Source organism: Daucus carota, chromosome 4 (genome assembly GCF_001625215.2).
Source record: "Daucus carota subsp. sativus chromosome 4, DH1 v3.0, whole genome shotgun sequence".
NCBI lineage: Eukaryota > Viridiplantae > Streptophyta > Magnoliopsida > Apiales > Apiaceae > Daucus > Daucus carota.
The window spans coordinates 42,136,195-42,254,353 of NC_030384.2; the positions used below are offsets into that span (position 1 = coordinate 42,136,195).

Genomic DNA, 118,159 nt, shown 5'->3' on the forward strand with positions numbered 1-118,159 from the left:
GTGCCTCTTTATTGAGAGCTTTAATTGTGCCTTAATTAAGGACATTAATATCTTATTATTATGCCTTAATTAAGAGCTTAATTGTCTCAATCATGAGTTATCATGATTGTGGGAATATTTTAATTTAATCTGTTAAATATATCGACTTATATTCTTCTTGTTTCTCTTGTTTTATTATTTTCAAGATTCTTGGAAGAAGACCGGTTTTTCTTTTCGGACATTAAAGTTTTATTGTCTAAATTTCCCCGGTCATCTTGCATGTCCGACGGTTAGATAATAAGCTTTCTTGAATGAAAGAATTATCACGGTGAATTGCCGATGCTCGTTGAGATTTATTCTCATTTTCAAAAAAAAAAAAAAAAAATTGAACTGAAATAAAGAAAAAGAAGTGAGTCACATGACAAATGACAATGACAATAGTATAAGCTTTCATTTTCTTTCACTTTCACCATTTCTCCACTTTGTTTTCTACAGGGATATATTCAATAAGTATAAGACAATCATGTCCTTTGTTTCTGAATTATACAACTCCTTTTTTTAGAATTTTGGTTATAAAGTATTATGGATTCCACTTAGAACTTGAATATGCCAAATTCATACAAAACTTAAATTAAGTTACCGGCAATGTGACCTCTTGCTTTTCCAATTATATTCAATTATGGTACATATTTATAAGAGCATATTAGAGAGAATAATAATTTCTAATATAACTAGCTTTTAATCCTGTAGTGATATTTTTTTAATATATTATTTAACATATATCAATTTTGTAATAAAATTTAGTAATACATATTGTAACTATTCGATAATAATATTTATGAAAATTAATATTACCTGTATTATTATTTTTTTGATAATCCATAGAAATAGCATTAAAAATAAAATTCGAGTCGGCTTTACAACGAACTAGCCAAGCTCGAGGGAAATCCACAACCACCCAGAAACTAAAAACAACACAGCTAGCAAATAAACAGAAAACAGATAGAAACATGACTGCAGGTTTTATAGGCCATCCTGCATAAAACCATAGAAAAAAACCAAAGACTACTTCCATCTCCCATTTTAACGACCAACTCCCAAGGCATCTTTACGGATCAACTCCATCATCCTCTGAAGACAATTCGATAGTTGGAGGGGCATCCAACATTTCACCCTCACCAAAATTCGGCTGCACTTCCAAAAACTCAGCATTTGGACCGAAACCCATGTCCATCTCCAAGCGCTCCTGCAATTCTTCAAAAGGCACTGCAACTTCCACCAACGAGCTGCAGTTTTCCATCCCGTATTGAGCCATACATAAAGCTGCTCTGTTCTTGGATGCATGCACCGATATTAATATTACCTGTATTATTAATTTAGTTTTTTTCTTAATACAAAATAAAAGAATTTAGGTTTAATACAAAAAAATAAAAGAATTTAGGTTTAATAAAAAAAAATCTAGTTAGATAGAAAAATAATGTTCTTGGGGTGAGACACTGAAGTTTGTGATAATTTTCATGGAAAACAGCTTTTTTCAAAAAAAAATAATCCGTTTTTTCTAAAATTAGCTAACTTCATTATATTATTGCTGTAACAGTATGACATAGATACGTGCTACAAATATTAATAGAAATATATTGTTTCAAAAAAAAATTAATAAAAATATAAAATTACAACACTTCAATTCTTTATTTCTCAGATTAAATGATTTACCCAATGATGTTATATTAATTATATTTATCGAAGTAATATTCACTTCACATGTACCTATATTCACTTCACATATACCTTCTTCCTCTAAGACAGATCTTTACAACGTTGTCATTATATATTTTTCGTCAACTAATTTATATATTGCAAATGTGCAATGCTAAAATAGTAAAATGTACGATGCGAGCACAAAAAACGTGCACTTGAAAAAATCCAATTTAATAAAAAAATCGGAAAAGTCACGGGCCCGTCCCGACCGGACTTTGGGCTTCAAACGGGCCTACACGAGTCGTTAATTAAAACACTAAAATATAAACAAAGGAAATAGAATAGAAGAAAAAAGAACAGAGGAGAGCATTGAAGAAGTACAGCTTTGTTCCATGGTCGAGAAAAGGACACACACAAACGTAAGGTAACTTCTGTAACCCTGACACCAAAATTTAGCTGATATAGATATAGAGAAACATTGTTAACACAGATATGTTTTTTATACATGGACAGAGGTTGTAGTAATACAAGTATTGATTCAAAGTTTCAGACAGAGTCAAGAGAATTAGTTCTCGGCTTGTCAACACCAAGACATTTGTTGGATTTAAAGCTCTGTCTTCTGGGCGCTGTTAAGTCTTAAGGTTTGTTTTCGAGGAAATTCACTGTCTTTTAAATCTTAATTTTTGTAAAGTTGTTGTGTTGGGGGATCTTTTTCATGTTTTTCTATTAATTGTGATTGAATTCTAATTTACCGATTCAAACCCTAGTTTTCAATTCTAGTATTCTGTTAATTTGCTGGTGTTATTTTTTTAGATTCGTTATTGCCTTTTAGACTTGTTTGCACTGTTGAATTAATTACCCTTGGCTGATAACACTTAGATTAATAAATCGCCATTCTTGGCCTGGGTTCGAATATTGATTGCGTCGGGTTTATGATTTTGGTAGCTGTTTTGGTGTTTCTCGGTCTTAATAGATATGTTTGGGTTGATATTCATCATTTCCTTTTCTATTGTTTTCAGGGTTGACCGTCTTTTGGCGCAGTTTAGATTATACTTGTAGCGTGACGTTGAAACAATTGGTAATTTACTATTACAAACAGATTTCATGATAGTGGTTGCTGCGTGTCAATGTGTTTTTGTCGGTTTTTGTGTTCCTCTGAACTTTGCAACTAAATACTTTGCATGATTGGTTCATTTGTAGGACAATTATATCTATAATCTTTTACATATATATGCTGGGGGCATAATTACATATAAACCTGTGAATTTTGTATATTCGTTGCTATTTTGGTTTCCCAATTTATCGTGTAGAGTATTTTGATCAAATCCCTTGTCTATCTTGTATTACAATCAGTTAGTTTGCCACCATGAATACAACGTTTCTACAGAGAGCTAGTTAGTGCTTAAGTAAATATCATCATACATGTCTGCAAATTAATGTTTGGACCATCCTTTTGTTGTCTCATTCTACTGCTAATGTGACAGTGTTCTCTTGTTGCTAAAGCATGACTAACATTGAGCTAGATAGAATTGCACAGTTCACTATATAAATTGATTCATCACAGCTTACTGTGTTTTCTGCCTTTCAATTGTTCATGTACTTTGACTGAAAAAAATATTCAAGTTGTATACTCTAGTTAAAATTTGAAACTAGCTCTTCCTGATATATGAAATTATAACTAACCACAAGCACTTGTGATTAATCAATCTACTAAGAAAATCATGCCAAAAATGTGGTGTAAACTGTAAACATGGCTTTTCCTTGCGCCCTAGAAAAGGATTACTCACTCATGCTAGAAGTAAAAGAAACATAAACAATCATGAAAGCCATATAGAGAGAATATGTAATACCTTAAACTTGTATTAGTGAAGAACTCAAGATCCAATGTGAAAGAGAAGACGATAAAACCTAGCTAATCCCCTCTAAACTAATAATAAAACTAAAAATTAATATTTTCTCGTATTCCTATAATAATAATATTTTTGATGTTTTAAAATCAATATACAAAATAGAACTCCAAAACAAAGTAGGGTTAGTCTTCAAAATTCGCAGCTTTCTTTTCTTTTCTTCTCCGTTTCTGGGCTTTTCCAGTTGGATTTTGCTTATTGAATCATCTCTGAATTAAAGAAAATTTCCTAAGATTCGTGCGGACTGTAAAATCGTCCAAATTTGACATCTGGAACTCAAGATATGGCCCAAACAATGCAGAAATCGAGTAGAGATTAACAAATCCGATTTTCCATAGAAGTTAGCCCCAAAATAGCTCTTTTTGCTCAAATCCTTCTTAACTTAGTACTTCTTTATTTTCCTATAATAAAACATTGAAATCTATTGAGTAAATATCCAAATCAATGCAACATACAATTAAAGATGAGAATTAAATCATATAAAACATAGATAAAATATATTCTATTACTTCCCATGGTGTGTCCTGAAGATCCTTCCATGACTTATGTAAGGATTATTTATATAATTTGATAAATTGTGTAAATCCCAGAATAGCAGTGATAATAAATATTCAAAGATACCTACTTTCATGTTTTTAAGCAAGAATGCTTAGTTCCCTTAAGTTTGAACCACATGATCACATATTGAAGATTATTCCTTCATGCTAACACGTTAGCATATTTTGGCATGCCATTATTACCTAAACTGATCAAAATGTTAAAAGGTCTAGTAAGGTGAACAACCACGCAAGTCTATACGATATGATTAGTTCACGTTTACATATTAGACATTTATTGTGTGCTTAAGTTTCTTACAAGTGATATTAATTAAAGTGATATGATGTGGTCTAGCTCATTGTATGTTTTGGATATCTTTCGCTTGTATGTGTCTTGGAAACCCAGTGTACACAATAAAGTCAAGAATACTGGTCTAAAACAAATTAAACTGTAATGTCATGATGCATTTCAAATTTCTGTCTTCCAATTAGGTGGTAAACTTACCAGTATTGTAAAATAAATGTCTTTTCTAGATTACAGTACATGTTTCTTGGACCATTAGTATATCTGGCTTGATTCTTGCTTCCAGTGTTAGTCTTCAACCATTACAATAAATTTCTTTCTCTTCCTGATTATTCAATGATTCAGCCATCTGCTTTTCTTGCCTTGTCGAAGGAAGAAAAGCTGCTATTTTATGGAGAATATTGTATGCAGGATATATTTGACTTTAATGTCAAAGCAATGTGTTACGTGACTTCTGTATTTTACACTGCACTTAACTTGGTTGTTGGTCATTTTCTTTGTCAAGACATATCTCAAGTGAAATCTTGAGTAGAAACATTGGCATCAAGTCATCAACAAATATAACATAACATCACTATTAGCACTAATAGTAACAAGAGGTAGGTTTCAAGCCTTAATTGAGGCACACGCATGACGGCCGCGTGTATCTGAAATTTCTGTTATTGGCCTTAACTAAAAAAGAAACAAGATATAATATAAAATTGGTATTGAATTATTTTCTTTATGCAGCTGTTTTGTACTTTACCTTAAATGTGTTTCTGTCCAATTTTGGATAGACCACAGATACAAGTCATTTACGTAACAGAATACAAAAGCGTGTTTTAATATGGAAATGGAACTCCATTGGAAGTGTGGATACGTGTCCACGTGTCAGACTTGACAATTTAATGAAAGTTTTGCATGTTTTTGTCCACAATGAAGTATCAATTCAACGTGTATTGATTGTGATATTTGCAGTTTAATGTGCAGATCATTCAATCATCTGCTGTTTAGGTCTTTTAAATGAAAGAACTTAAGCTACAGCTGGACCCGGATTCCAATAAATACTGTAAATCCAAGTTGCTGTACTAAAGTCTAAATATGACTCTCGAGGACTTCTTCACGTTAACTGAGATGAGAGAAGGGCTGACAGCTCCTGCTCGAGTAAAGGAGCTGATTAATGTTTTGCAGAAAGACAAACACAATACTGTGAAGAATGATGTTTATTCAAACAGACAGTGGTCTACTGTGGCAAGAACTATAGCAGCAACTGAGAACAAAGACTGTCTTGCTCTTTTTCTCCAGTTAGATGGACTCTGTTATTTTGATACTTGGCTTAAACATGGCCAGAAGTGTTTACAAGAAACAGGTGACGGCTTTATGGAAGAAGCAATGATTGAACTGTTGGGAGCAATTGAAAAGCTGCATAAAGACGAGCAGAAGCCAGTTATTTCGGATATCATGCTGACAGTTAAAGATCTTCTTAGTAACAAAAGTTCCAGAGTTCAAGATAGGGCCAGATCCTTATATAGTATCTGGAAGCAAAATAGTGAGAGTAATGCGGTCTACATGGATGTTGATAAAGACAAGGCAGTAAGTGATAATCTTGTGGGTGTGAATGAAAACTGTAACCATGACCAGCCCGAATGTTCTTTACAAGATATTTCTACTTCCAGGGTTGATAATAACGAAGAGAAGAATTTAGAACCAGCTTCTAGTTATATGACTCCAACAGTCTCCCCTGAAATTATGCAAACTGAAGTAGTTGTAGACTTGGCTCTTCCGATATCCGACAAAGATTTTGGCCATGCATCAATAAATGATGGACCCCCAAATACTGTCCAGTCTGATACATTAAATCTAGTCAGTGAAACCAGACCTGATTTAGGAAACCGCTCAATGCATCAGTTAGAAGCAACCACAGGAATTAAAAGTCCTGGATCTGCTGTACCAGGACAAAGGACGCTTGAAGGGCAGTCAGATGTTGCCAGCTCAAATGAGCATGATGAAGCAAAACAGATGCCGCATATCAGGAGCTCTAACAACTTAGGTGTAACTGAGACTTCTTTTTGTGTTGACTCTACAAATTCTGTGGAGTCTAAAGTAGGTGATAACAATGAAAAGGATGTTGATGTCGGAAAAGAGGACCCTTGTATTAATAAAAGTCCCTCTGGTGATGTTAGAAAGGAGTTGTCTGAGGGTAATGGTGAAACGTTTGATAGCAGACCTTCAAATCCTTGCACTAATTTATCAGCATTTGACAGTACAGCTTCAGCTAATGTTTTGCAAGGTTCTCCTGCACATGAGATTATGGCAAAGAATGAGCAGCTGACTGCCATTTTATCAGAGGAAGTAGACACAGAGGCGAATAAAGAATCAAATGTTCAAAATTTTTCAGACAAAGATGAAGTTGATTTGGGAAATGAGGATCCAACTACAAATATTTCAAGTAAAGAAGACAGGGAGACGATTGATGGATCAAATGGTCAGAATGTTCCTGAGAAAGCTGGGTTTGATTGTGAAAATGAGGTTATAACTACATATTTATTGAAGAAAGAGGAGACAGAGGCAATTGAAAAATCAAATGGTCAAAATGTTTCTGACGAAATTGGAGATCTAACTGTGAATTTATCAGGGAAAGAGGACTCGGAAGCGATTGAAGGATCAAGTGGTCAAAATGTTTCTGACGAAGATGAGGTGGTTAGAAAAAATGATTATGATCTTTCCATGTCAGGAGCCGATGTTAAACATTCTGTTGCAAAGAAGTCTGATTTTGACATGTTTGATCCGTTAGAGGTTGCTCGACAAGTTGCCATGGAAGTGGAGAGAGAAGTGGACTGCAGAGAACCGAGTTTTAGTTCTTCTGAGAGAATGTCTGGTGATGGAAAAGTAGAAAGTTCAGATTATCTAAAGGAAAAAAACATCATAGGAATCCATTGCTCATTTAATGATGTGTCAACTGGACCAAATCATTATGCTGTTGGAGGCAAGGATTTTGTACAAACCAAAAACATTCAGAGGAAAAATTGTACAGTTAATATTGAGCCCACGGAGTCTAGTGAGATGGCTCAGGAAAAAGAACATGAGGAAGATAATAACGTCTGTGGTTTTGATCTGAACAAAGATGTGTTGTCTGATATTGATGCTGATAACCTAATTAACCCAGTCACTACTCCCAATATGGTTGTTTCTGCTTCAAGGGATGTGTCAACTTCTGGATTGCCCCTGTCTGCTTTGCAAATTGAGGGGACTGTTGAATGGAAAGGATATGCTGAAGCTAGTGCTTTTTGTCCACCTTCAACGTGCAAAATCTCCAAAGGTGAAAGTTCTACCTTTGCATCAGGGAGTAGTACCAACTTGTTTAGGCGGAAGGAATACCTTGACTTTGATCTAAATGTTGCTGAGGGCGAAGATAAATTAACAGACTTTCCACCCACTAGGGAGATCCCAAATTCAACTCGGCGGTCTTCAGAAAACTGTTCTTTTGAAGCTAGTCCAAAAAAATCTGACTTGCTGCAGCTGGATCTGAACTGTGTTAGTGATAATGGTGATGCTCCAGTATCATACTGGAGGAAGGAGGAGAGAGTTTTACCACATTATAATGGTCAACTCAGTCCATCTGCTTCCTCTTCATCATCGTCAATGCAGCCTGCATTGAAAAAATTTGATTTAAATGATCAGCCATCTCCTTTTACTGAATTTTTGCATCCTGCTTTGACTGTTAGGTCATCAACGAATGTATATACTTCTGTTGCTGGAGGGTTTAAAACAGATGAATCTGTAATTTCCCTCATGGGATCCAGAGTTGAGGTCAGACAAAAAGATAATGTTCCTCAGACAATTCCCCTATTTAATGGCAGCATTGGGGATCCTGCAGCGGATGCTAGTATGACAAGAAACGACGGTGTTATGGGGTCGGCGTTATCCCTGCAATATGCGCATTCTTTCATGTATGGGTACAATGGCCCATTATCTGGACCTACTGTACCCTATTCCTCAGCCATTTATGGACATGGAGGTCAAATCCCTTTTATGGTGGATTCAAGAGGAACCCCAGTTGCACCACGAGCTTTAAGTCCCGTGCCTGCTCTTCCTCCTTCCTTTCCGCAACCATTGTTTTTTGAGAGTTTGGCTGCTTCACCTGCTGACTCCAATGGGCTTGTGCCTACAAGGCATGGTCTCGATCTGAATCTAGGGGTAATGACTGAGGGGAGAAGCCGAGATGTTGGAAATATGCTGCAGCTGTTTAATCCTGGTCAAGGAATATCAAAGGATGAACAGATGAGGGCCTACTCACAAGCGGCCTCTAGTTCTGGTGTCGGAGGAAAGCGCAAAGAACCAGATGGTGGATGGGACCCCTCTTCATTTAACTACAAACACCATCAGCCACCATGGAAGTGAGGTTTTATTTCCTGTATGGAGTTGAGGAACTGATGAAGTATGTTGGTGCTTCTGGGATCAGTTCCACAGACTGAAGGTGAGCAAAATGAATATAGCAGGAAGGAAGAAACAGATAACTGAATAACGTGGAATTATAGATGTTATGTTGCTAAAGATACAAAGATTAGGGCTATAACTATAAACTGATTTTGTTTCTTGTTCTCCTTGTTGCAAGCAGGACATTACTACATTGTAGAAATGACCGAACTTGTAACAAACGATTTTTTTTATAATGGAGCCGAATTTTTAAATTTGTACCGTAAACGACTCCAAGTAGTGTTGGAGCACATCTTGCTGCAAGCTCATCGAAAGACAAAATTGAATTTCAGCTGAGCTCTTTCAGGCATAAACGCATATGGCATATTCGCGGTTATGAGTATAGCTAAACCACTTTATTCTCCTAAACAGCTAGATTATAAAACAATTAATCAATTATGTTAACTTAGGGCTTTTTATCTCCTCGGTGTGTGCTGCCCAGTGCGTATCGCTCGGAGGTCTGGTCTGTGTGCTATGTTTTGTGAATCCTAGAATCCTAGCATCCACATTAACCATAATTTAACACTTAAAAGGAGATCCGTGAAGTGTTAACATGAATTCAACATGTAATGAAGTATCTTACTCGCACAGAGCAGTATTACTCCCAAAAAAAAAAAAATTACAATCACATTGTTGTATTCTATACTCAGTATTCCTAGTAAAATAGTACGGCAAGATCTCTATAAATTTAGGTTATCACATATGTTGATTGTTTTAAAAATGATTTCTCAATAAACATATTAATATTTATTAATTGAAATTAAAAAAATGGATATTGTTTTTACAAGTTAAGTATTCTACATATTTATTTATCCCGGTTAAATACTATATATTTTTACCTTAATTTGTCAATCGGTAATCCGTTGAATGTCATTATATTAAAATTTACTCATATTTAGTAATTCAGATATTATTAATTATTATATTAAAGAATAATTAATATTAATAAACTAAGTATTACTATTGATTTGTAAGTTTGAATTTCACTTCTCATCAATAACATTTTTATTAAAATTGATTAATTAAATATTAATATCGTTATTTAAAAATATAGATAGTTAAATGAAACTTAAATATTATTTTATAACCGTTTGAATATTTATAGAAGTTTGGGCCGCGAGGTAAAAATCCAATCATGACATGCTTTCTACAGTTTGGGCCTGCGAGGTCAGAAACCAATCATGACAGGCTTTTGATGGTTTGGACTTGCAGGATTAAAATCCAACCATGACTGGGGACAGACTTTTGATAATTAGGGCCTGTAGTTACAATGCAACAGGCCATATGATCGGGCCTTTGGATTTTGTTTATATTCGGTTCACATGCATGCCGTATGATCTTATAAAATCATTTTAATAATCATATCTGTTCAAAAAAATTAAATAATAATAATCATATAATTAATTTTTGCTCATGTGTTTTTATAGGATTTTAATTATAAGAAAAATTAATCAAAATATGGAAATGACTTCTAATTTAAATTGAAATTTTATTTGGAATATATTATCTTATTGTTGGTTTGATATTGTAATATTTTCTTAAAAATTATTTAAGATATGATACGTATGCATCGAATATACTGATAAATATTCTGGCACATCGTGCATAGTTCAAGTAAAAATCTTTTTTTCCATTCCAATACAGATCTTGTAGCTAAATTGTAAATATAAAATCTTTCCAAAACAATATCCGAGTGTACGCAGAGAATTAAAGTAAAATAAATTATGAAAAAAAAAGTAAAAAATAAATTAAAACGCGGGCTTGGAAAGAAAAACAAGAAAAGAAATATTCTCCTGTGGTTCGGAAAAGTACACAGGTAAACCGGAAACGTGAGCGGTCCCGTCTGTTAAAACTTAAACCGGAGAGACCAAAATTTTAGTATATATAGAGATATATACATTGTACTATTGCAGTAGTTGATATATACGAGGAAGGAGTGAAATTAGCGGAGAGTAAGAATCCGACAGAGTCGAGAAAATTGAGAATTCACTAAAAGGGGCTAGCTTTAGGCTTGTCTACAACGAGACAGCTTAAAGCTCCTTCTTTTTTCTTCTCGACGGTGATCTTCTGCTAAGGTTTACTCTCAGGTAATTCCGTGTCTTTTAATCTCAATGCTTCTGTGTTTTGTTAATTGTAATAGAATTACCATGTGTTAAAACCTTTCGAGTTATTGTCTTGCTGGATCTTTTTCATGTTATTTGATTATCGTATCTGACTCATTTCTTAACCTTTTGTGATAAACCCTTGTTTCGAGTTCTTGTTTGTTTTTTCGATTTGAATTTTGGGGTTATTGTTTTTCGATATGTTATTGCCGTTTTACATGCTTTGTGTAGTTGAATTATGTTGGATGATTGATCAACTGATATCCTTTTTTGTGGTTTTTTCCCGTATATCAACTGTGTATGTTTTATGATAGTGGTAGCTGTTTAGTAATTCCCTGTCTTTGCATTTTAATGCTTCTGTGTTTTGTTCATTGTGATAGAATTACCATGTATTAAAACCTTTTGAGTTATTGTCTCGCTGGATCTTTTTCGTGTTATTTAATTATCGTATCTGACTAAATTTTAACCTTTTGTGTTAAACCCTTGTTTCGAATTCTTGTGTTTTTTTCGTTTTGAATATTAGGGTTATTGTTTTTCGATATGTTGTTGCTGTTTTACCTGCTCCGTGTTGTTGAATTATGTTGGATGATAGGCCCTTGGATGAATGATCAATTGATATCCTTGTTTTGGCTTTTTTTCGTATATCAACCCTGTCTGTTTAAAGATTGTCGTAGCTGCTTAGGGTATTTTTTGATGATTGTGGTAGCTGTTTAGTAATTCCCTGTCTTTTGATTTTAATGCTTCTGCGTTTTGTTAATTGTAGTAGAATTACCATGTATGAAAACCTTCTGAGTTATTGTCTCACTGGATCTTTTTCGTGTTATTTTATTATGTTATCTGACTTAGTTCTTAAACTTTTATGTCCCTTGTTTCAAATCCTTGAATATTTATTTGAATTTTAGGGTTATTGTTTTTCGATATGTTGTTGCTGTTTCACCTGCTATGTGTTGTTGAATTATGTTGGATGATTGATCAATGGATATCCTTTTTTTTTGGCCATTTTTCGTATATCGACTGTGTCTCTTTAATGATTGTCGTAGCTGTTTAGGGTTTTTTGATGGTTGTGATAGCAATTTAGTAATACCCTGTCTTTTGATTTTAATGCTTCTGTGTTTTGTTAATTGTAATAGAATTACCATGTATGAAAACCTTTTGAGTTATTGTCTCGCTGGATCTTTTCGTGGTATTTAATTATCGCATCTGACTCAGTTCTTAACCTTTTATGTTAAACCCTTGTTTCAAATTCTTGTGTCTTTTCGATTTGAATTTCAGGGTTATTGTTTTTCGATATGCTATTGCTGTTTTACCTGCTCTGTGTTGTTGAATTATGTTGGATGATAGGCCTTTGGATGATTGATCAATTGATACCTTTTTCTTTTTTTTTTTTGCCTTTTTTTGTATATTGACGGTGTCTGTTTGATAATTGTCGAAGCTGTTTAGGGTTTTTTTTATGATTGCGGCAGCTGTTTAGTAATTCCCTGTCTTTTAATTTCAATGCTTCTGTGTTTTGTTGATTGTAATAGACTTACCATGTATTAAAACCTTTTGAGTTATTGTCTCGCTGGATCTTTTTCATGTTATTTAATTATCGTATCTGACTCGGTTCTTAACCTTTTATGTTAAACCCTCGTTTCAAATTCTCGTGTCTTCGATTTGAATTTTAGGTTTATTTTATTCGATATGTTACTGCCTTTTTACCTGTTTTGTGTTGTTGAATTATGTTGGATGATAGGGCCATGGATGATTGATCAATTGCTATCCATTTTTCTGGCTTTTTTTCCGTATACCGACTGTGTCTGTTTTATGATTGTGGTGTCTGTTTTCTGATTGTTGTAGCTGTTTAGGGTCTCTTATGATTGCGGTAGCTGTTTAGGGTTTCTCAGTTATAAGAGCTGTGCTTGTGCTGATACTTATAATTTCCTTTTCTGTTGTTTTCAGGGCTGACCCTTCTTTGTTTGACGCTGTCCGTCTCGAAGAACTGCAATTAAGATTATACTTGTAGCGGGAAATTGAACTAATTGGTAATTACTATTCTGAATAATATTGATGTCAGTGTTTGATGCATGTCACTGTGTTTTTGTCGGTTTTCGTTTTGTTTGTTTTTCCGTCTCTGAAGTTTGTAGCTAAATCCTTTGCATGATTGTTTCTGAGCAAGGATGATTTATGCACATTCAACTTATATAAATTTTATACATTTTACTTTCAAAAAAAAAATAAAAATTTATACATTTATATACTGCTACCTAATATTAATATATATGAATCAGTAAGTTTTGCTGGTTCTTTGCAATTATGTTCTTAGAAAAGATTCCTTGCAATATAATCGATTTCATAGATACCTAGTATCATTTAAGAAGAGGCTGAGGGTTCAAGCCTCACCAGACAGTGTTGATATATAAAATTTCTGTAATTGGCCTAAACAAAAGAGGAAAAGTTATAAGAATATAAGATAAAATCATTGTTAATAATATTTGAATACAGTTGTATGCATATTACCTTCAATACCCTAACCCTATTTGAAGCCTAGTGTTAGAGTTGACAATTTAATGGAAAGTTTTGCATGTTTTTCAACTCCTACAACAATATTGTAGACTAATTTATTGTGACCTCTGATGCTTAATGTGCAGATCAAATATGACTCTCGAGGCAGTATGTGATGATGTTGATGTCAATGGATATCCTGGTAGTAAGCATGAACAGCCAGAATGTTCTTCACAAGATATTTCTAATTCCAGATGTATTAACAGTGAAGAGAAAACTTTAGAACCAGCTATGGATGAAATAACACCAGCTATCCTTCCTGAAGCTGTGCGAACTGAAGTAGGTGGAGACTCAACTATCCAACCCTACGACGAAAATTCAGACCATGCATCCCCAGATCCTGTCCACTCTTGTAAGATGAAGCTTCACAGCGAAAACAATTCTGTTTTGGGAAACCCCTCAAAACAACAATTGGAAGCAATTTCTGGAATCCGAAGTCCTGGATCTGTAGTTACAGGCCCAAGGACGTTTGAAGGGCAGTTTGATGTTGCAAACTCAAATGAGCATGACAAAGAAAAGCCGATGGTGCAGATCAGAAGCTATAGCATATCTCCAATTCCTTGCAGCAAAATACCAGCATCTGACAGTGCAGCCCCAGTTGATACTTTGCAAGGTTCTTCTGTGAATGAGCTCAATATGGGGAAGAGTGAGGGTGTAACTTCAAGTTTATCAGGGAAAGAGGACTCAGAGATGATTAAAGAATCAAATGGTCAAAATGTTTCCAATGAAGTTGAAGTTGTTTGCAGAAATGAAGTTGAACTTGTTTCCAGTGAAGTGTGTGATAGCATATCTCCAAATCCTTGTAGCAAACTATCAGCATCTGACAGTGCAGCTCCAGCTGATGCTTTGCAAGGTTCTTTTGCAAATGAGCTTGATCTGGGGAAGAGTGAGGGTGTAACTTCAAATATATCTGGGAAAGAAGACACAAAGGTGACTGAAGAGTCAAATGCCCAAAATGTTTCCAGTGAAGTTGAACTTGTTTGCAGAAATGTGGATTTAACTGCAAATTTATCAAGGAAAGAGGGCACAGAGGTGACTGAACTATCAGATGGTCAAAATGTTATGGACAAAGATGAGGTTACTACAGGAAGTGAGGATATAACTACAGATTTACTAAGGAAAGAGGATGTCAAGGTGATTGAAAAGCAGACCGGTCAAAAAAATTCTGGCAAAGATGAGGTTGTTAGGGGAAATGATCCTGGATTTTCCATGTCAGGAGCCGATTTGAATCATTCTGTCCAAAAGACGTCTGATTTCAAAATTGATTATGACATATTTGACCCACTAGAGGTAGCTCGGAAAGTCGCCACAGAATTGGAGAGAGAAGTGGACTGTAGAGAACCAAGTCGTAGTTCTTCTGAGAGAGCGTCAGGTGGTAGAATCCGACTTCCAGAAAGCCCAGATCCTATAAAGGGAAAAAACAGCATAGTAGCCCATCACCCATGTAAGGACATGTCAACTGGAACAAATCTTACTGCTGCTGTAGGAGAAAAGGTTCTTGTTAAAGCCACAGCCCTACCAATTGAAAGGGAGACTTGCATAGTGGACAGTGAGGTGGCCCAAAATATAGAACCTGACGAAGATAAACTCGTCTGTGGTTTTGATCTGAATGAAAATGTGTCTGATGATAATATGGATAACCAAACCAATTCAGTCACTGCTCCCATCTCGCTTGTTACCGCTTCAATGGCCGCAACCACTTCTGATTTGCCTTTGTCTCCTTTGCAGTTTGATGTCACTCATGGATTCAAAGGATCTGCTAAAACTAGTGCTTTTTGTCTGGCTCCGATGCACAAAGTCTCTGAAGGTGAGAGCTCTATCTTTGCTACAGGGAGTAGTAGCAGCTTGTTTCGGAAGTCGGAACACCTTGACTTTGATTTAAATGTTGCTGAGAGTGAATATTGGAAAATTTCAGACTTGCCACCGAGCAAGGAGACCCCAAATTCAGCTGCCCGTCCTTCTGGAGACGCTTCCTTAGAATCTTTTCCAAAAAGATCCAACTTGTTACAGCTGGATCTGAATTGTGCTAGTGATAGTGGTGATGCTCCATCATCATACTGGAGGAAGGATGAACGAGTTTTACCACATTTCACTGGTCAATTTAGTCGATCTGCTTCCTCTTCATCGTCATTAATGCAGCCTTCATTGAAAACCATTGATTTGAATGATCAACCATCTTATACTGAATTTTTGCATCCCGCTTTGACTGCCAAGTCATCTACTTCTGTTTCTGGAGGGTATAATACAAATACATCTGTAATTTCCCTCATGGGTACTCGAATTGCGGTCAACCAAAAAGACGATGTTCCTCAGACATTTCCCTTTTTTAACGACAGGATTGTGGACCCAGCACTGGATGCTAGTATGCCAAGAAGTGACAATGTTTTGGGGTCTGCATCTTCCTCGCTATATGCACGTTCTTACATGTATGGGAACAATGGCCCACCATATGGATATGGACCTACTGTACCAGAGTCCTCATCCATTTATGGACTTGGTGGTCAAACCCCTTACATGGTGGATTCAAGAGGATCACCTGTTGGTCCACAAGTTTTAGGTCGTTTCCCAGCTCTTCCTTCCTTCACGCAACAACCATCTTTTTCTGAAGGCCTGGCTGCTGCACCTGCTGACTCTATTGGCTTTGTGCATTCGAGGCATGGTTTTGATCGGACTTCCAGTTTAATGTTTGAGGGGAGAAGCAGGGATGCTGGATATACAAGGCAGCTGTTGAACCCTGGTCAGGATATACCAATGGATGGAGAAATGAGGGGCAATCCACAATCCACTTCTAGTTCTGGTGTTGGAGGAAAGCGCAAAGAAATGGATGGTGGCTGGGAACCCTACCCATATAGCCATAAACATCACCACCCAATGTGGAAATAATGAAATATTTAATTTAACTCCCTTTATAGAGTCTAGGAACAGGTGAAGTAGCTAGCGCTTCCGGAGTCGCAGGCTTGCAGATTGAAGCTAAGCAGAATGATTCAGCGGGAAGAAACAGGTAACATAATAAAGGCACAGGAGAAACTATAGATGCATCATGAGGTTGATTGCTATAGATACAAAGATTAGGATTATAACTTAAAAGTTCCTTATTTCTTGGTTTTTTTGCTTTTATTGAACGTAAAACTTTGCTTTTGAGTTGGGATGGCAGAACTTGTTACAAATAGCAAATGATTTGGTTCTTTCATTTTTCTAAGTGAATTCTTTCTTCTTTTTTAATAATTCTGATTACTTTTTAATTGAGTCAATTTTAATATAATTGACTCCCAAGCTTCTGTAGCAATGAGCTCATCTGAAGATGAACTTATTCTAGCTGAGCTCGAGCTCGAGCTCTTTCAAGGGGCAAACCCATGGTAATGGTCTGCCATGAGATGTTTTGATAGCGTTCGTGATCCGTCCTTAATTTCCGAGTCAGAAGGACATGACCAGAACTTCTGTTGCTGTTGTATATACATTTTTATCAATATAGTTAGTTGCATTATGAATAATCTCTGTACCTTCTGTCTGCATGGTAAAGATGAGAATAATAGACAAGACTTTCTTTGCAGCAAAAGAGGGCTTAAATCGGTCTTTGCCCAAATTTTGTGGACACGTGACTAATTTTAATTTGTTTCGAGAGTAATGCTACGTGACCCAAATTTTGTAGACAGATGACTAATTTTAATTGGAAGATTATGTGCATAGAAGGACTCTCATTATTATCAGTGTCAGTGGAAGCAGTCTTATATTACCAATTAGATTTGGAAAAAGTTTTTGAGAGCATTTTTCTTGTTATATAATATACAGTCAAGTTTTGGGTATTCAGCATTTTTCTTGTTTTAATATACAGTCAAATTATATGTGTTGTACAGTATTTTAATATGATGATTTATGTACATAAGTGGAACCAATGCCATATTGCCATCTAATATTCAGGAAAAAAGATCGAGAACATATATGTGGTACAATAATTATGTACACAATATAAATGGAACCAGGAACACTTTTCATTTTAATATTAGTGCAGTAAAATCATCTGGTGTCATGGTGTGTTGTGGATGGGCAAGGAGGTGCGTGCTGCATATTTGCCTTCCGGAATAACATGCTTCTTCCGTCTTTTAATAATTTTCATGTATTAAACTATTCATAAATACGAATCCAACAAAACCACTCATTACTATATTTAATCTTACAAATTAGACGTAAATTAGTAATGTATCATGTTATAATTATTGCCGACATATCAAACAAGAAATGTTTTTAGAGACGGAGAAAGCATGACATAAGAATTGGACCGGAAAAGGAAATGAAATTTATAAAGATCTGTCCATAACCTAATTCAAAATATGTTAATGAAATAGGATTGACGCAGAGGCCGAGTACGTTACGTATGTTAAAGAAGTGTGAAGGCTTGCATAGGCCTGATTTTAAACATGATACACAGTAAAAATGGTAGACGGGTGTTGAACTGTTGATGTAATATATCAATATGATTTACTGTGAACATCACCTTTTTTCCTTCCATACTGGGTTGGTGTTGTCAATCTCTTCTTTTCTCCTCTCCTTTCTCAACTCGGGTGCTCATTGTCAAAGTTGCAAAATGTCCACGAATAATGGGGAAGTAGTTTTGGGTTATGAAAGGCAGTTTTCTACAGTTTAATCTAGACAGAATTATATTAGCTTTAAATCGCCATTCACAACACTCGTAAACTATAAACACTACACTATTCACAGAATTTAGGTGATCGGATATTATCATATCACTATTCTCTGAACTCTGAACTGGAACAAGTCGAAAACACCAGATTTTGTTTTGTGTACATGTACGACCCAAGCCCAACAAAACACAGATTTCTCAAATGATCCTGTGCAGCTTGATCGGGCATGTTTGGATTGAAGAAGCAGAAGTTGTTTCTGGCTTCTGCTTTTCTTGTCCCGTTTGTGTAAATAAGTAGAAGCACTTTTAAGAAGCTGAAAGTGCTAGCTTTTTTCTCACAGTTTCTACTTCTTTTCCAAACACTTTATTAACTTGTTTACTTCTCACTTCTACTCCACTTCTTTAATTTAAGTAAGAAATCACTTTTTTTAAGCTAGCTCAAACGGCCCCGATATATCATTCTTTGTTTCGCAGTTACTGAGAACACAATATTTAATCTAGCATTTAGTTTAGGTCTCCCTTGAGTCTTGCCCAGTTTATGGTAGAAACAAAGCAGCGCACTTGTTCGGCAAGACTCGCTTTAAACCAAAAGTAACCCCCTCTCAAAATCAATAAAACTTGAATTTGATGCTGCAAAAATTTCACTCAGTCTGCAACTACTCCTTCCTTCCTTCGTCCTTAGGAAGGGACAGTCGTAGCTGCGCTTTCTATGATAACGATGATACTGCCATCCATGGACAATGATATAATGAGATGCAGTGAATATCCTTGAGTCCTTTCTGAGTATAATTTTACATATAGTATTACCTACCACCCAGCTGGTCTAAAGAAAGGCCTTCACATCATATAACTTGTTACAGTTTATCAGCCTGAGATACAACATGTAAACTCTTTGCTGCATCACTTTGCCAAAGGACAAACACCATACAAATGAGGACGTAACGTTTCACGTGTTTTAACAAGGAAGAAATGATAGAGATCATATAAATTGCCAGACATGAGACAACACTAAATCAAAGCAGTCTAAATGGAGTAATGGACATAGCATTCAAGATTTTTGATACAAGAACCTATATGTACTATCATCCATTACTGTTTGTTGCCAAAAAAGAAAAAGAAATAAAATGCTAATCAAGCCATCACTTGTTCAACAGAAGTAGCAGCCATAGTTGGCATCACTGTTTACTAATTAATTTAAGGATGTGCATGTCTCACAATTTCTAACTAATTCTTTCAAGTAGTATGCATGGTACACAAACTTCCTTCTATAGTGGTTCAAGCTCATTGCCCATCTGTGATACTTATGCATTATGCTACAAATACACAACCAGTTCACATCCAATGCGATAAATATGAAACTATGAAAGAACCATATGAGTTGTCACAAGGATATATTTGATTATGATTCTTACTTCTGATGAAGTGCTTGCTCATGAATGCATATGTATGATTACTTACACTAGTTACATTTCCATAACATCCCTACAGATATAATTAACCATTCCGATCGAACATGAACTGATTTCTAACCATCATTATCAGTAGGGTAAACCAAGCCATGTTTTATTATAGAGCAAATCCATACAAGAATGTACACAACTGATTGCAATGACAGAACAAAAGCATGCTTACTAAAAGACCTAATAGTTCAGAGCATATAATATAGATCTCCCACATAAGGTGGCAGTGCATCCCATTTCAAAAGTAAAACAAAAGCAAAACAAGCTCCGGTGAATAAAATCCATTATATACATTGCAAAAGAACATAATTCAAAGTAAAACATTATTTGACTACTAGTTGAAATGTAAATTGACGGATTTAAAAGAAATGCATAAAGCCATAATTAAACTACTCTAACCCAGGAATATAATCAGGGGAGCTTGACGATCCACCAGCACCACCCGATAAACTCTTCTTCTTCTTCCCCTCTTCGTAATCAGGATCACTGGTGGGTAACTCAAACCTGCACACCGGACAAGTATTTCTCGAAGCTAACCAAGGCACTATACAATCTCCATGGTAACCATGTCCACAAGGCAATTCCTTAGCAGTCTCTCCCACATTCACCATATCTTTGCATACAGCACAGAGCAAGGCTTCTTTCTCGGACTTGATCTCGACAACTTTAAGCAATGCCACTGCTGATTCAGCCGCAGGTGGCGCTCCTCTTCTTCCACCACTATCAGTATCAGCTAAATTACGCAACACGGCTTCGTATCCAGCTGCATCGACATAGTCCCCTGGATTACCGACATAACCAGGACCTCCATGTAATCGAAATTCAATCGAATTATCCTCGAATCCCATTAAAATATCCGCCCAATCAAGAATCCTCTCACGGCGACTAGTCCCTCGTGTGGCGAAATCTCGGAGACGCTGGCGAAGGCGATCACGCCGTGCCCTACGCAACTCCTCATCGCTTTCGACACGATCGGGATCCTCATCATCATCAAACCGTTCTTCACGATTCTGATCAACCACTTCATCTTCATCATCATCTTCATTATCCTCATCGTTGTCATCATCTTCGTTATCCTCCTCCTCATCTTCTTCTTCCCACCCGTCCAGCTCAATCCGGAGATAGTCATCATCCACGCGCTCCGGAGGGGGAGACGGAGGCGCGTCATCCACACGCGCCACCTGCGCGAGTAAGTTCAGAACCTGAATGAACTGGTTACCTAGAGACGGATCCAGTGGCGGATCTGACTATGAAATTAAGGGGGGTCAATTTTTTTGTAAAAAAAATTAAAAGGGGTCACAAAAAAATTAAGGGGGGTCAATTTTAATTTTACAGCCTAAAAATATGTATAATATTAACAAACAAAAAAATTAAGGGGGGTCAGTTGCCCCCTCTTGCCCCTTCTAAGATCCGCCTCTGGACGGATCGGACGGCGGATCGGCAGCGATGGACTCAACGAACCCGCACTTACAATCAACACACACTATTTGAGGAGGATCGACGAGTGCTTCAACGTTGACTCGCTTATCGCACTGATAACACCAGTACTCAACGTTCTGGTCTGACTCAGTGGAGGGAGCGAGTTGAGGCGGCGATGGTGGTGGGTGAGATGGTGACTCGGCCATGGATATGTGAGAACCGACTCGCTGATGACTCGGTTGATAAGAGAGTAGACAGATGAGAGAAAAACAAGGGAAGAAAAAGGAACAGATAGGGTGCGCGAGGTTTTATGGTTAGTGTATGCTTGCTTTATGACCGTACGATTGTGTAAGAAGCTGCTGATGTGGCAACCCTGGTTTGATCCAACGGCTGGTATTGTACAGTAGAAAAGTTTGGTCAAGGATGTGCTACGGGGTAACAGTAAAGAAGTTTAGCTAATGCTTTATGCTCTACAAAGTAAATTCAAAAACATGTCCAGCAAAATTAATTTGCCTAAAAAGTGTTTGTTTTGATATATATGTAATCATGATTAAATTTGAAAACTAAATAAAAAGGTAATTAGGTAATTAAAATTTTATTATTTATAAATTAGATCACCTAATTATAATTTTATTATTTATAATTAGATCTTTAAATAATCTGCTACAAATCTTAACACATTACATCAAGTTCTCTGAAAATTGTTTTTATAAATTAAAATCAGCTATAACTTAAATCTTAATAGCATAAAATTCGATACATGACCTTTTTTTACAAAAAATACACCCTTTCTGATTTTTTATTTTTTATAAACTCTTGTTATGCAATTAAATTATTGAAGTACTGAACCTTTTGCGACGGACAGAAGTAGTTGATACACTAGTTACAAATAAATCGATGAGCAAAAGTCAAAAATTCTTAAAAAGACAAAAGTGGTAATTACAAGAGCCTAAAACTAGTAAAACAGCCCTATCTAGCCTTGCTTTCCGTTTCTTTTTACTCTAACCGTCATCTTTATTTACATACGAAGATTGTTGTTTGCTTGATCATTTTGCAAGAGTCTGAACCGGAGCTGAGACGCCGGCGACCTGACGGCGACACCGTGCCAGCAGATGCCACCTCGACATACAGGATGATCATGCCCCTTATCTTCATAATCAGGCATCAACGCATACGTGGCCTTGCGAGAAACATCCCACGTCAGCGTGGCAAGCAATATAGCCAGCACCACCACCGTGGATATCATTAGCACAAACCCGCCGGCATAACTCCGGCCAGTTGTCAAACCATAAATTTTAACACCGGCTATAATCACCAAGTATAAGATAGTCAAGTTCCGCCCTACCACATCAGAAATCGCCATAAGAAAGACGGGACGAAAATCCTGTTCCGCCACTGCTTATCACGAAATATTGGCAATTGTGTAAGATATTTGTGGAAAGAGTAGAAATATTGTAACATAAAAAAGAAACTTTTCGAGTACTTATCTTGTTTCGTTTGTTAATTAATTAAAGTTTGTTGGGTATGTAGTTGAAACTTGAAAGCAAAATTAAGGTGGTGACGGGTGACCGGTAACTGGTGACTGCTGGTGAGTACTATGACCACTGCCTTCGGTCATATGCGCATAACAATCCAATTGAGTGTCGACACATTTTTGCAGACACTGTGAATTTGCATACGTGGCGTTACCATATTTTATAGGACGAAAAGATAAAGACGTGTTATTCTCCCTCTTGGTGCTGCCGCTGTTGGGATTAATTGTATCGAGAAAGCCAGAGTGTAGAAATTAGGGGTTCCATTCTTCCGGTATTATTATACAATTGTTTGGTGTTGGTCTGAAAGCTACTTATCACCGACCCTTTGTTTTTCACTCCCTCGGTCTCCATTACATGTCTAATTTTAAAATAAATTTTATCTCTACATGTTCATTATTATTACGCAGTAACAAAATAACAGTAATTTACACAGTCTGGTACTAATTTATTATTTTTATACAAATAACTGTTGCTCGAAATTTTAACACTATTAAAACCTACATGATAATTGATAATTAATGTTGATTGCTAAATTCAACTTAATATTGTTTCATTTAGCAGTAGAAACTATATATGAAATAACTCTTAATATAAATAATTGTGTGTTAAATCCATGTCAGATATATTTCTGACCAGATCGTTCACGGATCAAATTTTAAACAGATCTTTGTACTGAAATCGCAGGGTACTACACAAGTTCATTCATGTGGAATGTCCAAAAATTGTGTCAAGATATGATTTTTTGTGATAAAATAATGTCTTAATTTGTCGAATCAGGACTTGGGACAAGATAGGATAAACACTTAACTACCTACTTAACTACCTAGATTATCCCATCATTCTATACACCGGTAAACATTGCCCTTACGGACAAAAAATGAGCACCCTCAGTATAAAACATTAGAGAGGTTAGAATAAAGAGAAGGGATTATAATCCCCTTCCACGAAGGCCAGCCCAATTAAGATGAATGGGTTGGGTATTTGCACAGTACATCATTCCACGTGCTCAGACCCTCAGTCACCGCCTTCACCACAGATGAAGCCTCCTCTATGCTCACACGGATCTGCTTCTTGCTATCCCTCTCCCGTATTGTCACCGAGGTTGTTGAATCTACTGTAATGGCAAAGGGGACACCTAGTTCATCTGTTCTGGCATATCGCCGACCTATCGATGTACCTAAGACATAAAATGTACAAATATTCACTTCTGCATTTAAATTATAATATATACAAGTTCCTGCAGTTAATTTTTTGAACTGTTTGGAATAATAATTACAAAAATAAGTCTATACTAGTCCAAATTTTCATAATTCAAGTTCTCCAACAACTTAAACAACCTACTCATGACTTGAGAGTTGAGACATCAGTAAATGGAAAATTATATGACACAACTAAAGATCATCATTGATATAATTGCATCCTACTGGAAGTTCATACCTGTTGCATCAATTGTATTAAGTATCCCAGCAGCTTTCAATGACTTGGCAATGCGTCGAGCAACTTCCTCATATTGTTGATTCTGAACCAAGGGGAAAACAGTACACTTTATAGGTGCTACCAGTGGCGGAAAACGAAAAACATTCAACTGTTCAACCCCATCTCTACTTGGTCTTGTATAGAACGAGTGCTCATACAAACAGTAGATTATCCTTCCAATACCAAAGGATGGTTCAATCACAGAAGGGGTGAAGACCCTTTGATGTTCTTTTTTCTTTTCCTTGGAGATTGTCAACATGTTCATCCTTATAGTGACATCCTTTTCGAGAGTGCATACATGGAAATCCACCTCTCCTTTGGACTCCAAAGCAGCTTTCATTTCCATTGCTTCTTTTTCCCCCATGGCCTATACACAGAAATACCTTATGCATAAATCAATCATTCAGGGAACACGGACATGTATTCTTTCTCAAACAGATGGAGAAGTTAATATCGAATTTTGTGTAAACATTTCTTCCTATATGTTCTGTCCTTAGAAATCGATATCCTACAGCGCAATGGATACCACAGACAAGTTGAATACATATTTAAACAAGTATAACTTTGTTTGCCTACCTCCAGTGCTTCCACCACCATCTTCTGCTTCCCCTTAAATGCAAGGCCCAACTCCTTCTTAATTGGAGTTATAACAAGTTTCTGGAAGAATACAGCATACGATGAAGAACACTGTTATAAGATGGGGAAACGGGAAGGGAGGGAAAAATAAAGAATAGACCTCCACTTCTTTAGGTTCTGCAAATTTTTCATGAGCCACAAGAGGTACGCCACTTTTATCCTGCAACAGAATGGTGGTTCTGTGACTAACACAGAAATTGCATATGTAAACAATAAAGATTAAAGGACCAAGAATAACCGACACAAAATGATGTATTTGTTCTTTTTTAAAATATAAAAAGAGAAAAAGGAATCTATAATATATCTCAAATTTCAAGCTCCTTTCCCAAGATAAGAAAAAACTGTGTCGTTCGGTGTCACTTTCAGCAAAATCCATCCACTTTATCCATATCAATTAAGCAGGATGTTTTTTTCATCCTCCCTCTAATTTTACATAATCCCTTAAGAAAATAAAGGTGTTTCTGAGATTGCAGAGACTCTTCAGGACTTCGGAAAATATGGTCTTGGACGTTTGAAACATGTAGGATTTAAAAAGAAAAAAAAAAGTTGTGTGTTTAGCCATTAGGCCCGTTACCATATAAATGAGCCTAAAGGTATGAGTATGCATTCCAAGTTAGTCGACCAAAGTTGTATTAGTGCATGATGTCATTTTACGAGCGAGGGGCTGCAATACCAACCACAATCATTGTATTATTTATAATATCCAAGTCAACTACAAATTTGTATGACAGATGACTTATTCCTATTAGGTTTAAGCTACCAGGACTGGTGGTTCACTGGTTCTTCATTATAATGATCTTATATAGTCATGTATCTGGTCTAGGTGTCAATATTTATGTGTACTGGTTGTCACTAAGTTATCAAGACAAATTCGTGATTAGAAAAAGAAAAAAAATAATCTCTGACCTACTTCTATATTTTCAGTATTACTGTATGTCATCATTGGTTGCATTCTAGTGTCCATGGAATTATTTCGTCAAACAAATTCAACTTGACAAACCTAGACGAAGCTAATGGTGATAAAACCATCAGAGCGCAGCTACATATCATCTACTTGACAATATTTTATACTAGAAAATATATGATTGGAGGGTATTTGAAGGTTTGCAAGGTATTGTAATACACTTCTGTTGCTGGGTATACTAGTAATAGACAGAGCTTTGCATATTATCAAAATCCTGTATAGTCGAAGTACTGGTCAATAATTCTGATGTGAAATCCTTTCATGTTAGCTTGAGTTACTTGCTAGAGATATGAAGGTTCTTACTTCCAGTCAAGAGGTTCTGAAGAAATTGATATTAGATATATCTTATCAATATAATTAGTTCCACTTGGAGATTTAGATCGATTATTTCCACAATCGAGAAGTATAATGGTAAGTATTGCATTCATTATAAAGGTATTATAAAAGGGTCATCAGCGCCTTCACGAGTTCTAGTTTGTCAAGTATGAGGCAGGCTTTGGACTAAAAGTAACTTCGACCATTTGCAGATAGCTAAACAATTGTTACGGACTCTGTAATGGTACAAAACAGATTGAACTTATGGTAGAGTATTAACCTTAGGAAGGACTACAAGAGAAGTACAAGTGTCCATGAAAATATTTGTTAAATGAGGTGATACTCATTTACATCGTTTAATGGGAAATCATTGCATAAAGGAAGTCAACTATGAATATGCAGGAAGTGAGGTACCAGAACTGTTCTTCACTGTTACATGATTCCATTTAAAATTGCCAGATTCTGGGGGCAGAATCTCTTTAACGGGCGAAGAATGTAATAACCAGACTCTAGGAAGAATGAGCGTGGGTGCGGGAGTGCAAAACGAAGATACAGGAATTCAACAAAATCAAAAATATGGGGATACGGGTGCAGGGGCGGGTAAAGGTCCGCCCAATTTTCATTTGTACATATAGGACAACTGCTTCCATTACCACTTCTTTTTGTTATGACCCCCTTTTTTCAACTTTTATTTGATTCTCATGCATATTAATTAAAATTACTTGATTGATTTAAGAGTTGAGATGGCTTCTCTTTATAAAAAGAAACCTTTTATGATACAAATAGTAATCATAGATCTATTTCCAATTGGGCTCTTTCTAAACAGAGCCTGGATACTTCAGTTTTATACTTCCACTAAGCTAACCATAAATAGTAATCTGGATTCCCCCCAAAATGGATCTAATTTCACTTTGCGCTCCAAATCTTTTTATGATTCAATTAATATTTCTTGGGCGAAATAGAGGATATCTCGATCGGGGGAGAGAAAAGGGAAATCCCATATGACCCAATATATCTGACAAATATTAAAAATTATAATATATATACATTACACACTCACAAATTATACAAGTATAACTGAGTGCAGAGATATACAACTTATATAAACACACGAGCAGATATATATACAGCTTATATACACACGAGTAATCGTAGCTTTTTTTAAGTACTTCTTGACTTCTTACACAAACGGTACAAATAAGTGCTTCTAACTTATAAATCTAGAAGCTGGGCTTATAAGCCCGTGCCAAACACCCATGGTGGTGTTTGGCAGGCGTATATAAGCCAACTTCTGGGATTATAAGTTATAAACACTTATTTGTACCGTTTGTGTAAAAAGTAGAGAAGCACTTAAAAAAAGTTAGGATTACTAGCTTTTGTTTCAGGACTTCTGCTTATTTGCCAAACAGTTTAATCACTTATAAGTCTTAACTTGCTTCTGACTTCTACTTCACTTTTTTATTTTAAGCAAAAAGCACTTATTTTAAGCTCACCCAAACGGCTTATTTTTAATTAATTAACCTTTTTTAATTGTGTAAAGTAGTTTTTTAAGAAGTTGCTGGAAATTGCGAAAAATTACCTCTGACATATCCCCACACCCCCTCTTACATATCCCCGTCTCTGACATCAGCGATACGCCACGTGGCATATTCCGTACGTATCCCGCCACACTCCCACACTGCGAAGTATCCCCTATGCAGTTTTTCACCCTTGTGTAGGATCCCTGCTATCTAGACCAGACTTATTATTTTATTTTCTGACAATTTTTTTATATAATAGGTTGCATTTGTTTTTGCCTTGTAGATATTTCTCATTGTCTCGAGAAATACGAGTTTATTGTTTTTCTTTCACATGGATTCAATTATTAAGTTATTGGAATTCATCATTATTTCAAAAAAGGTATTATGTGATATTTAACCTGAATGGCCTATTTTAATTGTTTAGATTTATAAAATTATAGTAATTAAAATATTGGAGTTACTGGAGAATACTTTTATGTGTGTCACTTACATTTTAAGAGATATACAAGTGACGGGGGTTAATACTCGTCAACTTAAGGTAATGGGGTTTGTATTTTTCTTCACTATTCTAGAATTATAAGGGAGGAATATAAAATATTTTTTATTTTTAAATTGGTAGTATTCATGTTGAGCATTAGTTTTGCTCATTCTTGAACTTGTCAACATCAAAGATGATGAAAGACTTCATATCGTTGGGAAAGCATTATGGCTGCAATGGCTTAGTAGAGTTTGGATTGAAGGTAAGCAATATTATATTGACGTGTAATATTTTGTTATATATTTTCAAAGATAGTATAAACGTGTCGACCCGAGTACGTGTCAGCAGATTTGGGGCGTAATAGAATATTCAATGGAGTACAATTGAACAGGGTAATTATTTGGTTTTCTGGATGGACATAAGATACAAAGAGAAGAAAATATCAAAGAGATAGAATAAAAAATAAAAGATGAAGTACCGTTTGGTTTTAAGCTTAGGGAAGGAGCCTGAGATATATCTCAGGTTCCCTTTTCTCATATAAAAATTCCTAATACATAATTACCTTTTCATGCGACCCAAAAAAGATTGTAAAATACCAGAAAATACTAGCATTATAAAATACCAAAAATGCCCCCAAACATTAAAAAAACTCACCATATGGGCACGCAAATCATATGCAGATCTATCAGCGATACCAACACATTCAATCCAGCCATAAGAAGATTCAATCTCAGCATCCCAACAGTCTGCAGCATAATGTGCCATCTCATTCGCCAAATGTTGTCGGAAACGTAACCGGTCTTTATCAATTCCCAAGTTAGTCAGGAACAGATATACTCTCCCTATAAAGTAGCCAAGTGTTTCATTGTTGACAATTCCCTGAAGAGAAGAAACATATATTTAAAAAAAAATAAAATCAAGATCTATGGTGCTATAGTTAGTATACTCATGAAAGGGATCAGGAGCCAGATACTAAATCAGATCAGTCAACCCAACCTGAGCAACTGCTTCACCAATGACTATTCTCCTTGCAGACTGTCCAGACACTTGGTCTTCCCTTGGAAACATCAAGAACTCTAAGCTTGCAACTTCAGAAAATTTTGGGTGAGACTTGTCTTCAGGGTCAACAAAATGTTCAATCTCAGCCAGAGTGAACTCACGAACCCTTAGAAGACCTTGGCGTGGTGATATCTGCAACACGTAAAATTCATCTCAATCAAGATAGATAATTCCTCTAACAATTAGGCTAAACTTATTCATGCATGCAATTAAATTTAGATGATTTGCTACCTCATTCCTAAAAGCTTGACCAATTTGAGCAGCAGCAAATGGAAGCTTGCTCCCATTGTGATAGTACAAGTCCTTGAAGTTAACAAAAATACCTTGAGCGGTTTCAGGTCGCATATACCTGCAGCAAGTTATTAAAGAGATTTAACCAATTGAAAGACTTGGGGAACTTAATAAAGTTTCTAAAAGACCTAATCATTGATGATATATTCACGTAAAACCAATTATTGATGATATCCCTACCCAGGAGTCAGACCAGATGGACCTATTGAAGTCTGAAACATCAAGTTAAAAGGATAGGGAGCAGAGAGTGGGTTGTTGGTGTCTGGAGCAGTAATCCCATATTCCTGAATCTTTGCACCTATTTCTTCAGGTGAAAGATCATCCAATGCAGCAATAACATGTCTGAACTCTGCTGTCTTCTCAGCAGTGAGGCTAGCATCTCTTTCAAGCCTGTGTTTGCAATAATCCTTGATCAAATGATCAGCACGGTAACAGGTGCCTGTTTTTTCGTCCTTGACCATCAGGTCTGTGAACTTGTCAACATGACCAGATGCCTTTAGCACAACCTCTGGTGTCACGCAAGGACAGTCTACTTCTAGCATGTTTTCTTCGAGAATAAAATGCTGAAATATAACAGCAGATAAACAAAACCCATTAGACCACATAACAAGTCATGTATATGATCATGCAATTGAAATATAGTCAGCTATATTCTGTTGATTGACTACTTATATTGATTTAATACATTAGACCACATAACAAGTCATGAATATTGATATCATACCTAGTGTGTAATCGAGCCAAATCAGTAAAAGAATATGAACAATTGATAAGCATATACTAATATAAACATAAATTCACACCTGACGCCAAAAGGCCAAAACATTGGCCTTGACTGCACAACCCGGAGGGCCATAATCGAAAAACCCAGCAACACCTCTGTAGATCTTGAACGATGGCTTGTAAAAAAAATGTCGTTCAAGAGTATTCAACACAGCTTGACGAAACTTTTCGCGATTTTGCGCCTCTTGTGCCATTGCCGGGATCTGGGTTTATGCTGGTTAACGCGCAAAACCCTTCTTGTCCAACCCTAACCTGCTTGTCAGCGCCGCTGAGTACACGTTTCTAAATTAAGGTATTTATAGCCTCCGTCTTTTTGGCTTTAACTTTCAGGAATTTCTTTTTTTTTTACAATGCAGGAAGGATTGTTATGATAATTCTCGGCGCCTGAGTTATGGTCGAACCCGATTGTCCTAAATGTGGCTTAATATTTATTTCATCGGTGAAGAATAAATTTTTTTAATTTATTTGTTTGAATAAATTTTCTATATTTATAATTTATCAGTTATAAAAATTTATACATTCAATAATAAATTATTATTTTAAAATATATTTTAAAATAATCCTGTATATTTTTAAAACCAAATTTTTAATATAAAAATAAGTCTTAAAAAATTAGAATTTTCAATTTCTCAGATTTTCAAAAATTGAATCATTAATTTTTCACATCAACGATACACATCGTAAAAAATATTCAATTTAGCAAAAAAGATATTGTAAAAAAAAATCCGGAGGTGAACAATATAAAAGACCGGCACTGCAGTACTGCACCCAAACAAATCCTCGGGTCTTTCGAAATAGAGGCTTCCAGAAACCCATTTTCGTAACTCCACGTCTTGTTAACAAATCTAAACCAATAACAAAACGCCACGTATAAACAATCCCCATACCCATTCCACGCTGGCAGATCCAAACCAATCAGAAGGCCTAGTTAAGAAGGCCGTGTTTGCTTACTCTACACTCACACACACTGTATACTATACCACAACTACAAAAGAAAGCGAAGCTAAAACCCCATAATCTCATTCATTTTGATCACTCACTCACACCCTTCACACCCGGTGGCAAATTCGTAAATATGAAGACGTGGACCGTCCCGTCCGTTGTGTTCCTTCTGTGCCTTCTCTTTCTTCTCCCAGATCAAGGTATTTTCATATGACACATCTTTGATTTTACAATATTGCATGATTTATGCTCTATTTTTACAGCTTTTAGTGATCTGTATGGTAATATATATTTTTATTTGTTCGATTTGATATCGTTGTGATTATTGTTGTATATGTGTTGTAATTTATACTTGTGATTATTGTTGTATATGTGTTGTAATTTATACTCTCCATGTTCGTAATTAGAGTCATTACTATACGTGATTTTGATGCTGAAATTTAGAACTAATTTTGTGTTTAGTTATCGAAAATAAATTAATCGAGTAAAGAACAAAAGTACAAAACTATGCGTAGAGATAGTTTACCGATTATATAAATGTGTTCTGTTTCGAGGTGAGAGAATGGAGAGGATGATGCGATGTGAGTGAGATTATGTTTGATTTTTGGTGATGTTTACGTAGGGAGGAAGTTACATGCTAGCGCTGAAGGTGATTCAGAGGAGTTGGTGGATCCGCCGAAGGTTGAAGATAGATTAGGCGCGGTGCCTCATGGTTTATCCACTGATTCTGATGTCGCGAAGAGGTTTGTGAGTAATGAATGGGATTGATGATGTTTATGTGCACTCTGATTTGGATTAGTGGGCTTACTCTTGGATTTGTCTTGTTTCAGGGAGGCTGAATCAATGTCGAGGAAAACACTCCGCAGTAATGCGGAGAGGTTTGAGTTTCAGGCTGAGGTTTCTCGGCTTATGGACATTATTATCAATTCCCTATATAGTAACAAAGATATTTTCTTAAGGGAGTTGATTTCCAATGCCTCTGATGTAAGCGTTTTACCTCTTGGTTATATGAATTTCGCAGTTGTAATAACTTATGTGATGGGATTATGTTTTGACATATGAATAATAAAATTTCAGGCACTGGATAAGATTAGATTCCTTTCACTCACTGATAAGGAGGTACTGGGTGAAGGTGATACTTCCAAGCTTGACATCCAGGTAGGTCTTTTGTGCTGTTTTTTTACTTGGTTATTTCTAAAGTTATAACAAGTATATGTGTAGAGCTTATTATGTGTATGATATGGTTTCCGTAGATTAAGTTGGACAAAGAAAAGAAAATACTTTCAATTCGTGACAGAGGTATAGGTATGACAAAGGAAGATTTGATAAAGAACTTGGGAACCATAGCTAAATCTGGAACTTCAGGTAATGCAAGTGCTAACGTCTGACTCATAGAATGAACATGCTCTACTTATATTGCTTTTATGTATGAGTGAACATGCTCTACTTATATTGCTTTTATGTTAAAACAGTGAACTAACTGTTTTTGTTTTTGTGTGTTTTAGCTTTTGTGGAGAAAATGCAGACAGGCGGTGACCTTAATTTGATTGGGCAGTTTGGTGTCGGCTTTTACTCAGTTTATCTTGTTGCAGACTACGTAGAAGTCATTAGCAAGCACAATGATGACAAACAGTATGATTTCGGGATCTTTACCGGATTCTAGTTATCATACTTGTCTTTACCTTGGATGCTTATGCTACTCTCTTTTCTGCAGGTATGTATGGGAGTCGAAGGCTGATGGAGCATTTGCTATTTCAGAGGACACATGGAATGAACCACTAGGGCGTGGAACTGAAATCAGATTGCACCTGAGAGAGGAAGCTGGGGAATACTTGGAAGAATCCAAGTTAAAGGTGTGTATTCTTCTCTATAACTGTTTTATTTGTTGCGAATACTTGCTCATGAGAGAAGATCTGTACTAGTTTTATGTGGCTACAAAGTTTCATTGACTCTTGGAGTTTGAGTGTTGCGATTTGGCATAGATATAAGCAGCATAATATGACATGAAAGCTGAATTGCTAAACATTTTAGTCAAATAATCACAAAGTCCTTGTTGGTTTTTGTTCATTTGTGAACCAGCCATTCTTCCCTTTGAGTACCTTTCACAAGCACAAGTTATTAGAAAGGTATATATAATCAAGCACAGTAGATACACATTTAAGTTTCAAAAAATGGTTGCAATCTTCTGTAGTTGTATTTCTGTTTCCTTCAATCATTAACAAGAATAAAAGGCGAGAAAACTTACTCTTGGTGTATGACACTATAATTGAAAATGAAACCTAGAGTAATGTGTGAATAATTTGTTGACTTACTCACCCTTTCAGTTAAATACTGCAATGTCAAAACCTTGTTATAATGCATGCTACCTGATTCACATATCTTCAAATGCATGATTGTGTTATTTATGCAGCGACTGTGTAGGTCATATATATTCAATTTTCTCCTGTGATAATGAGCATATATGTGTGTGTGTGTGTGTGTTGTTTGTATTGTTAATACCTTAAAAGTTTCATTAGGCAGTTCTATATAGCTGATTATGTATGTTAATGAGTACAGTGTTGGACATCTAACTGTATGTATTTCTCTGTAACAATATGTATCAAACATGTGTGCTTTGCGTTTCAACTTGAATTGCTGCAAATTGAGGAAAACGTTCCTTTAAATTGTTAAGTCTGAGCACACAGTGGAAGGCCCTACTTAATGATAGTTGACTGGGATCTGATTCAGGAATTGGTAAAGAAGTACTCTGAGTTTATAAATTTCCCAATTTTTCTTTGGGCGAGCAAAGAGGTAGACGTAGAAGTTCCTGCTGATGAAGATGATTCTAGTGACGATGATGAGAAATGTAGGTCCACCTGGCATTAGTGTATCATTTAGATATTTTATAATTGTGAACAGCTTGTTCTTAATGTTATCATATTGTTTCCTTCCTGTGTACAGCTGAAACCTCTTCGGATGATGATGGAGATGATGATGATTCTGAAAAAGGGGAGGAATCAGATGATGAAAAAAAACCGAAGACCAAGACAGTCAAAGAAACAACTTATGAGTGGGAACTCTTGAATGATGTGAAAGCTATATGGTTACGAAGCCCCAAGGAGGTGACAGATGAGGAGTATGTAAAATTCTACAAATCCCTTGCAAAGGTAAGCTATCTCTTGTGTGTGCAAAGAGGTCAACTCCTTAAATTGTTTTAGCTTTTTCGTTGTTTGACACAGATTTTTGTTTCCAGGACTTTAGTGATGAGAAGCCTTTAACATGGAGTCACTTTAATGCTGAAGGAGATGTTGAGTTTAAGGCTGTACTTTTTGTACCTCCAAAAGCTCCTCATGATTTGTACGAGAGTTACTATAATGCCAATAAGTCTAACCTGAAGCTTTATGTCAGACGGGTTTTCATCTCTGATGAATTTGATGAGCTTTTGCCTAAATATCTGAATTTTTTGAAGGTAAAACTTAGGTCTCTCAGGTTCTCCAATCATTCTTGGTATCTTAGCGACATGTGACCTCTGGCTGAGTTATTGATATAATTCTTTCTGATCAGGGTCTTGTTGATTCTGATACCTTGCCTCTAAATGTCTCAAGAGAAATGCTTCAGCAGCATAGCAGTTTAAAGACCATAAAGAAAAAGCTCATTAGGAAGGCCCTTGATATGATTCGTAAGATTGCTGATGAAGATCCTGATGAATCTAATGACAAAGAGAAGAATGGTATGGGAATATTGAAGTTTTAATGATTTTATAAACTATAAAAGTCAGAAGTGACTTTTTTATAATATTGTTAGCTGTAGTTCTGCATCTTATAATTTGTATGTTTGTTAGGTGTTTGAAGTATCCTTTTTAGTTTTTATTGTCATTCAGTTAATACTGGTTCTGCCTTTCCACTCCCTTTTTTTTTCAAAGTAATTATTATGGTGCAGATGTTGAGGAATCCAACGAAAACAACGAGAAGAAAGGCCAATATACAAAGTTTTGGAATGAGTTCGGCAAATCAATAAAACTTGGAATAATTGAGGATGCAGCAAACAGAAACCGCCTTGCCAAACTTCTTCGCTTTGAGAGGTATATGTGTTGTAGTTTGTATGGATCTCCAAAGCCGTTGCATTTTAGAATTATGCCTAATTGTAAATTTATTGCTGCCTGCAGCACAAAGTCGAATGGGAAACTAACTTCACTTGATCAGTACATTAAACGAATGAAATCTGGCCAGAAGGATATCTTCTACCTAACAGGATTGAGCAAGGAACAGTTGGAGAAATCCCCGTTCTTGGAGAGACTGATTAAGAAAAATTATGAGGTCAGTTTGTGTTCATATCTTGTCACAGTATTAATCTTTTTTTGACTTGTGTTTCTAAATTGCCTCTCTCCGGGACCGTCTGTGCCTCAGTAGAAATGTGCATTTTCTGATCTTTGATTTCCTATCTTGCAGGTTATTTTCTTTACGGATCCCGTAGATGAATACCTCATGCAATACCTAATGGATTATGAAGACAAGAAGTTCCAGAATGTGTCTAAGGAGGGTTTAAAACTTGGAAAGGATTCCAAAGTGAAGGAACTGAAGGAGGCTTTTAAGGAATTGACCAAATGGTGGAAGGGCATACTTGCTAGCGAGAATGTGGATGATGTGAAAATAAGCAACCGTCTGGCTGACAGTCCTTGTGTAGTTGTAACATCAAAATATGGTTGGAGCTCGAATATGGAAAGAATCATGCAGTCTCAAACTCTAGCAGATGCAAACAAGCAAGCATACATGCGTGGCAAAAGGGTTCTTGAAATTAACCCGAGGCACCCAATCATCAAGGAGCTTCAGGCAAGAGTTGCGAAGGACCCTAAGGTAACCTTTTTTTCTTTTGGGTTGGATTAATTACAAGAAATTTAAGTATTAATGCACACTTTTGTCTCGAATGGAACTTGAACCACTCAGATCCCTTGCTACCAAGGGTGCGGGTAACCTTGTTAAGTCCCCTTTTGACGACTAATTAAAGTTTGTGGATATATTTATTCAAGTTTAAGAGGGAAAAGGCTCTGTTATATTATTTTCAATAATCTCATTCCAAACTTATTCTGGATCACTGCTGTACTTGCAATAAGCTTTGTACTTTTAACTTCAGGATACGAGCGTAAAGCAGACAGCTGAGCTCGTGTACCAAACAGCATTGATGGAGAGTGGCTTTGTTCTCAGTGACCCCAAGGATTTTGCATCCCGCATATATGGCTCTGTGAAGAACAGTCTTAAAATTAGTCCTGATGCTATGCCAGAGGAGGAGGAGGAGGTTGAGGAAACCAAAGCTGAGTCTAGTGTGCAAGATGATAGTGCCAAAGAGGATGACAAAGATGTCAAGGATGAGTTGTAGACTGCTGCATCTTTGTACTATCTATCGTAATCAGAATTCTGCCTTTTGTTTACGTTCCCTCTTAGTCCTTCAAATAGAGTACCCCCAAAAAGTTGCAGTACATGCAAGCTCGATGTGAGGTTATGGAGAAGATGGATGATTTTAGAGTATTAAATTAGTTGATAGGTTTCTGTTTCCTAACTTCCAGATAATTATGTTTTGTATTGAAGATCATCTGACTTGTTACTTGTTATATAAAATTGTGGCCATTTTTGTAGTCTGTAGAATTTTTAGTTTATGTGTGTGTGTTGGAACATTGTCTGTTCACTGGCAATTTAACAGATATGGCAAAGGAATATTATTTCAAATGATATGGCAGCATTCGCTATGATACTTGATACAAGATCCCCATGCAGTACTCAAAAGAGAGAGAAGTACCAAGCAGTAGAGAACGAGACTAATACTATAGCAGATGACATTGATAAAGTTCTGATTCGTGAAATTACAATACAAGAGCATTGTTCTTTCTTTGTGTGGGGAGCTGGAACCTAAACTAGACAAGCCTTATTCTATGGCTAAATGATGCCATTGCACATTTCGACGCATCCAGATGTGTTGTACTAGTTGGGGACTTGGAGCACAACCACCGCACAGCCAAGGCTTTTGATCGCAACCGACCATGATAATAATACATAAAAACAGGATCATTAAACAATGGAGGGCCTGCAGATGCAGGAGCCCTCAAATTTAGATAGGGAAAGATCCGATTCTTTCCCAACAAAGCAAACTAAACTAGTCTCTAATCTTTTTCAGAACATGGGGGGTTGGTGCCAAGGCCTTTTCCTTTTAATGTAGACAAATATTACCAGGTGTCGCCGTGTCGGTCACTGCTGATGCTTCTCCAGTCATGTAGAGCTGGATCATTCATATGTGTATGCGTAAAGTTAAGGTGTACTGTGTAGCATTCCTGTCAAAAAGAAACAAAAAAAATTATTACATTTGACTTTAAAATTGAAGTTACCATTTAGAGGCCTTCCTCGTAGCCCCGTAGTCTTTCCCATATATGGTGATTCTGTAAAGACACACCATATGTATACTTGGAATCCTTTCTTTAGATCAATCTGTTTGTGGTGAACAGAAAAGATATGTGTAAAGTTGGTTTGTTAGAGCATCTCCAAGAGACTCTTCATTTAGGCTCCTAACTTGAGATTTGAGGAGGGAGAGGACAAATGTTGCTCCAAGAGACTCTTAAGTGGCTCTTAAATCACTAAGAGCCTCTTGTTTCTCTCTCCTCTCTCCTCAAAGTTAAGAGCCACCACATGGCTCCTAACTTATTTTTTCACATAAAAAAATCCTTCCCTCCAATTCACCTCCATCTTTCCCTCTCTTTTGTTATAGTGGAGCCCAATATATGAATAAAATATGAAATAGAGAAGAGATGTAGAGAGTATTGTTGGAGTTTACACTCTTAACTTTGTCCTAAATTACTAAGAGCCACATTTTTTATATTATATTTAGGAACCAACAAGAAGGCTCTTGGAGATGCTCTTAGTTAGTAATGCATTGCATGTGTCTTTAAAGTTTAAAGAAGTAAAGTTTGGTGAGTCACATGAATGCATCTTCAGTATATTGATCTTGGATTCTCACTCACAACCGAACCGCTTAAACGCTTGTTAGGTTCTTTTTCAATCAACTAATTTAATATGCTTATATATCCAAAATAATTAATCTGATATAGTTAAGAAATTGTATTCCATGTAAATTAATAGCCACATTTCAGTCGCTTTAACGAAATATTTGCTTATAAATAAAAACTGTGAAGTAAATTCTTGAATTATGCGAAAAGAAAGCCCCCATTCAGTCGGCAGAAGCTTGGTTCAGACTTCAGAAGCTTGGGTAGATCTTCAAAAGAACTAAATTCATGCAATTTAAACAAAATTTGATTCTCTAACAAAAAATTGGTGTTTATTGTATGTGCTTTATGACTAGCATATCTGAGGATAATGTTACACCATAATTTTGAATCAAAACAGGCTTATTTTAATGGGGACCTGTCCATGATAATGTGGCTCAGTTTCGAAGTTAATTTATGTTACACGCTGATACGAGTCTGGAGAAAGATAAATAATGTTCAAGCTTATTTGAATTTATAATTTCATTGAAAAAGATAGGATTATACTATGTTATCTGTATCATGATTCGTGGCGGACACTATATATTTTCCTGTAAATTTTGGAACTATTCTAACTACCAATCTTCTATTTCCAGTAAAAAGTAACCACAAAAAAGAAAAAAATAAAGAACTTCCACCGAATCAGTTTAATATTTCCAGAAGACACCATTCATTCTTTTCATTAAAGCAGAGCTTTACATTTCATCACCAGCTAATTATATGCAGTAACAACTTCTGATAGGAAGAATGTAGATGTTATTTTTGGGTGTTAATTAGATATATCGCATTCGAGATTATTACAGAAGAAATATATTAGGAACTCGAATTCACAGATGTTGATTTAATCATATCAAAGAATTATCTACAATTTACAGATCGCCTCTGTCTTTACAAACTTGAGATCATACGGTTTACATCAGCATTTAAAATCATGCCAACCGTTGATGTGCACAAACAAATTAATCAAAACATGGAGATAAAAAGGAAAAAGCTGGCTAGGGAAGTAAATAACGTAAATTGCATGGCTAAATTTGAATTAGTCCTCGATGAATCTCCGATGGAAAAATCAGGAAACCATGAACTGCCTGGAGTTTCTTGTGACCCTGAACCCGAACCCGACCCCGAACCAGCTGACGTTGTTCCTGTATTCATTGGCATTGTCGATGAATCTCTCGAAGATTTCCGACTGCAAAAACAAAACCGCTTCAGAAAAACTCCTAGTAACGTTACTTCAAAATGCATCGTATATACATTAAAAAGTTTTCGGGAGAAGTTAGATTGTAACTGTACGAGCTTATTTCTACATACCTAGGCGAAGAAGGGCAGAATGTGATGATATAATCCGCTCCCGTACACGTAAAAGTACTCGTAGCATCGTCATAAGCATAGCTATAAGACCTCGGACACGCCGACTTGAAGATCTGCGAGTACACGGACGGCTTACAAGTGTCCGGAGAACCATACTCGCCACTGCAACAATACTCCGGGCTCCCAAACGCCTCACAAGCACTCTTGCACGCTTGTCCATCCCCGTCTTTCAGCTCATTCGGACACAACCGGTTCAGATCAGTTATGCAACCGGTTGATCCACAAGCACCTGAACCGCCACTGGCCTCAATAATCATCGCCAAATTGTAGCCATCTACTAGGCTAACATCGTAAAAGTCCTGAGTACTTGGGCCAGAATCCGAGCCTATTGTGAACTCAGCTAGAGTCGCGGGAGGGTTCGCTCCTGCGCCATTGCACTCCATCTGGTTCGATCCGCAGTCGCCTGTTTTGCAGGTTCCTTGGCCCGTGTTCGCGTCGAAAGTGCAGTCGGTTCGGCCCCAAAACCGGCCGGACCAGCCTGGTGGAGCCTGGAATGTTCGAGAATCGCCCGGTGTGAGCTGGAACCCGGTGCTGTCTAGCTTCGCGGTACCTGCATTGGCTAATATTCCGGGCCATACATTATAGTTGCACTTGTTTATCAAAGTAAATGTAGCTGCTGATACAACATTCGACCAGTTTGCCACATAAAAAACTAAAAGGATGAAATAAAGAACATGAGTACTACAAGGTTTCAATAAAACTCGATCCATCGAAAACAAATTAAAACAAAAAATGGTGGTTTTCTTGAAACTGAAGAAGGATAGAAGTTGCTGAGGAATGATGTTTGGTGGGAGAAAATGAGAGATTGGTGAGGGATATTGAGGTGGATAGTACACCCAAAACTACCTGTAAAACAACAAGTAGCTAGCTTTTTATATAGTGCTAAGTTGTTTTCAAGGACAAGCTCAAGTGGAAGAAGAATTAAGGGGATTTGTATGTCATGCTCACCGCTGATGAGTATCTAATTACCTTATTTTATTGCAAGAAAAGTGAGAAGGTATCTGCTAATTTTATATATCTTAATTCATACACACATGAATTAAACTGCTGTCGGTTTTTTAATTATAATCATTAGCATTTTGTATGTAGCTTGTCTGCCAATTTTTAAGGTTAACGTGATGAATCACTGTCGCTTTCCCCAGTGAAAAATTATTAAGAGTAATAATTATGATAATTGTATGCAATAATATGCGAACAGTTATAATATCTGGCTCACATGCATCCCTATTTTTGTAACATTGTGTTGGGAGAATTTGCATATTATGTCGATTTGTAAATTTAAAAAATGATCACGTTGAACAAAATGATCAGTTGGGCTCAACTTGTTACATAATTATAAATATCTTAATTTAATAAATATCAATGATATTATTTCGACAACTATATTTTTTTCAGATGAGGAAATTAATATTATTAACTTACATAATTTACATTAGTTAGTTATCCTTAAGTTGTATTAACTATTAGTCATATATAAACATTCTATTTTATATATATTCTTTTTTATCATTCTTTGTATTCTGATCATATATTTTTTTTGAAATTTCAGAATAATATTTTTTTTGAAATTATTAATAGATTTATTTAGAGCTAAGTACACGTTATGGACCGTAATTTATAATTATTTAAAAAGTCCAACATTCAATTGATAAATTTATAACTTTACCTATTTAATTGATTGAAAAACTATAATTACATATATTTGAGTAATAATCTAATAAATTTACGCGCTCAACTTATAGAACTTGACAAATTCACGCACTAAAAATGTTAATTTACCCGACTGAACTCTCGCCGACAAACGACGAACATGGATACATCATAATACTTGACTGTATTAGTTTTTAATCTTAAAGTTGATATAAAGACAATTAGTTTGAGGATATGATTTAAAATTAATATTATGGGAAAGCAAATTGATCGGTAGAGACTAGAGAGTCTAGAGACGTAAAGTTGGTGGCATGCATGCATGGTTGACCATGTAGAAATACTATGCCTAAAATTAATGACGTGCAAAGTAGCCATGTCTACGCAGCAAAGCAACTTACTACTCATTCATGTGAGCCCATCTTACACGTACGTCCATGCATGTTTATCTCTTTCCCATATTTAACTCTCTCTAGCTCATTTCAGATGTATGTAAATAGCTTGTAATTGTATCTGATTAATCTATGTTATTTGTACTAAATAAATTCTTATTATATAAAATAAGAGAAAAAGAACTTTTAAGAGAGATCTTAAGAGCAACTCCAATGGAGTGTCAAAAAGAGTGTTAAAGTGTCATATGTCATGATGTGGCATGACATTCTTGTTGGCTCTATTAGAGTGGAATGAGTACCAAGCAAATTTGTCAACTTTTGATGCCCTTCTAAAAGGGGAAAAAATGGTATAAATCACCCTAAAGTCATTTAGTTTCTTATGTACAAATATGTGGCAATTTTGGGTGTCAAACATTGGAGCAAATTTTTATGTAAAAGTTACCGAAAGAGAGAGAAAATAAAACAATAATATTTTTTATGATTTATCATTTTAAACAATTTTAGTTAGCACCATGGAGATGCTATAATTAGCTGAAACTTCTATTAGAATCTTAAATTCATAATATTTACGAGACTGATTTACGAGAACCGGAACCTCAGATTGTTGGTGGTTTTCAACTTTTTACTGTTCTGAAAGTTGTAGTCGTCAATTTTCACCCTGTGCACAACAAGTTGAGCGTTTTCTGTTATGCAAAGAAGATAAGATTGATGATGATGAAAATGCAAAACCTTTTTCTGAAATGAAAGCTACTGGTCCCTAATGTTAAAGGAAACTTGTTTTTACTAAAGATGAATGTAGTTAATCAATCTAAACATTAGACGTTTCAATGGACTAATTCAGCAATTAAATTTGGAACGTGCATGGAACATGTTATCTGTCGTGTAAAGAGCGCATCAAATCCTATCTTTTCCTTGTACTACAGATTCTCCCTGTTTGTATACATATATGCGTTGTTGTGTCTATATGTGGTGTATGCTCACAGATGCCACGTTCGTAGAAGTGATGTGCATATGCAGCTGAATCACACCGATATTTTACTCCTAATAAAACGGGACAAAACTAAGCATATTAATTAATAACTTCGTTGTAGTGAAATAATATGTATTTCAAAAGCCGATACTTCCTTCCCTTGGTTCATTTTTTATTTTTCTCTTTACTATTTAATATATACTAGCCTTTAACCCGTGCGAAGCACGGGCGGGTATAGAATTCGTAATTTATTAATTATAATTTATATTTTAACATCAACTTATTAGGATTTTAGTATTAATGAATTAGATTTTAACCAGATTATATTTACCAACTTATTACATTTTTTGGAGTTTATTATAATATAATATATAAACAATATATAAATTATATTTAAAAGAATAATGGTGGAGTTTTTTTATCTTGTATTACATCACAAGTGTTTGTAATTTGAATGGTATAAAACTCTTTAATATTGTAAGAGTAAGAGAAGTCTACACGCGACAGACTTGTAGTTATAAAGGAGATGACCAAACCAAAATTTTGTACGACTACAAATTAAACCTATGTTGCCTTATTATATTATAGTATAGATTTTAAGATGCATATAAAACTTAGTTCCATAACTTACGGTTAAACATTTTTTTTTGAACAATAAATTTATATACAAAAGAGACAAATTTTAGAATAATTTTATAAAATTTTAAAATCATATAAGTTTTCAGTATAAAGTAATTTAGACATAAAATCATGATTAACATTCTATTTTCTTTCTCATTTTCAGGAGGAGGAGAGGCCTAGTAATCATATAAGTTTATATTACAGATTTAGTACAGTAACTCTTGGGATATTGAAAAAGCTCAAGCAAAATTAAGATTTAAAGAGTGAATTAAGCTAAAACAGATGCGAACTTTTGTAACGAACACCCGCACCCGGAGATGAGTATGGTCAGAAAAGTAACATTGCGTGGAGAGGATATGGCAGTAAAAAGCGATGACGGAGAATGTCGTAAGCACTTTCAACTTTTACGTCGTGCATTGCATCGGATAAGATAGGCGCATTCACATTTCACGCACTCGCGACCTTTTTATCACCATAAATCATAAATTATTTCAGTAGATGAATTTATATATTCTTTGGTTTTGTTTTTAATTCTTAACATCCACTACACTTGGCTTTTATCTTCTTAGCTAAGTTTCTTGTCAACTTTTTCGTCTTTTCTCGGATGTCACACGATAACTTCAAAATAGTAACATGTATACTTGCGCTTTGGTCTGTTGAAAGAAAAGGCAAAAAGGAAGGGATTGGATTAAATGCATAATTCTATATCGTTTTTTTATTCTAATTCTTGAAGCTGCTTGCCTGATCAACTGTAGTACCGAGACTGTATAAGATGATGTTAATTATTGATAGTATCCCGTCTCGGCAGATTATTGTGCCCGGCATCGTACTACTTTTTAACAACGGCGGTATGTATATTTTATCACACAAATATTGTAACAGAAAGATTGCGGGTCAAGATGAACATTCCTGATAAAGGTGATAGTATCACTCTTTCTCACACATTGGCTCGTCAGTTCCTTTATAAAAGGATTCTCATCCTTGCGCCAAGTTACTACTTTCTTTGACACTTGAAGAGTATTCCTGTGAAAAGAAACTGTACAATAGTTTCTTCGTTAAATATCAAATGTATCAAGCAGTTTCTTCATTAAAATATAGTATAAAGTATTATCTCAAAAATAGTTAAAACGTATGGAGTAGTTTGCTCATTATTATTTTCACAAATACAAAAACAAAGAAGTATATATGAGCAATCAGATGTTGCAGACTACCTTAGGTACTGTTTGGGGTTGCTGTTGCAGACAGCAACAGCAGCTTTTTGCTGAAAAACAGGTGAAAAACTGTTTGGTAAATCGAAAAGCAGCTTTTCCGAACAGCAGTTTTTAGCTGAAAAGCTGCTGTTAGAAAAAGCAGGTGCTCCCATGCTTTTGGAAAAAGCTGTTTTTCAGCTTTTGCAGAATGCTGTTATAGATTTCATTATAAAACCTCACCAAAAACATTATTATTTTTTATATTATAACTCAAATAAGTTAATATCAAAAAATTACCAAACAGTTATCTGATTTCTACAACAGCACTTATTTTACCAGCACTTATTCTGACAGCACATCAATTTTTAACAGCACTCTCAAACAGACCCTTACAAATTAACATAACTACGTATTTTCATACATAATTTATATGAAAATTTTAGAATATATGCTTTTATAAATACATTTATAACAAAAGATAATCTCATATGTGATTAACTATGGAACTAGTAGGAAGATAGACGAACAAACAATACACCAGCCTCGGAATAGGTGGTACTAAAGAGTACTACTTGTCAAGTACTAGTTCCCAAACATCAGATAGATACAAACATCTTTCTTTTGTGCCAAATATTTCATATTTCACCACTTATCTTAATACTAACATTTTCAGGATATCGAAACAACTCTTCTTCTATCATACAATAATATCTGACTGCAGATAATGATATATACAACCGGATACAAAGCAAGTCATTTAAGGAACAAATATAATTAAAAATATGTGATATACATGCTTAGCTTGAAAAAAGCTCATGTTGATCCATACCATCCAATATATCCAAAATGCTGGACTTTTGATGCCCCTGCTGCAAGAATCTTCTCGGAGAACTTCCAGTGCTCCTACTTAATGCCCAAACTTTTGTTGATCCCCTTCTGCCCATAACAAATTCTTGACTTTTGCTTCTCCCAGTAATCATTTTCCTCTGCTTCACCACCTCTTCTAACAAATTTCTGTCCTCCGAAGAAATTTTTTTGTCTTGGACTTCATACTTGTTGTCTAATGACGATGGTCCTTGTGTCTCAATATGAGGAATTACTCCTCTGCTAGTGGGTGATCGAACTGGCAAAGCCTTGAATCCGTTGTCTCTGTAGCCAACTAGATTAATCAGACGATGAAGGAAAACCACCAACTCAAGTATGTACTGATCCATCTTTTGTTTATCTGCATGGTACAATGTTTGTAGACGAATCACACTACTGTTCGCGCCAGTCTTCTTGCCACCAAAATCCATGCTGTCAAATGGGAACAATAGTATTAGTACTCACATTTATACTTGCAGGTAGAAGTACACACATGCAACAGAGAACTGTTCACAAACCCAGTATTTGCCCACTCTCCAACCCAACCAAAACCTTGATGCGCTCTGTTCAGTTTCCATCAGAACAACAAAAAAAAATATTATAAAATTTGTGAAACAATCAAAAGTTGATAAAACAAGTAGCTAAGAACATAAAAGCTCCTTTATAATAGAAGTGGATCAAAGTTGGTTAGCGAGTGATTGGACTGATTGTACATACTTGGTAGTGTCTGCTGCAATTGGAACAAGCCACTGGAGAGTCTTCTCCATTTCAGCTTTAATTTGAGGAACTGTAAGCTGGTAATCAGAATATTACGTATATAAGTAAGACATGACGAATACTAAAATGAGCACAGAAATATTAGTAAGAAGTCAGCTAAAAGGGACTTGGGGAGAGGGCACACCTCTTCTTTCACATCAAATGCCTGTAACCTAGAACGCAATGCTGTCTTGACACTGATTGGCAACCCATTGTACAACCCATCTCGCGTATTAGGAGGGAGAGATGTAGGTCGACATGCCTGTATTCGGTTTAATAGAAAAACTTATAGTACATCAGCTCAATTACACAGCACCTACCACAAGCAGCTTACTCAGAAGGAAAGTAAATAACACTTACAATGTTATCTATTTGAGTGATTATATGAGCATAATGTAAAGCAAGACCAGCAACGCCTAGTCTTTCAGGTTTACTAGAAGGCTTTTCGGTAGGTATCACACCTGCCCAAGTCAAAATACATCGAATAAAGACCAAGAGCCAACTCACAACACAATTATCTAGTCCACTATGCACAATAACTTAAAAGCTCATGATTCACAACGCTGAAGGAACAATCACTTGAGAGTGATTCCCTCCATCACATTGTATATTCTACAAAAAGTTTTTTAATGAGTGAAGCAGATAATTTCAATATGGTCCTACAAACTATTCATGGAACAAAGTGAATATCCGTGCCAACTGTGCTATATACTACCTTTATCTCCAAAAGCTTCCAGGATGTCTTGATGAATGAATGTCACTATATCAACGAGCTTCTCTACAATCTGCATTGATTAAAAACACGAGGAAATGTGTAAAATTTTGCTGTCGAGTTAAAGAGGTTTTTGACTCCAACTGTTAATTTTATTTAGTACAATGTGCGTTCATAATGATCAATACTGTGGGAATCCATTTACCAAAAATCTTATGGAGTACAATTTAAACTATTAACTGATGTGAAACTTGGACAGAATAAAAAAAGATATTCTGGACAACATACTTCCTCCAGATTTCTGGACCAGAGAGATTTTTTTTGTAAGCTCTTCACAAGTTTTCTTTGATGCTTTAGCTCAGAATGTAATATCACCAGACCCTCTCCTATTACAACAAGACAAGAAATTGGTTATCAGGGAAATTCATCTCATGGTTACAGATGTAAAGAAAGCAGTCAGATAATAAGCAACTATAACAATGCTAATGCAAACTTCTTGTTTAGACAACATGATAACAATATGAACATCACATGAAAAATGCACTAGACCTAAGGGCAACTTTTAGTCAAGAAACTCAATACAATTTCACAGTACTAATAATGCCAATGTCTGCCATACAAGTATAAAACTTAACCTAATCTCGTTATCAAAGATGAGCAACAAGTTCACATGAAGCCAGAAATAGTGTCCATCCAAACACAAGAATACAAATAACCATAACCATTACCCATATTTGCTATTTACACAAGAGGCATCGAAGGTTTAAAACTAGGATTCAGAACAGAAGAAGAGGAATATCCAATTTTAAGGGTCTAACCTTTTCGAGGAAGATGTAAAGACTCCACCTCCTCGAGCTTTCTTCGGTAATCTTGTTCAAATCTGTCTAAAGCATGTAACTCGTGATATAATTCCTGCACAATATATGTCCATGAGTTTGCTGTTGGCCTTGTGATCAAGTTGCCAGGAATATGTAAACACGGGCAAGTGACACGTCTAGTAAGTGCTCAAAATAATATTTGCAAAGGTGATGCCGAAATGGTAAAACCATGTTATATACTTATGCAATCACATGCATCTAAATTGCTCAAAGGAGTTAAAGCCAGAAATATATGCAATGCAAGTATATATCATAAATTTTCTATAATGAATCAAATATATAAACAGTAATTGGTCATTACAATGCCATAATCAATATTATATTGTCAGTTGACTCAGTTCCAATACAGAGGTACAGAAGGTAAGCATCAATATACAATCCAGTAACACACAATCAACAAGTGCATATGCCACCAAAATTATTGTGGAAACCCAGAAGGTAGGTGTATCTGGGAAAGAACTAGCTTACGGAAGTGTGCTGAGCCAGATTGGTCAATTCTTGCATCGTCTTTTCTGCCTCTTCCCTAGGTTGTTTTTGTGTCGCAGGGTCCGTATCCAATCTGGCCATACAACAATTTATACGCTTGATCTCGACTCCGAAAGCAGATTATAAACTCTGAAGTGAGTTAATTATACTAAAAGCCTAGTTACCTGGAAAAATAACGTCCCAAATTGTGCCATTGTGGATCTTTACACAGATCCCCAAACCTGATTACTTCCCTAGAAAAGACGCTAAATTCCTCCCTACAATAATGCAGAATAGAAAAGACTAATTATAACCACTGCATGAAGTTGCTTAAAGCTACAGTTTTCAGTTTCATTAGGGTATGACTAACCTTTTATCACCAGCAGCAATTCTAAGCAACTCCGTCATATCAGTAGAAACTAAAAGTTGTACTCCTTCAGAATGGAGTATTTCCTTTTTAAGGAATTGGACATTCTCTCCTGAAATAGACTGTAACAAATTTGAACCTTTGGCGATGGTGTTAGCTACTTCAAATGCCAGAATATTTATTTTATTCCCTCTTGAAGCCATATTTGATACAAATCCACTTCCAGCATTTAAATTTGTCATGCTGCTACCTAGTGTATCCAGGACATCAACTGCCCTCTCCAAGCCTACAATGCCAGCTTTACCAAGAAATGAGCTCGCATGAGGTCCCTGCCAGGATAAAATAACATAATTCAGTCAAAATATGCCACATTAGCTTTCCACAATGAAATAATACCTATAAGAACAAAACTCTATACCAAGTTGGAATATAAAGTAGATTACTAACTAAAGCCTGGTATGAAAAGACAGTATGGGTAAACATCTCATATTATAGGGAGGATCTATTTTGCACAAGTAAGTCCATATTATCAAACTCTAAGACTTCAATTTCACCACCTAAGAGGCACTTATGCTAGTGTACTCAAAATATAAAGGCCATGTTTGGAAGTTAGAGGTTTGGTACAAAAACAGAGGTTTGAGCCATATTAGCAGTTTGACCATGTGAATAAGCTAATATTAGTGTTTGGTAGTTGGTGGACTGAAATAGCTTTTTGGACTCAAAAGGCTATTTTTCAAAACACTACTTGGAGGAGCTTTTTAGATTCGAGGATTGACATGTGTCTAGGTAAAATACAAAAAACTAATCATACAGATATTTACTGAACAGTTTCACACGAAACAGTTAATTAAATCAGCTAGTCAAAACAACTATTTCAATCCGCTAACCGCTAATTGCCGAACAGGGCCAAAGTGTTGCCAAAATGGCTATTGCTAAGATATCTATTCTATTCCATAAAGTCTGCCTTCATACTGCGGGCACAAGATAGTTGAACAGTAGAGTTTCTCTAGAAAAACATATAGATTTTCTACTACACTACTACATACACTAGAACCAATCTATTGTTGTAGGAAACATTGGTTAGAATGTGCGGTACACACACAAGCACAATATACCTCACTGATGACTTACTCTCCGGACCATACCATTAGTTAGATTGTACCCTCTGTTTTACCATGTGGAATCCTAATCATGACCTAATAATCACAAGTCATCAAATGCTAAACCTATGCACATAATCTGTATCTCAAGTCCCAAACCAAAGCTCATACACAACTTGCACTCAATTACCACTATTTAACGTAATAACCATGTGATATATCCTTCAAACCTCCTAAATCTCTCCATTCCCTTGCACTCCACCCAACAAACACCTAAAATTTAGCTCACAAACAGCAATAACAAACGATCTAAACTACTCGTCCACCTGATCCCGAAAACAGACTAAACAACAAAACCTCACACACCGCAATCCAACACTCCAAACTAACTACAAAACAATTAAACACACAAATCAATTAGAACCTCCATATACCTTGGCTGCGTGATTCCGAACAGGAGTCGAAGACGACTTCAATTCCCTGGAAATCGAGAAATGAAGCTCCCCGGAGTCGAAAATATGGTGCGTCTTCTTCCTCTCCGCATTCGCAACAAACGACGCCGAATCAACAACCTCATCACTGCCTTCACTATCCTTCCTTCTCTTCTGCTGCTTTCCCCCAAAGCTCTTGATCGATTTCAGCTTCCCGGAGAAGCCGGAGCTCGGAGTACTCGTACTCGAATCAGCTCTGTGCTGAAAATCAGGGCTCGTGGTCTGCTTAATCGTGCCACCTGTGCAAACGCCTCCCATTCTCAGCTAACAGAACCCTAACTGATTGGAGGAATTAATCAGGCGTGTTTGGATTGGTCAGATGAGCAAGGGGGGAATGATGGGAATAGCGCGTTAATTGTTGAGAATGGCAAACACGGTGTCTGTGTGAGATGAGAGAATGCTCAAGCACATTATTTGACTCCGTTTTTTTATTTTTTTTATTTTTGTGTTTTCTGGGGTTTTGTTACGAATAGTCGGTCGACGGGGATGATGCAAAGTCGTGTTACGGCTGTTTTGGTCAAATTGGATCAACTTGTTACTTTTATATACTTGATTGTTTGTTATACTTCGGGATCTTTTAGGAAATTACTTTATTTTTAAATTTCAGTATAAGAGTATATTTTTTGAATAAAGAATAGAGTAATAGCGAAACAAACATATTTTTGTTTGTTGTTTATAGTTTGTTGACTTTTGTCTTTGATGATGTCAGTGACAGGATTTAAAAGTACCGTCTTGCCCTCGCCCTCGGATCTGTCATCTCTCACCTATGTATGTCTAAAGCAAACAAATTATGCATTTATGTTACAATATAGTTTTATGTTAAGGGTTTGTCTAGTGTGTGCCCATGGGCACATTTTAAGCGCGAAGTTTTATAAGTTTGGGAGGTTTTGATTGGTGTGGTTGTTGCATTTGCAGGGGGGTCCACCATTATTAACATGCAAAAGCCAATCAAAACCTCCCAAATTTATAAAATTCCGCGCTTAGCATGTGCCCATGGGTATGTTAAATCATGAAGAAAATAGAGAGAGACGATTCTCGAGGTTGTAACGATATGAAGTATCGTGATCAAGCAGAATACTTTTGTCAAGTCCTCTGATATGAGTTCAAAAGTAGGATCATGACCCGTGCTTAAGAAAGATCCGAATTTCCCAGCAACTTACATTCCAGGCTAAATGATTAATTTTTTAGAAATAAGCGTTTGTTTCTGAGAAAAAAGCATAAAAAATATTAATTTTTTCAAAAATAAATCATTATTTAATAGTCAAACAGACTCAATATTCTTTGTGGAAAATAAAATTACAGTATTTTTATTTATTGACATCGTTGTGGCTACTTGTTCCTCTCCGTATCGATCTGACAACCAACAAGCAGAATGATTTCACGGAAAAGTTTAATTACTAGTGGTTGAAGTTGGGGATAGTCAAAATAATAGGAGCCAGGGAAATTTGATCGGTTTTGATATGGATTATGTATTATCGAATTTAATATAGCCTTTCGGTTTCATTTATTTTAATAGGATGCGAGCGTATTAGATTTGAATTATGTGTAACGAATTATACCCCGTCCAAAATTCAAAACTCTGTTCAAACCCTATCAAGTCCGAAACTCAATCAAAACTTGATTAATTTATATCACACATGTTACAAGTAAATCATATAGTTTTTAATTATAATGTTTTTATATTTGAACAATTTTTCATATATGATTGCTCATGAAACTTATTCATTAATAGTATTGTTTGTCTTACACTTATACAAATATATATATAATATCGGTTGCTTAAACATTAAAATATTATTTGTTTGTATCAAATGTAATGGACATTATATACCATCTAGAAAATTAAATATTTAAGAAAGACATGATCCCGTATGATCCGAAATTGATGAATTGGAATTCAATTTTAAATTCTAAAATTATTTGGATTTAAGTTTGAATTTAACTAAATTCAATTCAAATACCGCCTATTATCATCTGTGATTATAGTGGGTATTAGAATATTGAAATACATGCCAAAATAAGGGGTTAAAATTAGGAAAACGAAGACTGATGGGACGAAATTCGTTAATGATTTTAATTTGTAACTATTTTTAAAGAAAAATAATTTAATAACTTCTCTAAGGCGTAATGAACTGATTCAATGTTTGTGTGTATCTAACTTAATGAACTACCTGCAATCTGCATACCATCATGGTCTTTCTAATGTGTGCCCAAGGGCACACAATATGCACAAAATTTGATGAGTTTGGAGGATTTTGATTGGTTGAATTGATGTAAATGCAGGGGACCACCCATATTTATAATTACATGACCAATAAGAATGCACCAAACTTATAGATGTTAGCGCTTATTGTGTGCCCATGAGCACATCAGAGAAAAATCGTACTATCAAATAAAAAGAGTAAACTTAACGAATCACCTCATTGACCACGACTACATTAAAATAGTACTGACATTTAATGAGGTGTAAAAACACCCCCAGCAGCACTTAAGAAAACCAGTCAAATCATAATTTGCTGAAGACCAATTCAATTTCTGTATTATCACTATCATACGAGGAGAGACTAAAGAGGAATAAGTAAAAGTTGTTCTGCCCGAAATATATTATAAATGCTCTATAACTTATGGCCTTGGCAAATTAAAATTTGAAAGAAAGCGACTGCTAAAGGTAAAATATAGTTCTTTCAGAAATCATGGGAATCAGATAAAAAAAATATATTTTACGGTATTTAAAAAAGATTAAAGACTTATGAATTCTTCATTTTCCTTTTAAGTTTTAACTCAACGGTGATAAATTTTGAGGATAAAAAAAAATATATATCAGAATAGTCATTGCCGTGATATACCGGGACATACTAGTGAGTAGTGATATTCTCCACTCTTCACTGTTTGTACCAACCTTACTGGCCTCCTACTTTTCTGCTACCCAACATTGAATGAGCTTAACTCTGCTCAAGCATCTCAATGTTATTATAGCATATTCTTTAACTTCGCATTCCGGTTCTAGTCTTCTAGAGAATGTTTCTGATTAAGGAGAATTAGAATCAAATTCATGTGTTTATATTTTAATTAACTATTTTGGACTATAGAATGGGTGACATTTGAATTAGTTGTTTTGAAAGGGTCTTTCTGGACACACACTAACAACTAATTTTTGTTGAGATGAAGAGTTTTTATTGGTTATAGTTTTTGTGCATGCAGGGGTTCATGATTATTAATAAGACTTTAGTCTATAGAATTTCCTCATCTAGTCAAAAGTTGGTTGTTAGTGTGTGCACGTATTATAAAATCCGATTTTGAAATATGTAATAGGTACTCCATTCCCATTCGATGGCTAAACCATTCATTCAACACTCCTTGAGATACTTATTCTCATACTCCTTATTATCATTCTCGTCTCCCATCCAAACGTCCTCTTAATATTTTCAATAATGAGTTTAATTACTGTGTGTTATTAGTCCTGGTTTGTTTATTTTCTAGAACACAATATACATGTTAAAATTTTATTTTGAAAAGGAATTAAAAAATAATATATACAAGTAGGGTGATACCCCACTACAAACCTCTTTTAGATTAAAAAGTAAAAATCAAAATAAAAAATTTATAAATCACATCGAAATATATTAAATATAGTATGGAAATTGATTGTTGGAAATGAAGAAAAATATAGTGAAGTCGGATTTCAAAAAAAGTGAACCGATTGGGGAAAACTAGATTAAAAACGGAGAGATTCCGTGAAATCATGTGTGGGAGGGTACAAGTGATGATTTATAGGGACCATTAAATTAGAGCAAGTCAAAAAATGTCTTAAATCAAAATTTGAGCGATTTGAACCACATGATCAATATTCCAACAATGTACTAGTGGGGGCTCAAAACACTAGTGTTGTGTTTGGTTGGGGAGAATGGAATGGAATGGAATGCAATGAGTAAAAATACTTGAAACTAATAGAAATAAGAAGAAAGTTTTGAAAAAAAATTGAGGGAGGACAAAATTGCTATGATGAGATTTGTGAAGAAATTGAGGATAGGGGAGAATGGAGCATTCCATCTCAAATTGGAGGTGTGATATCTAGCCTATGATGTAATGAATGGAATGGAGGAAGGAATGAAATTTTTTAAAAATTGTGCATAAGTTAGTTCATTTTTCATTCTATTCCTTCCGGAATCATTCACCCCAACCAATCACAACATAGGATATTTAACAAATACCTAATCTTTGAGGCACCACTATGCATGTCCTAAAACATTTCTATCAATAAAAATTATCTTTCCTCTCATCTCATCACATCTTATTTTAATAATAAGACACAATTATAAGGCATATTGTTGGAATTGATATATTAAGATGATATCTTAAATCATTAGAATACTATTTTTTATTATATTTAAAAGTCACTTGCTAGGACATTGTTGCTCTTATATTGATCTAATGACTGAGATTAGTTTGTAGTTTGTGATTTATTTTTGATTTGTATTTTATAACTAATCTATACAAGTATTTTTTTTTTTTATATCTCAAATTAGTGTGTAAAAAATCAAATATAAAAAATAATTGAAATACTCAGTTTCTTACATATTATAGGATCAAAATAAAGCTATATAGAGGTACAATAGAGAGAAGAGATTCCAATCCCCTTCCACAAAGGCCAGCCCAATCAAGACGAATGGGCTGGGTATTACCACAGTACATCATTCCATGTGCTCCGAGCCTCAGACCCTCGGTCACCTCCTTCACCACAGATAAAGCCTCCTATTGCTGCTGTCTCTCTCCCAGTCTCCCGGACTGTCGCTGAAATTGTTGAATCTACTGTAATAGCCAAAGGGGACACCTAGTTCTGGCATATCGCCGACCTATTGATGTACCTGAAGCATAAAATGTGAAAGTATTAACTTCTGCATTTTAATTGTATCATACAAGCTTCTTCGGTTAATCAAGTCACAAAAAAAAAAAGAAACAGGAGTCAAATCATTCAAAGAATTTGGCCCGTTTAATCGGGTTGTCCCTCAATTATAAATAGATACTAAAATTACAAATATTATAAATAAATCACCCAGTATAGCACGAATTATAAGTCAAACGAAACTCATTTTTCGGTCAAACGAAACTCATCTTCCCGAAAAATTAAATCATCGGAAATTTTCCGGTCCACCCAAAACAAGCATACCAATCTCACTCATCTCCATCATATAATTTCATGTCTGAATATACTTCCCCATAATTAGCGAAATTGCGCTTAAGAAGAGACATACATAGGTAGAGGGATAAAAATACAGAGACACGGGGTCACTGGTCAGGTGGGCTTAGGGGTGAGCAAAACCGAACCAAAACCGAACCGAACCGTACAATTTCGGTTCGGTTCGGTTTCATTTTTCTGAAAATTTCGGTTATTTCGGTTTTTCGGTTTGAACCGAAAAGAAGTTCGGTTCGGTTCGGTTTTTTTTTTGATATAGTATTTCGGTTTAAACCGAAATAACCGAAATTTTTATTAAATCAAAAATAAATATATAATATATTACATATATACAGATAAGATAACCCCAGGAATTAGAATCTAATATCCCACTGGTCAGTTCTCTCATCTCCTGGGCTCTCCGACCCACCCAAACTCTAGCCTCCAACTCTCCATCATGAAACAAATCTGAATCATAGTAACACGAATCTTCTCATCTTCATCTCCTGGAGGCAGTAACTCAAACTCCAAGTTTGTATTCTTCATCTCTAATCTAATCTAACTATCTAAGACTAGCTTCTATGTCGTGCAGATGCAGCTTGAAAATCTGAGATGGGAAGCATTTTATTTCTTTTTGAACTTCACTGTACTTTTGTAATGTAAATCAGTAGATGCTAGACTGAGTTGTCCTATTTGTTTTAAAAATTTCGGTTTTTTCAAACCGAAACCGAAACCGAACCGAAATAATTCGGTCGGTTCGGTTCGGTCCAAAATAATAATTCGGTTCGGTTCGGTTTCAGAAAAAAGTCTTATTCGATTTTCGGTTTTTTCGGTTCGGTTCGGTTTTGAACCGAACCGACCGAATGCTCAGCCCTAGGTGGGCTTTCAAGCCCACCACTTCCGAAATTTTAATTTAGAATTATTTATTCGTATTATTTGTATTTTACTTCATTTTTTTACTTCAAACAAGAAACACTTATTAAATATTTTAATGTAATGAGAATTGAGAAAAAGAGGGGATTTTGATATTAACTAGATCTAATGATCTAGTGTCCTGTTCTTTCAGCAATTACTGTAGAATACTTCATAGGAGTACTCTATTTAACAACAATGTTCACTGCACCGAGCATAAATAGTTAGATTAACGCCACAGATTTTATAATCGATCAATAACGATAATTCAGCAAATCGATAAACATTCTTCCAGAGATACAACAATAAACTGAAAACATCCAAATGTAATCATACAAATCGCCGATACTCCCCTCAGATTTTATTTAAAATAAAACATAGCAGCAGTAATTTTAGTTGCGAGATTTAAGAGAGCTGCCCACAATCAGCAATCACAACAGGCTTAGAGCACCTCCCTCCCGAAGATCCAACCTTCTCAATAGCCCTAACCACATCCATTCCCTCAACAACCTGTCCAAACACTACGTGCTTTCCATCGAGCCACTCGGTCTTCTCGGTGCAAATAAAAAACTGCGATCCGTTGGTTCCGGGCCCAGCGTTGGCCATGGAGAGGATTCCAGGCCCTGTGTGCTTCCTGACGAAGTTCTCGTCGGCGAATTTCTCGCCGTAGATGGATTCGCCGCCGGTGCCGTTCCCGGCGGTGAAGTCGCCTCCCTGGCACATGAATTTGGGGATGACGCGGTGGAAGGAGGAGCCTTTGTAGTGGAGAGGCTTGCGGCTTTTTCCGACGCCTTTCTCGCCGGTGCAGAGTGCTCGGAAGTTCTCGGCGGTGCGGGGAGTGGTGTCGGCGTAGAGCTCCATCACAATTCTCCCGGCCGGCGCTCCGCCGACGGTCATGTCGAAGAACACCTTAGGGTTTGGCATAGTGCTTAAGAGAGTGTTGAATTGATGATAGATGAATAGATACAGATGAATTGCAAGTGAAGAAGCAGAGTTGTGTGTATATTTATATAGGCGGTGGGGAGATGGATATTATTAATTAGGGTTAGATGTAGCCGTTGGATGAGATGACTTTTAACGGATAAGGAGGAGACTCATGTCAGTCTTTCGGCTCCCACTTGCAGGTCACGTGACCTTTCACGATTTTCGAGTTGGCACGTGCCGCTACGCGACGAAAAGAGGTGGACGGCCTGGATTTATCGAAAACGGTAATATCTTGATTCGAATAATTAGACGTATATGCTTTTTTTCTTTTCCGAACGCTGGCCTCGTGTTTTAATATTTCTATTTTGTTGACGGGCTTTGTTAAGTGGGCTGGGCTAGTCACCTTGCTGTCTTGTTGAATTGGGCTAGTCACCTTGCTATCTGGGCTAACTGCGTCAAGTTTGTTATTTGTATTGTCTTGGAACTAAATTATGACCTTAAAGTGAGGTGATATGAACTTGTTGACTAGCTGCACACCAATCAAATGTTGCTAGTGTTTATTAATTCTTTTATTTTTTCACGTCGTTTTCTTTTTTTAATTCACATCAAATAATAAACTAGCCAAACAATCAACCAATATAAAATATCTTCTTTACAAGTATGAATGTCAAAATCTTACGATGAGGATGTTTTGGAAACAAGCTCTCCATTTTGATAGGTAATAAAGTGGTGTATGATTGTTAGGTTTTGTATATTTGTGTATCAGCCAACTGGTATATATTGTTAGTGAGATGAAACGAAAGTGTTTGAACAATGAAAACTAATTCCATTCAGAAATATCCATATGTTTTAATTTATAATTTTATGAAAAGAAGGAGAATTCCAGATCTTTTATTAGACTTAAGATTGTCCCTACAACAATAAACTAGTTAATAGAAGCTTAGTGCCAAATGAATAAGTTATGAAATGGCCGGCACTAATTTATTTAAAGCAAAACAAGAGACTGGGTATTTATATAAATAATTTAAGCTGATTGAAAACATTTTGTTTGGTTTTAAATTATTGTATGTATGTCACCTGATTCAGTGCTTGCTATTCAACCCACTGTCCTCGATTGATCCATTGACCAGGGCGCAGGGCACTTGTGCATGCTACAAGTTCATAGCCAGTTCTTTAACTTAGCTTTTTCTTTCTTGATCTAGAATAACAGAGTGAACTGTGTTTTGTATATTTGGAAAAATAGAAAATAACTACAACTGAAGAAAAAAGTCCCCAAGTTATTTCTTGTTATTGTACCCCTTCATGCATCAACAAGGACAATTTGTTACTTGTAGTTTCTTGCCTTTGGAAACAACTACAACTGAGATTATACTGGGAGCAATATCGTATATGCTTCATTTAACAAGTTACAAGAAAATGCGATGACCTTTTTCCTTGATAATAATATTTCAACAACCAGAGAAATCCATGCATAAAAAGCCAGTTCTAAGCAAAATTTTAGCTGTGCTTCACAAGTATCAAGTCTTTTCCCTGCCAATAGTGACAGAAATAGTATTTTAGCTGGACTTGTAAATGAATAACAAGAGATGACTTGGTCCTTTGTTATATAACAAAAAACAAAAACACATCTAATGTGAACTGAATTAAAATTTTAAGTAATGAATTCGAGCCTGATTAAAAAAAATGAGAGAGAGACAATTTCAATGATTTAGCCTTCATTTTATTATAAAAACAATGTTGATCAAATGCTCTTTGTCTTTATTGTTGTTTAATGTGTATATATGTATGTGTATGTGTCAGCAGTAGTTGACTGATTGAGATATTTGATGATCAAAGGCACAGCAAAAGCCGGCAGTTTTCAGCTTTCATAGGTCGGCAATTTCTTCTTCTCTGTGTTATCAAGAACATCCTCTTCAGGCTGCATGTATGTGCAAATTTTCTGTTCCAAATTGGATGTTTGGATAGCTTATTGACTTGATTCTTCTGAAGGTCAGTTGTTTGCTTTCTCATGTCCAGATGTCTCAGTAGATTCTTAGTCAAATGAGCTAGAAAATAGCCGAAGGAGATAGAGATTTGGTTTATCTCCAATTTTGAGTAGCAACGACTATTCTAAATTCTACAGAAGTACATAACCATTGCACCACGATATGCTTACCTAAATGTTTTACTTGTTTGCATACTCTGTGTGGAGCTTATCTTTCACTACAACTCTATTTATGATAGCTTGCTGTTGCATACACTGTTTTACTGGTTTGCAGAATTGAAGACGTAAAACCAGGGCTTAAGTCCCTGTAGCTTACACCCCTGGGTATGAGGTTGATCACTTGAAAATTTATCTATCTTTGATCCAAGAGGGAAAGCCCTTTAACAATAATTATTGACTTGAGTTGATATATTTATGACGTGAAAGTATCATCAATAAAATGAATGAGTTCTTTTTAGTGAGAGGGCAGTGGGAGTGTGTGAGTGTGTCTGTCTGTCTTCCGTATGGAAAAGAAAAAAAAACGGATTTTAGCGACTGAAACATCTCTGTTAGTTGTAGGCTTTTCCTTTATGCTCAAATCGAATACTTCTCCTGTCAGGGACATGTGAAATATAAAAGCTGATGTGTTGAACTTGAACATTACTACTATATTTATTTGTCAGTTAAGTATATTATGTTTCTAAGGTTTCTGGAAACTACAGGTTTGCAATGGATCAAAATGATATAGTTAGATTCTTGCTCACCACTGTTGGAAGTTTTATTCAAGACCGGTTAATTGATAAAGAACAAAGAGCCCAGCAAAAGGAACAATGTGCTGAGAGATTAGAAGCTGAAGATGAAAAAACAGAAGTTCGGTACTCCGATCAAGCCGTGTTAGCGAATTTGGATTGGGGCATGGATGCTCTCGAAGAAGCTATAAATACATCAAATATTGAAACTAAGCTAGCACGACTAGACCATGCAGAGAAGATGTTGCAAGTATGTGCTATGTTAAATTCTAGCCAGAAAACTGCAGGTGTTCCTAATTTTTATCTGTCTGCCTGGGCACATCTAAACCTCTCTTACCTGTGGAAATTGCGAAACAATGTCCAAAATGCAGTTCATCATGTTCTTGAGATGTTCAGTGTTGACCCTTTATTCTCTCGAATTGATTTTGCTCCTGATCTATGGAAGACTTTGTTTCTTCCACATATGAGTTCAATAGTCGGATGGTACTCAGAGGAGAGACAAAAGATTGTGATGGATGCAATTCCTGATTCAGCAGATATGTCTTTCACTGCTGATTTTGATCAATACTTCAATGAATCTTTAATATTTTCAGTGAGGCCTGATCAAGCAGAGAAAATGCAAAATTTGGAGCAGGTTTATGGTCAGGCTTTGGATGAGAACACAAAGCTATATGCAAAATACTACAAGGACTGTATGAACTTTGATTCAACCACCAGCAAAAAGTTGATGCCAATGATGCCAATAGCAGAGCCACCGATGACTCCATTGCATGAGGTGAGCCGGTCCATACCTGATCATGTGAAATTTGGTCCTGTCTTACCTAAGAGTGCTGGTTTCAATCAAACAACAAAGGCTAAAGATAGCTCAATGAATGCTTTGAGGTAAATTTCCCTTGTTTTTCTTATGAAAGGAATAGCAGATTAAGACCATTTGCCTGTTTTTCTTACTATAGAATCCTCTATTCATTTGAAGTAAATGATGTTTTTGCTCTGACCAGATTGAAATCGGCTTCTGACTCATTGAGGGACCTAGAGGATTCTGCAAAATGGGATCCTGAAGTGAGAATTTATTTAAGAGAAGATAATGTTCATATTGTAATCAAAAGTGATAAGTTTATTGAAATCACCTGCTCATCTTTCTTGGGTTGCCTTGTCAGGAAGGAATACCTGAAGAAGAAGAATATGAATCTGACGATGAACCTTATGTCTTTGTGGGGTCTGGAGATAAAGGTCACAAAGTTTTATCTCATGTCGGCATGAAGATGAATCCTGAAAGTGGCTCACGGTCGAGTAGTCAAAAACACTCTCCTGCTGTTTTTACTCCTTCAGATTCCCCCAAAGCTCCTACTCCGAAGAACTCATCTCCTAAAGCTGATTCTCATTCTAAGGATTCCTCATCCATGCTGCGGCTGTTGTCCACCCGTGCAATGGATGGCAAAGGTTTTGCATCTGGGTCTTGTTCGCCAATTCATCAGGATCCAGGCACTAGCTCAGGAGATTCTGACAATGAAATTCCGGTATGTTGCTAAATTTCTTTTCAGATATATTGCATGTTGCAGTTTTCAATTGCTTCGTTATAAACAGAAGTACCTTACAAAGCTAGCTCCTCAGGAACACCCGAAAAGTGTCAGGACAAATCACAGCAGGAGGGTTAGTTATGGGAATCTTAATACCCAACTTTTAGAAAAAAGGTATCCTCTTTTATCTTATCTAATTTCAAATTGTAATTTCTCATTTAAAGTCTCTCTGGTATTTTCATGTTTTTTTATCCTATATGTCTCACAAGTCACAAATAGTCACCAGATTATTTAGGTTCGTGTTCCCTCAAATCAAAATATCTTTACATTACCTCTTCATAGAATCTGTTTTTCATTGAATTGTAACAGTTTCTCTAATGATTGTGAAGAAGGAAGTCAAAGCTACATTTCTCTCCCATCCTCCGAAAAAATGACCCCTCATTCAAGAGTCCCTAAAGATTTTGTCTGCCCCATCACTAGTCAAATTTTTTATGACCCAGTAACACTTGAAACAGGCCAGACATATGAAAGGAAAGCCATACAAGAATGGACTAAAAGAGGAAACACAACATGCCCCATCACTAGACAGCCCATCTCGGCTAATCCATTGCCCAAAACAAACTACGTCCTGAAGAGGCTAATCACTTCCTGGAAAGAGCAGCATCCTGATCTTGCTCAGGAATTGTCATATTCTGAAACACCAAGAAGTTCTTTCAGTGCTCCTCCAAAAGACACTCCGTCAGTAACTACCCCATCCAGAACAATCACCCTTCGTGATCAAAGAAGTAGGGATGATAATAACAACCACAAACCAAGAAGATTCGCCCGAGCTGCTACCTCAAACTCACCGACCAGTGTGATATCTCAAGCTGCTGTTGAGTCCATTATTAATGGGTTGAATCCATATATTTCGTGTCTCTGCAATTCTGAAAATTTGAAGGAATGTGAAACATCTGTTCTAAAAGTAGCTAACACATGGAAAGACTCAAGGGGTGACTCGGGACTGCATGCTTATCTATCCAATCCAGCCATAGTTAATGGTTTTGTAGATATACTATCAGCTTCTTTGAACAGGGAAGTCTTACGAACATCAATCTATGTTCTTTCTGAGCTAATATTTTCTGATGATAGGGTTGGAGAGATTCTAACAGCAGACTCAGATTTTGAAATCCTAGCATCCCTGCTCATAAATGGTTTGGCTGAGGCTGCTGTTCTAATGTACTTGCTAAAACCAGCAACTTCGCAGTTATCTCCTTACAACTTTCTGCCTTCCCTTATCCAGATAATTTCAAACAAAACTGAAGATTCAAATGAACTTGATTTAGTGATGGATCCTAAGGATGCAGCAATTGCATTGCTGGAGCAGGTTATCCTAGGAGAAGATGAAAATAGCAGAATTTCAAAAGCTACAGATATCATATCTGAGAATGGAATTCCTGCCTTGCTTAATTGCCTAAACCGAGAGGAAGGACGGCATTCTATAGTATTCATACTATTGCAGTGTATTTATGCAGATAGAAATTGTAGGAACTTGATAGCGAGTAGAATTGAGTTGTCTCCTGTGCTTGAGTTATTTCATGCTGGAGACGATAACGTGAGAGGCATATGCATAGAATTTCTTACTGAGTTGGTTCAGTTGAGCAGGTATACTTCATTCTCTCTTTTCACTTTGCAATTTATTGCCATATTCAACTCTGTAAAACTATTGATCTTTGCAGAAGTGAAATATAACACTTCATATATGATCCTTAAAATGCCTGTTCGATGCAAAGACATGTTTCGTTCTTTTTTTTTTCTTTTCCCTTTGTTGATAACCATTATTTTTTATTTTCGTTGTTTTTTACAGGAGAACACTATCCAATCAGATTCTGCAGATGATTAAGGATGAAGGAGCATTTAGCACCATGCACACTCTTCTTGTCTATCTACAAATGGCTCCAATGGAACAGCAATCTTCCATTGCTATTCTTCTGCTTCAGCTTGATCTCCTGGTCAGCCCACATAATATTTCTAATTAAACTATTATACTTAAGCACACATAATTAGAGAAAAAAGGAAGTAAAGCTTCGAAGTCTGAGTACAAAGGAACAAGACCAAACCAGATAAACCAGATTTTAGTCAAATTTTTTCATCACTGTTCTTCTACTTCAGCTTATCTCTTGGTCAGCCTGCGTAATACTCTAATCAGATTACAATATTTTAAAGACACACTCACGCAGAAACTAAAAAGCAAACCTTCCATTTACTGCGATAGGACAGCAGAAAAAAGACATAACCAGACTTAATAAGGTTGCTTTGTGATTCTCTAGGCTGAACCTCGAAAGATGAGTATCTACAGAGAAGAAGCGATTGAGTCATTAATTGAAGCGCTTCGTAGAAAAGACTTCCCCAATTCTCAAATAATGGCTCTTGATGCTCTATCATCTCTTTTAGGACGTCTAACCATGTCAGGAAAATCCTGCATGGAAGTCTTGCTACTGAAATCTGCAGGATTTGATAAACCTTATAATGCTTTGATGAAAGCAGAGAAGCTGAAATTTTATGATGCTGAATTGACTGAAACAATGGTACACCCTCATTTTTGCCTTTGAACTGTTTCCGTGCTTCTATGTTGTCAAAATCTGATATTTTATAATTCATCTATTAGGAAGAGGAAGAGAAAGCTGCAGTTTCATGGGAGAGAAGGGCGGCTTTTGTACTCTGCAACCATGAGAAAGGCATGATTTTCAAAGCCTTGGAAGAATGCCTGAAGAGTAATTCTATTGAGATTGCAAAGTCGTGCCTTGTTATCGCGACATGGCTTGTCTACATGCTTTACAGCCTTCCCGATACAGGAGTCAGAGATGCTGCTCGAAAGTGCTTACTTGACCAGTTCATAAATGTATTACAATCATCAAAGAACCTCGAGGAGAAGATTTTGGTAACCCTTGCTTTAAGTGGTTTTACCAGTGATCCAGGTAAAATATATTCTGAAAAAGCAGAACGGTACTTTGGTTGTCTATATGTCTTTCATCTTTCACAAAGTTCTAACCTATTCAATCTTCATTGTGTTAAGCTGCGGCTGGTGAACTTGGAGTGTATGCTAAATGCATGTATAAAACACTAAGAAAACTCAAGCGCAACTCTTCAGTGGTCAATGATATCCTGAAAACCTTAATGAACTTGCCTTCTGTTGATGCAGTGAGTATCAGTCTTATCGTACATGCCAATATATTAATCGTACACAAATATTAACATATATGGTCCCATGCTCTGAGTTTCAGGCCGATATGTGGTGTTGTGCTGAAGGGCCTGAGTTGAATTCTAGCATGAATGGTGAGGTTCTGGCATTGCTTCACATAAAAGGCCGCATCATAAGCAGTCATTCTGATGGAACTATAAAGGTGTACTATACAATCTCTTGTCTTGCAAGTACACAAACATATAGCACTGCATAATTTTATGCAGTTTTTTGTTGGTTGTATTAAATATTAATTTCCTTGCATCTTCTTTAGAAATTTCTTGTCACCTCATCTATTTTTAGGAGAGCCAACATATGTTATGTTTTTCTTTCAGGTATGGGATGCCACTAAGAGGGTTCCGAGGTTAATTCAAGAAGTGCGTGAACACACAAAGGCTGTGACATGCCTATATATATCTTCTCCTGGCGACAAACTATATAGTGGCTCCCTGGATAAAACGATTCGGGTAAAAAAATTTCTTTTGCAGTTTCAGAAAAGTATCACAGCAGCGATGCATATCAAACCCATTATTATTTTAATACTAAGTTGGGCAAGTAAATTCTTTAAGATTTTCAATCGACTCTAATCTACAAAGAGGATACCAGAGGGGAAACACAAGCTGAAGTCATAATGCGGTTGCTCAGAATCACATTACAGGGTCCTTTACCAGTCATGTATACACTTCAAATGTCTATACACCAAAGCATTCTAAACATCTATGCCATATCTCTCTACAGGTCTGGGCAATGAAACAAGAAGAAATACACTGTGTTCAGGTCCATGATGTAAAGGAGCCAGTACTCGAGTTAGTAGCAAATAACAGTATGGCATGCTTTGCCCCTCAAGGAACAGGAGTTAAGGTTAGTGGCATTTATCTTACCATCATTTGATAAATTACAGTTTTATGCTTTGCACTTCATAATAATCATCATTATCTGTGGCAGATCTATAACTGGTCAGGTGTCACAAAGCATATCAACTTTAACAAAACTGTCAAATGCCTTGCCATGATGGGCGATAAACTCTACTGTGGTTGCAGTGCTTTCAGTATCCAGGTCAGCCCCTTTCCTGAAACGTTTTTCTACCACTTGATCAAATCTTTTAAGTTAGGAACATTACAAATAAATTCAACTCATACATAACAATATTGAATCTAATACAAATGCTGTGAACAAATTTTTGGTCCCTGCCAAAAATAGGAGGTCGATTTACAGAAGCATACATCAACCGTATTTTACTCTGGTGCAAGAAAACTTCTGGGGAAACAAATTGTTCAGTCTCTTCATGTTCACGAAAATCTTCTCTATGCTGGAGGTTCTTCCGTAGATGGTATTGCAGGAAAGGTGAGGATCAGAAACATCACCAGTCATCATGTCACACCTTCCACATTATATTTCAAAGTTAGTAGATTAAAAAGCATAACTATTTGTCGAAAAACAAACTACTGTTGCAGGTATTCTCTCTATCAACAAAGGCGGTAACAGGATCACTGGCAACCGGACTAGACATTCAGTGCATAACTGTGAACAATGATTTCATATTTACTGCCACGAGATTTGGCACCATTGAGGTGTGGTTAAAAGAAAGAGTGACAAGAATTGCTTCCATCAGGATGGGCAGTGGAGGAAATGCAAAGATCACATCCTTGACATCAGATAAGGATGGACAAATGCTTTTTGCTGGCTCTTCTGATGGCAAAATTCAGGTGAGATGCAAGAAACCATTTTAATGAAATGCAATTATTTAAAAATGATCTAGTGAAGTTATGATAACATGTTTATATTGATTCTGCCTGCAGGCTTGGGTGCTGGATTGAAACAGAGAATTATGCCATTATTTTTGCATTTCTGTGGTCTTGTAAGTTGCAACGTAAATATAACTTATTCATCGTACACCAATTTTTTATGGGTAATACTTTCAAAATTCTAAATAAATGATTCAATGATTATCAATTTTAATTGTATATATTTCTTTTACATCAGCCATATACAATATAACTCAATTCTATTATGGGACAAATTCTATTGTAGATTATTCCGGCATGTCATATTTTATATATCCATTTTTAAAATAAATTTTATTCCTATTAAAAAGTATTTTTATATTTTTAAGACAAATTTTATGATAATTTTTCAAATCTATTCTCATAATTTCTGTTTGCAATACTTGACTTATTTGCAATTTAGTTGAACTCATCATTTCGAAAATGAATATATAAAAAGGATCGAAGATACATCATTTGATTGTTCAAAAAATCAGTATATTATAGAGTGTCAGCTCTATTTTAAAATCAAGTTAATCTGTTCACCTCTATTTAGAATCAAACCATCAAATATGTATATGATATTATTAGTTTATTACCAAGAAAAGAGCGAGCTCACTCATATTTTACCTCCTGCCAAGTGGATCTTATAAGAAATCTTTGAAGACATCTGAATAGAAAATAGTACAAAACAATATTCAATTAGAATTATTACAACACATAATACCAGAAGAAAAAACTAGATTTGTTTTCCAAAAGGAAAAACCAGCAAGTACGAACTACGAAGAGATGCATCAGAGTCATGGAAGTACGAGAAATAAACATGGTTCGCATAAAGCGAGCTTCTCATAATCTGATTAAATAATACTCATCACTTGCATCAAATATAATATTATAATATAATAGTAATAAAACAAACGGAGAGAGATGGAGACTCGAGAGAGATTTGGCTATATTTTTTGTGGCCGCAGCCTCAAGATAAACAGTGCCAAATGGAAGCAGCCTGTTTACGATTATATATATCCCGTTAAAACCCTCGATGTGATCTCAACCGTTGGATAAAGAGAATTGACGTCTAGTTACAGGGATAAGAAACTCGCAAAATGGGCCGATAACTCGTTGTCCATAAACGATGGGCCAAAACCATAAAACGAAAATCCGCTGAGATAAAAGTGTTGAAATATCATCGGAGTTTAGACTAATTTTGTTAGAGTCAGAAATTCAATAGTTTTATGCTTGCATGTCAGTTAATAAAATATAATTGTGAATAACTAATATCGAGTTTTAAATAACATCAAAATCAAGAATATTAATATATTTAACACTTACTTTGGCAAAATAATAAAAATATAAATAACACTTACATGAAAGCTCAATCTAATCCAGTTTAATTGGCTTGGTTTTATTTATTTTATGATTTAATTCTAATTTAACTTATATCACTAATAAATCGAGATTTTTAAAATCTAATCGAATTATAATTTCAGTTTAAAATCAAGATTTTGTTTTTCTAAATATGTTTCGGACTTCAATTACGATTAATTCAAAAATTATAATAGAGCCATTTGTGTTCTTCCTCGACCATCATTGCTCAAAAATATCTCTTAGACAAAATTTCCACTAACTTTTTTGTACGTAAACTTTGTATAAAAATGATTTGATTATTATATTTCAAATTTTCTTTTGATAAATAAAATGGACTACTTTATAATCTCATTCTAAAAAACATGTAAAAGCGGTTTGAGAGTGTATAAACAAGAAAAAACTTATTGATTTTTGTACATTACTTCATTAAGATTCTAGATTTGTTGAGAACTTCCAATAATTGCTCAAAGTAGTACGTGTTAGTTTTGCACGACTCCATTATTTTTTTGTCTTTAAAAAATTCTAAATTTTTAACAAAAAAATGTTTTCCAAATACACTAAGAACACATTATTTTGGAGTGTAAACAAACCGAAGAAATTGGCCTCAAGTAGGTAAAAACGTTAACGAATTCGAAAAAAATAAACGTATTCGATATACTTAATTAATTGGTCGATATGAGCTTTTTAGTTATATGACTCGACTCGACTCATATTCGACTTAAACTTGAGTTCGACTAATTAAACTCGAACTGGTAAGGTAAGGTGTATATATTTAAAAATAATAATCTTACGTACATAATTTATATAAAAAATAGATTAACGATAGCCAATTATTTGAATGACGATTAACAATAAGTTGCAGAACTATATTTTATTGAAGTATTAAAATTTGTGTCTCGTTCACGTCTTTTAATATATACTATTAGCTAGGACAGAGAAAGTATCCATGAACGAAACGATCCATAATTTATTTGATAATGGATTCACTGATTTCTGCCGTTGATCACGATTTTTAGAATCTGTAACATATGATCAAAAAAGGGAGGAAAAGTGAAACCGTCACCATATCCATTCTACCTGAATACTTGAATACTACTGGGTAATTATCTATAATTTTTGAGTATTAATATTTGACCAAAGAGGAGGGGAAAAATGAAACCGTCACCATATCCATTCTAGCTAGATACTACCGGTAATTATCTATAGTTTTTGAGTAATTTTGTATAAAGAACTGTAGATAAGTGGCAAAAATTTGAATCCAGTTTTTTTTTGTTAATTTCCCTCTTAATTCAATGTTTCAAATTTTTATTTTCATTTTTACTTTAACTCTGCATTAATGGGGGCAGGAACTTCAATTTAGATCCATATGTATTATGGTTTTTCTTCTGTGACATTTGTTTTTTTTAGTTATCTTACTCGGTATAAATTGGCAAGACAAGTGCGTTATTGATCACAAATTTTGGTTATTGACTCATATAAGTTGATAGACACATGTTTTATTGACCCCAAATTCTCGGATGACAATTACGGGATTTCAACTCGCAGCTAGGTGTGAGTTTAATGACTCATATAAACTAGATGGATAATTGCGTTATTGACATCAAATTCCGGAATTTCAGGTTTGTGTGACATGGGACACGAGTGTTGAGGCAGGCTCCGTGATAGCCTTCGAGTTAATGTTGTGTTTGGTTGGGGTGAATGATTCCGGAAAGAATGTAATGAAAAATGAACTATCTTATGGATGATTTTTAAGAAATTTCATTCCTTCCTCCATTCCATTCCCTACATCATATGTTAGATTTCACCCCTTCCATTTGAGATAGAATGCTCCATTCTCTCTCATCCTCAATTTCTTCTCAAATCTCATCATAGCAATTTTGCACTCCTTCAAATTTTTTAAAAACTTTCTTCCTATCTCTATTAGTTTTAAGTATATTTTACTCATTCCATTCTATTCTCCCCAACCAAACACAACATAAGGGTCTATGGGGACCGAGTGATGCAAACATTTTCATATGTTAAAGTTATAAAAGATGCAATAGTAAAAAGTTAGGTGCACAAAATTGTGTACATAAAATTTGTACATAATGAGGTATTGATGTGGTGGATTTTAATTGAGCTCATTCCAATAAAAACTCACCCCATATTATTACGTACAAAATTTTGTACACAATTGTGTACACCAAAAGCTAGCAGCACAAAAATTTTGCCGCCCATAAATAGGACCAATGTCAAATTTCATTTTATGAAAACAAGAATCCCATGCAAGACATTCGCTAAGAATACCTCTTACATCAGTTATCTATGACATTTGTTTAACCTTTTATGTACCTAAACAACATCTTCCCATATGGTAAGTATGCTGTTCAGATTTGTACAACAGGTCACCAGTAACAACAAACACTGGCTACAAGAAACTGAAAATGAAAGGAAAAACATTAAACTCAAGCAAGCAAATAAGAGTTGGCACAGACCGGGGCAGCTAGCTGGGTTCTTCCTTACTTCCTACCACACTTGACTATAATCAACCTTGCTTTACTTGCTTCAGATGCCTACCAAATGCTTCTCTCTAGTTCAGATGAAATGGCACCGGTTGCTGGCAAGGAAAAACATGAGTAGCAGCATTAGTCTCACCATTCTTCGGATTTGTGGCCACGGCCAGTTTCTTTCTTGCTTCAGCCATTTTCTTTCTTAGTTCAGCTATACGCTTCTTATAATTCAGCTATGGAAAACAAGAATCAAATTAACTTTTCAATTCTTATGAACAGGTGTAACAAAAACGTATATACACAGAAGCACAAACAAGGACCTCACTGTCAATCCTCTCGATCGGAAAAGAACATTACATATATGCTAGGATAAAATTACAAGATAAACTCTCAAATTTTCGTAAACTTCTAATAGGAACTCATAAGAATTGGATCTTGAAAAAAGAGGTATATATGAAGAGAATAAGTACCTCTTCTTCTTTCATAGCTTTGAGAGCTGCATTCTCATTCAAAAGTTTTTCATGGTAAGCCAGGACTTCGACTATTCCCTGCAAGATTTGATTATAGTGGAAAGTTAATTACTGTTTACGAACGGGTAATTAACAAAAAAAATACAGCCCTGAACAAAATTAAGAATACAAAAATTAAAGGGTACTCACAGTTTTCAGAGTTTCTCGACATTCAGTCAATTCGGCCACCTTCACCTTCAACAACTCCTCCTTGATCTGGAAAAAAGAAGCCAAAATCCAGATAAATTAATCTACAGCTATAAACATGCACATACACACAAAATCAAAAACTCGCGAAACAGAAATTAACCAATGACACCATTCAATCTTGAATTCATGAACCGGAAACCACAAAAGGGAAAATAAAATTAAATTTATATACAAGCAAATAGATACACACAAGTACAGATACACATACACATGTACATACCTTAGTGGAGCCAGATTTGCGGCGTGGTTTGAATAAGCTGCGATGCTCACTGAGAGTGAGCGGAAGAGGAGCAGCGGTGTGGCTGTGGTTGTCGACGAGCATAAAATCATCTGCATCAGCAACATCAATGGCGGATCGTCTTTTCTTTGAAGCCCAGGTGGTGGTGGAGAGAAGAGAAGCAATTCCAGGAGTGGGCTTGGAGACCAGGTCAGGAAAATCAAGCAGGATAGCAGCCACCTGGAACTCAATTTCACCAGCCCACACATTTCTCCTCCTCCTGTTGCTGTTCCGCATTCTTTTTCTCTCCGCCATCTCTCCCTCTCTCTCCCTCTCTCTCTCTCTCTATCTCTTTTTTTAATTTCTAAACAACCTGGGGCTGGGGTGGGTGTGGGTGTGGCTCATATATAGTGAAACAAGCTATAAGATTCCCAGACTAGGGTTTGTTTTTCTGATTTTTTTGGGCGGAGTTTTCTGAGTTGCACTGCGGCTGATGTGCTCTGGTTACACTCTGCTGGTTTCTCCGGCTTTTGCAAGATTAGCAGTAAAATGAGATATTTCCGATTTTGTTTTTATTTTTTAATTGAAAGAATTTTTAAATATAATTTAAGTATTTAAATTTTGTAAAGGTTCTAATATTTGGAGGTAAATCTATTTAATTTTATTGTATTTTGCTTTAAATATTTATAATTTTTCTAGTGTATGTATAATTACAATAATGTAATTCCTGATTTCTAAAACAAACTAACATGGTTTTATAAATTGTGTATATATATTAAATTTCTGTTTTACTCTATCAAATGTTTAATATGCATGTGACGGTCAGAACGAGAAAATTCTACATATATTTTACAATGAATTTGAGGATGAGAAGTTCTTAATTCATAAATAATTTATAATAAATACTTTTATTAAATAGAAATTATATAATTATATAATTAATTTGTAATTTATAATGAACTTAATTTATTAATAAATATATTTATTTTAACAAATTTTTAGAATTATTTCTTATTAAAACAGAAATAGTATTGTTTTTTTAATAAAAAATGATTGCATTATTATGAAATATCACGCAAAAGGATCTCCAGCAACGTACTTGGAGGAGACGTAAATATGTTTGGACAAGAATGTCAAGATTCACAGTCTATCATCCTGTGAATTTGCGTAAACCTAAAATTCTATTTTCACGTTAGCGCCGTTACTTGTGTGTCAAGTATTATTACAAATACCCCGCCCTTTTATATATTCTTAGGGTCTCGTTTGCATCCAGGTCCTGAACGTGTGAAACATATACCACATGCACCTGGCGCCATTTCATTTTAAAAGGAGTAAAATAGAGTGTATATGTGTATAGGTTTTCGTATTTTGTGTATATCAAGTTTGAGCAAGAGGTATATTGTGTTATGCAAAATGAGTTGTGTACTTACGATACTTCCTTTAAAACCAGTTTAACACCGGCAGGTAGGAAGCGTTTTCTCGAAAGTTGGGAGAGCTAACCGTTCATGAATACGGTGAATGGTTATAACCGGTCGTGTTGGTGTCAACAATCAAATCGGTTTCGGGTCAAGTTAAAATTAAATAAATAAAATTGAAAATTAGAGTTCTTAGAAATGAAATTATAATTTCAGGTCATTCTGTGTTCATTTCGGATTAATTAGGTGATTTTCGGGTCACTTTGCAGATTTTGTCAAAATACGCGAATTTGACAAATTTTAAAATACGAGGATAAAAATGCGTGAGAATAATACAAATATTTTTTTTTTTGAAATCAGAATAAGACAAATATTAATATATCAAAAATATATTTATACATGTATTTCAAGAAAATAAATAAGTTTCTTTTCCATAACAATTTACATAATTATTTGAAAAAATAAATTTAATATTATAAAATAGTTAAGTGATTTATTAATTAATAATTACATAATTATTATTTAACAAAAATCTCAAAATATCCACAAGCCCAATAATCTCCAAGAATCAAGTGTATACTCTTGCTTAAATATGGACTTACAAGATATATCCCATAAGTTATTATATTTTAAAGTGTATTATATTACTATATTCATAAATGTTAATTCTGAAATTATATTTTAGAATAACAAATATTCATAACTGAAAACTACTCTCTCTCCGTTTTAAATAATATATTTAAATAATAAAATCGGAATATAATATAATATTTAAAATATTCATTATAATAAATTTTAAATAATAAAGCAATTATTTAATTAATAATAATAATAATATAATATTTTAAACAATAGATTTAAATGATAAATTCAAATAATTAAATTAGAATATAATTTGTGTACCGTATTTTCAAACGTGATGTAAAATTTGAGTAAACAAATTATTTTAAAATAAAATTTGGCCGAAAACATGATACTGAAAAAGAAGATGACAGTGGCATGTAGAATATGGGTAATTTAACTGTTAAGGCGCCTGGTAGTAAAACACATAACAACCAGAAGCACACAACACAACTTTCACGATTATGAAAATTACAGCATGCAGCTAGATAGTAAACTTGGAATACACCGAAGGCATAAGTTTGTAACCCCAGGTGCACAACAATACCAGGCTTATCACCTATGAGGCTATGACCTATCAACCAAAGGCCCCCAATATGTTACTGCTTCCACAAGCACACCTCAATTCATTTAGCACTGATTCTTGTGGCTGCAGATCAGCTGCCTGCATTTCATAAAGAATTTTAATGGCTTCAATGTATTCCCCATCTTTCATATATCCTCTAAGCATGGCATTCCAACAAGCGCCATTTTTCCTGTCTTCATTCATATCAAAAACTCTCTTTGCATATGGCACCAACCCGACTTTACTATACATGTCAACTAATCCGCATTGCACATAGCTTTTAGAAACCACGCCAAACTTTATGGCATGTGCATGAACTTGTTCACCACACAATCCTCCGTCACCTAATCTACCACATGCTTTAAGAACACTAGAGAACGTAAAACTGTTCCTCTTCACTCCCTCCCTCGTCATCTCCCTGAAAACAGTAAGCGCTTCATCGAAACGTCCTTCCCTGCATTTGTTCACAAGTCTAGCAGTCCAAACAACAGTATTGCTACAAGGAACTTGATCAAACACAAAATCCGCACCTACAAAACATCCATTCCGCCCATAAAAGTCTATGAGCGAGCTGCAAACAAACAAATTCTTTTCAAAATCCACTTTCCATAACAACCCATGAACTTGTCTCCCCAGTTCAAAATTGTCGGTCTCCACACAAGCCTGAATAACACACACCAAAATCCAAGAATACGGAAACCAAACCACATTCCGATCAGCAAACTTATATCTCTGCATTTCAACAAACAGCTCTATAACCTCACTATAATCAGCACTACTCATATAACCAGCGATCATAGCAGCCCACGAATTAGGATCTTTATCATGCATATCATCAAACAGTTGGCGGGCAATACTCATACATCCACAACAACAAAACAACAACAGGAATCGATTACGCAATGACAACCCAAGACTGATGCCACTATTAGCCATATGTTGATGCAACAAAATCGCTTGATCAATGTCTCGAGAAGAAGTGCATTCTTTGAGAAGAGAAGTGTAAATATCAATAGGTACAGGTATAGAAAGACAGTCCATTAAACGGAGAACATCTGAGATAGTATGGTTGGGTTGTGGGAGTTTTTTGGATTTGGGTTTGTGAATTGGTGAAGGGAACTTTTTAGAAAATTTAAGTTTGGTTTTTGTACAAAGAAAACTAGTTGTTGTTTTCGTTGAACTTGGGATTGGGTTACAAAGAAAAACATGGGAGCGATACAACTGGGGATTTAGATGTAAAGGTGTAATAATACTCATCCTCTTCATGTTTCATTCATGTTATTTGGTTTCATGTAAAAGAGTTTGAGGTCTTCTGCAGCTAAGAGCATCTCCAAGAGCCTCCTTGTTGGCTCCTAAATATAATATAAAAAATGTGGCTCTTAGTAATTTAGGACAAAGTTAAGAGTGTAAACTCCAACAATACTCTCTACATCTCTTCTCTATTTCATATTTTATTCATATATTGGGCTCCACTATAACAAAAAAGAGGGAAAGATGGAGGTTGATTGGAGGAAAGGATTTTTTTATTGTGAAAAAATAAGTTAGGAGCCATGTGGTGGCTCTTAACTTTGAGGAGAGAGAAACAAGAGGCTCTTAAGATTTAAAAGCCACTTAAGAGTCTCTTGGAGCAACATTTTGGTTCTTCCTCCTCAAATCTCAAGTTAAGAGCCTAAATGAAGAGCCTCTTGGAGATGCTCTAATAACATTTTCCCCGGGTTTCAGATCTACACGGACAAATGTGTGTGGGTCATTTCACTCCCTTTATATACTCCCTGTTCACTTTTAACATTTTCACATATATTAAGAAAATTTAAGTTTGAGAAGAAACTATCAATACTCTTATTTAATACTCCATTATCCAATACAAATTTGATGAATCAGTGAATAATAGTCATGATATTTTCAGATTATTAAAAATTTTTGCTTTGGTTATATAAATGGACAGATAAATAGGGACAAGATTTTACATCTAAAGTGGACGGAGGGAGTATTATTTATGTCACAACTTTATAAATTTCTATATATATATTTTAAGATTTTGTATAATTTTGTAATTAATATTTAATTTTAAATAAAAATATATATATTAAAATTTTATTTCAAAAAAAAGATTTAAAACATATAAAACTATATTTTATAAAAAATTTAAAATGTGCTCTTAAATGAATCAGTGAGATGGAGGAAGTATTATTTTATCTCTTTTATTTTATTGAAAGTATCTATAATAGTTAAAAATTTATTTTATTTATTGGTTATAGATTTATTGTGTGATAGTCATAGTAATTAAATATTGGTTGCATACTTAATAAAAAATCTAATATATTTTAGAAAGTCATATTTATTTTCGAACAAGAAAAAAGAAATATACAATTATTATAAATATTGAAAATACTAAATTCAATTGGAAATCAATTATGACACTAAGTTATCGAGCACATATGTATATTTGCACATGAAACAATAATAGATTTAGTTATAATTATATTTAAATAAAATATAAATAATTATTAAAGATAACACATTCATTTTTTTTTACAGGATGGATTTTCTGAAATAACTTTGTGTTGTTTAAGAGACAAAAACAACTTTTTTTTTTTTATAAAACTTTAATATATTAGACCAGAGCAAGAAAAATGTAACTAAAAGTGATGATACATATTCTAATTTGTAATAGGACAACATACTATTATGGTTCCAATTATTATTATTAAAATTCACTATCATGTATGATCCATCAATATGCATATAGTGACTTGCATCTTCAAACTTGGCATAATAGTTTCAGAATATAAAGAATGCCTATTAAATTTATATGTCAAAATGAATAATTAGTGAACAACAAAAAATAAAAAGAAACAAAGACAAATTGCAATTTTGGAATATGTATTATAAAATTTCAAATATGACCATGGTCGTAACAAAAAAAAAAAAAAGAGACAAAATTGAAAAGTTAATCACCCACAAACATATCATCATATACAAAATGCCAACATACCTTTTTTTTTTTTTTTTTTTTTTGACAGAAATTCACTTGCTCGTATCGATAAAACGCCAGTACTCCGAGGAGTTTCTTTCATTCAAAAAGCTTATTATCTAACCGAAAGACATGAAAATGTCTCCGGAAGTTTAGACAATAAAACTTAATGTCCGAAATAAAATGTCCCAAGCTCCAAATCCACGCTACTTCCACCTCATCCCTGAAACAATACGATTCATTAATAACAGAAAATTAATAAATTTAATTATTAAAATAAAATAGTCTGTCAAAAGATGGTATAGTGTATAAAAGATAAATAAAATAATTAGTCAAAATAAGATGATAAATAAAAACAGAAAGTATATCTAACCAAAGGGAGACCCTTTGGCTAGATACCATTGGTTAGATATATATTACAAGCTAGATAAATACTAAGAAGATAATTAATAATATAAGTATTTAAATATAATAATAACTAAAAGTTTAAGAAATAAATTAAATATGATAATCAAGCCAACAAAATGGCACCAAATTGCCGTATAGAAGGCCAAAATCTACGCCACCGATCATGGCCACCAATAAATGGTACAAATAAATTCCATAAATTCCCTAATCAAGACTGCAAGTAATTGTACACCAGTTAATAAATTGCATTAAACTCTAATCAATGATGATTAAAACATTTAGATCAAATATTTATTAGCAAAACCAAGAGAAACAAAATAAATTCAAAAAAACAACAATCAAGCAAGTCAACTAGCCATATAATATAACTGAAAATTAAATCATCATTTACTTCTAATAAAGTCAATTCAATAAAATTAAAGTTGCAGGAAATTACTAGTTTTACAAAACAAAACCTAAAATCATGCAAACAAATTAATCAATAATATTCTATTCAAAATCACACTAAGTGATAAAATCATCTCATCATCATCGACAATGAATCATCATAATCTCGTCATTGTCACTAATCATCAAAAACTTGTCATTGTCACTGACACAAACCATATACAAACTCTTACCCCTACAAGCCTAAAAACACAAATTCTAATAAACTTGTGACTCGAAATAAATTGTTAAAATACAACAAACTATGCACAGAGTTCAAAAAAAAAAAAAAACAAACTATGCACATAATATATTGACTAAAGCTCTCCAACTTTCACATCTTCTAGATAAATCAACAAACAAAACTAAATCATTGTACACCACCTCCAATAATTGATTATCATGCACAAATATAAAATAATAAGAAAATCCGAGTTCTAACGAAACACTATTAAAACATACGAAATTGTATACACTAATAAAACAAAAATCACATAAACATATAAACATATAATTTAAGAATTGGATAGAGTACACCTTTTGAATGTCGAAATTTTGACATGTATATGAGTCGAATGATAAAGGGACCACCGTTTCATATGTTAACATCACCATTCTCATTATTTGTCCATCCGGTGCTGAATCGTTGAACGGCCTCCACATATAACCATTCTCCCTCGTTCACCACTTGATCCGCGATTTGTGTAGATACATATGTTTCGTATGGAATATGTTAATCCAAGATACATATTTGGAATTTTATTAATACTAGCTGATATGGGTTAATCAGAATTAGGTTTGTTGTTGATTAATTGATTGGAGTTGGGTTTTGATGGAAAAAAGTGGAGGGCTGTTGGCCGGAACTCATGTCGACAAGGCCGACGGAGTTTCGTGGCGGATGCAAGGAAGGGGGGCCGGAGAAGAAAAGGGGGAGAGGAGAGAAAAGGAGGAGATGAATTTATTCGACTTTTGAAAATAACATCGATCTAAAATTGATCAATTTGATGAGAACAGAACTTGGTCACATACAAAATGCCAACATTCTTGGTCACGTCATTCATCAGAAATATATAGAATTTCCTAACACTTCTCATCCAAGCAAATCCATTTAAACATATAGTACTTTTTGGGCAAAACTTAGCACATACTAGGAGCATAGGCAGTTTGACAATTTAAATGAAACATAGGGCAATTACATAAATTGTAATAACCATTAATAGTATGATGGTTGCTTAATTATGTGGCTTTTGATTTCTTTCCTGCTCTCGGTTTCTTCCCTCTATTAACGGGTGAAGCAAAGTCATCATCTGAATCATTATCAGTTTGATTATCATCAGACTTCCTCTTGGATGATTTTACGGCTCCTTTGGATTTCTTAGTCGTAGTTTCCTCTGTTGCCGAAATAATATTCCTTTTAACAGTACCAGATTCTTTCTTCACTGTGACGACAGCTTTCATTGGTGAAGCTAGTTTTTGTTGCTGTTTCATCTGCAATTTCTTCTGACACACTTTAGATGCCTCCTCAAAAGTTAGCAAGCCAGACTCCATCATCCTACATGCATTCAAACATAAAAATCTCCACTAAATCGGATCATACAATGTACTTTGAAGAAACTGTTTAGATGTGCATAATGATTAACATGAGAGCCAAACTGTCAGTCATTTACAAATATCAACAGGAGTTTGGCAGCTTGACAAAGCATGTCAAATATAAAGCCTAAAAGCTTGAGAGCTGTTATAAAACATCTTTCACTTAAATAATTTGAAGAAAAAGGTTTCCTTATTGAAATCCAACAGATCAAGAGATACACTTGAACATAGAGATCCATAATATAGTAAAAACCGGCGCAACAAGTGCTAATGAAGGGTTGGTCCCCATACATATCAGACCAAATCTGTGACTGACATACAAATTACAAATGCTAGCATGAAAGACGAGTGGGTCAAACATGATGCATATAACATTCATTGACCAATTTCCTGTTTCTCTGGTATAAGTTGTATTATCAAACAGAATAGAAACAATTCGAAGTATTATTTGAATTTTGACACAACTTAATTAACTTAGGCATACAACAGAACGATTTCCAGCCGCTTAACCAAGCAGTACGTAGTAAATTTTATAGAAGAAACATATACAGGGGTCATAATGGTACGTATGGCATGGATGTTTCTTCACAGGGTAACTTTGGCAATTTTTAGTTATGAGACCAAACATATACAGGGGTCATAATGGTACAGATGTTTCTTCACAGGGTAACTTTGGCAATTTTTAGTTATGTATAACACTAAAATCTCATGTTAGCTGATCCTAAAGGCAATAACACTGCCACAAATACAAGGCTCTGTATAAATTAGCTGTAAATACTTACTAGCTAGCTTTAGGAAGTAAGCATGAACAAAGCAAAGTATATTTTACCAAATTATGTTGCAACTTGCAAGCAAGTTGTACCATTGTTATCCTTTAACCATAATAATATCTTAGTAAGTTTAATATACTAGTTTGTCTTCAAATTTGACTATAAATCTATAATTCTAAACGATTTATCATCTTGGATAAGTTTAATTTGATACCCCGCACACTGTCTGGCCATGATACTTTTTTAGCGAAATTCATAACATGCAATACATGTCTTAAGTCACCAACTTGGTCCCATAATGTGCCCAAATACTCTGAGCTTTCCCGTTCACCCCCCTAGCATGTTGGCCAAATACCATGCACAGAAGATCTCACAAAAAAGACTTGAAAACCATTATGAGGATAACAAACCATTTCAATAAAACAAACTAAACATATACTACATTCCATGAACTGGGCTTAACCAGGGTACTCATCCGTATATTCACAAGAAATTCAACCATGTAGCAAAGAATAACAGCTAAGACTTGTATTAAAAATCGAAACAAAGAACAAATAAAATGTTACCAGAAAGCAGCCATCTCACTAGTAGGCACTTGCTTGTACAAGGACTCGTAAAAAATCCTCGACGGGTCTCTCTGAAAAAATTGTAGTTACATATCAATGTAAGACATTACCATTACTACAAAACAACATAACAAAAATGCCTACAAATTTATACAAACAGCGAAAAATCGAGAAAGAGAAGCAGTGAGTACTTCATCAGGAGGGTCTCGTTTCTGGCCAGGCAGATCAAAAATCTTCTTCTCCCTTTTTTTAACACCATTATTCTCATCTTTTACCCCAATCTGATTAATCACCTCCCACTCCTCCTCCTTTTTAACCCTCTTTCTCTACACACAACAAAACACCGTTATCATTACTTCCATAGTTACATACATATCTCAGATCATTATAATCAATACAACACTTGAAAAATAAAAATATAATGAAATGACTAAAATGACACATGCAAGAGTTATTAAATGAAAAGATTGAATCGGGTCGGGACCTTGTTAGAGCTGCTGGTGTTTGCAACGCTGGGCTTTTCATCAACATCGTCATTCGGAGATGGTTGTTGAATTTTGGGCTTGGTATCAACAAAATCATCATCATCGTCATATGTTTCTTCTTTCTTCACCTTAGACTTGACGCCTTTCTTCACTCCTGATGACATTTTTTTATTGCTTTTTGGATTAGATGAATTAGCGTGAGTGAAATTGTGATAGGGTTCTGTCCGAGAGAGATAGAGCGGATTAGGAATGAACGAGAAAGTCGGTTTCCAATTTCCAGTACTGCTTCAGCGAGGTTAGGAGATCCGGTGGGCCCATTATCTTACGTTTTGGGTCGGAGAATCCAGTGGGCCCAATGTACCATGTAATTTTAGGCCACCTATGCCAAGAGCATGGTTGGATAAGTTTCAGTTTAACCCGGAGAATCAAAAAATTTCTGTAAAAAAAAGTGAATCAAAAAATAATTTAAGTAAAAAAATGTTTACTAATATATATATATATATATAATAAAATTTGAAAATTAAAAATTTAATGAAAGACATTTCATAAAATAAATGTCAGCCCAAAAAAATATTGAAATAGAGAAATTCTAAAATGAATAAATTTTATGCTAGATGATAGTATGACTCCCCAGGAAATAGAGCTATCACTGCTATATTTTATCTTTAAAATATGTAAACCACACCCCTCGCATTTTAATGAATTGTTTTTAGTTCATAGATTTTAATGGATTGTATATGATTTTGATTTTGTGCGAATTCTTGCTAAAACGTCGCAGAGTTGATAGGATTTAAACACAACACTTCAAAATCTCATGGATTTTGGTGGGATTTCAAAAAACTTAAAATACACTGAAGATTTGTCATAAAATCCATCATTTTATGAAATCCAAAAAAAAATCCATTAGCATTTGAATACCATAAGATTTTAATGGATTTTAAACAATTTCAATTGAATACCATCAGCTTTTAGTTGATTTTAATTTAAAATTCTAATTGAATACCATCAGATTTTGTAGCATAATTTAAAATCTCAATTGAATACTACAATATTTTAATGGATTTCAAAAAATCCCAATCGAATATACTCGGGTTTCATGAATAAAAAAATCTTTAAAATCCCAATATTCCAATACACCCATGTTAGACTTTTTATATAATAAAATAACATCACAACCTAAAAAACAATATTAAATTTTTAAAAAGTTATGAATTATCGATAATATAAATTTATCTCTTAGTAATTTAGATTTCACTAATAATTATGAATCATATTACTTGAAATAGATATTACTCACCACCCAAACAAAAAATTTAAATTTCTAAATTTAATGTGAAGACTGGATATCGTGTTTGGCAAGATTGTGCCGCAACGTCAAGTTGAAGATCGAATAGTGTGGTCCAAGTCGACTGATGGAATATATAATGTGAAGACTGGATATCGTGTTTGGCAAGACCTTTATACTGGTAACTCTAGTTGTACTCAATCAGAGGGTTGGCGACGAATTTGGCGATTATCGATCCCTCATAAGGTTAAGATTTTTGTTTGGAGATTGTGCAGGAATAATGTCCCAGTTCGAATAAGGTTGATACATAAAGGTGTTAGACTTCCAATTACATGTCCCATGTGTAATGCGGATGTTGAACACCTTCTTCACTTATTTTTCGACTGTAGATTTGCGGAGAGTTGTTGGCAATCTGTTGATCTCAAGTATAACATGAGGGAGGTGTATTCAGCTCCAGATTGGTTACTTCAGAAATTGGCCACTGCTAAACATGAAGAGATTGTCTCTATCTGCCTGGTGCTTTGGGGTATTTGGTTTTGGAGAAACAAAAAGGTCTGGCAGAACCAATGGATGAACCCTACAATTGCTATGGAGAACACGTTTAAAGTGTATAATGAGTGGAAGTCTGCTCGTAAAACAAGTGTGGACAGGAGAGCTGTGAACGTTAAGGGAGCCAGCAAATTGAGAAGATGGCAACCTCCAGAACCAGGGGAGCTGAAACTTAATGTTGATGCATCATTTTTCCCGGGACATGAATCTTTTTCTGTAGGCATGGTACTTCGTGATCAGGAAGGAGCATTTGTAGGAGGTAAGTGTATTTCGTTACCCCGGCCAGCAACTGTAATGGAGGCTGAATGTATTGGTGTAAGGGAGGCTTTATCATGGATTATGGAACAATCAATTCAGAGGGTTACTCTTGAATCTGATTCCCTGCTAGTATGTCGAGCACTGATGGAAGGCACGGTGAATTTGCTAGAAGTTGGTTATATCCAGGAGCAGTGCAGACTCATGCTTCAAGATTCTCCAAGTATTCGTTTATGTCATGTTCGTAAGCAAGCTAATAGGGTAGCTCATTGTTTGGCAAGAGTTCCCTGTATGTTAAATTGCTTTATTGTGTTTACATCTCCTCCTACTCATTTGGTGGAGATTATTTTGGATGATTTGAAGAAGTAATGAAAGCCTTTTGTTTCAAAAAAAAAAAAATTTCTAAATTTTAGTTTCTCAATTTTAGTTTCTGATATTATAACGCTGCTATGCCTTTGCATTATCTAAAAATTGGGTCGACGGTCATGCTTTTAGTCGGCAAGAAAAGATTTGAAGACGACAAAAGTCAGAAATTAGGAGTGCTAATGATTGTGACTCTGCCAGCCATATTTGCTGGATTTAAACATGTTAGCTACCTCTCACTGATTATACTCACACAATCACATATATCCGTTTTATGCATGTCCGGCCGCAGAATACTGGTTCAACTCGAATGATATATACGCGAGTGGAGCCATCTATAAATGTTGATTGATCAGTCCCCTCAGTCGTAGTCGGTGGCTAGCTAGCTAACACTATAGCTCCTTTCATTTTCGCAGGTCGATATTGCTCCAGCTAGCTTAATTGCCTGATCAGCCCTGTCCCATTTACGTACCATTATACAGCTAGCACAAGCCGAGCTCCACTTGAAAATTCTGTTTATAAATACCAGCAACTCTCTTAATCCCTATTATCATCACCAGCACACATATATGTATTAGCTTGTTGAATATTATATATAGTTCAATGGCCATATCAAAGTCCCTGATTACTTTCATATTTGTTGTCATGATCTCTCTTCTTCTTCTGCAGGTTGTTCATAGTGATGAGATGACGGTATGATCATGACTTTAATCTTTCAATTACAAAAAAAAGTTACTCTTTAATTTCTCCTGTAGCCCTTGATGATATCTTTCTAAATTAATTGTTGCAGATGAGTAGTGGCCGCTCTCTTCTCCAGATCGGTTAGTATTAATAAAAGCCGTTCCTACGTAGATTGCTCGTCAATTTTATGAATTTATCTCATTTTGATTGGCTCTTACTCCTTAATAATGATGGACCCTGCGTATACAGATTGCGGGGCAAAGTGTGCAGAGAGATGCAAACTATCAGGGAGGCCAAATCTGTGCCACAGGGCATGTGGGACTTGCTGCGGCCGTTGCAACTGCGTGCCACCTGGTACTTCCGGCAACTATGATGTTTGCCCTTGTTACGCTAATCTCACGACCACCGGTGGCAAAAAGAAGTGCCCTTAATTACTTCTTCATCTATATGCCGAAACATTCTGCCACTTGCAATGGATCAATATGCATCTACAAATTTGCGTTATATGTTAAATATTGTAAACGATCGTGATGAGGGTTTATACATGTGAGTAATAAAGAAGCACACGTCTAGCTGTGTGGAATAGATAAATCATGAGTTGATTATCATGAAGATTGTATGTAGTTTCAAGATGTTAAAAGTTATGTGGTGTTCCACGTGTATGTATAGTCTGCTTTTGAGTTAGATTGTTGTTTTTGTTGCTGTACTAAAAAAATTTACTTTGTATAAGAGATATTGCTAGAAAATCGGGTAAATTTAATATTAACTTGATGTCATACGAATTTGATCTTAAATTTAATTGTTAGCGGTAAAAAATAACCGGTATTTCTTGCGGTGAGGTGAGCTTGTAATTCAGAGAGCTTTTTTTGGGACTCATCTTACAGGTTGATACAAGAATCTAAAAATTTGCCATTTTCAATTATAAGAAATTTGTTTTTTAGAAACCCAAGATTCCACTCGCGTGGCTGAGAATTGAGATGCATGTTTTATTCTGAGGAAAAGGAAAGCTCCTGCTTCTGCTTCTGCAGCCGCATAAATTACTAACAAATTTATTTAAATAGATAAATTAAAAATTACTTGGCATTATAGGCAATAACTTAAGCTGTCTCTAAATTATTTTTAAATAAAAGTTGTCCCGAAAACAACACTGTGCAAATTTACTATTCCCTCCGTCCCAATGAATTATATACATCGGGATCGGACACGGAAATCAAGATAAGTGTAAGAAATGTGTAAAGTTAGATGAAAAGTGGGTAAAGTGGTGGGACCCACATATTTTTTAATAATAAATTTGAGATAGTGCAGTAAAATAGTGGGTGTAATAGTGTTTTTATTATTATATAATCGATATAGTGGGAGAATGTAGTGGGTATAGTAGTGTTTTATATTATAAAAAGTTACTATTTTAGAAATATATAGAAATGATAGGATATCCTAAAAAGGAAATTGTATAGAATTGATTGGGACGGAGGGAGCATGGTGGACGTGTGCGGCAGCATAATAGTTTCCGTAACAGTGGACACAAATTTCATAAATATTTACAACTGTGGACCAAAGTGTCATCATTCATACTCTATACTCTTCTCAACTGTAATCACGCTCTATGCATGACCGCCACACTGTTTGCAGAGCCAGAATATCAAATCATTATCCATAAACTCAATTCTTTATTGTTCCCTCCCACCTTTGTAGCTTCCAACCACTAACCACATCTCTTGTGGCCGGCGCGTGTCCGATGTAGATCTACTCAACTGAGTAAAAACATTTTAGAAAATGAAATATTAATGACAAGCACATACTTAAATGAGTAAGGAAAAGATAATTATAATATTCCTAAAATAACTTCTATTTTCTAAATTTTCCATTTTTTGCAAAATTATACTCCCTCCGTCCCATTTTAACTGCTTTTGACTTTTTTACACGTATTTTAAGATGTTAAAAAAATCACATATAAACATAATTATTTTTTATAAAATTTATATCAAATAAAAGTTCGGAATCTAAACTTTTATTTGATATAAAAATTGAATTTTTTAGGTGAGTGTAGATATTATTTTTTTGCACATCAATATACGTATTAAAAAGTCAAACATCTATTAAAATGGGACAGAGGGAGTACTTTTTTTTAATCAAGTGTGATTGTGTGCTCTTGCTGTTTTGTAAATTTGATCATCTTAAGAGTTAATTTAAATTTATATAACTTAATATAATTTAATATACAATCAAAATTATATATTACACATATTAATTATGATTTCAGAACATAATAATTAGTTATTTATGAGGCAAAATTTGAGTTTATTCTCAATAATCGACCACAAATAAATATTGTTAATATTAATTTGACGACTTTAAAAGAATAGCAGATTTTTTTACGCGAGTTGAAACTAGTTGAAGATGGTTGTTACAAATTTATTAATTTAAATTATGATCAGTAGCCAATTAAAATTCAAACTTCCACCACTATAATAAATCAAAGAGTTTTTTTTTTTTTTGAAAAGATCAAAGAGTTATAATATTTTATATATTATAATTCATTCAAACTTCCACCACTTAAACAAATCAAAGAGGTAGATTTTTTTATCTATATTATAATCCAAACATATTCTAAACAGATAAAAAGTAAAAACAGATAATAGTGTACATCACACTAACCACAAACGCGTGAGGGACGAAATGTACATGCCCGAGAACTAGAATCCGTCGGACCGTACAAGTAATAATAATATCAAAATGAAATAAAACGGAGTAGCAAACGAGTATTCACTTCACAATTCACATGCATGGGTTGTTGTCGACACGTGGCCATATGCAGCATCGGCACGTGTATTTTGCTACTACAAAATTAACAAAAAACCCGCTTGAATTGACGTGGCTGCCACGATGGAATTTGATATTTATTGATATTTTAATCCAACGGCTGATACGCCAGCTCTAGGATGATCCGTCCGATCAAAATAGAGTCACGAGTAGAGGTGTATTATGGTAACAAATCTTTCCACAGTGCAGATACATTTCATCTATTAATAACCTCCATTTACATGTACACACGCATATGTAGAGAGATAGAGAGAGATTGTGAGATATAGAGAGATAGAGAGTGAGAGAGAGATTGTGAGATACAGAAAGAGAGAGAGAGAGGGAGAGAGATTGTGTCTGTTTATTTTGTTAGCTCTTCTCGAGATTTGTGAATTCTCCTCATAACTGTTTTTCTTTGTCTTGTGTACACACACAATTACACACACATGAGTGTCATGTACATGACTGTGTTTCTGAGCTGATTTTTGCAGTGATCTACTCATCTTTAACTTTAACACTGCAATTGATTTTGGGTTTCGATTAATTTCCCAAGATCTGAAGATTATCACCAGAAATTGTGGTGGGTTCTGTCTTCTTTTTCTTGTTGGGATTAAATTTCCATTTTTCTAGTTAATTCCTTGTATTTTTCGAGTTTTTGCATGAGGCCTGATTTTTATTCCATGATGATCATGTTTTAGAAGTGGTTAGTTTTGTAAAAGGAACCTGATTCTCTCAACACAAAAAGTGACAAGTTTACTTCTTTTTACATTTCTTGAGAGAGATTGAGAGAGAGATTGGGAGAGAGAGAAGGCTGGTACCATATGCATGTTTACATTCAGTTTCTCCACTTTTTTGCCCCCTTCTTTACTGGTTTAATAATTACTGCTATTATAGATACATACATATACATGTATCATACATACACAGAGTAAAGCAAGAAAAAGAATTAACCAAATTCTCGCCTCCCCAGTTCTTTCTTCTCAACTTTCCGGTCAATTCTTCTGTTAGAAATCAAACCCAGTTGTTAAAAGTATTGAAATATAATAAAGTTTCATTCTTTTTTAGATTGGTTTTGATAAGCTTGAGCCAAGTTATATTTTTCTTAGTAGATCATGTCACTCTTGTTGTATTCGCAGAAATGGACAAGACTCCAGATGTAAGGCGTGCAAAACCCAGTCGCTCCTCCTCAAATGTTACTGCTCAATCTGGTTGGTAATTAATCACCTATGTAATTTTATTTTTATTTTTTCTCTTTTTATTCCTTGGGGATAATTATGTATCTCATTTAATGGGCTTGTCTCTATCTGCATATTCTGTTGTCTCTGCGTGTGTAAATGTGTGTTGATTTTCTTGTAGATAATGCAAGTCCTTCTGGGTTTTTCTTAATGTTCCTTGTCAACTGTGCTTTATTCATTTCTTGAATTTTATGTGATGGGAATTGAAGGTTCAGATTTCAAGAAGTTGAGGAAAGATAAAGTAAGAAGATTGAGTTTTGTTGATAGACTTTGTGACAAGACCCCTGATTCTGAAATGCCTTGTGTTCAATCTGATGATGAAGAGGATGAATATCATCCCTGTGTTACTAAAAGCAAGAGAATTAAATTACCCAGAAAGGTATCTTCTTTTTTTCCCCAGATTATTAATGGTTTTTCTGTCCTTGGGAGATGGTGAATGGTTGTTTATTGTCATGACTTTGGGTTTTGTGTTCGAATTACAGTTTTTTGATGATTGTCAGAAAGTGGATCATTCCTCTGTTCCTCGGAAGCTAAGATCAGGTTTGTGATCTTGAGAGTTTTTAGTGATCGTTATGAATATTGAATTGTTGATACAAGTTCTTTGTTTTGGATTTAGGAAGTGAGAAATTGTAGTTGGGTTGTCACTGTTGGGTTTCCTCAGGACTCTCTCTCTCTGTTTTCTACTTTATCTGCCTTTTTTTATTTGGTTTTTACTAATTTTTTGAGCCATGTCAGATTCCTTTGCATCATTTATTTTTGCTCAAGTTTTATGCATCCCAATCTCCCATTTGTGACTTTATGCTTTTCAGCCAGTTGAGTATCTCTTTATTCAGGTTGATTGAGTAAATGGATCATAATTCCTGTGTTTGTATGATGTGAAGTTCTTTTTACTGGTGAAACTTTACCTATGAACTTTTAATGTAAGATTTTAATTTTTTTTATCTCTACAAATGAGTCTTTAACAAAAGATAGGTGACAAAAACCAACCAATAAGAAAGATTCCAAAGATGTGATGAAAAATTTAATATAATTTACTTGATTTACTTTTTACAGCTATTAGGAAGCGTAGGCGAGAGTCGATTTCACCACACTTTCCAGAAGTAAGAAGGCTAAACCTTTCTGCAAATGGGATCGAATTGGTGAGATGATATTAATGCATCCAAATTGAAAGCACTTCATTAATTTAGTGATTTCACATTAATGTGATGTGCGATGAGTATTGTTTGGAGTGACCATTGTCTTTGTGCAGCAACCTAAGGAATCAGAAGGCTCTCCAGGACTAGCTTCTGTAATGCCGGTCAGCAAAGACGAAGAAGAAGTTGCTGAAACTCTGAATGCATTGGCTGAAATGTTTTCAGACTCGGATAAGATAGAGATGGCTAAATCAACAGGTAAACTGTGTAATGCAAAATCTTATGATTCACAAACAAAAAGTTCTTACTTGTATTCTAATATCTCATTCATTAATGTTTTTCTTCATCCAGTCGGTTAGGTGCTGTTTCCTTTGTTGGGTCTTGTAAGAAGCACAGACTTCATTTCTTACATTTAAAGTTTTGCTCCACTTCTGTTATACAGTCTTCCTTTTTTTTCCCCCAGCTTTCCAGTACATTGTTAGATACTTATGTAGACTGTTATAAAAACTGCAGCTCCAGAAGTAGAGAAAGACTTACGGTCCCCTTTCACCACTACCGCTCCGGGGGCTGCCCAACACTCATCAAACACAGTAGGTTCTGCCGATGAAGCGGAAAGAATCCAATTTTCATACCGTAGAACAGAGGCTGATATGCACAGATATATTCCTAAATTTAACTGCACAAAAGTTCCAATACTTTCCAAGTCTTCATCAGCCAATGAAAATTGCTCTAGTTTTCCTAGTCATTCTCAGCTCAGCCGGGAGATTGGGTTGGTACCTTTTGCTTGTGGTTTTTTAGTTTATCGTCCTGTTGTTGATTATTTTATGTTATAATTATTTGGCAGATTAAAAAGGCCCGCGCACAACTTAAACATGGCTAATGAGATATATAAAGAGCTCGCTGATGAATCAGTATGATTTCTCTCTTGCTTCCTATCAGTTACTTTCGTTTTTATAGAACATCAATTTATGTGTTCTCTTTTATATTGTCTTTCTAGGTTTCAACTTTTAAGGGTCAGAATGAAGTACGACTTGGTACCAGGGAGAACAGGAATAATGGTACATATACCCTATCTTTTATACTTTATGTTGAAATCCACTGACTGGTTCTGTATTTGCTGCTTTCGGAAATCAAAGTGCTGAGTTGAGCTGAATTTTGATTTTTCACAAATAGGTTCAGCATTATGGCCAGGCTTATCTTCAACAAGTGTCCATAGTGCTAAAACTCTGGGATCTCCTGTAAAGTAATTCTCTGTCAAACAGCTAACATTTGGTTCAAAACCCTTCTTTTTTCGGTGTCTCATGTAAAGTATTTCAGGTTGTCTGCTGCTAAAGTTCCTACTTGGCTTGGTATCTCTACTAGTACTGCCAGGTCGTGTTCTTCAAGGAATGTTGCCATATCTGAAAAGGTATACAAGCATTGCGCAATGGTAATGTAATAGAAAACCTTTTCTAGCCAGGTTTAGATATCTTCCTGAGATTAATTTATAGAAGTATCTGGTGATGAAATATACAATTTTATAGGAATTTCAATCTGTTGTTGATGAAAAGAAGATGCGGAAGAAATGTTCTACTCATGTTTACATAAGTCGACTGATTAGGGTCTTAAAGGTAACCGAGGCAAAAGACAGTTTGCCTTTGCAGCCTACTCGATTGACAGCACATGACGAATCAAAGAAAGGAGCAATATCAGAAGAAAAGAAGCTACAGATGATCAAGGAAGGCTCGGCTGGAGTTGTGTTCACCAGTGACATAGCCTGTTCCGGTGGTGAGGACAGCCCAAGCAAACTCAGCAGTGCAATCGTCTTGCATAAGAGGCTCCGTGATGATCTACAGGGTTCTACCAATTCTGGGCCATACACTACACATAAGCAGGTAACCTTTACATCTCAGCCATGTCCTGCTTTTCTTTTTGCTTGTTGTAGCTGACCATTTAATGATTTCACCAGAGTTCCAATTTTTTTGCTGCGTTGCCTGGAAGTTCTGGGGTGGAACATGAAAGCGCTGGACAAGTAAATGGACATCGACCAGAACCATCAACAGAGTCGAACATTCCTTTTCTGTATCCATTTACACAAAGTTGTAGAACCAATCCACTATCCCTGCCCCAAAATTGCCAGCTCTCTACTTCTCTTGTTGACTCAGCAGCTGCAGGAGCAGCACCAAAGGTGATATTTCTGTTCTTAGTACTGTAGTTAGTTTCACTGTTTCAGTTTCTACTTATGAATGGATAAAACTGCAATATATGATATATTTGCTAGGTGCTAGCCTGCTAGTTGATGTCATGCCATCTAGCTACCATAGGTTTCTAATTTCCTATTTCTCTTGGTTGAACAAATTTCATGGCTTATTTTCCTCACAAGGTATAAATTCTAACTTGCATGTATTCCGGGTACAGATACAGCTACCTCCGTATTTAAGCAACACGAAGTCCGTCACATCATCTCTGATGAGCTTACAAAATCAGCAGCAGCACCAACAATGGCTTTGGGCAGCTCAACTTACAGCTCCTCGCAAGCCTGAGGAATTTGCTGCTGCAGCATCACATGTTCCAAATTGGCAAAACAGCAGACAAGAGTTTTCCCACATGCAGTATGGTCAACTCATTCACCCCGCGGCACTAGAAGTTCTTGGCCCCAGATATATCCCAGTCCCAACACAACAACAGCATCTCATGTCTAGCACATCCTTATTTCCCCAAAGTAGGGTGCAAAGGTATAATCATCAGCTGTCAACTAAACATGGTTAATGGAGGTGTATACCGTCCCGATAGTAGAGCAGCCATGTTGTGCAAAGAGCATATTTAGAGCTGGAGAAGAGAGTGCAGCAAGAGATGAAACCATACAATGTATATGATGGAGCGCGATTTGCCCACAGTAAATTTTTATCAAAAGATCATAATGTCAGCTCTCTCTATATCAAACTACACATGTATTACATATTACATATGACCTGCTAGTCTCTTAAATAATTTTAAACACCAACATTTGGTCATATTCGTCACCAATTAGACATTTGATGGCTCTTACTGTCCTGATAATAACGTATGAAGAGAATCAAAAGTTTTTACTGGTACACAAATATATCAAATGCCAATGGCCCAATGTTATGAGAATATCTTACTTCTGTTGGCTTCCAGCTTATGTTATACTGTAGGTTAGTTGGGCTAGTGGGTGCACAGGTGTTAATTTTGTCTTAAATAGAAGAGCAGCTTATGTTAGCCCATTTAATTGATTGAACCCAATTTGTGTAGACTCTTAGCCAAACGACCCACGAGCGAGTACAAGAGACATCTTATATGAGTCCTAAACAAGAATATAGGAATCTGATAAATAAAAAAAAAAGTTAGATCCAACGATATTCTAGCCCTATCTAGTGACTTATATTACCAGACAACCTATCTTACCCTTAATAATAAAATACTAAATAAATATTAAGGATACGACACAAAATTTGAGTTGAAGTTAGTTAAATATTTTTTAAATTGCCCGGACATAATTTTTTATATCAAATTTAAGACTCGGGCTAGGATACTAAGGATACGACACAAAATTTGAGTTGAAGTTAGTTAAATATTTTTTAAATTCCCCGAACATAATTTTTTATATCAAATTTAAGACTCGGGCTAGGATACCATTGGACTTGCTCTTAAAAAAAGCAAAAATGGATAAAATCTAACGCACAGAACTGGGTGTGGGGAGGTAGCTTTCAAAGTAGTAACAAAAAGACTAAAACCAGTGAAGTAAACGCCAAGAAACGAATTTACCAGATACCATCACTACTAATACTACCTACCAATACATATTTTACAATGTACCTTCACACAGAACAAGATATAGCACAAAAATATATACAACAAACAGAATACATAGTTTGTAACTACATTGATTCTGGTGGACAGTCAAATTACAAATACAAATATATAAATGGTGGGAGAAGAAGCAGGGGGAGTAGGGAAGATGAAAGGGAATGCAGAGATAGATACTAGTGCGCCGTTCAGATCAGTAAAAGAGGCGGTGGCATTGTTCGGGGAGAGAGTTCTGGCCGGGGACGTTTATCATGCCAACAGGCTTCAACAGGTACTTCATTTTTATGTTTTAATGCATAATGCATGGCTGCAGTCTAATACTAGAAATGACATTGATGGAAACTCTTGACACTTCCCTGTTTCCTTTCCCTAAACCATATTTTCAATATTAAGCATGTCAATATGGGAATGCCACTGATTTATTATGATTTTTGGCTGATATGATAAACATTTTTCCCCCATGTGAAAGCTTGCAGAAAATCCAAAATACTATACAAAACATATGTGAACTTGAGCAGTGGCGGATCTGACTATGAAGTTAATGGGGGTCAATTTTTTTGTAAAAAAAAATTAAAAGGGGTCACAAAAAAATTAAGGGGGGGGGGGTCAATTTCAATTTTACAACCTAAAAATATGTATAATATTAACAAACAAAAAAATTAAGGGGGTCAGTTGCCCCCTCTTGCCCCTTCTAAGATCCGCCTCTGAACTTGAGCAATTTGCATGCTGAATAAAGCTAGGAATGTTGTCCTGTTAATATGCTTAAACAACAATGCAAGTATATTTCTTATCAGGTTAGTCAGTGAGAGTTCACAGCTTTTATCACGTGATGAGCAATGCAACTAATGACAATCAGATCAGTATAAATACTAATTAAATTATAATATAGTGACTAAAGATTGACTATGTTAATGTTAATTTTTGAATTGCCAATACGATATAAGATGGTTATACATTGATTATGTATTTTTTAGATGAATAGAGCGAGGGGTGAGGTAGACCACGTACCTCTGAAGATTAACACGATGACTGTAGAACTAGAAGAGACTAAAGAAAACCTTCAAAAGGCTATAGATGAAGGTATGATAATGGCTACTTGTCTGTCCTCTTTACAAAAAGAGCTCCAACAAACAAAGCGCGAGCTCCAAAAGCTCAAGCAGATAGATCTGTACTCCAAATATCAATCAATCCTCGGTGATCAGGTTGAAGAAGATGTCAAGCATGTTGAGGACGTCACAAAATTTGAAGTACGGAAGTCAGAAACTATAAATCATGAAAAAGAGGCTGAGTTTCAGAAGAAAAAATACGTTAGATTTGCAAATGAACCGTGTCTTACAAAATTCATAGTGCCACAAGAAGAAGACCCTGTGCTGGAGAGACACCCTTCTCTGAGAAAGAAGAAGAAGAAGCCATTGATACCACTGATTGGAGGGATTTTTTCTAGGAAAAAGGGTAACAAGGAATTTCAATTACACAGGATGGGCACAAGCTAATTAGGTGGTTTTTGAAATCTATAATAACTGTTACATTAGCGGCAATATGCTGAAATTCCAAAATTACTGTAATGAGGTATGCCGTCATGACAAAATTAATGGTGACAAGTAATAAGGATGAAATTACATCCTCCAGGTAAAGCTTGAAGAGTTACAAATAAGAATTACATTGTGTATCCAAGAAATGCATGAGACTGGTTGTTTTGAAGTCTTTTTTTTTTCCTTTCCCATTCTGTGTTCGAGTATGTCAGGATATCAGGGATCAGTGACTTCAGTTTGTTCTGTTTAGTCTGAATTTGTTGACTTAAGAGTGGTTGAGTATGTAAGACGAATTCATGAATTGTAAATGTTATACTATGTGTTTTCTTTCTTTGTTTACGCAGACATTGTGATCATAGTAATATTCTGGAGAACAAGTACGTTTCACAAAATACTCTGATGTTGCAGAGGTTTTCTATTCTTCCTATTTATTAAGAGATGTATATTAATTAGTTCTTTTTTTTCTTAAGATTGCGAGTTTTATATGTACGATAGCAACTACTTCTGAAGTAGTAGATTCATACAGCATAACTAGGAGTCTAGGACAGAAAATAGCCAGCTGAATCATGCGCGAACAGTTTATACAAGTAAATAGAGCATTTAGGAAGAAGCATGAGTATACATGCTAATCAGACCATAAGATCAGAAATTTTAGCATCAAAGGCATCCTCCTGAGAGGACCTGTTGAAGAATTCAATACAGTCAGAAATGGCTTCATCATAGTGTGAGCTAGAAGAGTAATATGATGAGCTGCAAGAAGTTTTTGGAGGTTCAGACCTATCACATGAACTTCGCCTTGGGAACGATGATTCAGATGTCGTCCTTCTTGAAGACCGGTGGCTTCCAGACGAAGGAAATGGAAAAACCAGCACCATTAGAATCCTTCTAAATCGGTTAAAAATCTTCATGGAAGAGAAATTGAATTTCAGAGGCTCTCGATGATTTTGATTGCAGGGGCTTTGTTTGATATCCTTAACTTGGATGACAAAGCTATCTCTCTGAGACTTGTTATACATGCTTCAATTCTTGCCAGAGAGTCTCCAAGAAGTTGTACTGCTATGATCATTTGTCGGAGCTAGGGATTAATTTATAAGGGAACAAGAGATTATTCAAATCGAAAGCCTAGTGTTACTTGTACATACTCTATGCTATAATAAGAAGAAGATAATCAGTGGTGTCCATTTTCAAACGAGAAAAAGATGTCTGTCCTAGAGCCATGCATGTTACCAAATGATTACATGGTCTACTCTTGTTCTTTCAATTAAAACTATAATTTCATGAGTTTATCTCTTTCATTATTTCATCATCTTCTCTAATTCTTGGTCTAATAATTAACTTAGCATCTTAACTACTGTAAATCTGTAACCAATAATCATCCATACCTCCAGACTAATAACCAGAAACGCAACAGTTCTGCGCTGTTGGGTTATTAGCGGTTACTAACATGAAATGCAGATACATGATCAATGATACTAGGTTGGGTCCGGGAACATGTACTCATTTCAAATTCTCAGTTTTATACCAGTATTTGAATTTCCTTAATTTCAAATGAAATCTAAATCTAATATTTTATTTTTTTTGTATCCAATCAATGTCATTTGATCAAATTCAGAATTTTATATCAAATTCAAGTTCCCAAACGAATATTATCTTATATACTAGTAATCTAAAGAGAGCTAAAAATGGCTAACATGATTGATTCTTTTGAACACAGAGGCCTATTTGTTAGGGAATTATGTCTGTCCCATTTGGTCTGCTAAAAAATTCCAAAGTAATCTCTGTTTGGACAATCGAAACATAGAATACTGTTGGTCTGAAAAAGAAAATACTATAATTTTGTTCTTTAATTAAACAATAGCATGGAATAGCTTTTTTGTGTTCAATGAACCCTGGGAAAATAAGTGCACAAATGCAAGGTTGTTGGTAAAGTATACAATACATCTCTCATATAGGAATATAGGTTTGAGTATGATGTGAAATTGTGAATATAGAATTGAGTAGAATTATACTTCTCCGGATTATGCCGATAAGGATGAGAAACACGCATGGACGTTGATTAATCATTTCTTGCCTAACACCATATGTAATTGTTTTAAGAGAATTAGTTTAGGGTTGACAACAAATTAGTAACTCTAGAAATTGTTTCATGTCCATAGGATAGAAGTGATTCTCTATGAATCATTGCCAATTCTTTTACATGAGGCAACTAATAACTTAATTAGCGGAGAGTGATGAGATAACTTAGTGGTGAGTATGGGCGGAAAGGGAAGGAGAGGGTTTGTCGTGAAGTCCTATATTCTCATCCCAGTGTTTAATTATTTACTCATTCAAAATTTATTAGAATCATGCCCACAAAAACTCGACATAAAACAACTGTTTTTATTTAAGAGAAGATTTTTATTGGTCGAGATTTTTGTAGCAGGTAGATTGTAACCAATCCGTATATATAATTGAAATGTGGTTGCTAGTGTATAATATCAGGATCAATGAAGATACTTGGACTTTGCTCACAAACTCCACAGTACTGTTCCACACTGGACTATCTTGTAACCGAATTGGGCTGTACCCACTACCCAAACCAACAAATTTAGAATTCAAGGGAACAGTTGAAGCTATGATGATCAGGCCTTCTTTAATCATAAGTTACATGGCCTCAGCTCAGCAATATCAAGCTCGATCCACAACAGTTCTGACAGTATACTATATCTAGAAGCACATTATATCAATGTAATTAAAACTAGTGACATTTCCTGACAAAAGAAAACTACTGTACCATTGTTTAACCATAATACTAAAGTAACTGAACATAAATGTTAATTATGAATATAATTAACTCTCTGCACTCGGACATTAATCACACCGTCACTAGCACATGCCGAATGCACCATTATCGGCCCCAGAGTTAGCAATTTGAATTTTCCTGCGAAACTACTCACTATAGTATCTTGTCCTGCCTTGTTATTCCATTGGATTGTACTAATAATATAAAAGTTGCCATCTTTTCAGTGATCTGAGTGATATATTCTTACTGCTAGTTATCACTGAATATATATACCTATTCTATTGCAGTAAACAATGTTGTTTCACCAGTAATCAAGAAGAAACCTTGGGAGTAATGAACTTGTCCGCTACCCACATACACTAGTTTTAATTTATAAGTTAAGCATGGCCAGAAACCCTCTCCCAACAAATTCTCAATCCCCCCAAGATCATTACACATGGATCCTCGCAACTTCGAATTGCACTCTCTAATAACAGGGTTTGATTCTTAACATATTGTCGCTAAACATTTTACGTGACTCAACAATCATCTGTCATGAATCTGAACCGAACACAATACACTGCAATGTACAAATAGATATATCCTGGCAATGATGGATGCATTTTGGACTTTGGAGAGAACACACAATACATGCTTGTATGTACAAACACATGAAGTTGACTACAAACAATTCGAAGACTGAAAGTCTACTTATGCTTACATGATTGAAAAGTATGCACCTTCTAAGTTCTAACTGTCAATCAATAAAGGTGAATTTTTTTCATGCAATTCATACGCGTCTAATAAGACCCAAAAAAGATTCCTCTTCTTTCATGTAAAAGATATTTTAGTAAGGGGCGACACAACTACTGGACTACACACGGTCATCACTTGTTTAACCAACAAATGATCTAGAAGCAAGGTACTTCTCTCCCTTTAAACACTAACAATGTCCCCTTAACTACTCCCATCATATTAAACATCAGATTAATGTGCTTTTCATCAAACAAACACCTTACAACGATATGTCATAGTATAAATCTAAACCTAATTTTAAAAAAATTTAACCAATAAATTACCTACAAAATCATGCTCTTAATTTATAACTTATTATACTAAGTGCCTTTTTGGCTATTGGCACTTCTAGCTTCTTTCAATAAAAAGCCGGCTTCAACTTTTCTTGACCCGTTTGTGCATATAAAAAAACTGAGAATGTATTGACACTTCTAGCTTCTTTCAATAAGAAGCCGGCTTCAACTTTTCTTGACCCGTTTGTGCATATAAAAAAACTGAGAATGCTAGCTTTTATTTCACGACGTCTACTTCTTTACCGAACATTTGTAAGTCTTAATTTACTTTCACTTCTAGTCCACTTTTTTACTTTAAACCAGAAACATTTTTTTTAAGTTTATCCAAACAACTCTAGATACTTCATGAAGCATAAATTTTATATATCTATTATTTGTGATGGAAAAAAAGAGAGTAGTAGTAGTTGTGATTGGAGTATTGATCCAATTCTAAGAATACACATATGAGAAAATGATTAGGGAACAATAATAATAATTGAAAGACAGTCAGCTAGTTACAGCTAACTCCTCTCATCAGTCCATTTCTTGATACTACTCCAGCACTAGTTCCATAATACAGTCAACTCTAGATGCTCGTTTTGTATATAACGACAAAACAAGGAAGGATAGCCCTCGGATTAGCCACATGTAACTCCTCGAGATTCGAGAACACGCCACCCAAGCCAGCCACCGAGTCATAAGCCGAGCCACTTGGGTTCAAAGCCGCCGCCGCCGCCGCATTACCCTCTTCCATAGCCACGTCATCCTCACTTCTCTTCACCCTCCCAGCAATCACACGACAAACGAGCATGGCCCTACGAGTGTCCGTACTGTTCAGACAGTCGTGGGCCCGGCCACTACTGGCCGTAGTACGCACTCCTTTGTTATCGGCGCCTAGCTTGCGGCCTTGGAAGCCGTGCCTGATGACTGTGCAGACGCCGCAGCCGGGTACGGAGCCGCATAAGCTGGACGAGCCATGTGCGCCGAGCGTGCACGTGAGGCTGGTGCAGTGGAAACGAAGTAACTCGTTGCCGTCGGCGGCACACCTGGGATCTCTTTTGGCGGTTGTGGTGGCGCGGAACTTGACGGCGTCACGGCAGTCCTCGAATTTCTGGATAGTCCGCTTGGTGTTGTGGACTTTGAGGATCCGCTCGATGGTGCAGATTGGGCTGTCTTTTTTGAGCCAGCTTGATTTGAAGATTATTTCTACTATGTTTCGACCCGAATCCTCTGGACCCAGCTCCGAAACTGTCACAAAATTTACACCAACATTATAGTACAGATCAATGTGTTTGTATATGTGCATGTATGTCAGCGTGTCAACTTGTGTATACGGTGAGTTTACAGTTCATAAAATCATCGTATGTGAAAATCAGGAACTCGAATTATGCCACCTAATTAAACATTTAAATTACTCTAATTAATTGTATATGGAGTACTAGTTGTGTCTATTTAAATGATTTAAGGGCATTGAGTCATTGACCTTGCGTTCTGAGAAATATAAATGCACACACTGCCATGGGAGATGGAGGAATTAATAACTGATATTTATTATTACAGTATGCAATTAATGGAAACATTCAAATTCGTAGTAAACTCAAGCTACCAGGTCCAGAAGGATGGATGGTTAAAATATGAGGTAGATGAGTTAAATTCATGATGCAGTAGTACTTTACTGTACACTGTAATAACGTCATGTGTGTATTAAATGCGAGGAAAACAATTGTACAACACTGCAGAAAACGAGTGCTGGTTGAGATATTCAATGAAGATTTCAAATACAACTTGCCTGAATTGCTACATTCATTATTGATGGTAGAAATGGAAGAACATGGGCATATAAAATGCTGTGAACATTTGAAATAATCATGTTTGAAATAAATTTCTGTGTTTATGGTTAAACGTACCAGCATGTCTAACAGCTTGATGAAGTTCCAAGCTTTCAATCTTTGGGAAAACCTCTCCGCAATCCGGGCAGGCACATACGGTAGTCCTTGGAGTAGGATACCTGCGATTAATTATGTTAAAATATAATATGATCCTCGTAAACTCGCTTTTGATACTTTGAAATTCTAATAGAATTGTTTACTTGAATTGGAAATATGAAAATAAAATAGTACCTGCTAGGGTCAACTATCATATGAGCCATATGACATTCATAGCAGCCTGAGAGTTTTCTAAACTGCATGCCTCTGGATGATGACCTACACGAACCACCGCCGTTTGATCTCACTGAATTAGCACTACTCATATTCGACCTCGTCGACGACGAGCCATTGACAGTTTTTCGGCGGATAAGTCCGGTTTCCTGGCCGACGGAGCTGCTTTCCGGCGAGTTATCAGCTCTGTGGACAACCCTACTGGTATTCCCATGAGCCACATCTCTGAAAGTACATATAGAGCTGCAAGACCCCAGCTTCGAATACCCGGAAGAAGAGCTCTTGTCGAGTTTCTTATTAGAAGAAGGATCGTGGACCTTGGAACCTTCCAGTTGTTTGCAGGTGAGCAAGTTCTTGATTTGGTCCCATGAAGAAGGCTGCTGCTGTTTTATCTGTTTTTTCTTGCGTTTGGATGAGGAGGAAGAGGGGGGTTGTTTGTGTTTGTTGGGTTGTGATGAGGGCTCTTGGAAAGTGAGAAGAGCCATGAAAAGAAGAGAGAATAGAGTGCTGCAGAAGAGAGCTCTTCTTTAATGGAGAGAGGGAGGGTAGGAATTTGAGGTGAGTATATAATGAGGGTGAAGGAGATGGTGGGTCTTTTCTATGTATGTGTCTTTGCTCAATATTCTATTTAACTATTCTACTTTTTTGCACAATTTTTGTGATTTACCATTTCACCCATGATTAATCTTGTCAGTGTGATGTTAGTTTCATTATTTATACTTTGATCAATTCAAACACTTGTTTTAGAGTATCCAAGAAAATGATTAGTTATACGCTTAGTTATACGGTGTTTTCTGAACTAGCCAGAGAAATATGTTACGAAAATATATTCCAGCAAGTTTTAGTTAATTTATAAAATTTTAGGATCTACTTTCATTTCTTGTAAATTGATAATGACTACTCATTTGTCATTTAGTTTTTAGTGATTAAATATTCACTTGTCACATTTTACACACTCTTTCTCATATTTTTTACATTACATTTTTGCTAATAAATTTTGAATTTAATACTATAATATAATATGGGAGGATTATTATTGGAATTGTAATTCAGTATAAAGTCCTCATTTCCTAGAAATTAAATGGTTTATTATATATTTGGGAAAACTTGCTACGACACTACTTGAGAAACTCTTAGAAGCATGCTAAATAAGGAAAATGCATACAAGATACATTTATTTATATATAAAATGACATATTTTAAATTTTGATTAATGAATTCATATATTTATAGTCAATAATACCAATTAAAATATCCCTCTTCGACTGTTATGTCTCTTTATACAAAATCCTACATCTAATTTCGTATATATAATTTTATTCGGTACGTAAATTACATTACTTGTTGAATTGAGTTTATATTAAATCCAATACAATAGTTCAAACGAGAGGTAGCATGATTAATACACTCAAACGACCTTCTACAATAGTATTATCTATAGAATAGATATTAAGTAGTGCACGGTTCACTAGCCAGCTTGACTATAGAACTATAGAAGCAATACTACATGATTAATATACCCTAACAAACTTCAAATTGTGGGTACTAAACGATTAATTAAGTCGATCCATTAGTCTGAAAAATTAAATATGCATATCCCATTACATAGCTGACTAATCTAATTTAATGTACACATACATAAAATATGAGGTTAATGAGTTCCATGATTGTAATTAAGTATATGATCCAGGGCAGGCATATTGACTTACTGCAGCTTTAACGCGCTAGTGGGGGAAAGGAATTCCAGAAATTGAGATAGTGTGGCGTCTGAGTGCTACATTACTAACTAATTGTAATATTTGTGAGTTGGCCTTGATTTCAAAACCTAAACCATAGGCAGCATGTGAACAATTGGAGGATCTGTTTGGACTGTACAATTAATTAAAGCATGCTTGATGCTTTCTGCATGGACCTCTTCCTCTTGTATTTTTCCCTCCCTTTTTCTGTAAAGGTAGACTCTTTTTTTGACATTCTTTTCACATATCTACCGATCCTGCCACCGTTTTGGTGACCTCAGTCATCTTTGGATCTCAATTTGTGTATGTCTAATTATGACTTCAGTTCTTCAAATCATCCCTTAAGAAATTTTGGGATATATGCTTGCTATGATCTGTATATATCGAATTATGCTGTTAAATTAATACTACTGGTTCTCCATATCTCTGGGTTGAGTTTTTGGTAATTTAGGTAGCATGTCCATTTAAGCTGCGACCAATAAGATGAAACAGTTAGTGATGATCGGACCTACTGCACAAATCAAGATGGAGAGAGTACAGTTAATGTGCATACCAACTCAACCACGCTTCAATGTAGATCTGGAGAAGTTGATTAAATTATATATCTCCACCCGATATATCCCATGCTCAGCAAGGAGTTCTTTTTCAGGTGAGTACTTGAGTTCTGATCCAATGTTAAATGAATCAAGACTTAGAGCAAGTCCAACAGCTGCCCTATTTAGTGTCCTAAGTCATAATATAGGGCATTTGATGAAAAAACTTGATCCAACAATGTCCTAGTGATGCCCTATATCACTAGGACAACTCATTCAAGCCCTATTTTTGAGGCACTCTCCCTCCTTGTCCTATCCCATATTTTATAATAAATTCTTACCAACACTCTCTTTCTCACTCTATTTTATATTATGTTTTAATGATGAAAATGAACTTTTAATAATAAAATATTAAACATATGGTGAAAATAAGGAATATTGTTGGAGTTGAAGTTAGCAGAATATGTCCTAAACTACTAGGACATAATTTTTTATATTATATTTAGGACTCCAACTAGGACACTGTTGAACTTGCTCTTAAAAGAGCTGAGTAACAAGAAATCTTGAACACGAGCGAAAAGGTACAGAACATAAACATTACTAATTTTTCATTACATGCATCAAAAAAAGAATATTTTTACCCTACAATTAGAACCTTTTTCGATGGATCGAGCCAGACATGTCATTTTATGCATTATATAACGACTAACGGTGTCATATACGTCGTTCATGTTCATGTAATTGTGGTGCAATCTGGAGTAATCGCATTCACTGTTGAACAACTTTCCTTGACATACATAATAAAATTAAAATTTGTGCCCGTCAGTGCGTGCGTGTATATCTTTTTCTCTTGAAATAATTTCCCCCATCACCATCCAATTTAAGTTTGCCCACTCTAGTTTTCTTATTTTGGGCACTTGCTCTTAGCAGCATATGAATTTGGAACATATTTGCAAGTAATTGCTAGCTAGGCCACCGCACTCACCTATAGATAAGTCATATACCCATTCCAGTACTCCATCGACCTGACCCTATAACTTTTTCATATCCTTATATTGTCGATACGATATAAAGAGTGCTGGTCTCTGACAACTGATTGATCGATCACCTAGGTGCATGCATATTTACATTAATTACGAATAAACAGAAATGAAAATTTTGTGTTAGTGCTGCCGAGTGCCGACTATAGATAACTGTAATCACTTACTCGGACCCTAAACAATAGTAACATCGAATATGGCCACTGGCCAGTGTCGATGCCAGTGTAATACATTACAATCTGAATAGCTCTTAAGTTCACCAAAAACATTGTTTTTATCACTCAACTATAACAAGCAATTCCAAGACTAAAGAAAATGTTGATGCTAAAAAACATAGAATAATGTAGTGTAGCCATTACAGAAAGAGATGGTAGTGGAATCTTGATGAGAGTTGATGGAAGTCAGATATTGTTCGGGCCAACTGTTCCCTTGTTCTATCAATAATGTGTATACACATGTAGGTAGTAAGTTTATTATAATAAAATTAGGTGTTGGCTTGACGTCCTCATATCTAATTCCACACATTTTGTATCTCATCCATTACACTTATAACCATTACTCTATGCACTTTCCCATCACTGGTTGATCACGTATAGGTGGTTTTCATTATATTTAATAACCCCGGACATTAGAAAAACAGAGAACTAGAATCTTCCACTCCATCATATTAATATTACGAGTGTGTAATTTTCATGACTCTTTGCCAGTGGCTCAGTAGTACTTCTTGGTTTTGTCTAAAAAAAAACACCAACGTGGTGCAAGTTTTATAGGTGATGTTTGATTATATATGAATGATATAGGTCTGATGTGGTCCATTTATAAATTTAAGCTCGAGGGCAACCTGCAGCTGCTGCAGGTATGGTCCGGAGTATGCAGGTACAACCAGCCGTTGATGAATTAAATTTACACATGGCAGATAGATAGGACGTCATTTATAGTTGAAAGACATACATTTTAGATATCCGTGGTTTTCTTGAATTTATTTAAAGGATTAGGTTGCAATGAATATCCAGCATTCAATATTATTCGTCGTCAACTACGCAGGTCTGTAAACTTAGCAAGCGGAAGTAAGACGATATAGGAACAAAATTTCGCTTGTGAAGGCACTACTTCACTAGTAGTGTATCAGACAATCTCATATATGATAAGCCATCGTAAAAGAAATTTTCTCATTAATAGTTTTGAATTTTTGCGTTTCATGTTGGATTACTTCATATTCACTTATGATTTTAGAGTAAGCAGGTATTGCCATCAAGACCACACATGCTAATGTAGATTAGTGCATTTGGTAAACTAGCAGAAGGCCATATATAAGTGCTAATTTCACTCACCCAGTCCACAGGATGTATGACTTAATTAATTCATTTATTTTAATTCTCCATTCTTATATCATATGAATTATGAATAATCATGGCAGAAGATTAAAGCATAAATATTCATAACAGAAATATGAACATATATTTTTCAACTAAATTCTGTGAAAGTTAAAAAATATTTATAATCTTTTCATATAAGAAAACAAAAACTGTTTTTTTTTTTACGGAATTCCTGTCCCTGCTGGCCACAAGGAGCATATTGAAGAGAAAAAGGTACATAAAATTATATACAATAGTGAATTTTAATTGGGGTCGATGCAAATATAAGATTCATTCTAATTAAAACTCATCCAAGCATTTTCCGAGCAGAAAACAGGGTGCAGCGTGTAGCGGGTCAGTGTCCGACTGTCCATGTCTCTCCCTGAAAATAATTTCTAAATCTCATATGAATTTGTTGATGATAAACTCTTTTATTATTATTTTATATTTTTAGTTTTGTTTTAATAAAATCCAGAGAATGAAAGTGTAAGATCTACTCTAAAATCGTCGTTTTCGTATAAAAGTAATGATTTAATCTATATTAGATTACTTTTTAAGTCTAGTGATTTTATTAATTTATTTGAATATAAAATTAATGACTATAAATTAATAAAAAAATCATAAATATATATTAAAAGAAAGTAGTATTGAATTTATAGTTGTAATGGAGCATATGGGCTTCCATGAAGAAAATTAATGACTTAAACTGTAATTTGCTAAGAAGCCTATCCCGGCCCAAAATGGAAAAAGCCGCAACTGAAGTTGTCAAAGCCCAATGCCTATATGGATGTCAGGTGGGCCCTGATTAACAGTGTTTCTAAACTGAAAAGTGGGTTCCAAGTGTTGGAGTTAGAGATCGAGTTCCCGCTGCTTGTTTATAAAAATATTACTAGTACTCAATTAAAATCATACATAAAAGGAGTATTGTGTTTTTTTAGGGTAATATATTACTCGTCCGAATACCAAAACAAAGCTGCTGCGACTGCGATAAGTTGGTGGATGGCGAGCTCGGCGGCAGGTGGCGGTGGCGGAGAAGAGCTCAGCCGACACCTCTCTGCAATTCATCTTCATCATCAGCAGCACCCCCACTTTTACAACACAAACACAATTACACAAACACATGATATTCACATTAAGAAGAAGCCTGGCAGAAAGAGGAACTATCAAAACCCCTTCATTTCTCCCTCTCCTCCAGCCCCCACTTTTCAGGTATATATATATATCTGTATCTCTACCTCGTACCTTGTCTGTCTGTCGTCTGTGTCTGTGTGTGTATCTTTTTGTGTACATATGTTCGTATCTGTAACTGTATGTGCCCATTTGTATTTTTAACCTCGGTCTAGAGCAATACACATTTCTTCCTTCTCGGTCTTTCTTTTTTCTGTTTCAATGTTTTTTTTTCCCTATTTTGAACCCATCTTTCGTTTGATTTTTTTTTGTTTTTGTAATTTTTGGCTGAAAAACCAGACTGGCCGGCCGTCTGCTCTATTTTGTATGATCAATTTGAGTTTTGAGGTGTATCAGATTTGATGATTGTCCTTGATTTTTTTTTACTTTAAATGCATTGTAATGACACATGTTTCTAATACTTGTTGTGAAGTTTATGTTACATGCCTTTTTCGGCTTTTAACTACTAATTGTCTACTATAATTGTGATGCACCCTTCCCAGGGGCGGAACTAGGGGGGGGGCAGAGGGGGGCTTGAGCCCCGGCTAGACCAAAAAATTTTAATAAATTTTTTTTATTTTAGTCATAGATATATTATAAAATAAAGAAAAGAAAATTTTTGAGCCCCGGAGATACCTTATAACACATAATTCAGTGCACTTAGAATGTGTCCAGGAGATACCTTATAACACATCCTAAGTCATAATTTAGGGTATTTGATGAAAAATGTTGATCTAGTGATGCCTTATATCATTAGGACAACTTCCTCCGATCTTATTTATAAGGCACCTCACTCTCCTTGCTCTATACAATATTTTCAAATAAATTTTTATGCATACTCTCTTTTTCTCTCTACTTTGGACTTGCTCGTAGTTTAAAGACAGATTAACAAATACTCCCTTCATCCCAATTTAGATGAGATTTTTACTCATTGCACGTATATTAAAGAGTATCAAAAGATTGTTCTTTTTTCTATTTCTGCCCATATTTATTGCGTTGACTTTCTATAACATTAGCTAGATAGTATATTAGAAATGATAAATAAGAAAGGGTAAGAATGGAAGATTGTTGATAAATGTGCATGGAAAAAAAAGAGACCTAACTATTTTGGAATAAAAAAATTTCTCAAAAGGATCATCTAATTTGGGATGGAGGGAGTAAATTCAAAAAGATACACTCATAAGTCATACGCACTCATTTGACAATCCCCTAGCTCAAAATTTCACTACTATATATTCATTCAGCCGCGAACCCACGACAACTTACTCAGCTGCGCTTTCGAATTTGAGCCCCCCCTGAAATTTAGTCCTAGTTCCGCCACTGACCCTTCCTAACATAAACAAACTATTGAATGTAACTATGTTGGTTTAATATTGCCGGTTGATCTTTTAAACAAATTCCAATGATTGCCGGTTAAGCTTTTTAGGGAGTGGGTGTTGCTTTGAGGATGTGTGTTTCCATATATGAAACAACTTATATTTATTAGTTTATTGGCTTCTCCATTAATCCATAAATTCATGGAGTTCTCTTCAGAACGTAGTTACTGTGCTATTTATTTCAAGCACAAAACGATAAATTGTGCTTCGTGTGTAAATGACAAACTTTTGTGTACCTCATGATGAATACGAGTAATTCTTCATCTATTTGGTATCATTCCAATCTATGGGAGGGGGATTGAATGTCTTTGTCCCTGTTCTTTTATCCGTTTTTTTGTCGGATATGAGTGAATAACTAATGCTATTCGAAACAAGACCTGCACAAAATAAATCACCAAGCCTTTCCTTAGTATTGTGATTTATGTTTTTTGTATCTTTTGTCTTTATGACTATAGTTTTACAGAGTCATATTCAGTTGATATATATTACACTGCGTTTAGTTGGAGGAAATGGAACGAGGTCCAATAAATAACGGTGTACAATCTTGTGACAAATCATCAAAAATTAAACCCCCTCTTCTTTCTGTCAAGTGTTGTGATAATTTTAAACAAGAATTCGATGCAGCCAATCTAATATTTGCAGGGTTTTTTTTTGTTTTTTTTGCTTCGTATCTTTCACAAACCTTACTATAAAAAGATATGCACATTGTAATTTCTTTTTTCTTCTTTACTTTTTTGTTCCACCTTTGATTTACCTCACAATTAATTTATTAAATTCCTATCTCATGCCATTTATTCTAATCAAGTAGACTGTATACTCTTTGTACCTGTTTATCTATTGTTACACAAACTTATAGATATTCCCTCATTCAAATGGATGACAGAAATAAGTTTATATTCTTCTAGAATTAATGAGCAATACAATTTTGGAAGAATGAGAACTTGCAAGGCATGACACCCCATTGGAGATCCTTATTATGTAAAATTTTGCAAATGCTTTGACATATTCAAGAGTAAAGTATATTGGTGGCTGAACTTTATCCATTTTTTTCATTTTGGTGGCTGGAGTTTCAAATTTGCAATAGGATGGCCTTACATTGTCTTAATTAATTAAAAAGGTAGGTAAGAGCTACTTTTTAAGAAAAAAAGATTAGTTTTTAAGAGAAGTGGCCCTTAGCCATTTCTTTGAAACATAAAAATAATGTTTGGCTGCCTATTTGTAAATTTGAAATTCTGGCCAATAAAGTGTAAAAACGGATAAAGTTCAGCATTCGGCCACTACTTTTCATTTTACTCTATATTAAAAGACAACTTGTGATTATATCTGTTATTGTTTCTCAATAAATCTGAATGTGGAATCATGTGGATAAACAATATGTATGCAGTTCACAAAACATCATTTTTAAAAGGCAGGTTGAGTCGAGGTAGTTTTACTTGCGTAATTCATCTTATTTCTGAAATCAGATAGCATATCTTACTTCGTAGATATTGTTGTGGAAAAGAATTTAAGAAAAACAAAAAATATAAAGAAGAGGTTTTGTATGCTTTCCATTAGCTTCTGTCTTCATCTTCATTCCTCTTCTTTCATTCATATGTATATCCTTATGCGTCTCCCTGCTTTTCTCCACTTTGTATAGCCAGCAAATATAGTTGGTGAGGACAAGGGTAAGAGTGATGAAACAACAACTATTCATGAATATAGCAACAAACACTCGGCTGGAGTAGAGCATTCTCCAAATTTAAAGGTAATCAGAAAACCAAAGGTTTCCATAGTCAAATCTGAGCAAGAATCATACGCAGGTAAATTTGTCTTTACTTTGTGCTAATCTACTTGTACTATGCTCAGTCAAAATATGGATTGATTTAAAATATTCATTGATCTTTTCCTTGCCTTGCAGAGAATGCTGAAAATCTCAATCTAGCTACTAGTTGCCGTTATGATAGTTCTTTAGGTATGGAGAATTTGTGAAGTGCTTATTTTTATTCAAGTGATTGTTTGATCAAATCCGTTGAATAAAAAACTTTGTAAGATCTTTTAATAATCATGGTTTGCTGAAATTTTAGACCGCGGATGTTTAATGTGGTTGCAGGTTTGTTGACAAAGAAATTTATTAGCCTGATACATGAGGCTAAGGATGGCACACTTGATCTAAACAAGACTGCAGATGTATTAGAGGTATGTTTTAGATCTATTCTAATATTTTCTTGAGAGTTTGAGCTTTTTTCTAGAAGTTTGCATTTAACATGGCATGCAGTCTTAAATGGTATTTGCTTATAAGACTAAAATAATTTTGGGTAAGTGTACTAGGGTCTTACTTTCAGTTTGGTACCTAAACCGTAATAACAATAATTATTGGTAATTAACTGATGTTATGCGCTTCTTTTATTTACGAATGTGAAAAAAAATGTTACATCTCCAAGTATAAAGGGTCATACTGATGTAGCAGTGAATCTGATAAAATGCACTATTATAGTGGAAAGCTTAATTGACTCGTGAAATTTAATCGAACCTCCTAGCTGTAATACTATACTGTATCAGGATTTTTTTAAATGCAAGTGCCATTTCTAAAGTTAGGTGCAAGTACAGTTATTACAAGTTATTTTAATTTATTTATTTTTTGTAAGGACGAGTTGATTTAACTTATTTATTATGCACAAACTGGGATGGGTACTTTAATATCATAGTTTTTCTGTAAGCATAAGGAATTATTTGACTTGTTTCATAACTTTTGTAGGTGAGAAAGAGAAGAATCTATGATATAACTAATGTTCTTGAAGGAATAGGTTTGATCGAGAAAACTGCAAAGAATCATATCCGCTGGAAGTAAGTTGTAAATTTTTGTTTAGGTGCTATCTTGTACTTTTGTACTATTTGGTGATTAATATAAGCTTTACTAACAGGGATTTTGATACAAAGCTCAGAGAATCAGAATTTCATGCAGCTCAACTGATGGTACATAAAATATTATAATGCTTAGATCATATAATTATTTGTATTTTTTTTTCGTAAATGAATGACTTATTGCCTATTAGGGACATATCAGGAGGTTTAGGGTATAGCTGATTACATCAATATATTTATTTGCTGACAGAAATTAGACTTTAATATCAGTATGTTGAAAGATGACAGTCTCGATGTTCCACAAATTTTCAGGAGTCTCAGTTACCCTTTTTTTTACAGGTTCTGACAATATTAAATTTAGTTGAAACTTAAAGTATGACGTCAAACCTAAGGCATTGTCATGTCACAAGTATTGAGCATTTGATTCTTTTTTGTGTTTATAAGAAAAGGATTGGATATATGTATAAATTTCTCTCGAGGAATATAAGATGTGTAGTTTAGGTTAGTAGTATGTTTCTTCATTACATAGTAGGCTCGTGATAACATATAATTTGTATATAGCACTATCTTCATTGATACATGATGTAAGGTTCACATTTTTTGGACAAGGAAATTGTGCTTATAACTCAAGTCAACATTTTTCGTTTGATTACAGGCTGAGATCAAAAGCCTGTATGCTGAAGACAACAGAGTTGAAAATCTCATAAGGTTTGCTTTACAGCTTTAGGAGAGAATTCAAGTAGCTCTCATTTGCATTCTATCAGGCTGAAATCTGGTCTTTTTTCTCAGGAAAACAAAAGAGCAACTACGAGACCTTAAATTTGGTCAAACTTCTCAGAAGTATGGTTTCTCATTACCCCTCTGATATATATTGGACCTGATTATTGTTTTAAATTTACTTGATTTGTTCTTTTAGGTATCTGTTTGTGACGGAGAAAGACATCATGAGCCTTCCACATTTCAAGGTTCATTTTGCAGTGTACTTGGATCTGTCTTTCACATATTATATATTTGATATCAGTGTTTAATTGTTTATTTGTATCACTTGCAGAATCAGACTGTAATGGTGATAAAAGCTCCACATGCTAGTTATGTTGAAGTTCCTGATCCTGATGAGGTTGGTAGTTAACCAGTGTAAATAACAAAGAACCAATTAAACAATCTCAGCTGATGTGACTGTGTATATGGCCAGGGGAATTTTGCTAGGAAGGAGTATAGACTTTTGGTTAGAAGTACAACGGGGCCAATCAATTTGTTTCTTTTAAGGTATTTAAAATTGTTCACAATATGAGGATACCTCTTTTTGGACCTCATAGATCTCACTCTTATGTGCTTCTGTTTCATCATATGTTAGTAAACATGATGGGGAAGGCGAGGATGATGCTGTAAATGACATAAAATTATCTGATGCATCTTTTAGGAATGGTGGAAGATACCAGGATGAAAACAACTTCCACTCGGAGGAGTCAAACATGTATAAGCTTGACAAAATTGTACCTTCGGACAGCCATGTAAGATCTTTTCAGATGCTGAAATATATTTTGTTTTGTTAAAGTTTATGTTGGCATTAACAAGCCTTTTTTTTCTCATTGTAGATTGATGATGATTATTGGCTTCGCTCAGATGATAGTGTCTGTGCATCTGATCTGTGGGGTACGAAACATACCTAGTTGCTATGAGTTTACCGGAGCTTCTGAACTCAATATGCAATATGAGCTTCTGAAGGTTGCAAAGTTAAATATACAGATCAGAATACTATTGTCGCAAGAATATACTATTACAGTGAAGTAGGAATAAATCCAAGCCACCATTAGATGGCGTAGAAGATACAGCAAGAGCTAGTGTAATGCCAGAACTGTTTCTTTCCCTCTAGTTAGAATTGGATATTTCATAACTGAAATGCAACTGTGTAAATCTTCTGTTCAAGTTCAATGTACACCTGAGATTAAGATATTTTCCTATTTTAGATCATTCTAACCCTACATCAGATTAATGTTCATCGTTGTTTACCCCTTTTTTTTTGTCACGTTCATTGTTGTTTACTTTATGTGTAAAGTTTATGCCGAAAACTTTGATTATGTAACGTCAAAATTCAAACAACTTGACTATTTAGAAAATGAGAAACTCTAGTTTCGTTCAAGGCTTAAAAACATTTAGAACTACACAAATACATGTTTAGCCTTTGGCTTACAAATTGTAAACAAATTACTAGGTCCATATTATAAAGAGAAATGATACTGTTAAACTTGTAAGTGTTTACGGTGTGGCCAATATACTGGCATATATATTGCATATTTTGAAGGCCACATAATTTCTTCTTCTGCAGCGTTATATATGAATGTCACAAGTTCACAACTCACAAATACCTGTGTACTATAAAAATATTTAGCCTTTTTTAACGTAAGCAACCCTGAATAACTTTCAATGTTTAGAAACATTTTAAGGACAACAAATGGATTAAAATCAAGGTATCCCAATTGCCAAATCCGGATAAGAAATTAATGCAGAAACTAGAACAAGTCCACAACTTTGGTAATTAAGCTACTATATACACAATGGGGCTTCTCAATGCAGCACCATTCAACGAATTGATGTGACACGTGTTCGCCTCAATCTGCCACGTGTAACTCGGATGCTTTCTTCCAGAACCGCATCTTGTCCAGGAGGGGGAGGGCTTTTTGCCTCTTGCACTGGAGAAGACGCTGTATCCATTGCTTCTTCATTTGAGGTTGTGGGTTTGGATGACCCACCAATAGATTGTGATACGGTTGATTTTTGTGCATTTGTGGGTTTTGATAATCCCGCAATAGATTGTGTTACAGTCAGTTTTTGTGCATTAACGGCAGCGACAGGGGAAGCTGGTGCAGGAACTTCTGGAGGGTCTTTATCTTCATCCATGTCTTCCTGAGCCTCACCCGAAGATGTACTAGCAGTAGGAGAAGCTGGTTCATCAACTTGAGTTTTTTCTGTAGCAACTGCTTGGCGATTTTGTGCTGCTGGGGGTCTGCGAACTCTGGTAGCTGGTTGTGGCTGCAGACAAAAGTCAAGACCACATCTAATCATATTGTGAAAGACGAATATGCACTTCACAAGCAACATTCCTCAATTTTTTGTATTACACCTTTGATTTTAGAATATATATAATAATCAATCAAATAAATAAATCTTGTGATAAGTATGTAAGATGTGATGATAGAGATGCAATATATACCTTTCTTGAAATTAATACATATAACACATTATATTCTACTCATATAGAGAATCAAAGAGCTACGAGTAACAAGACAGAGAAGGTAGCTACAAAGTACTTCTCGCAATACAAGTCTTAACCAAATCAAAGAGCTACGAGTAACAAGACAGAGAAGGTAGCTACAAAGTACTTCTCGCAATACAAGTCTTAACCAAAAAACCCAGATATCCCTTGCATTCGATCATCAATTCAAATCCACAACAAAATTCTAAACAAGCAAATGATAGTGGCTTTATTATGTTTTTCAAAATATACTACATACCCCTGTCATCCGTTTAATACCAAAGATTAAGGTCCCAGAACATGTCAGACATATGCTCCAAACAATGAAACAGCATGACAAATCCTTCATCATGACTTTCCCATATTATACTACAGTTTCACATAATCATATTTTCCGAAAGCATAAGAAAAAACACAGTAAAGAAACTACAGTCAAGAGCAGTAAAAGGCAATAATGCTCATACTAAAACATGACTACTTTTTGGTAAATACATGCCTGAGTTGACCGGGGTCTTGGTGTTGACTGGGAAGCAATGTATTGAAGAATGTCCAAAACTCTGGTTTGACCATAGCTTGCAGCCCTTTGCCAGTATAAAATCGCATAATCTCCAGCCCTGGTCCTTAATTCTATCAAATTACGGTCAATATCCGTCTCGTGCTTTGCAATGTATGGTCTAAAGAAGGAGTCATAAACGTATGATGTTCCCTGAGATGATTGAGAGAATGAGAAAACAAGGAGTGTATATGAGCGTGGCAAGTAAGACACATCTAAAGCAGATAAGTTCCAGCAGAATCTTACCTTTGTTTTAGGGTACCACAAGTATATATAAAAGAACAGCTTTGCTTCGCTGTACATTGGAACCCTATCAAGGAGAAAGGTATAGCATGTGCAAATTAGCCAAACCATTGATAAAGATCTTAATAGATAATAGAACTAATTTTGTTACCATGAAACAAAAGTATCCCCTACTCTCTCCATAACCGTCAACATGGCCACTAGGATCCTGAAAATTGGAAAAACAAAAAAATTAGACATAAAACACTCCTTTAGCATAGAAAATCTTAAAGATCTAATTAATTAATTTCTTGTAAAAAGCATAAACACAATACTCAATTACCAGTACTGACACCAAAACCGAAGTTGTTCAACATCAGGTTTATTTAGTTCCACTGTTTTATAACACTCATAGGCAGGATACGCATAACCAAGGACCATCCTGCAAAACAAAAGGAAGATCAGATCATCCAATAACATTTTAGGAGACTAACCACTTATAAGACAGAAAATTCAGTGAACATACACAAGTCCTCTGGTAAGCAACGATCCGATCATCTTATATCCCTAGCACATACAAAAAAACAATTCCTGAAGTAAGATCACCGCATATCCTAACAAAAATAGATAAAACCACTACAAGTGCCAATACAAATAGATTAGTTCAAATTACAAATACACAATTATCCTCCGTAATCGAAAAATATTATTCTCTTAACCAAAAACATACAGCACCAAGATTTAGTGCCACAATTAAAAAAACTCAGCTGAAATTGCTGAATACTATCAGTCACATTTTGCTCAGGCAGCGACACAATTGATATTAGCGACCGTAAAATGAAATGCTCTTTTAAGTATGGACTACAAGTTAAAACTAGGGCAAAAACACAGATTAATTTCACAAAACAACAAGAAATTCATCGCTTAAGCTATATAATCATCGTGAACTATTTCGAGAAGAAACACATTAACCAAAACGTTAACAGTACCTACAAAACAAAGGCAAAAAATAACAATTGCATAAGGAAACAGAAAAAGAAAAATTTCAGTGAGTAACAGGCAGCTAATGAGGAATACACAGAGAATTAGATTAAGAAACGATTGAAGTGAATGAAGCGCTAGTAAAGTGAAAATGAACCTCGGAGAGATTAAAGAAGAGGTCGTTGGGAGTAGTCGGCGACGGCTCAGCACCGGCGAACCGTTGGTATGTCGGCGAAAAAGAGAGAGTGTTTGGAGAAGCGAGAATATATGTCGTTTTCGATTTCTCAGATTATTACTGCTCTGCCCCCCTCGTCCCTCTCGTGTTGCAATTTATATGCATTTACGCAATGGTCCCTTGCAAATGGATAGGAAAGAAGAAAAGCTTTAAAAAAATATATTCAAAGATATGTGTTTTACAGTAATATTTTTAGGAAAAAAGGAATGATATTAGAAAATTAAGAGTGCTACTCTCTCATTGTGTTTCGGGTTTGGAAATGTGAGGAAAAAGAACAATTTTTTTTTAAAAAAAGTTTATTAGTTTAGGCAAAAAGAAAACAAGTTTATTAGAGTCACTAAACTTTTTTAGAGAGATGAGGATAGAAATGGATTTTATCTTTATCAGATGCAAAAAATAATCTCATCCTGCATCTGATCCCATGCAGTCTAAAAAAATCTGAAATTTATATTATTATCAAGATCTATTATGATTTCCGCCAAAATCTAGCTTACGACCACATATTTTTATATAAAAACTAATGATAAAATCACATCGTTTCATGTCAAAAATCTGATTCGATTTATTTAAAAAAAAATACGGACTTAGTTATTGTATGAAAGTTGAGTTTAGTCCCGTCTAGCATTGACCAAACTGGCCAAATAAGCCTTTTATGAATCCATTATCTGGAACAATTGAGAAAATTATTCAGTTATTTTCATAATTTTATCTTTTCATGAAATATTTTCTTATTTTCAACTTTTTCTTGATTTCTTATCTGTATTTCCTCCTCATTTAAAAGTTTCTTTCTCTTTTCCAATATATATACATTTCTTTCAAATTTAAAATATTCCTCATGTTTCAAAATTCACATATTTCACATAAAACTTTCGTGGAGTATTTTCTTCAATTAGGATTATATATATGCTGGTCTGAATTTTAAAGAGCTCTTTCCAGTTTCAACTTTGATTATACTCAATTTGAATGTTAATTAAATAATTTTTCAAAATATTAATATATATATATATATATATATACTAAAAAATTTAAATTATTTTTGAAATTCTCCTAAAATTAGACATTAATTTTTTTTATAAAATTTGTAAGGTAAAAAAATCCTTAACTTTTATACTTGCTAAATATTATTTTAAATGCAAAGGTACTAATTAAAACAACCCTGTCAGATATGCGGAATAAAGCAAGAAACCAAACGTGAGCTTTTACATATACTCTAGCAGCTATCTTACTTTTTCTACCTTTTAATTAAACAGGAAATCTGCTATAGGTAATATTTATATCATTTCACTTTTTTTTCCTCACAGTAATGCTTATTTACTAATGTAAGATTACTTTCTTTTTTGACTAAATTTTAAGATGACTTAAGTTAGAAAGCTAATATGAAAATAAAAAACGTGACCCAATATAATAGTTAGATTTATATTTTATATTATATATTATTAATGTTTATTGAGATATTAATGTTTATTGAGATAATATACCGGCCTGTTGGTTAATAAAGGTGCGTGGTTATAACAAAAGGAGGAAGACTAGTTTATTGAGTAAGGTATACTGTACTTTGGTTGGAATGGATAATGAGCAAAGTATGTTTCTAAATTACAATTGAATCATTATTTGAATATTAAGATAATAATTGTATACTTCTTTTTCTTGAGGAGTGCTTAGAGAAGAAAATGATTTAACTCACCTAAATGAGTCAGATAAGGTGCTTTTCTTCATTTTGCTTTTCCGTCGCCTTCACTTTAGGCACCATCTTCCATTCTTCCTTTTGTTTAGAGTTAGCACCAAACAAATGTCTGATTTTATATTCTACAGAGTGCTCTCATATGCAACAACACAAAAGTATGTAAGCTTATCCTCATCCCACGATTTTATTTTTAAACAAAATTAACAAGTTTAAAGTTTGGTGCAGTATTAATGTTCCTAGCTTTATATTGATATTTATATTTTTGCATTTTGCATTTTGCATTTTGTGAGAGCGGTTTTTTATAAAGTCTTAGACTCGATTATCCTATTTTTATTGGTTAAAATAAGAAAAAGTATAGAAAATAAATTTGGATGAATTCATTGAAAAAATCTAGAAACCACTCCAAAATAACGGACGAATATTATGCATGTACAGTCGTACAGACATGGAAGTGGCTTATATTTTCAACGTAGTTGACTGCATCTGCGTTTCGGGCATACAACGGCTAGTCTGTACACGGGAAACGAGGGTTGCTTGCACTTTGTTGTCTGGATGTGCTATCACTCTGTAGTTGGGTTTTCAATTTTCATTGCTCAATTGTCATATATTTTGGTGCAGTTTAACGTTCGATGGAAATAAAAGAAGAAAGAACTAAGAAGAAATTGTATATCTATTCTGTTACGTCCTACATTCCAATCATATAGATTTTTCAAGTATAAATTGTTATAATATATTATAAATAAATTAATTAATGTCATAGAGATTGTGGAGAAAAATCTAATTCGGGGATGTATTCAACTGAGATTTAAATAAATTGTTTTTAATTTATGAATTTTAATAAATTTTATTTAATTTTGTGCGGA

At 35.1% G+C, this 118,159-nt stretch overlaps 17 protein-coding genes and 2 long non-coding RNA genes across 38 annotated transcripts; 8 read left to right on the forward strand and 11 right to left on the reverse strand.

The window, feature by feature from the left end:
* Positions 1-1,996: 1,996 nt before the first annotated feature.
* LOC108217403 (uncharacterized) lies at positions 1,997-9,094 on the forward strand. 7 transcript variants are annotated; one of them, XM_064091667.1, is made up of 4 exons: positions 1,997-2,101; positions 2,191-2,318; positions 2,697-2,755; positions 5,382-9,094. In XM_064091667.1, the coding sequence occupies exon 4, from the start codon at positions 5,505-5,507 to the stop codon at positions 8,802-8,804; it is 3,300 nt and encodes a 1,099-aa protein (XP_063947737.1). In that variant the 5' UTR covers positions 1,997-2,101; positions 2,191-2,318; positions 2,697-2,755; positions 5,382-5,504; the 3' UTR covers positions 8,805-9,094. The 7 variants fall into 7 exon arrangements, with proteins under 7 accessions (XP_063947737.1, XP_063947736.1, XP_063947738.1 ...); XM_064091666.1 differs by having other exon boundaries at positions 5,394-9,094; XM_064091668.1 differs by having other exon boundaries at positions 2,015-2,096; positions 5,394-9,094.
* Positions 9,095-10,651: 1,557 nt separating this feature from the next.
* LOC108216153 (uncharacterized) lies at positions 10,652-16,762 on the forward strand. The gene is made up of 3 exons (XM_017388840.2): positions 10,652-10,966; positions 12,920-13,002; positions 13,609-16,762. The coding sequence occupies exon 3, from the start codon at positions 13,616-13,618 to the stop codon at positions 16,403-16,405; it is 2,790 nt and encodes a 929-aa protein (XP_017244329.2). The 5' UTR covers positions 10,652-10,966; positions 12,920-13,002; positions 13,609-13,615; the 3' UTR covers positions 16,406-16,762.
* Positions 16,763-19,819: 3,057 nt separating this feature from the next.
* Positions 19,820-21,246, reverse strand: LOC108217404 (E3 ubiquitin-protein ligase CIP8-like). The gene is made up of 2 exons (XM_064092207.1): positions 21,106-21,246; positions 19,820-20,868 (listed from the first exon to the last, which is right to left on the reverse strand). The coding sequence occupies exons 1-2, from the start codon at positions 21,244-21,246 to the stop codon at positions 20,011-20,013; spliced, it is 999 nt and encodes a 332-aa protein (XP_063948277.1). The 3' UTR covers positions 19,820-20,010.
* Positions 21,247-21,938: 692 nt separating this feature from the next.
* On the reverse strand, positions 21,939-22,658 carry LOC108217985 (uncharacterized). Its single transcript, XM_064092208.1, has 2 exons — positions 22,610-22,658; positions 21,939-22,438 (listed from the first exon to the last, which is right to left on the reverse strand). The coding sequence occupies exons 1-2, from the start codon at positions 22,656-22,658 to the stop codon at positions 22,059-22,061; spliced, it is 429 nt and encodes a 142-aa protein (XP_063948278.1). The 3' UTR covers positions 21,939-22,058.
* A 618-nt stretch (positions 22,659-23,276) lies between these two features.
* LOC108218705 (glycine--tRNA ligase, mitochondrial 1) lies at positions 23,277-30,428 on the reverse strand. The gene is made up of 9 exons (XM_017391779.2): positions 30,118-30,428; positions 29,495-29,877; positions 29,255-29,372; positions 28,961-29,155; positions 28,619-28,843; positions 24,788-24,847; positions 24,628-24,708; positions 24,013-24,418; positions 23,277-23,752 (listed from the first exon to the last, which is right to left on the reverse strand). The coding sequence occupies exons 1-9, from the start codon at positions 30,289-30,291 to the stop codon at positions 23,535-23,537; spliced, it is 1,860 nt and encodes a 619-aa protein (XP_017247268.1). The 5' UTR covers positions 30,292-30,428; the 3' UTR covers positions 23,277-23,534.
* Positions 30,429-31,051: 623 nt separating this feature from the next.
* Positions 31,052-36,647, forward strand: LOC108218704 (endoplasmin homolog). Its single transcript, XM_017391778.2, has 15 exons — positions 31,052-31,239; positions 31,662-31,782; positions 31,870-32,023; positions 32,117-32,197; positions 32,293-32,404; positions 32,545-32,671; positions 32,754-32,892; positions 33,767-33,884; positions 33,980-34,185; positions 34,272-34,487; positions 34,583-34,748; positions 34,958-35,099; positions 35,184-35,334; positions 35,467-35,871; positions 36,149-36,647. Exons 1-15 carry the CDS (start codon positions 31,173-31,175, stop codon positions 36,389-36,391), a joined length of 2,448 nt encoding a protein of 815 aa, XP_017247267.1. The 5' UTR covers positions 31,052-31,172; the 3' UTR covers positions 36,392-36,647.
* A 2,208-nt stretch (positions 36,648-38,855) lies between these two features.
* Positions 38,856-40,364, reverse strand: LOC108216731 (thaumatin-like protein 1). The gene is made up of 2 exons (XM_017389567.2): positions 39,351-40,364; positions 38,856-39,228 (listed from the first exon to the last, which is right to left on the reverse strand). The coding sequence occupies exons 1-2, from the start codon at positions 40,118-40,120 to the stop codon at positions 39,006-39,008; spliced, it is 993 nt and encodes a 330-aa protein (XP_017245056.1). The 5' UTR covers positions 40,121-40,364; the 3' UTR covers positions 38,856-39,005.
* Positions 40,365-44,833: 4,469 nt separating this feature from the next.
* On the reverse strand, positions 44,834-50,291 carry LOC108219236 (protein PSK SIMULATOR 2). Its single transcript, XM_017392563.2, has 12 exons — positions 49,807-50,291; positions 48,276-48,601; positions 48,091-48,183; positions 47,909-47,999; positions 47,381-47,474; positions 46,851-46,948; positions 46,566-46,635; positions 46,211-46,311; positions 45,996-46,112; positions 45,812-45,888; positions 45,613-45,657; positions 44,834-45,526 (listed from the first exon to the last, which is right to left on the reverse strand). The coding sequence occupies exons 1-12, from the start codon at positions 50,119-50,121 to the stop codon at positions 45,028-45,030; spliced, it is 1,926 nt and encodes a 641-aa protein (XP_017248052.1). The 5' UTR covers positions 50,122-50,291; the 3' UTR covers positions 44,834-45,027.
* A 5,881-nt stretch (positions 50,292-56,172) lies between these two features.
* Positions 56,173-56,964, reverse strand: LOC108218768 (peptidyl-prolyl cis-trans isomerase 1). The gene has a single exon (XM_017391862.2). It carries the CDS (start codon positions 56,870-56,872, stop codon positions 56,354-56,356), a length of 519 nt encoding a protein of 172 aa, XP_017247351.1. The 5' UTR covers positions 56,873-56,964; the 3' UTR covers positions 56,173-56,353.
* A 1,665-nt stretch (positions 56,965-58,629) lies between these two features.
* LOC108217405 (putative E3 ubiquitin-protein ligase LIN-1) lies at positions 58,630-66,287 on the forward strand. 3 transcript variants are annotated; one of them, XM_064091120.1, is made up of 18 exons: positions 58,630-58,861; positions 59,131-59,187; positions 59,558-60,466; positions 60,583-60,643; positions 60,742-61,101; positions 61,196-61,275; positions 61,471-62,745; positions 62,948-63,092; positions 63,411-63,668; positions 63,749-64,058; positions 64,157-64,281; positions 64,365-64,484; positions 64,657-64,788; positions 65,060-65,182; positions 65,267-65,377; positions 65,522-65,665; positions 65,776-66,027; positions 66,121-66,287. In XM_064091120.1, the coding sequence occupies exons 2-18, from the start codon at positions 59,183-59,185 to the stop codon at positions 66,136-66,138; spliced, it is 4,428 nt and encodes a 1,475-aa protein (XP_063947190.1). In that variant the 5' UTR covers positions 58,630-58,861; positions 59,131-59,182; the 3' UTR covers positions 66,139-66,287. The 3 variants fall into 3 exon arrangements, with proteins under 3 accessions (XP_063947190.1, XP_063947192.1, XP_063947191.1); XM_064091122.1 differs by having other exon boundaries at positions 59,131-59,180; XM_064091121.1 differs by lacking the exon at positions 59,131-59,187 and having other exon boundaries at positions 58,632-58,861.
* On the reverse strand, positions 64,943-67,107 carry LOC135151943 (uncharacterized). Its single transcript, XR_010290925.1, has 2 exons — positions 66,715-67,107; positions 64,943-65,702 (listed from the first exon to the last, which is right to left on the reverse strand). It is a non-coding gene; the product is annotated as an uncharacterized LOC135151943 (long non-coding RNA).
* Positions 67,108-73,487: 6,380 nt separating this feature from the next.
* On the reverse strand, positions 73,488-74,516 carry LOC108217709 (pentatricopeptide repeat-containing protein At1g31790). Its single transcript, XM_017390590.2, has one exon. It carries the CDS (start codon positions 74,514-74,516, stop codon positions 73,488-73,490), a length of 1,029 nt encoding a protein of 342 aa, XP_017246079.2.
* A 3,051-nt stretch (positions 74,517-77,567) lies between these two features.
* On the reverse strand, positions 77,568-80,988 carry LOC108218005 (uncharacterized). The gene is made up of 4 exons (XM_017390927.2): positions 80,694-80,988; positions 80,401-80,535; positions 80,210-80,280; positions 77,568-78,835 (listed from the first exon to the last, which is right to left on the reverse strand). Exons 1-4 carry the CDS (start codon positions 80,856-80,858, stop codon positions 78,520-78,522), a joined length of 687 nt encoding a protein of 228 aa, XP_017246416.1. The 5' UTR covers positions 80,859-80,988; the 3' UTR covers positions 77,568-78,519.
* A 2,633-nt stretch (positions 80,989-83,621) lies between these two features.
* Positions 83,622-84,511, forward strand: LOC108216768 (uncharacterized). Its single transcript, XR_010290863.1, has 3 exons — positions 83,622-83,839; positions 83,937-83,967; positions 84,077-84,511. It is a non-coding gene; the product is annotated as an uncharacterized LOC108216768 (long non-coding RNA).
* A 2,330-nt stretch (positions 84,512-86,841) lies between these two features.
* On the forward strand, positions 86,842-91,987 carry LOC108219406 (uncharacterized). Of its 11 annotated transcripts, none has more exons than XM_064091795.1 (14): positions 86,842-87,206; positions 87,763-87,838; positions 88,077-88,240; positions 88,344-88,401; positions 88,915-89,000; positions 89,111-89,252; positions 89,508-89,763; positions 89,839-89,905; positions 89,992-90,052; positions 90,168-90,237; positions 90,312-90,402; positions 90,518-90,868; positions 90,943-91,161; positions 91,392-91,987. In XM_064091795.1, the coding sequence occupies exons 2-14, from the start codon at positions 87,817-87,819 to the stop codon at positions 91,740-91,742; spliced, it is 1,938 nt and encodes a 645-aa protein (XP_063947865.1). In that variant the 5' UTR covers positions 86,842-87,206; positions 87,763-87,816; the 3' UTR covers positions 91,743-91,987. The 11 variants fall into 11 exon arrangements, with proteins under 11 accessions (XP_063947865.1, XP_017248326.1, XP_017248328.1 ...); XM_017392837.2 differs by having other exon boundaries at positions 86,852-87,206; positions 88,071-88,240; positions 90,312-90,423; XM_017392839.2 differs by having other exon boundaries at positions 86,852-87,206; positions 90,312-90,423.
* A 657-nt stretch (positions 91,988-92,644) lies between these two features.
* On the forward strand, positions 92,645-94,672 carry LOC108217925 (WEB family protein At1g75720). Its single transcript, XM_017390836.2, has 2 exons — positions 92,645-93,072; positions 93,776-94,672. Exons 1-2 carry the CDS (start codon positions 92,920-92,922, stop codon positions 94,292-94,294), a joined length of 672 nt encoding a protein of 223 aa, XP_017246325.1. The 5' UTR covers positions 92,645-92,919; the 3' UTR covers positions 94,295-94,672.
* Positions 94,673-98,524: 3,852 nt separating this feature from the next.
* LOC108215990 (uncharacterized) lies at positions 98,525-100,917 on the reverse strand. The gene is made up of 3 exons (XM_017388635.2): positions 100,282-100,917; positions 100,069-100,169; positions 98,525-99,409 (listed from the first exon to the last, which is right to left on the reverse strand). Exons 1-3 carry the CDS (start codon positions 100,803-100,805, stop codon positions 98,748-98,750), a joined length of 1,287 nt encoding a protein of 428 aa, XP_017244124.1. The 5' UTR covers positions 100,806-100,917; the 3' UTR covers positions 98,525-98,747.
* Positions 100,918-105,846: 4,929 nt separating this feature from the next.
* Positions 105,847-112,381, forward strand: LOC108217718 (transcription factor E2FC). Of its 2 annotated transcripts, none has more exons than XM_017390599.2 (13): positions 105,847-106,193; positions 109,164-109,326; positions 109,425-109,478; positions 109,617-109,702; positions 110,262-110,350; positions 110,428-110,479; positions 111,024-111,076; positions 111,158-111,208; positions 111,285-111,333; positions 111,420-111,485; positions 111,561-111,634; positions 111,789-111,879; positions 111,964-112,381. In XM_017390599.2, exons 1-13 carry the CDS (start codon positions 105,984-105,986, stop codon positions 112,036-112,038), a joined length of 1,113 nt encoding a protein of 370 aa, XP_017246088.1. In that variant the 5' UTR covers positions 105,847-105,983; the 3' UTR covers positions 112,039-112,381. The 2 variants fall into 2 exon arrangements, with proteins under 2 accessions (XP_017246088.1, XP_017246087.1); XM_017390598.2 differs by having other exon boundaries at positions 105,849-106,193; positions 111,723-111,879.
* Positions 112,382-112,739: 358 nt separating this feature from the next.
* On the reverse strand, positions 112,740-115,740 carry LOC108216246 (putative HVA22-like protein g). Its single transcript, XM_017388953.2, has 7 exons — positions 115,535-115,740; positions 114,923-114,963; positions 114,740-114,838; positions 114,569-114,625; positions 114,421-114,484; positions 114,118-114,327; positions 112,740-113,398 (listed from the first exon to the last, which is right to left on the reverse strand). Exons 2-7 carry the CDS (start codon positions 114,952-114,954, stop codon positions 112,949-112,951), a joined length of 912 nt encoding a protein of 303 aa, XP_017244442.1. The 5' UTR covers positions 114,955-114,963; positions 115,535-115,740; the 3' UTR covers positions 112,740-112,948.
* Between the last annotated feature and the right edge of the window lie 2,419 nt (positions 115,741-118,159).

Bases quoted from the DNA above. Each gene is read 5' to 3' on its own strand.
- LOC108217403 (XM_064091667.1), top strand. From the start codon at position 5,505: ATGACTCTCGAGGACTTCTTCACGTTAACTGAGATGAGAGAAGGGCTG.
- LOC108216153 (XM_017388840.2), top strand. From the start codon at position 13,616: ATGACTCTCGAGGCAGTATGTGATGATGTTGATGTCAATGGATATCCT.
- LOC108217404 (XM_064092207.1), bottom strand. From the start codon at position 21,246: ATGGCCGAGTCACCATCTCACCCACCACCATCGCCGCCTCAACTCGCT. The intron at 20,869-21,105 runs GTGTGTGTTGAT...TTAATTTCATAG, and splicing joins TCGTCGATCCTCCTCAAATA to TCAGATCCGCCACTGGATCC.
- LOC108217985 (XM_064092208.1), bottom strand. From the start codon at position 22,658: ATGACCGAAGGCAGTGGTCATAGTACTCACCAGCAGTCACCAGTTACC. The intron at 22,439-22,609 runs GTCACCCGTCAC...TTTCGTGATAAG, and splicing joins CCAGCAGTCACCAGTTACCG to CAGTGGCGGAACAGGATTTT.
- LOC108218705 (XM_017391779.2), bottom strand. From the start codon at position 30,291: ATGGCACAAGAGGCGCAAAATCGCGAAAAGTTTCGTCAAGCTGTGTTG. The intron at 29,373-29,494 runs GTAGGGATATCA...AACTTGCTGCAG, and splicing joins CCATCTGGTCTGACTCCTGG to GTATATGCGACCTGAAACCG. The intron at 24,419-24,627 runs GTAGGCAAACAA...TTCTGTGTATAG, and splicing joins TGGTGGTGGAAGCACTGGAG to GCCATGGGGGAAAAAGAAGC.
- LOC108218704 (XM_017391778.2), top strand. From the start codon at position 31,173: ATGAAGACGTGGACCGTCCCGTCCGTTGTGTTCCTTCTGTGCCTTCTC. The intron at 32,024-32,116 runs GTAAGCGTTTTA...ATAAAATTTCAG, and splicing joins TGATTTCCAATGCCTCTGAT to GCACTGGATAAGATTAGATT. The intron at 34,186-34,271 runs GTAAGCTATCTC...TTTTGTTTCCAG, and splicing joins TCTACAAATCCCTTGCAAAG to GACTTTAGTGATGAGAAGCC.
- LOC108216731 (XM_017389567.2), bottom strand. From the start codon at position 40,120: ATGGATCGAGTTTTATTGAAACCTTGTAGTACTCATGTTCTTTATTTC. The intron at 39,229-39,350 runs GTATGTAGAAAT...TTGTTTTTGCAG, and splicing joins TTCTGCCCTTCTTCGCCTAG to TCGGAAATCTTCGAGAGATT.
- LOC108219236 (XM_017392563.2), bottom strand. From the start codon at position 50,121: ATGGGAGGCGTTTGCACAGGTGGCACGATTAAGCAGACCACGAGCCCT. The intron at 46,312-46,565 runs GTAGTATATAGC...TGACTTGGGCAG, and splicing joins GGAAGCTTTTGGAGATAAAG to GTGTGATACCTACCGAAAAG. The intron at 46,113-46,210 runs GTAAGTGTTATT...AACCGAATACAG, and splicing joins TCACTCAAATAGATAACATT to GCATGTCGACCTACATCTCT.
- LOC108218768 (XM_017391862.2), bottom strand. From the start codon at position 56,872: ATGCCAAACCCTAAGGTGTTCTTCGACATGACCGTCGGCGGAGCGCCG.
- LOC108217405 (XM_064091120.1), top strand. The intron at 60,467-60,582 runs GTAAATTTCCCT...TGCTCTGACCAG, and splicing joins AGCTCAATGAATGCTTTGAG to ATTGAAATCGGCTTCTGACT. The intron at 65,666-65,775 runs GTGAGGATCAGA...CTACTGTTGCAG, and splicing joins TAGATGGTATTGCAGGAAAG to GTATTCTCTCTATCAACAAA.
- LOC108217709 (XM_017390590.2), bottom strand. From the start codon at position 74,516: ATGGACTGTCTTTCTATACCTGTACCTATTGATATTTACACTTCTCTT.
- LOC108218005 (XM_017390927.2), bottom strand. From the start codon at position 80,858: ATGTCATCAGGAGTGAAGAAAGGCGTCAAGTCTAAGGTGAAGAAAGAA. The intron at 80,536-80,693 runs GTCCCGACCCGA...TGTTGTGTGTAG, and splicing joins ACACCAGCAGCTCTAACAAG to AGAAAGAGGGTTAAAAAGGA. The intron at 78,836-80,209 runs GTAACATTTTAT...GAATGCATGTAG, and splicing joins AGTGAGATGGCTGCTTTCTG to GATGATGGAGTCTGGCTTGC.
- LOC108219406 (XM_017392832.2), top strand. From the start codon at position 87,765: ATGGACAAGACTCCAGATGTAAGGCGTGCAAAACCCAGTCGCTCCTCC. The intron at 89,906-89,991 runs GTATGATTTCTC...TTGTCTTTCTAG, and splicing joins AAGAGCTCGCTGATGAATCA to GTTTCAACTTTTAAGGGTCA. The intron at 90,869-90,942 runs GTAACCTTTACA...TGATTTCACCAG, and splicing joins CATACACTACACATAAGCAG to AGTTCCAATTTTTTTGCTGC.
- LOC108217925 (XM_017390836.2), top strand. From the start codon at position 92,920: ATGGTGGGAGAAGAAGCAGGGGGAGTAGGGAAGATGAAAGGGAATGCA. The intron at 93,073-93,775 runs GTACTTCATTTT...TGTATTTTTTAG, and splicing joins ATGCCAACAGGCTTCAACAG to ATGAATAGAGCGAGGGGTGA.
- LOC108215990 (XM_017388635.2), bottom strand. From the start codon at position 100,805: ATGGCTCTTCTCACTTTCCAAGAGCCCTCATCACAACCCAACAAACAC. The intron at 100,170-100,281 runs GTACTATTTTAT...AATTAATCGCAG, and splicing joins ATGATAGTTGACCCTAGCAG to GTATCCTACTCCAAGGACTA. The intron at 99,410-100,068 runs GTACGTTTAACC...ATTTTGTGACAG, and splicing joins TCAAGCTGTTAGACATGCTG to TTTCGGAGCTGGGTCCAGAG.
- LOC108217718 (XM_017390598.2), top strand. From the start codon at position 105,984: ATGGCGAGCTCGGCGGCAGGTGGCGGTGGCGGAGAAGAGCTCAGCCGA. The intron at 109,479-109,616 runs GTATGGAGAATT...ATGTGGTTGCAG, and splicing joins CCGTTATGATAGTTCTTTAG to GTTTGTTGACAAAGAAATTT. The intron at 111,486-111,560 runs GTTGGTAGTTAA...GTATATGGCCAG, and splicing joins AAGTTCCTGATCCTGATGAG to GGGAATTTTGCTAGGAAGGA.
- LOC108216246 (XM_017388953.2), bottom strand. From the start codon at position 114,954: ATGATCGGATCGTTGCTTACCAGAGGACTTGT. The intron at 114,485-114,568 runs GTAACAAAATTA...TCTCCTTGATAG, and splicing joins GGGGATACTTTTGTTTCATG to GGTTCCAATGTACAGCGAAG. The intron at 113,399-114,117 runs GCATGTATTTAC...TTTTGTCTGCAG, and splicing joins CAAGACCCCGGTCAACTCAG to CCACAACCAGCTACCAGAGT.